Source organism: Pleurodeles waltl, chromosome 3_1 (genome assembly GCF_031143425.1).
Source record: "Pleurodeles waltl isolate 20211129_DDA chromosome 3_1, aPleWal1.hap1.20221129, whole genome shotgun sequence".
In the NCBI taxonomy this organism is placed as follows: Eukaryota; Metazoa; Chordata; class Amphibia; order Caudata; family Salamandridae; genus Pleurodeles; species Pleurodeles waltl.
Window position 1 is genome coordinate 653363321 of NC_090440.1, and position 144179 is coordinate 653507499.

The 144179-nt window shown below is 45.2% G+C and overlaps 1 protein-coding gene across 1 annotated transcript; it reads right to left on the reverse strand.

Annotated features, from left to right (window-relative positions):
* Window positions 1–10582: 10582 nt before the first annotated feature.
* On the reverse strand, window positions 10583–108628 carry LOC138284418 (cytosolic 5'-nucleotidase 1A-like). The gene is made up of 7 exons (XM_069223161.1): window positions 108494–108628; window positions 82851–82918; window positions 69183–69350; window positions 49819–49948; window positions 47828–47950; window positions 28468–28646; window positions 10583–13127 (listed from the first exon to the last, which is right to left on the reverse strand). Exons 2-7 carry the CDS (start codon window positions 82896–82898, stop codon window positions 12786–12788), a joined length of 990 nt encoding a protein of 329 aa, XP_069079262.1. The 5' UTR covers window positions 82899–82918; window positions 108494–108628; the 3' UTR covers window positions 10583–12785.
* Between the last annotated feature and the right edge of the window lie 35551 nt (window positions 108629–144179).

Below are 144179 nucleotides of genomic sequence, written 5' to 3' on the forward strand. Positions count from 1 at the left end.
AATTCCATGATCCTAGACATGTTACATGGCCACGTCCGGAGTTACCATGGTGACGCTACATATAGGTATTGACCTGTATGTAGTGCACGCGTGTAATGGTGTCCCCGCACCCACAAAGTCTGGGGAATTTGCCCTGAACGATGTGGGGGCACCTTGGCTAGTGCCAGGGTGCCCTCACACTTAGTAACTTTGCACCTAACCTTCACCAGGTGAGGGTTGGACATATAGGTGACTTATAAGTTACTTAAGTGCAATGAAAAATGGCTGTGAAATAACGTGGATGTTATTTCACGCAGGCTGCAGTGGCAGGCCTGTGTAAGAATTGTCTGAGCTCCCTATGGGTGGCAAAAGAAATGCTGCAGCCCATAAGGATCTCCTGGAACCCCAATACCCTGGGTACCTAGGTACCATATACTAGGGAAGTATAAGGGTGTTCCAGTGTGCCAATGAGAATTGGTAAAATTAGTCACTAGCCTGCAGTGACAATTTTAAAAGCAGAGAGAGCATAAACACTGAGGTTCTGGTTAGCAGAGCCTCAGTGATACAGTTAGGCACCACACAGGGAACACATAAAGGCCACAAACATATGAGCACTGGGGTCCTGGCTTGCAGGATCCACATACTGACAGCATAGGGTTTTCACTATGAGCACTGGGCCCTGGCTAGCAGGATCCCAGTGAGACAGTAAAAACACCCTGAAATATACTCACAAACAGGCCAAAAGTGGGGGTAACAAGGCTACCTTCCTACAATTAGTAGATGAGGCAGAGCAGATCATGTATTGCTAGGTTGTAGGGTATGACTTTCAAAGAGGACAGAGTGTGACCTTTGAGATGAGGTGTGGGCAATTAGCTAAAATACAATAATAAAGAATAATACAGGCAGGCACATGAAATAGCAAAGGCATGCATAGGATGGAAAGCAGAGAGTCATTAATAAAAACTGAGGCAACAATCATAAGTTTTAAGTCAAAGTCAATATTTTCCTGCAGGTTTTTATGAACACAGAGTAGACTTTTGAGGTAGCATGCACCCTGAGTATGCAAAATTGTGGAAACATAATCATTTGCGTGCAGGATAGTGCTATAGTAGGGATTTTTTTAATATGCCCTAGTAGCAGGTAAACTGTCCTCTGCCAGCCTTCAGCTAGACCACCACTTCATAAGCACAGCTGATCAATTTAGGGATTGGAAGCGTAAAGAAATGGCAGGAGCACATACAGAGGGAAATATCAAGAACATTAGGCTGTGCTTGAACAAAGCAACAATAAAAACAACATGAGGGAATATAAAGGCCAAGTAATGCAAATACTGAAAAGGTGATTCTGAGAATGATGGAGAGGATGCCTTCTGGTGTTTATCCTTGAAAGTTGCTTCACAGTATTAATTACCAAAGCAACGCGGGGTCAATTTTGATGCCTTTGGTTTAGCATGGCACAGGATGGGGGTGAGATAGCTTTCCAGATAGTGTAAGTGGATTGCCTGACGTTCTATAGGTAGAAAGCTGAAAACCATACACATTGAAGTGAGAAGGGAGAGACCAGACTACATTTAGCATTCCAAGAGGCCTTTAGTCTGAGAACTTTGGTACTTTGCATGGTTCCACAGATCCCAGGTCTCATGAAATGCCGCAACTGCGGGCTGTGAGTTTCAATCACCAGGGGCTGCCTTCCCTCATACTCCTGGGCTCCAAGTTGCTGTTCCTTGCTTCTCCAGCTACAAAATGGTAATCACCTGCCTAAGGGTTTGCAGCTGCCTTTTAAAGCTGCTCCACGGCTGGTCCGGTTCAAGTTTACATGGTGGTTTCTTCCTTGATTCCCCAATCCTTTGTGCTTCATGTCATGTGATGTTCTATGTCATGTCCTTCTCATATTCTTTTACTGTACAAAGGTGTCAATCTGGTTAAAAGTTATGTCACACAAAGCTGTGTTCCTTAACTTGTTTCCTCGCTTCCCCCAGTTGCTGATCCTGACTCCTAACTCCTGAAGAATTCTACTATAGGATTCTGGACTTCTAGTTTTCTTCAACCCTCTGAAGTCTTTGTCTAACAAGGAGGTTTTTTTATGCCTTTTGCCTTTTCCTCCTGAGAAGGTGGAAACTTCTCAGAGGCACTCGTCTTCCACATATTCTAGTGTGTGGTGACATTGTTGCTTCTAGAAACAGCCACCCATACAGTGAAATACCTGGACTGGATTACGGGTAGGAATCCAGGCCTGAATATTAACAAGGAGATGCAGACTAGTCTTACTGAGCACTAGTGTTTGGTGGATGGCAGGAGTGAGGGTGGGACTGAAATTTCTGTTTTCTAGGAGATAAAGGGGCACATTCACCATCCTTCCCGGCAGTGGAGCGCAGCAGCAAAGAATCCGGGATATGTTGCATGAAAAGGAAGGAGAAGGAGAGCATTATATATCTGCAGAGATATAGCTTCTCCTCCCCTTTTGCTAGCGTTGGTGCTAATTGCAGCTGCTGTGCATCACGCACACACCTTTGCCTCAGGAGTGTGTGCAAGGGTGTAGCATAGGTTTTGTACTGGAAGGCTACCCTTACAGTACAAAATACTAGGCCTAGACAACTGCCAAACCTTTTCCTATTTTGTATGTGTGCTGCACAGTGCAGCACGCATGCAAAGTAGGAAAAGTAAGGAGAAATGACAACATTTCTATTTTTAACACCTGGTTTTAAAAGGTGTTAATTTTTTACCCAAAACCCTGTCTCACATTTTTGGTTAATAGGGGTTTGAGACAATAAGGGTGAGTGGTTGCATGGGAACACCTATGTAATGCCCCGTTGATGCAAAGTAATGCAAAGCAGCGCCTCGTGCTACTTTGCGTTACTGTTCGTCCTTTTCCAGCGCAAAACAAGTTTTGTGCATTAAACTAAATAATAGAAAAAAACATTTTGTACTGGCTTGCATCACTTTCATGACACAAACCCAGTGCAAAATATTGGTAGATCTGCCCCTAAATTTATAGGAGAGGCCTGTCCTTTGTCTATCCCTTATTGCTGCTTCAAGTAGATCTCACAGTTCATTGTGCCCATGTTGCGAGTGCTCCAGCTTGGAGTCAGCCCAAGTACATTCTCCTGTGACAAACATCACTTTACACAAACGGGGCTTCTCCACGGCAGTGTGTGCAAGATACTTGAAAGAGAACCACAATGCTTCAATGTGCATGTTACAAAATAAAAAAGATGAATAGAAATTAAATGAAAAAAGTGAAAAGAATACGTTTTATTTTGGTTTCACTCTACACGTTCTGCCTATCATTGAGTAATGTCATTATATAACCAACAAAACCACTCAAGGCAGTCCAGGGCAGAGACAGAAAAAACAAAGTCACTGAAAGCTTTACAAAACAGATGGAAGTGTTGGAGGCAGCTAACTTATACAAAGTGGCTGCTTACTGTGCAGCTAATAAACTTCCACAAAAGTTGAAATTGTATGGTGAAGAAACCAGGCAGAACAAGTCAGTAAAGCAGTGCTGTGTAGTGTCACAGAGAGCATGTAGGCCCAGATTTAAGAGTGCCTAGCGCCATTCAGCCACTTAGCGTAATTTTTTTTCCACGCTAATGTGGCTTTGGAAGGCCAAAAACACCACGCCATATTAACAAAGTGGCACAGTGCTTGCATTGCACCACTTTGTAAACCCTTGCGCCACATTATGCCTGTGCCAGGCATAATGTATTCAAGGGGGGTTCTGGCGCTGGGGGTGAGGGGGTGGAAAAATGGAGCAAAGAAATCTAAGGCATTTCTTTGCATCATTTTTGTCTGCATTTTTAATGCCTGCTAAGAGCAGGCGTGAAAGGGAGGCTCCCATTGTTTTTATGCTAATCCTGCAAAGTGCTGGACTAGTGTAGAAAATGTTGACTCTAGTACCTCTGACTACCACCATGGCGCGCCATATTTTTAAGACGGCGCACACGTGGTGGCATTAGGGGGCGCTAAGAACGCATGAAAAGGTGCAGTACCACTTTTCATAAATTTGCCCCTCAGTTGCTAAAATTTAATATTGTGACAACCCTACCTAGCCATTTCAGGGGGTCCACTCACTCTGTGGGTCTCTGTCTCCTCCACCTAAGACTCCTCTGACCCGTCTCCTCTGTTGACCTCATCTTTGCGACTCACACTTGCTGTACTTTCTCCCTTGCGTGCTTCTGCATGAGTACCAATTTAAAGCCTGATCTTCCAGTACTTATTCTTTCTAATAAAGAATGAACTGGCTCGTGGTGGTTCTAAAAAAGAAGTTAAGGATTTGCCTCAACAGAAGATTATGGGTGTGACCGTGGCCGACTAATCGTAAGTCACTCATTGAAAATCTTAACCTACCTCTCCTTGCAGTATATTTTATTTATCCATATTGCTATAATGCAACACATTTTAACTGATCTACAATGCAACAATGAGGATCAAATGCAAAACTCCAATAGTTAGATGTATGGTCCAGTCCTGGGCATAAGATATATTAGAACACTGAAATGTTGGGAGCTCCATTGGAGACGATGGAGTGCTCTGGGCTTTTACTAAAAGTCTGAGCGTCAACATTCTGTTCACAGCAAGAGCTGTGAACAAAGGCCTCACGGAGTCCGAGGGGATTTTGGCTATGTGAGAACCTTGTTTTATTAGACCATTCTGCCCTCTAGTGGCAGAATGTTCTAATAGCCTTATAGCCCTTTGTAGCTAGGTTATAACGGCAATTAAAGTTACACTCCCTTGTTAAAGGCCCTCACCTTCATCTCAGGCCTTTAATGGCCGGTATAGCCCGCTACGGAGGGCTCTAAGGATATAGTAAAACAAGTCCATTTTATTGCCATCTTTTTTACAGGTTTAAACATTTTTCTGTTTCCACAGTTATTTTACTAAGAACATGATTGGTTGATTGTTTTCATATCTCACATTCTGTTTCTCTCATACATTTTAAAATCAGCTCCTTCAACACGATTCTAAAGAATTTCATAAAACAAGATCTTAGATTATGGCAAGTTCCACATATGGCCTTAAGAGGTCTATGCGCTCTTCCAGAGCTGGATCATAAAACATTTTTCACTGGAGCTATTTTACATTCTTGGTAAGGTTTGCTTGCTACAAACTACTTTTACCACCGTATTATGAAAACAGGATTCTGGGGTGGTAATGTATGGCAAGAAGGTTTGTACATATTTTATGTGAGCTATTTTGTTGTGCTGGTGATGTGTGCTATTGTTTTGTTATGCTGCTGTGTTTTTATGGTCCATCATTGCAATGTGATTGCGATGCTTTGCACTGCAGCAATTCTTTTGTTTGACTTTAGATGATTTTCTAAAACAATATACTATGTTGTCTTATTCTTTTCACAAACCTCAGGAAAGCCAATAAGGTGTAGATTATTTCTTGTGAAGTAGCCATCCTACTCATACAAATACTAAAATACAAAGTGACCTTAGGGTGTTTGTTAGATAAGCCTATTTTGTGTTGGGCAATTTGAAAACCTTGTTTTCCCTCTTCACCGGAAATGCTTTTTGAGGTCAGACACCATCCTGTGCTCCCTTCACAGGTTGAACTTATGGACGAGTGGTATGATTCTCGAGCAAGCCGAAGAAGGTATATTACCCTTGCTTCTAAAAATACTTTCAGAATACATAATTATCTAGGGGCAAGGTGTACAAATATACAAAGCTTATTAGCGGTTGAAAAGGTATGAAATCGCAGAATCAGGCTCTTTGGGACCACTAAAAATCATTTTGGATGTACAAAAGCCCTGTTTGTGATTCGATAACCTATTACCGAGTCACAAATAGGGTTTGGAATTCGGTATTAAGAAGGGGTATGTTTAGGGCATCCCTTCTTACTACCGAATCGCACTGGTATAGGTGAATGTTCTGCGACTGAAATGTGATAGCAAAACATTCACATTTTACTGTCTACTTCAAGTAGGGGGTAACCCATTTGCAAATTAGAAGGGGCCCCAAGCGACCCCTTCAAGAATGAATGTAAAAACCACTGCCTACGCTTAAAAAATGACATTTTTCTTTTTGAAACACACAGGGCTGCATTATATTGAAGAGCAATCACAGACATGGTGGTCTGCTGACCCCAGCAGGCCACCATCCCTGTGATTTTTGCCATTCCCACTGGGTTGTAAACCAAGACCTCCCTCCTTTGACAGCTGGTTTTAGGTTCAGTGTCGAAAAATATTTGAGGACGGCAATGTTTAAAGCACGATGTAAGTCTAAGGTCTTTGCATGAACGCTATGCTCTCCTTATGTATTTTACTTATAGCGTCTTATCTATTCTTAGGGGTGCAAATAGGAGTAGGGAGGGTTATCCGAATATTCGTAGGGGGAAATAGTAGCATGTGTTAGTTTTATTTGCTTTCAGGTGTTTCTTGATTTTAAACACTGATGCCTAGAAATGTTCATTGCTTAACTTCTCTCACACCTGGAATCTACTATTATTTTTGTTTAACTCAAGTGGAATTGTGTCCGTCGAGCTGCATGATCTTCCTTATATTCTATTGCAGTTAATACAATATGTAAAACATAGAAAGGTATAATGTGTGAAAAGGGTTTGATCCCGAAAAAATAAAATCTTACCTCGAGGTCTGGGTATCTGATCTGAATCCTTCTGTCGGCCAAACCATGAGAGTTCCTGCATAAGGTTCCAGTTTCAAGATTCACTTGTTGTGACAACTTATGCAGCTGTTCAGATAAACCAATCTTTTCTCTCCTTTTGCGTTCTCCTGTTACACCCCTTACTCTAAGCCCCATATATATCAATCACATATTCGTTCACAACCAAAATATATCTCTTACTTATTCAATAGCAAAGCCATTGTTGCTGGGCTTTGCAAGCAGGCACAATGAAAACGTTCTTTTTAATTGCAAGTATATACCGCAAAAAGAAAAAATGTCGGCTTCTAAATGCAACAGCTATGTGCTTGCAATAAAAATGTTAGATTTTAAAATAATCATAGAAAACACTGCATATAATACACCAGTCCCGGTGCTTCGTAACACTAAGGTGTACTTAGAACAGGCATGGAACCCATTTAGTTTTTAACGCACATTTCCAGAAAATATTGCCCTTATTTGTCCAAAATAAAGGTAATAATGACTTTGAATTATGGTAAACTTAAGACATCATAAAATCCATAGTATGACATAAAAGTATAAAGAATGGAAATAAAAAAGTAAGGGAACAGTAAAGTATTGGCCCACAAGCCCTGGCACTGAAATGAACTTCTATTTAGGCAGATGTGTACAAGTGATCGGGAAGAAAATGTCACTCACAGAGCAAAAGAGCAAATTGCTGAAGTGGGCTTACCCATTGGCCCAGGGTGTATGCTGTTATGGATAGAAGCCAGCTGAACATACTACCAAGTGAATATGCCTGACTCAAAACTCCTCTTTATATGTATTCTTTCTATTTATGATATGTAGGTGGCAATACAGCTAATTCTTCTTCTAAGCCAGACCTAAAAATGCAAGGCAAGTCCATGCTATAAAGGAAGATTCTTTTGTTAGTTCTAAAAAATGTTGTATGCTATTTAATACATGTGCCTCTTTTGATGCACAGAGCTCTGACCTGTGGAAATCCAAACTTTGTTCACTTTTACACAGCATGATAAAGGAATTGATCACGTTTCTAAACACACTCGCACTGACAGGAAAGAGCCATGAAACGCAGGTTATTTGAAAATCTGGAGTCACACATTTTGGACACATAGTGAAGGTAGGATTAGAACTCAAAGGTCCAGGTTCTGCAGTCAACTGTCAATCACTAGACCACTTTATTTGCCATAAAACTCTTGCTCCCCATCTTGATGGGCATGCATCTTTCTCAATTAGGACATTAATGCCCACAGTTAGGCTCATATTTATTTATATTTTGCGCCACATTTATGTTATATTTTGTAAATTTGTGCCGCTTTTGTGTAACAAAAATGAGGCAAATGTGGCGCAAAAAAAGTATAAATGTGGGCCTTAGTCTTTGGGTCCCTCTGGTGTGCAACTGACCCTCTACAACTCTCTTCATCCTTTCCACCTGCATTGCATGTTTGATGGGAGAGAATATTGCAGCACAGACTGTAACAACATTAAGGCCATAAGTCATGACTGAGCGAAAAATCGTGAGAACTCTGATATACGATGTGAAGGAACATATGCTCCCCCATTGTCTGTGTGGCACGCAGAAAAGGTGGGCCTTCAGAAGGGTCCCAAGCTACCACAGCCTGTTTGTGTGCCACCTCCCACTGCATTTTCAATAAAAAAATGCAAACGTTTTAGCGCCAAATCCCTTTCTTCACTGGTGTTCAAGTTTTGAAGAATAGGTGTTTCCCTCTCTGGTTACAGTAGAAGCTGACTAACGAAGTATAAAGTCCCTTTGAACAAAGCGGCCTCTATTTGTTGTGGATGAAGCTTAAGCAGATGCCACTCAAAACAAATCAGGGCCTCTCACAAATACAAACTTGTTAGTTAACGCGTTATGACGAATCTACTGGCTTCTCAGTCAGTTATGTAACTGTTCCTACTTTTTGCAGCAATATATATTTATATATATATATATGCTGTATTTATTTATATATAATGTTACAGTCATAGTTAGCTATCTCAAGTAACTATAACTCGTGTCCTAAGATTGCGTCCCCACCATGCACAGTCTTCTCATCATTAATTTTACAGCAAATGTTGCACTGATGTTAATAATAATGTCATAGACGATGTCTTGACTGATGTAATATGTGGGATACTTAGCAGAGCATGGCGAGGGCGCAAATTATAGTTACCGTAGGAACATGCTGTAAAATTATTGATAAGAAAACTGTGTGTGTCAGCAGCATCCTCTTGGTGTTTAAATAGGAAGCCTTATGCTTGTTGTTTCCACAAATCATTGCTGTTTCCACGTATCAGGGAAGAGCTGAGATGTCGATCAAACATCCAACTGGTGATCTGTAGCCCTCTCCTATCCCTCTTCTTACCGAGTTGGAAAGAGGTATGCAAAGGTGCCTGCAGCTCTGGTTCACTAGGCAACGATGGGTAAGAAGGCATGAAACTCAACTGGGAACTCACATTCCAAAAGTACTCTGGGCTTTGTATCAGCACTAAACATGTGGAACTAGTGGTAGGTGAAACTCCAGAATATGAAAGGGAGATGAGGAACAGATGAATAAGAGCTTTCAGGACCAAGCCCTTCGTCACTGAACTCCATAAGGCTAGGCCCCAGCCTGAAGAACCATCTGCTGTCTGCCACAGGGAGAGCAGGAAATGGGCTGCTGTGCCTGGAGCTGTACCTGACCTGAGGAAACAGCAGTCAGGAAGCACCGGCTTGAAGAGTCAGCCCAGAGTCAGCCCAGACACCTGGTGCTCTACCTACCGCCTGACAAATCATGCCTAGCAGAAAAAGAACCCAGTGCCAGATTTTTCTTGGTGAATGACTTTACCAAATCTCACTGGTGAGTGAACTGTTCTTGATTCCTGACATACTTGCATCCAGTGGGTCTTGACTCATGATAAATACAAGCCATCCCACTTTCCCAGAAGACCCCGGGTGTAAAAATTAGTGTATCATCCTGGCCGAGTTGTCTGTACCCTTTACTCTACGGCTAATCATTAGTGGTTACATTGTGTCATTGTTACTTAAAACTATGGTCCCCTCAGTTACAGGGGGTACACATGGGGTCACCAACACAAAGAAACACATGTTGTGCCCGGTGCAAACCAGGTTACCAGCTCTTGAAGTTAAACAATACCCTGAGTTCCAACTGAAAGGTGTGAACCAATTTTGAAGAACTCCTTTGCATTCTGAACTAGGGCCTAGACTGCGAGTAACAGTACTGGTTGCCTTGAACACTTAGGTGGTTTTCTTCAACTGGCACCGAGAATCATGACTACACAGTGCACTGGCTTCAACAGCAATCATTTTGCCTACCAGAAGAACCCTAGTTTGTTTTTTCTATTGGTTTGGGAGGGTGAACTGAGCTGTTTTGACAAGACCCATTGATCCATTATGCCGATAGGCTAGAGCTGTGGTAGGGCATAGAGGAAAATTCAGACAGGCCTGAATGCATTTGTTGAATTTTTCTGGTTCCATTTCAATGGCAAACACCGAGTGTAGCTTGAGTCCAGGTGCGCAAGAGGCTCACCAATGGTTAATCACTGCCAAAAAGGCAACTGCAGCCTCCCGTACCTCCCACTTAACTGGTTCTAGGTTTACATCCCCTGCCACACACACACAAAGTTTCTCCTTAAGGTAATAAAGCTAACTAGTATATCAGTTTATTCTTGCATATATGTTTTCCAAGGTGTGGGTGCCTTCCTTTCAATTGTAAACATTTCCACCCAATTGTAAACAGCTCCTGAGTGTCTCCTTGTAAACACTTTTTTAAATTAGTTTAGTGAGCTTACTGTGTACATTTTTTGTGAGGCGTTAGTGTTGACTTTCTTACTGGGGCATTGAGGAATGGTTTGATGTTCAAATTTTCAGTGGATCTGCAAAAATGATAATGATCAATGAGATTGGAGAGAAGACAAGCTACCTAAATACCCGACTGAAAAGCACGCCTTTAACCAAGTTTCTTCTTTACAGGCAAATGGTAATACAAACGAATGTGCGGAAAACAGGATCATGTTTATTTTATTGCAAAACCGTGCCAAAGCCCTTTTTCTCCTAAAATAACCCGTAAAAACATAGTAACGTACTAAAACAAGTGAAGTGACCACAAAAAAGGTTTAACATAAAGAAGACCAATATACCAGTAAAAAGTGAAAATTCTACAAATATGAAAAAAAGGAAAAAAAAGGAAAATACAAAAAATGGAATATGTTTCTAGAAAGGATGACATCAGGTGGAGAGTAAGAAATGCCGTCTCACTCTTACACAAGCAATGTGGGCTGTGGTTGGTGTTGTGCTTCTTAGAAAGTGTGAGTTTCGGAGTGGTTCATCTGCAGTGCTTACCAGGAGCAGTTTGACGGTGGGACGGAATCCTTCTATCTGCAGAAGCCATGAGTTAAATGAGTGTGTGTGTAAACTAGGAGGCATTCATACACTGGATGCCACTGGAAAGGCTGCATAATCTAAGATTACAATGTTTATGGACAACACATCATGGCATAGCATGCATTAAGGAGAGAAGTTCTTAAGCAGGACACATTGACGAGGTAAGTGCTTTTATAAAAACATTGAGAAGTGAGGTTTTCACCAAGAATTGCACTGCTTAAAGGGAATGCAATGAGGAAGGAGGTCCCAAATGAGGATGCAACCGTGTTAAATCCTCACAAGCAAGTAACAATGTGAAGTTGGATGCATTGAGGATAACGTTTTTGTGTGCATCAAATAAAATCCTTATGGATAATCCATCAAGGAAATTACTTCTTAAGTGGAATGGATAGAGGAAAAAGATCATTTAGTAGACTGCATTAAGTGCTCAAGTGCATATGGGCAGGAAATTAGTAACTAGACAGGATCCCTCTGGTAATTGGAAGTTATGACTCAATGGCAATATTTGGGCAATGAGACCTCTTTCTAACCTTCTGAGCCCTTAATATGCATAATGGCCTTTTTAAGAAATCAAGGGAAAATTTGTGACTGTGATGTACTTGGTTTTAGATCTAGTTCTTCGCTTCGTTGAAGTATGTTTAATGGAGGATAACACCAAGTTCATTGGTGCGCATGAATTTCTCTTCATATCAAATGGTGTAACATCGAACATCTGTTCTTTAAGTGTGACCTTGCCAAGAGTTAACAGACATGAAACAGGTGATTCTTTTGACACCATAAACACTATTGGCTAAAGATAGTCATGATTAGCATAATGGACAAATTGGACAAACCAGGGACCAGCTAATTCCATAAGGAACAGACATGGATTGGGACTGCTTGTGTTCTCAGGAATACAGTTCTCTAAATCTACTTTACAGCAGAACTCTACAGCAGCACACTCAACCCTAGATGAGTAAAGTGTCTTCATGACTGGTTTATGATGCTAGAGGAGCTTGGCTAAATGATCGATGGCGGTTATCTTCCTAGCCTCTAACTATACCTTGGGCAAGGACTGACAGCTATTCGCTGGACAAGGCATGGATGTGGCCAAAATTCGGTAGAAAGAAAACTGGTATAAAATCCATGTCTAATCACCAGACAATGGAACTGGCAAAGGTCCTAGAGACCGTAAGGAAACAGTGATCCAGCAGTGATGATGTCTGTTTGCCAGCCACCTGTCAAACGTCTCCCAGCGGGTCTGTTGTCTTCCTGTTATGTCATGGTAGTTTCAATAAAACCTGTTAACTCTATAAGAACAGAAAGGGAAGGCAAAGTGGGGAATGAATGATTATTTGTACTGGGTTGACATTGAATCCCTATACAGTCTGATATGACCAGCAGGGTACACTTTTAGCAATAATGCAACAGGTCTTTAACCATGCATGTAGACATGAGGTATGTGTGCAAAAATGAAATAAATATGGGATAGAATAGTAAGCCGGTGTGAAATGTCCCTGAGGAATTTGTAGTTGCTGTTCGCCAATCAATAACTACCTGGCTGTAAATGCAGTTCCAGAAAGAAACATTGAGGATGCAGGCAACCAGTTCAACCATGATGTGCCATGTCACCTTCAGAGACTCTGCTAGATTTATGTAAGAAGATGCCAGATGATTACAGGTGAAATCACTGACCACAGCGCTAGTACCACAACAGATTGGAATTGCAGCAGTCTACTCGATTTGCCCCTGCCTTGTGGAACATAAACGCACTCTTTTGATTTAGGACTTGAGTGGTACACAATCTGCCATTTGCTGTTGCAAGCATGCTGTCTTCTACTCCTGGCCCATCACCTTCAGCTTCCCATCTGCTGAAGCGCACTCCAAGGGAACCCACGCTGAAGGGATACCCACATCCAGGGCCCCTTCAATGTTATGCTCGCCATCATCAAAGAAGATGTGAGGTCGGATCTGGGTGAGGATGGGACCCTTGGGAGCCCCCACCATAAAGAATGCCTCATCAATGGCCAATCCCCATTGACGAAGGGTGCGGATGGTGCGGATACCCATGTCTCTGCCACTGCGAGCTGTCACAAGATAGGTGCGCAGGGGGCCTTCTTCCCGGCCAAAGTTCTGCCTTATCTTTCCCAGCAGCATCGCAAACTCCAGTAGGGGACCCTAGAAAATGTAGAGAATAGACACTGATGAAGAGACATTATAAATGCAGCTAAAAAAATACAGTTACAAGTTGGTCACAGTGGTATCCTCAGAGTGGGGGACCACTTCTTCAGCCCTGTTTTCTTCCATCAGGGACTACTGGGTGTGGAAACACGAGGCCCAGTTTTACGTGTGCCCATCCACCAACAAGCCTTTGAGGCTAGAATGAAGCAAAGCTTAAGGTCGATCCCCACCTCAACCTCACACTGAGCAGAGGTGCAAGTTTCCAATGCTTCCTTCAACAGTCCCTAAGCCTACCTTCCCCTTCCCATGGTTCTTATACAGGATCTCAGTGGGTCTCCCTCCTCCCATTTACCACCTGCTTGAAGCGGTAGTAAATATAAGGATTAAACTCCCCAGAATAGGCAAAACCTGTTCAAAAGACCTTGTAACTCTAGGTCTGGCAGGTTATTACCCACTCAATGAGGATTTACTTGTGATCCCCATCACCCAGTGCTTCATTTGTAAATAAAAACGTGCTGGTGCCCAAAGCTCTCCTCTAAAACACATGACTGCTACAATTAAATGTGTGAGCACAGAATACTGAGGCAGCGTAATCCTGATGCCATCTTGGGCCTCTTTAATCCATTTATAGCAATTCCCTGCTCCTTCAAATTCCTCTTGCAGCTTTCTGCTTTCTCTCTTTTTGATGCTTTTTCATTTTTCTCTTCCTCCTTCTTTTCCATATGCATCTTTTGCTCACAGTAAATTCCTGATGCAGAAAAATAAGTGTCGGTGTCCAACACCGGCTAAAATTAAGTACTGCCATTACCTCATGTAGAGAAACCAGCTAGAATTAATTCCAGTCTTGTATCTCCCCATAGAGTTAATGATGTGCCCGTAACAGGGCCAAAGAGAGCAGGGCAAGAAGAACCACCTTGTACAATGTGCAGGGTAAAGTCAACTCGGGATACTCATGAAGAAAATAGTGAATAAAACGCAACAAAACAATAGCTAGAGTACGACAGGTGGAGATCAACCATACAGAGAAGACAGTAACTGGTGGCTCAGATGAGCCTCAGCAGTGGATTGTATCTAGTTGTGCCAGTGCTTTAAATGGGCTGGTACTGCCAGATACCAGGAGCCTACCCTAATTTAATTTGAACTGGAAAGAAACTGCACTTCTCAGCACTGCTGCAATATATTTCATGGGAAAATACCAGCACTTTTCAGGAGCAAACAGGTACGCTGGATAGCAAGCACCTCCACTTAAATATTCCCTGCCTGTGCCTAAACGTATAACTACGAGAAATACAATTAGATGTAGTACCACCCAAGCCAGATCATTTTAACATGTTTAGAAAACATTTTTTATTGTAAAGTCATGCTCGTAAAAGAGGCTAGTTTTCGACTATCTCCTTCAAGGTCATTTCACAGATAACAGTGTTTTGTTTCAAGCAGAAGCATGTTATTGCATTTTTAAAATGGCAACAGTACTTACCTGCACTGTTTAAATATATCTAGACATATTTAAACATTGCCATCTTTATAAAATATTTGTGAAACATTCTGAAGGGGGGCCCAGTGATTTTTATTTTTCAACTGGGTGGCGCAGCATTAAAAGGTTTGGAGACCTCTGTGCTAAAGGAAGAAATGCAAAGAACAGCTAAGAAACAGAGAAAAACTATGAGGCCATATAAAGATTATATCAGCTGGGATAAAGCCAGCGGCAGCTCCTCGGCTATGTCGGAGGAGAATGCCCCCCATCCCCACTGCCAGCAGCAGCAGCTGCAAACCTTTTACAGTAAAACAATAATAAACTAAGTTATTATCGTTTTATCGCAAAAGGGAAGGGGCCAAGGGGCGTGACCGGGACAGAGAGGGACTGCACAGCACTAACCCTCAGAGCCCATGTGTGTTTGGCCGGCCGTCTCGGGCCGTCCAAACACACAACGGCCATCCATACACATATGCACACTGGGCCTTCTCCAACCCAGCACTATGTTGCCAGGTTGGAGACAGCAGGCAGAGGCTCCCAATCTGCCTCAGAGCGCCCAGAGCGCTCCGTCCAATCCTAACGCTGCTTTCATGCTGCCAGGCAGCATGAAAGCAGCGTTAGGATTGGCCACAGGACAGGCTGCGAGCCTGTGCCTGCAGTGAGGACCATGGAGCGAAGTAACACAGAGGCGGCAAGGAAGGTACTTTTTTTTATTGTTATTTTTTTGTTTGTCGTTTCCCCCCTTCCTCCTGCCACGCACCGCCCCCCCACGAGCCGCGATTGGCTAAAGCTCACACAATGAAACAGAGTAAGAGATACTGTCTAAGTGTAGCTAGGGAGAGTCACAGAGAACAGTTAGTTAAAAACTCAGTTAGAAAGCAGCTAAAGGGAAAAAAGAGGCGCAGCAGCATCAGCAGAGGAATACTAGTAACAGAAGATAGAGGGACAAAATAGCTTAAGTTAAGATATGCACAAGCAGTCAAAGAGGAAAATGGAGAGCTGCTACGGGGCCCAAAAAGACTGCACGTAGGGTTAAACACAGAGAGGGGCCAACTATGTTGAGGTAGAGCCTCACAACTATTAAAGGAGATGCATCTAAGAAATAATAATTCCAGTGGCTAAGGGAGGATTCTCTGAGAAGAAGCTAGAATAAAACACATGAGAAAACACCCACAGTTGGTGCACAGCAAGATGTTTAGCCCTCCTGCTGCCCCCGGAACATCAGCAGCTCTTTTGGCAGTAAGAGAGCCTGAAGAGAGTAACAAGCATGTGGCGGTGCCCCAGGAACAGCGGAGGAGGGGTAATGTTAACCTTTCTTCCCTTTATTTTTTTTAAATACCTTCTCATAACACCACTCCTCACACAGGGTCGCCACAGCTGCCATTTTGAGCTCTTTTACTTCATCGCTCCTCATAACGGAGCTCTTATGCAGGCTCCCAACTCTCTATAAATAGAAACATTTTGTGGCTCAGATCTCTCTAGGACCACTGAGGATATTACCAATAAACTGAAAAAACTGTAAACTGTAACTGTAAACTGCAATAGCTTCTATTGGGGAAAACCGCTAATTTCTTTTTTCCTTCTTCCTCTCATCAAATAAGTGCTGTTTCCTCAATCCCATATAGGACTAAACACTGCCATATTAATTTAAATAATTGAAAGTTGTTGTGCAGCACACAGTTGGGTGTATTATTGACTTTATTCAAATTTCCTACGCACCAGTATCACAACTAACTGCTTCTATTTTCTTTGCAACTGCTAACACTGTTTGCCCGTACTACACATTATGGATAATTTGCTACAGTCCACATTGAAACCCCTCGCTTCTTCCAGTCCCTCAGAGTCATCCCTAAACGAACAAACTGTGAAGTTAATAAGAAGGCTATACAGGATCCAGTGTCTCCATCTACGTCTCAATTGCCTCTGACTCGGCCCGATCCCATTGATGAAATCAAAAATATCAACCCTATTGGTAAAAAGTCACACTTCAGAGAACTGAGGAGAAATTATTTAATTTAGATTCAAGAATATAAGATTTTGAACAACATATTAGCTACGCTCAGGATGTAGTGGGTTAAGTTGATTCAATGTCAAAGTAAATCCGTCAACTCAAAAAGTGCACAGAGGATCTAGTGAACAGCAATAGGTGCAATAATCTCAGAATCTTTGGCCTTTTGGAAAGTTTGGAGGGCTCTGGCATGATTTCCCTCCTACAGCTTACCATTCCTAAAACTGTTGCGCTCAAAGACTGCACCATTCTTAATATTCAGAGAGCACATTGTGTGGGAACACTACCTCAGTCCAACTCCAATTCGATTTGCCCACAAAGTCTTATCACTTGCTTCCTACAATATTTGGAGCTTTTGACAGTGCTCTCTGCTTCTAAACAACAAAAGCAAATGCTTTGGCCTGGCAAGAAGATCTTCTTTGCTTAAGATGTTGCGCCCTCCACAGATCTTTGACGGAAGTAGTTTTTTGATCTATGCACTACACTTCAAACCATGAATGCTGATTTTGTTTCATTCACCCTTGCCTTTTTAAATTTATGTACAAAGACAGATCCTTCACATATCATGACCCAGTAGACCTGACAAAGTTCATCCAAACCTATAAATGAGAAGCAATGAAAATTGGAAAGACAGATTCTTCTGCCATCATGTTCTCATGATTCATTATCTGTTTGTTTGCAGTTGATGTTTTGTTTCACAAGATGTGGAATGACTTGCTATATTTTTCCTTTGCAGGCCGCTTGTCTGTCACTGACATTGGTCAGTGCCTTGTCTGTCACTGACAGGGGCTGGCAGTCCCTTGTCTGTCACTGACATTGGTATGCCGTGTCCTGTGGTCCTATACGTTATTGTCTCCCTACTCCTGCACCTATCACTGTTTGTATCGTCAAGTCTTATTTTGGTAAGTGTGCCTGGTCTCTGTATTTTTGTTTCTTTCTTAGCTTTTCTTACCAGAACAATGTCTATTATTTACTCCAAAAGTTGGTCTTCTCTACATTGTTTTATTTAATTGTTGTTTCTCTTCTTCTGTGGGGAGGTGGGTTATTAGATGGCCTTTGTCTGTGTGCTCTAACACTCTCTCAGTTAACTGTTGTCGTTCTCATTTTTACCTGCTTACTTATGACTAAAGTCCTCTGACTTTTGGCCATCTTTTATATATTTATCAATGGGAGCTTTTTGTTCTCCCTTTCATCCCTCTCTTTTTACTCCTCCCTCTCTCATTTTCACCCCTTTCTGTACCTTCTTTTTCTTGTATCCTGTCTATCTCTGTCCTTTCTAACTTAGCCTACACCTTTGGATTTCATCTTCCTTTCATATAATTGTCTTCAGGATGGTTTATCAAATTTTATGAATATTTTACATACTGTTCTGCACTATCTTTTTCCTGACTGTACACCATGAGTAACCTATGCATTGTTTCATGGAATATTAAGGGTCTCTGTAACCCCATACAACAGCAAAGAGTTTGGTCACGTTTATCTAGACTTAAAATTATATGAATTCTTTGAAGAAGCACTGGGTGGGTCATATTTTTTGTTTTCCTGCAGCTAATCACAAAAATTGTGTTATTTTTTTACTAAGAAGTTAAAGACAGTGAAGGTAGATGGCTTATTTGTCCCTGAAAATTAAGGATGTACCAATATCTATATGCAATATCTATGGTCCCACTGGACTAGGTTTTCAATTCTGGTACAAATTCTCTACTGTATTAAATTCATGTTCTCAAGATAATCTTATTGTGGGTGGGGACAGTAATCAACTTATGAATTCTCTTACAGATAGATGCTCTCAGTACAAATATATTCCAAACAAAATGCAAACATTATTTAAAAAGACTATTATATCTCAAGGTTTAATTGTTGTCTATCTTTCCATCCTGATAGTATGGACTTCACCTTTTGCTCACCTGTACAACATTCGGACTCCAGGAGTGACTACATCTTTGTTACCCACAATGTCTTATAATCCTCGAAACAGGCTCAAATTGGTTCTATTCTAATTTACAACCACGCCTCGGTCATAGTAGACATAAATTTACTGCCACAAGTCACATGTACTAATTGGTGGAGATTCAATAACTCCTTATGAAAAGATACCACATTTATAGAAACATTTCAACAATTCTCTGTTGAATTCTTCGCTATCAATATAACTTCCAACACTAAAATGAATTATATATGGGATGCTTGTAAGGCAGGATTTATTATAGACTATGTCACCTCTAAGAAAAACTGACTCTCAAGGAATCCGCTATGTTGCTCAAATTATTATTAATATTAAACACCTGGAACATGAATACTTCACTTCAAAGCATAAAAATGCACTGGCCCATCTTACAACTGCAAAACTACAATTTAACAAACAATCTTGTGAAAGCGCATATTGTACTCTTTTAAAAATGAACCCATAGTATTATGGGGTTGTAATAAAGCAGGCAAATTACTAGCAAATTATTTAAAAGTTAATAAACAAAAAGTCTAAAATCAACATCACTAAAGGTACCCCTGAAAATAACCACAATAATTATTCAACATTTTATAGTGTTTCCTTGATTTCTATACTAACGTATACAGTTCGGAGTTTTCAAATTCAGAGGCGATATTAGATGCTTTTCTCACCTCTATACCACAACACAAAGATAGGTTCGTAGAACTTTCTTCACTGGGTGAGGACATCTCAGTTTATGGATGCTCTAACACGACCTAAAGTCAAGGCTCCTGGACTAGATGTGTTTTTTCTCCAACATTTATTTCTACTACAGTAGATTATTCCTAACCCTCTCTTCTCTACACAGGTTTCAATAGTGACAGATAGTAACTACTGGTCTTGTGCAGAAGATCACAGTGATATCTTTCATATGTGTTTTACACATGCCATCTATATTGTGCAGATTGATACACACATATATGTACAGAAATTGAAGTAATTATCAATACTTATTGATCATTTGGGGAAACACCACCACTTGCCCTTCCGTACCCAGCTCCGCCTTTCCCCCTTCCCTCTGGTTATTTACTATCTGTTGAAACAATTTTCCTGATAAGTTACTTTATGCCATTTCACATTGAACGGCATAGTTAGTTACAATGGACTACTAAGCAACGTGGTTGACTCTTAGGTCATATTTATGGCATCAGCGACATAAACCACTTTTCCACGCCCATTAAGACCTTTGACTACTGTATTACCCTCATTTATTTTTCACGTGCCACACTGCATATTTTTTAGGCTACACCACTTTCAATGGGTTGTATGTGCATGTCATAGATGACCGGCAACCCTTCCGTTGACATCACTATTCAGATACCTATGGAATTTTGAAACTCTTTGAAGCTCTTTCTTAATATACACACATCATGTATGTGGGGCACTATTTTAATATGGCCGCTCTGTCTTAATAGACTATTGTGCACATGTCCATTTCCTATTCTTAGGCTTTTTGGGTTGACACATTAATGACGCTTACTCTGTGATGGATCCAACACATACGCCATGTAGTTTTTAGTTTTGGGACACACACAAAATGGCTGGTTTAATCATTATTGACCATTCAGGTCTTTCTTTTGTTTACTGTTGTTCATATGTGTTTTTCAATGCGCTCCGGTCAGCCGATTCTGATCACAAGTTTGGGTTAAACTAATGGACTTTTGTTCGACTACGTTACCATTTGAATAGCTTCACATCTTCCTTGGTGGATCCTCTCCAATGTGGGAAAACAGCATTACGGTGGGAAAGTTTGTGAACTTAGCTATTGCAACTGAATTACAGATTGTCAAGTCTAGGATGCTAGGGAAGTTACCTTTCTTAGATGTGGAATATGCTTTGTCATCATCATAGGTTGGGTAGTACTAATATTAAGTTCTACAAAACAACTAATCAAATGTGATATGTTATTGTTGCACTTTTCGTCCTTTTCTATCTAGATCACAGAATAATATCCCTAATGTGCATTTGACGTTTGATTCTCCACGACTCCCTTTGACTCCGTCTCTCCACATCATAATAAAAGTAACTGTAAAGTTTTTATCTTCTTCCCCTTTAGAATAGTTTACCATTTCTTTTCTTTTTCTTCACTTCCCTCTCTCTTTGTTCCAAAACAAAAATATAAAATGCTATGTTATCTCAACTTGTTGTTCACTATAGAGCTACTTTTCGTAACATCTATAAATTATTCTTATCTTATTACAATACTCATACAGATTATTTTGTAAGTGTATTGTTCATTTTGTGAAACATTAATAAAGCATTTTCAAACCATAAAAAAACAGTAAAACACACAGCGAGACAGGCTAGTGGAGACACACCTTGAGTGGATAAGGATAGCATACAGGTAAATAGCAACAGTAAAACATGCAGAGAGATTAGCTAGGGAACACATACAAAGAGAGTGCCTAGGAAGGACACACAGGACAGCAGCACCATTAAGAAACTAAAGTACACTTTAGGGCTTTCAAGAAAATAGATGCAAGCTACCATATAGCTTTACACTACCTCTCATGTTGAGCACAAGATAACCAAACCACATTCAAATTCCATGGGATAAAGCAGATACCAAGTGATCCTAGGAATGGTAACAGGAAGTTCAAGTTACGTCAACCTTTGAATCATGAAGCTTAAGGCTGTGTTACTAGGTCTTAACAATGACGGTGAACTACAATACTTTTGTGGTGAATAATTTTTGTTGATTACCATCAGAAACTTTGTATAATTCATGCATGACCCCACCTGATCTGAATAACATATTTTTAAAGTCCAATTTATCATGACTATATAAACCTCTAGGCATGAGTTTTTTGAGAAGTGGTATTGAAATGGGTATGGATCCAAGCACAAATGTAGTCTGTCAATGTTAGTTTTGCAATGACATGTCTTTATATTAAAATACACTCTTCATCATTTATTCTTACTGGTTTTGTCCTGGAAGCACTCCAGCGACTTAGTGCTAGTAATCGCGTGTATGAGGCATGCTGTTCACACAGAAGTTACCATGTACCACACTGTAATGTATGTGGGTTTTTAAATATTATTGAATACACATGCCATTTATATTGTGCAGATTGATACACACATATATGTACAGAAATTGAAGTAATTGTCAATACTTATTGATCATTTGGGGAAACACCACCACTTGCCCTTCCGTACCCAGCTCCGCCTTTCCCCCTTCCCTCTGGTTATTTACTATCTGTTGAAACAATTTTCCTGATAAGTTACTTTATGCCATTTCACATTGAACGGCATAGTTAGTTACAATGGGCTACTAAGCAACGTGGTTGACTCTTAGGTCATATTTATGGTATCAGCGACATAAACCACTTTTTCCACGCCCATTAAGATCTTTGACTACTGTATTACCCTCATTTACTTTTCACGTGCCACACTGCATATTTTTTAGGCTACTCCACTTTCAATGGGTTGTATGTGCATATCATAGATGACCGGCAACCCTTCCGTTGACATCACTATTCGGATACCTATTGAATTTTGAAACTCTTTGAAGCTCTTTCTTAATATACACACATCATGCATGTGGGGCACTACTTTAATATGGCCGCTCTGTCTTACTAGACTATTGTGCACATGTCCATTTCCTATTTTTAGGCTTTTTGGGTTGACACATTAATGACGCTTACTCTGTACTCACTGCCACAACCACACATGGAGGCATTCTTTATTACAAAGGAGAACACTCCAATTATGAGTAAGACTACTGTGATGGATCTAACACATATGCCATGTAGTTTTTAGTTTTGGGGCACACAAAATGGCTGGTTTAATCATTATTGACCATTCAGGTCTTTCTTTTGTTTACTGTTGTGCAAACATGCACATATAGATTGTTTTATTATGATGACTCAGAATCAAGGTGAGTCTCTAAATTTGTGAGCAAAACACACTTTGTCCCTACTGTGTTGAGTGGTTGCTTGCTTGGTGGACAGTATATATGAGGTCCACCTCCTGAACTTTCCAATATGGCAATGCATGCAAGTAATGCAAGACGGCACTGGCAGCCCGAGGATGAAATGTTTCTCTCAACCCTGTTAGTCTGTTTTACACTATTGCCATGCACGGACGTAACATGTGGGCAGTGAGGACGGTTATAACCACGAGAGCATCATTGACAAAGTGGTTTCGGGCACACAGGGTCCGCCGGATATGACTACTTGAATCTCTTTACACTATGTTTGCATAAACAATTTGGCAATTTCCCTTGCCTGACACTGTTTGTAATTTGCTTGTGGGATTATATTATTCTCTCTTTTCCTTCATGAATGAATCATGTGTGTCACACTAGGGCATTTGTCCTCTAATCTATGTCCACCCTACATAGTGTTTATTTCATTCTTTTACTATCGGGGCACAGATACCACCCTTCTTTTGACTAACTCATTTTCTAATGTAGTTGGGATGCTGTGATTATTTCTAGCATGTATTGCTTTTTAATTTTACTACAAATGCATAGGCCAACTGACTTTTGTTTTGGAGGACTGCTCATCTACTTAAATATGGGTGAGAAACTGACACTACTTGCTCTGCGCTTCACACCCTTATATATAGCTTACCTTACATTTTTGTGGTGATATTTCTCTGAATGGAACTACACTTTGTAGCTTTTAGAACACAGGTGCATATGCTTAGCTTTTTCTGTGACCTTCCTTGCATTTTCCTTTATTCTGTTACCTGTTTATGTTTTTCACAGTTGTTTCACCAGGCTATGCACACTTTCCTATTACTGAATTCTAGTGCTCTCTTCTCAACTATTTGAGTTATCAAATGTGTCATCAAATGATTCTCTCTGAATATATTTTGCTCCGGAAGGTGCATATTTCATGAATTACTGCATGCTTCTCGTTAGATTAATCATAGTATATGTTTATTCTTTCTAGCTCTGATGAAGTCATTTGTTATATCCATGTGAAAAAACACATGTTGGCTAGACACTAATCGAAAATTAAGAAATATGTATCAATAAAGAAGATACCATTTTGTCAAACACTTGAGACATTTGCATTATTAACATTATACAAAATGTTCTTTTACTCTTGTTTTTATATGTGTACATGTATTTTATGTTGTTGCCTTTGAAACAAATACATTACAACATTTTAAAATGCTTTTTTGTTGTTTATGCTAACAAGGCCTAAGTTAGGCCTTGACGCCATCTTGTTCAAAATTTTATTTGTGCAGCACACAGTCAAGCTAAGTTATGTTTTTTATTTCCATTGACGTTGTTCTTGTTGTCATCAAAGAAAACTTTCCATCAGGGGCTCAGTATTGTAGCGGCCATTCAAGGTATCTTTCACGAGCTACTGTGTTCATTCACAATAGTTCACTGTTGTTTTGTAACTAGTTTGTCCTGCCACCTCTGGATAACATCAGCATAGAAGGGTTAAATCAATATTCATCTAGTTGGATAGTGCTTAATTGGTAAGTCAATATGACGTTTAAAACCATGCTCAGGTTTGAAATTATACGCCTTGCTCACCCTTTGATGAATATGCAGCTTTAGTTATGTACTATTAGACAATTTTCTATATAAACCCTCGATTTTGGCGGTGAGCCAGAACTTTCTTGTTGACTTTCTGATGATACTAGGGATGCTATCTGATTTCTTATTATTTCTGCTGGTCATTTGGGTCTCAGAATCTTCCTGATTTTGCTATTTTGTATTTCGCTATTACTGTAAGCCTTCATGGCAATTACTTATGCACCTCCTCTTCAATTTCTGTACTGTACTTTTTTGAATTTTGTAATCAATCTTTTCACATTTTCTAATTTTGCAATAGAACTCATTTATTGAGTCTTTCCTTACTTGACTGTATTTTTTATATGCTGTGCGTTGTCTTGTCTCTGGACACATTATCTCATGAAACTGAGGTTTAACAACGTCCCTGATCCATTTGTTTGTGGGTGTAATAGTGAGGTGTCTTTTGGAGTGTAAGAATTTAGGGCACCCCTAAGCCCACACCTGCAACTCAAATTATACGTTCTGAGATTTCTGTTACGATTTGGGGAGTATTTGAATGGCTGCTCCGCCTCATTTGCTGTACATCAGTCTATGGACACTCCTTCTTTGGTGGCACCTATTACCAACTGCGAAGGGAGTGTGCTAGGAGAACTCTGGACACCAAATCCTTTGCCTCTGATTTTGATATTGCTAGTACGAGGGGACAGAACAAAATGTCTGGTAATCATGTACAGTTTACACAAAATTGTCTGGTAATCAAATTACTAGATGACTTCCACTTTGCACCATTTCCAACCTTCACTTTCATTGAGGAGTTATAACGATGATACAGATTAAACAGTACTGCAGTTCACTTCCTAACAATTATTGTATGGGAGGGGTATCCAGAGCATTCTGCTGCTAGAAAAGACATATGCTATTCTGTGAATTACTGGTATGACTCAATAGTATGACAAAAATAGCTGTCGGTAATGCTGCTACCAACCACAGCATTTTCACAGCATTAAACCCCAAGGTGATAGAGGTCTAACAGCAATATGTGCTGCAATGTGAGGGCAGCCTGGTGGATCGTTTCTAGAGACTCTTTGTTTTTATTAATCTTAGTAAATAAGAAATATTTTAGAGTGGCCTAGGACCTATGCCTTCAACTCACTGTCAAACTGGACTTTATTTCCACTTCATGTTCACTTTAGTTTCCTCCAACTTTTTGTATATTCTATGTAATATGATAAATGCTTTATTGCACAGAGGAGCAACTACAAATGTCGTAGCTCAGAGTGCAAAGCTAGAAGACAAATATTTTTCTTGAGACATGATAGCCCAAACTGAGTAATCATTTATTACAGTGTTCAGCATGGTATAACCGTGATACAGTATGCCAATAGCTGTAAAAATAAAAGTGAAACAAGGAAAAAATACATATCCTTGTTAACTACACAATTCATAATAAAGCAATCAGAATAACATCAATAAACTACAGGTAAGTACATAAAGGATCATGGGCCAGATGTAGCAAAACGCCAATTTGCGAGGTGCAAAGTGCGAGTCCATGCGACTCGCAATTTGCACCTCGCAAATTGGTATGCAGTACGGTGTCTCAGACACCGACTGCAACTCGCTATGGGGTCGCAATGACTTACCTCATGAATATTCATGAGGTGGGTCGCAAATTGCTGCCCCATAGCGAGTATAGGCACTCGCAAACATGGAGGCCTGCTGTCGTCAGCAGACCTCCATGTTCGTGACTGCTTTTAAATAAAGCAGTTTTTTTTTTTCTCTTTGCAGCCCGTTTTCCTTAAAGGAAAACGAGCTGCAAATAGAAAAAAATACAGAAACCTTTTGTTTCGGTTTTTTTCAGAGTAGGCAGTGGTCCATAGGACCACTGCCTGCTCTGAAAAAATAATTTTGTGAGCATTCACAAAGGGGAAGGGGTCCCGTGGGGACCCCTTCCCCTTTGCGAATGAGTTACCATCCACTTCAAGTGGATGGTAACTGCGAGTTGATTTGCGACCGCTTTCGCGGTCACAAATCAACTTAAATCGCGGTGCGAGTCGCAAATAGGAAGGGAACACCCCTTCCTATTTGCGAGTCGGAAACACATTTTGCGAGTCGGCTCCGACTTGCAAAATGTGTTTCTGCATCGCTTGAGGGCTTTTGCACCTCGCAAACGGCGTTTTTCGCCGTTTGCGAGGTGCAAAAGCCTACCTACATCTGGCCCTATGTTAGGTACTTTGTAAGCATCTGTTCATCGCATGTAGAACTGTGAATATACATGCTCTGCATACTACTGCCATCTAGTGCTGGGTTCAGACTGTTGCAACTTGTTTTTTTCAAAGCAGTTTTTTGAATCACAAGGTCTCAGTGGCTCTTCCTCAGGCAGAAAATGCACATGGGCACTGACTCTACCTTTAGATTGTTTTCTGCACATCGGGGAAGAGTAGATATGGAATAGTGAGTAGGATAGGATAGTGGCTATAAGTGTAGTGTAAATAATTATATATGTTGACAATATCTGTAGCAAACACTGGCTCCCAGGGAGGTGGGAGAGGGCATGTGAAACTACATGCGACTAACAAATACTTACAGCGTAAGCAACTTTGGGGGTCATTCCAACCCTGACGGTCATCGACCGCCAGGGTGGAGGACCACGGAAGCACCGCCAACAGGCTGGCGGTGCTTCCCAGCCCATTCTGACCGCGGCGGTAAAGCCGCGGTCAGAAAAGGGGATCCGGCGGTTTCCCGACGGATTTCCCCTGTCTGGGCTGAATCTCCATGGCGGCGCTGCAAGCAGCGCCGCCATGGAGATTCCGACCCCCTTCCCTCCACCCTGTTTCTGGCGGTTTTTACCGCCAGGAACAGGATGGCGGGAACGGGTGTCATGGGGCCCCTGGGGGCCCCTGCACTGCCCATGCCACTAGCATGGGCAGTGGCGGGGCCCCCTAACAGGGCCCCAGCATGATTTTCACTGTCTGCTTAGCAGACAGTGAAAATCGCGACGGGTGCAACTGCACCCGTCGCACCCCTGCAACACCGCCGGCTCCATTCGGAGCCGACTTCTGTGTTGCAGGGCCTTTCCCGCTGGGCCGGCGGGCGCTCCTTTGGCAGGCACCGCCGGCCCAGCGGGAAAGCCAGAATGGCCTCCGCGGTCTTTTGACCGCGGAGCGGCCAAATGGCGGTGACCGCATGGCGGGCGGCTACCGCCGCCTGCCGCGGTCAGAATGACCGCCTTAGTCTGCTCATAGCATGTGTGGCTGTGGATACACATGCTCTATATCGACTGTAAAGCTGTACTCCCCTAAGCAGTGGGTAGGCATTGGATGGTGCAGAGGTCTGAAACAGAGTCCTTAAGACCTACTCTAGCTAGTTGCTTTGCCAAAATGTCCACACAGTAATGCTTTGTGAAGGTGTGTGGAGTGGCCCACATAACTGCTATGAAGTGGTCAGCTATGGATATGTTGCAAAGAAAAGCCATAGTGGTGCAATGGCCTGGGGAGGGTCTGTAGGGTTCCTCTGGCTTTAAGGTAACAGGTCTGGATACATTTACCAATCCATCTGGCTATACTTGCCTTAGACATGGGATGATCCTTATGAGGTTGTGTAAAGGCAACTAAAAGTTGTTATGTTTTACAGCAGGACTTATGTATGTAATACACAAGAGTGCACTTGACGTCAAGTGTGTGAAGTGCTACCAAGTCAGGCTGGAGGAAGAAGTTCAGGAGTTCAATTGTCTAGTTAAGGTTGGAACCCTTCCATGTCGAAAGGCTTAGCAGCACCTCAAAGAGCCCATGCTGCGCCCGTCTATTCCTGGGCATGTCTCCTCTAACGTTGGCGCGGACCGCGCACCATGGGCCTGACTGCTGAAGGACCAGAAGCCAGGCACAGTTATTGACACTTTTAGCCTTTGAGCTAGCGTTGCCCAGTTCAAATACACATACAGTGGACTTTGGCGCCACCCAGTGGAGTATTTTCCCCTCTACCCTTATGCTATTGGCTGTTTGTCTCCGCCTCCTATGATTCCTTTCTGACTTGCACCGTTTACACAAAACAGCCATTTGTTTTTATTTTTTTTTAATGTAGAGGCTTTTTGACATACATCAGGACTCAAAATGTTAGCCAGATCTATACGCTTTGCCAATATTTGTTGCAAGAGCTTTCTAAAAAGAAGGCATGTTCTAAATTTTGATTGACAGGGCAAGTTTATCAAAGCCAGGGTCCTAGCTGGAGAGTTCAGATCCGAATTATAGATTGAAAACAAGGTTATTTTCGTGTGAGCAGCATGCATCAGCGGTGGAGAGTGCAGATGGTAAAAGTGAGTGTCAGCATGTTAAGCTATGTTTTGAGATCCAATGTTGTATTTGCACTGCCCTACTTCAATAGTGTACCCACCTTGCCCATTGGCACGGCTTCCATGGACTTTTCGTACTTTACAGCTTCGTCTAGGCCTTTCTCCCGGAATACTCGGTCGGTCTCGTCCGAGAAGAGCACGGAGTCGCCGTCGAATGCCACCCGGAGCTGGTTGGTAGGGGGATGCAGTTCCTGCTGGAAGAGCATGGCAGCTGACACGCCTGTAGTTAGATGCAAGAGAAAAGAGATTACCATGATGAAGCCACAGCCCGAAAGGTGCAGGGACCGCAGGGGGCAATTTTTCGGCAGAGGGGAGAAGTAGAGACACTTAATAGGTGCAGAGGTTGACAGGGGCCAATTAAGGTGAAGAGGTGGCAGAAGTCAGAAATCAATGGCTGAGGAATGATCTAAAAACACCAAGTGGGAACACTTTTTAGCAACAGGGAGAAGCAAATTTCGATTGGCCTTCCTGCCAACAGGGATGAACGATCATAAAAGTAAGGAATGGTTGTTTTGTTGGGCAGATAAAGTTGGGTTTTGTGGCCAACGCAGCCCTGTCTCAGCTGGTGCATTTGAGATGAACAGAGAGGTCAGGCAGTTTTAAGAGAAGAGGCTGGAGGGAAGAGGGACTCACACATGCATATTCCTCATCCACCTCGTCCTGAGCAACCTTGCTGATTTACTTTGAATTTTTCATCTGTTACCAATTGACCCCCAACCTATTATGGTGGCACTTGACAATGCATTATATATATTATTATTTTTTACTAAGGACTGCATATTGATAATGGCCCAATATTACTTAAAATGCATCACACAGTACAAGTGCACGCCACAGATAGTACCAGAACAGTTGGTAGAGTTGCTGTTTTTACATGTGTGCCACTTTTCTTTTAGGAGCCTGGGCCAGTTCTTTTCATGGATACCTTGAACTGCAGATTATTCAGCTTTACAATATCCCCAGGTGCCAGACTGGATCCAGAATATTTAAACAGCTTTGCTCCCGTGAGCCAGTAGCAGGCACTGTGCGGCTTCGCGTTGACTTAATTCCGCCCCGGAAGAGATGATAAAGCTGAATATAAGAGCCATCTTCGTGGGTCAACGCTATTTCCTTCCTTTCCACACCCTTGTACCTGGATCTGGAGCTCCCTGCCAACTTTTTCTCCATCATTTGATGGGCTTTTTTCTTAAAATTCTTCTTTTTTCCTTGGCGCAAGGGAACTATGTCCTCTCCTTAAAGTAAAGGGTTTAAGTCATGTAGGGACTGTCACAAACAAATGTCTGTGACAGATCTCCACGAGGTGTGTCTTTAGCGTTTGAGTTCGGGTCAAGAATCAAGTCCTGTGCAGATTGTGCCCTTGTGAATCCAAAGGCGGTACTGGAATGCAAAGTTATACACCACTGATCTTAGAAAGAAGTCTCAGAAATCTTGCTCCCACATGAAGTTAAAGGCCTAGTACTGCAAAAGGCCCTCATGTTGAGCAAAAGCACAAGCCATCCAAGTGCAATTCATCCCAGTACCTCTATTTTCAGTCCGAGAAGTCGCATGGACGTCAGGGTGCCCCTTGGACTCGCTACTGGCCCCTCACCAAAGAGCTAATTCCGCAGCTGATCCCAATGCACCCTACATTTCCAATGGGAAATTGATAACATCACAACAGATAAAGGCCTTTGGAGAGCACATGTTGCGAATCTTTGGCACTCCTTCCACTCCCTTGGTCCCAAGGGATCCATGGAGGCCTCCAGTTGAATTACTATCGGCAGGTCAGCCCTTGGTGCCATCTGTGCCTCCTGAATCCCTCTCAGGATCAGCTCTAATGTTGGAGCCAACTAACCAATCCGGCAAGAAAATCCACAACGGTCCTTTTGACATCAACACCTGACCCAATGCTGGTAGTACGGGATGAAGACCCTGTCCCTATAGTCTTATAGGAATCTAAGCCAGATTTATCTCAGCCTCAACCAAAGTTGCGTCCCAAAGCCGTACTGATGGACCTGGCACCAGTTCAATCTGACTCAGAAAGAACCATGACTTTGCCTCAGAACCCAACCCCAGTGAACTCCAATTCATTCCCTATGACTCCCCTAGATAGGGATTCAAAACTAATCAAAGCAAGCCAATTCCTCCAATCGGTCAATGTCAGACATGATTAGTGAGATCCTGCTGGTAGTCTCTAAAGAATTTTGTACCAACCTGGCTCAAGCTATCTAGGATGGTCAGGATACGGCCAAACATCTCATCTGCTCTGGACTGGACATTACTAACTGAAGAGGCAGTGTGTTTCGGTGTCACACTTAGTTGAGATCCACAGGCATCTCTGGTGACGTGCCGGACTCTTTGATGTATATGCCATTTGAGAGTGCTCACCTTTTGGCGAGAAGGCAAATTCAGCATTGGAGCACTTCAAAGAAAGTCACGTTGGCGAGCTCCTTAGCCTTTCAACTCCAGCACAACAGCACCCTAAGCAATTTTGCCCCTTTAAGGCTTCTCCAGAGGTTTGGTGCACTGGTAATGCGAAGGCCCATTACCTCTGCAACTGGCACCCCAGCTGTTTCAGGGCAGAGATCAAGCAGACAATGTCCAGACCACCAAGTGTAGCAAACTTTCCAGTCCCCGTCCTTGCAGCATCAGGCTCCAAGCAGCACAAAACCACCTTGTGGGAGTCAGAAATAGGCATTTACTCGAAGGGCAGCAAAATATAACACCTGACAGGTGTGTCTTTCAGATAGCTCAACAAGGCTATGATCTGCTATTTCCTTTTGACCACAGCATCTCTCACCACATTAGTACTTCTTTCAGAGGAGCACCAATCCATCTTGCTCCAAGAAGTGCACGTTCTTTTGACTAAAAGAGCCATAGAAAGGGTTGGGTCAGGAAATAGGGAATGGCTATTACTCCCACTATTTATTCATACCGAAGAAGGACGGAGGCCTTCATCCTCTTTTAGATTTCCACCCGATGGACGTCTTCATGCAGAAGGACAAATTCAAGATGCTCATGTTGGCAGAGGTTCTGTCTGCAATGGATCCAGGCAATTAGATAGGGGCTTTGGCCGCAAGACACCTACTTCCATACCTCCATTCACAGTCTTACAGATATTTCTTGCAATTCAAGGTGGGTCAGGAGCATATTCATTTGCCATGTTCCTCTTCAGCCTCAACAGTGACCATTAGGAGTTTATGAAAGGGATGGCAGTAGTCACAGCCTACCATCGGAGGTTGGGGATTCCACTGTTTTCTTATCTTGCTGACTAGCTTTTGAAGGCAGACTCATCGCAGTCTGTTACAGATCACCACCAAACAACAGCAAACCTCCTGACATTGTTGGGGTTCACTATACGCATGCTAAAGTCACATCTGAAGGACTGGCTTTCCTCTGTGGTGCTAGAAGGGTGGAATATGCACACAGCAGTTATGGCCCGGTTGCTGCATTTCAGGGACAGGAACAGCATCCTGCAGGTGGCAAGGGAACACGGCCACAGCCACTAGAGGGAGGGAGTAGGAATGTATATCCCGATTGCCCCACAGCAGTGCAGGAACAACGAGAATTCTACTTAAGGGTCAAAAAGCACCTCCACCATGAGAGCATTCAATATGCAATATTCTTTCTGGCAAAATTTAGGATTATCGACTGGGGAACCTCCCACTTCTTCACAAGAGGGGCAGATGCTTGGGCCTCGCTGGAGGCTAGTGGGTACCCAGTACCTGACAGGGGTGAGGTGACCTGGGAAGGGGGCTGGCGTGAGCCTCACTAGTGCAGAAGGGCGCACAGATGGCTCTCATTGGGTCCCACAAATGACCAGGCAGAAACCGGAAGGGCATGAGTGGTGGTGTTGTAGGGCTATTTTAGTGCTTTGCATGGGCACCTTTATTTTAGCTTTGCTCCGGAGGTCTGTTCCCTTTCACTCAATCGCATTTCATTTTATTCCTTTTATTATTTTAGAAAAGCATTTAAGCTGTTCTGTTTTATTATTTTTATCTGTTGCCCTTCCAGTCAGAATTTATTAGTTCTTTTGCACAACATTTCATCTTGTGTTCAGCCCAAGACTGAATGAAGCTGTACATGATCATTTACAGAGTGTTGCCAGTCCAAAAAGTACAATCTCTACCCTACACAGAAAATATGTTTTATTATGTCAGGGCAGTTCTCAGAACAACAAAATGTTTTATTATAAAACAACAGACTGCCAATAATCAAGTTAGAGGGGAACATTACAGCCAGCCTGGGAGGACTGCCAGCAGACCAACAGGCAACACTCTCTGCTCATTATCCAGGTATGGGTGTGGGTCTTCCTTGCAGAGACCGAGTAGGGGCAGGTTAGGGCTAACACTGCTATTTGCTCTCATGTAGATTTTTAGTAGTGCAGGTAGGGATCTTAGATTCACTAGTGTGACAGAATGTTGGGACTTCTTTTATCTGTTTCTCATTTTTCATCACAATGATAATAGTGTTGTTTTACTGTCCTAATAACTGCAATTCATCACTCATTGCATAGAATGCAGTTGTGTCAATAAAATATATTGAACCAAATACTGCTTCTGTTTGTCTTATGTATGTACAAGACTTATCTAACTGAGAGAAAAGGGGAAGTTCTGTTCCACCACGACTTCCTGAGAAGTTATAGAGTGTCATGCATCAGGATGCCACAAATCACCTTTACTCTGGGGTTCTGTGAGGTGCTGCTAACTAGCCAAAGGGGTTAGGCCGACAGCTGCTAGATGGTGTGGGATAAGACTCAGTCCTCCACACACCGTGGTGCTGCCACCCGAATCCAGCAGTCTTGTCCCAATGACAAGAGTCCTACAGCAGTGGCTATCATACAACGGAGTCAAACCTTAGAGGTGACCAACTGGTGGGAGTCCTTGGCAGGGTAGTCAGAGGATTCAGAGAATGAAACGCCATCCGGTAGCAGCTCAGATGATCTGCTGCCGCACTCCAGTGTTACGCCAATGACAGCAGATGAGATACTTTGATGAATGCCCTGGGGCACAAACTGATAGGGGGACAGTGAGTGGTTGTGCGGAGGGGTGTTGTGAGACTGTGGTGGAGCAGGCTCCTTTACCATTCCGCAGGTCAACCCAAGTTGAGACATGCCTCTGTAGTTTAAGATACTTGTGTTAACATGGTTGGGACGACAGACACCTCAGCAGTTGGGGAAGCAGGTCATTTTAAGCCTGCAGTATGAGAGTGTAGGTAGGAGGGAGTTTAAATGAGAGTTTGTAAGGAGAAGGAAACAGCACATCTTCCACAGGGAGGTCGACCACCTATAAGGAATTAATAGAGGGGCAATTCCAGAAGACTCGAAATGGTTGATCCCAGGACACAGCAAACTGGCGAGGAGTTTCCCCTAAAAGTTCTGTAGTGGAATGTTAATTGAATCGGAGCAAATTGAAACAGGGTTAGTAACCAAATACCTGGCCATACATAATTTGGACGTGATTTTGTTGCAAGTGACACACTTGGTGGGAAATAACTGCGGATTCCTTGGCCAGGGTCGCTATAGACTCCTGGACCATGTAGGCTTTGCCAGGAGATCAACGGATGTAGGTGTATTATAGCTTGGCAATCGTTGCCCCTGCAGTTTATTAAAACATGGATAGACCCCCAGGCTTACTATGTGGCAGTGACAGGCTTCTGAAACGGGATGGGAATGGTGGTCGCATCCTCGTACCTACCATTGGGAATGCAAGGGGAAGGGTAGGCAAAGCTCAGAGAATGGATAACAAATGCCCTTTTTGCCCTGCTACTGGGGGGAGAGACCTTAATGTGACTCATTAGTGAGACATGGACTGACTGACTAGTTGTGGGATCCTCCAAAAGGAAGATACCCATATGGGAGATTTTTTGGATGTGAACAGAATGGCCAACTTACGGAGGGCCCATAATCGCCAAAGACGACAGTACTTCTATGCCTCCAACTCCATTGTGTCAATGTCCAAGTTGGACTATCTGTTGGTGCCACACCATCTAGTGTGAGTCTTTGGGAACAAAGAATACCTGCCCACAGGGATTTCAGACCACACCCCAGTTGTGACAACACTCTGGACAAGATTACCCAGACCTGAGAGGGTGTGGAGATTAGACCCATAGGAGCTCACAGATAAGAACACGTGTGGCATGATAAGGCAATCCAATAAGCATTGTTTTAAGGACAGTGTAGACTCAGTGGGCTCCAGAATGACCATTTGGGAGGCATATAAAGCAGTATTGAAGGGGGGCTGAAGAGCCCATGCTATGAGGAAAAAGGGAGAAATTATGCAGGAAACTGGAAGATGAGTTGGTATGAAGGGAGGTGGAATATGTGCCCTACCCTACGAGAGAAAGGGTGTTCAGTCTTGAGACTTTGAGGAAAGAGTACCAGAGTCTGGCTCACCAGGAGGCGAGGCAGCGCTTTAGGAAAAAACAGGAGAGACTATATAAAATTGGCAATAAATCTGTGAAGCTGCTGGCTTGATTGTATAAAAACGAGGCAGGCCAAAGCTGGATACACACAGTGTTCACTCCAAGGGGGTGCCCTAGTGGAGACCCCAAATGAAGTAGCGCAGGCCTTCGCGGACCACCTGAGGAAACGGTACTGCTCAACACTGGAGGGAGCTATGCCTGACATGGTGAAGGTTGTTAGGGACTTCCAGTTCCCTTCCTTAGGGAGAAGGTGAGCAAGGCCCTCGAGATGGAAATGACAAAGGGAGAAATCTCCAAACTGATATCCCAACTTAGAAGCCGAAGGGCCCTCGGCTCGAACGGGTGCCTGCCGGAGATCTTCAAGGGTGTGAAATCCCATATAGTGGTTCCCATGAAAGTAATGCTTGTAAAAGCACTGCGAGGAAGAATCCTACCCAAGGATTTGAAGCAGGCCAACATAGTCCTTTATCCACGAGGAAGGAAGACAGAGCCTCCTATAGGCCAATTTCCCTACTGAACATAGAAACAAAACTTCTGCCCAAGGTGCTTGCGCCTAGGCTCATGAACATAGGTTAATAGCCCCTGATCAGGTTTCACTTAGTTCGGCTGTCTGGCCAGGAGAAACCGGATTGATGAACCAGTGTTGCTGCTATCACTGGACGCCGAAAAAACTTTTGATTCAGTGGAATGGCTATACTTGATGGCAGTTCTGTGGAAAATGGGCTTTGGGCCAATGTTTTTAAAATGGGTAGTGCTGGTCTATCGCGAACCACTAGCATGGGTCTGCATAAACGGGACAGGGTTGAGGAAATTTAGACATAGCAAGGGCACCAGACAGGGATGCCCCCTATCCCCACTCTTGTTGGCTCTGGCGATCGAGCCTCCAATGACTAGGATCCAGGGTAACACACTGCTCAGGGGCTTGAAATTGGATTCAGACTGGGAAGATGTGGTATCGCTTCACACAGATGATATCCTACTACATGTGGCCAACCTGGAATGCTCTATCCCCTATTCATATTGCCTGGAGTAAATCTACTGCTTTCCCCTTGACAGACTAGACCCCACCTTGAGAGGGAAGTTATCCCTTGAGATGGGGACATACGGGATTTAGGTACCTGGGCATTTATGTCACCACTTGGCTAGACACCTTCTTTCGGTAAACTTCGGAGTGCATTAATATAGAGGGATGGTGGTCAACTGGAGGAAACTTTTGAATTCAGAATTATGCCATGCAGCACTCTACAAAATGATATTTCTCCCTAAGTTTCTATATATATTGTAGAATATATCAGTTAGGTTCCCAGACAAACTCTTTAAAGACATTGAGGAGGCAACCAACAGTTGATTTGGGATGGAGGCCAGCAGAGGATTGCTCTATCTGTACAGACAGGGAAACCAGAGGACAGAGGGATGGCCCTCCTGTACATGAAGTTGTACTGCTGGGCAGCACAACTGCAGGCAATAAATGATGGGGCTCTCATGGTGCAGTAAGAACCCTCAATTTACACAGCCAGGAGGGCAATATATCCTGGGGGTTGCCTTAAATGGCTATATGGAGCTGGCAGGTGTAACTCACTGCCACGCTCCACTGCCCAGGCGGTTAGGATAAGGCAGGAAGCAATGAAAGCACTAGGCTAGAAGGGTTGAGTGATGCTGGAGACCCCGCTTCGGGACTAGGCTCTGCTGGTGCATCTAAAAAGTGTGGAGAAGCATAGGAAGTAAGATATTCTGGGAATATCAAAAGTGGGAGATATCTGGAAGGAAGGGGAGATGCTTACATTCCCTGAACTTCAGGCCCAATTCAAACTGACGGGGGGACAACATCTTTGATAACAACAAGTGAAACATATCCTACCGGGCTATGGGAACCTCCTCTGGCATACCGAGGAGAAAATACCTCTTTTATGGAAGGTACTGGGCCCCCCCTACATAAGCATATGGTGACACAGATATATGCCTCCCTCCTGAGGCATAGCCTGCCTCCTTCTTGAGGCCCTATGTAGTGAGTCGGAAACTGATTTGGAGAGGTTGGAGGATGGCAGTTGGAGGAAAGCCTACACATATCTCCAAGAGGTAGCTATCAGTATGGGCTTTAGGCTAGAGTAGTTGAAACTACTCCATAGGGCTTTTTACACAAGAACCCATCTCTACCAGATGGGACAGGTGGATAACAACCGCTGTTAAAGGAGATCTGGACAGAAGGGGACTTTAATCCACACCCTGTGGGAATACGGGGTTACTGGGAGAAGGTGAGAGACATGATCTCTTTTTGTGGACTGCCCAATCACTCTCACTCCACAACTGGTGACGCTGGGTATCTGGAAGGAGCAGACAAACAGGTACCAGCTCTTGTTCTGTAATGTGGTGTTAATGATGGGCAGGAGGGATATAGACAGGTACTGGGGAGGAGCAAAAGTCCCCACAGTGACAGAATGGTCATCGAATATGGATTAGTGCTGGAGGGCGAGGAGCTGGTGTACCCCACCAGGGGTTGCCCACATAAGTTTGAAAAGATATGGTCCCTGTGGAAAGGGCCTGATGTAGTCTCAGACAAAGAGGAAGCTAAAAAGGGGGTACAAGAGGGAGGGCACAGTGGACACTACGATAAAGGCAGAGCCTTGAACAAATGATGGTGTTATGCGATTCGGAACTGAAGCAGATCTTCGCAATATGAAGGGAGGTGACAGAGGGGGATGTGAATATGTGCTGTTTTGTCATTGCTGTCTCGTGTTACATTGTTATGAAAACCACTGAAAAGTTTTTGAAAAAAAAAAAGAAAGTCACACCAAACTTCCCAGAGGCTCACTTTCATTGGAGCCATCCTGGATACAGGTCTTCCCTCCATCGCAAGTACAGGACATTCTGGATAAGATTCCAATGTCTCAGCCTCAGCCGGACTTTTAATAACATTGGTTCGGAGGCATCTGAGCCTCTTGGTCTCCTGCATCCTGCTTGTAGACTATGGCAGATGGCATAAGTGAGGGTTTTACAGTGGAACCTGAAGTCTCAATGGGCCCAGCATTAACCTGTTGGATTCTATCCAGGTTTCAGAAGAAAGTGCACACGACCTGCAGTGGTAGTTGCTCAGCCGCAACCAGACAGGCAGCAGACCCCTCTCCATGCCTCACCAGAGCTGACAGTGGTGATGGGATGAGGAGTACATCAGGGAAAAGTGAGGAACCAAGGCCTCTGGTCTCTGGCAGATACCTTTCTCCACATCAGTCTGCTGGAATTGCGGGCAATGTGCTTGGTGTTGAAAGTCTTTCTACCATCCATCAAAAGCAGGCTGGTTCAGGTTCTGATGGACAATGGAAATGCTATGTGGTACTGCAACAAGCATAGCAGGTGAGGTCATGACTCTTGTGCCAAGAGGCACTTAGTCTCTGGGAGCTAGCATGAGTGGCATTTACATACTGAGGTGGCACAAGGCATCTTCCAGCAATGGGAAGAACCATGGCTCGATGGTTTTGACACCACAGATAACATGCAGTCCTAAGAAGGCTTTCTTTTCGGGAGGCGTTCCAGATAAAATGGAGCACAGGACATCTGTATGCCTTTTCTGCCCCGAGTTCTGAAGAGGATCAGGAACAACCAGGCCTAAGTCATCAAGGTGGCTCTGGCTTTGTCAAGAAGTGTGTGGTACCCAGCACGTCTGCAGATGAGCATCTGTCCTCCGAGCAGGATACTGCTTCGGCAGGATCTCTTGTTGAAGCAGCAGAGTCCTGCACCCACACCTGCACAATATGAACCTCCATGTATGGAGACTGAGCTGTGACAATTGACAGCATTCGATCATGCTCATGAAGTTGCGGATGTCAACCTTGCTGCCGGGTGTCTTTGTGGACTAGTGTGGCACCCACAATATGTATCCGTTACAGGCCAAGGTGTCAGATGTTTTGTTGTTTGTTTTTATCTCTGGCCCAGGAAGGACTTTCAATGGGCACCATAAAAAGTTGTCAGTCCTTTCAGTCATTTTATATTGGCTGGACCAGCTGTTCTTGTTCAAAACACCTGCTGACTCATTTGTTTCTTTTCTCACAAATCCTTTGTGATACCACAGTTCGTCCGTCATTTTCCTCATGTGCATTTCCTTGAAACAGATGCACAGCTGTCCATTACGTCTCCTGACTTTAAATACTGTTGCAGTAACTTTGGATCATTGAATGCGTGAATTCCAAGCTGTCTCTGTGCAGCCTTCTTACACCACCTTTTTCCTGGAAAGAGTGAAGTTGAGGACCAGGGCCTTTTACCAAAGATGGTGACTGTGTTCCACGTTATGCAATCCATTACTCTTCTAAAGTTCTTTACTCTGCTTCGACCCTTGAAAGAGGATGGGTTCCATTGGCTGGACCCTAAAAAAGCTTTAAGCTTTTACACTTACAGCACCCAAACCGTCGGGAATACTATCAGCTCTTTGTGGGGTTCTCTGGACAAAGTAACGTGAAGGCAGTGCAGGAAAGAACTCTGTCGGGGTAGATAGTCCTCTGCATTAAGATCTACTATGCAGTTGCCTAGAAGCAGTCTCCATAAGGACTCTGGGGCCATTGTACCAGGGACAAGGTTGCACCTGGCATGCAAAGTGCCTGTCCATGATAACTGTCAGGCTGCGACGGCTTCAGTACACAGGTTCACCAAGCACTACTGCATAAACAGCCAGGTCCGTCGGGAATGGCAATTGGTTCATTCAGTCCTGCAGGACTTTTTGATCTGAGTCTATCCACAGACCCACCAACTGGGGAGGTTCTGCTTTGGTTTCTTTTCTCAAGGTGAGGAACCTGTGGTTAGAAGTATCCATCAGAAAAACAAATTCCTTGTCTTTGACAACCCTATTTCTGTTGATTACTCTGAAGTATTAACCGAAGATTTCTCCCAGTTCTGTGACATTGTCTCTTTTTCCATCTAAAAATGTCCCAACTAGAAATCTGCACACTAGTACTTATGTTTATTGTTAGACTTTGTGTTCGAGGGTGCAGGCAGAGTCACAAATGAAACTGACACAGACATGCAATGATGGCACTTAGGTGTGACCCCATCCTCAATACAGGGTGGGAAGAAGTAAACCCTGGAGCCACTTACTCGCCCGAGGAAGCAATGCTGTTTACATCTTACAGATCCAGCCTGGTGCCTGGGGATACTCTGAAGGTGAGTAATCTGCAGTTACATCAAGTACCTACCAGAAAGAGTGTTACCGAAGGTAAGTAACTTATTTTCAGGTTTACCCTGACAACTCATGTAGTCTATACCATGATGGACATTAAGTAAGAAATGGTGCAGACAGTGGAATTCCCCTAACACCCATCTAGGCATTAGGTCTACAGTGGAAAGAACAGTGTCAATGCTACTTGGCAAGCACTGGCACAGGGCATCTAGCACCATGTTGAAGGATGGGTACAGTCAGGCACAAGTGAAGGCTGGGTGCAACTGGATGAAAGGGGGTGGGGAGGAATCAAGAGCGAGGGAATGGTGGCTAATCTTTTACCACAGGGTGTGCTGTCAGCTTGTCTTATCAGCACACCTGTCTGTTTGTGTGTAACCACACGATATTGCATATGCTTCCCTTACTCCCCCACCACTCCACTGCATTCACTTTAGTTTTTAACTTAGTGCTCAGAATTTCTGCAGAGGAAACAACTGCTGAATTGAGCACTCCTAAAAAGCCAGTAAGTCTCTCAAATGGTGTGAAGAAATATTTTTTTGTGCGCTTGGACACTAGTTGAAAAATACTACAGGAAACAAAGGCATCATGCTTTCATGTTCAAAAAGTCATTATTTTCGCTATGATAATAATACATATTTCTATATAGTACTCTTCTCCGAAACACTTTACAAATAGAGCTTTTATATGCAATTATTATTATTCAATTTAAGTTGGTAGTACTTTTATTGATCTTGAAAGCGTGATAACCTGAGGTTACCAGGTCGAGATTTGAACCTGCACCCTTAATGTCACACATAAATGTCAACACAGAGGGGGTCATTATGACCCCGGTGGTAGGCGGTATGTTGGAGGTACATACCTGCCACATGTTGACATTGGCGGCTTGGCTGCAGCCAACCCACCAATTTACCATTCATACCGCCATGGCTGTAGCACCCGCCAGGCTGGAAATAACATTCTCCAGCCTGGCGGCTGCTATGATGCCACAGGCGGCATTTTGAGCCAGCCTGCCGCGGTAGGCCCTACCAGTGACAGGGAATTCCCTGCTCACCCACCACCCCAAAGACTCCCCAGATGCCCCCCACACCCCTCCATCCACTCTACCCCCTTCCCAACCCCCACCTCCCCATACATGCACACACTCGCAGACATGCAAGCATACACCCACTCACACTGGCATACATGCATTTATTCATGCATGTATCCATTCATGCTCGCACACATCCATTCACACTGCATTGCAGAGACGCATTCACATTTCCATTCTTACACGCATTCACACACATGCATACACCCACGCAAACAACACTACACACACACAGACGTGTTCACGCACACACTCACACATTCATGCACATAACCCCACACACACACAACAGCCCCCACCCTCCTCCCCTGTCGGAAGCCCAACTTACCTGCATCCAGGTAGTCTTCCGTCAGGGAATGGGACGGGCCACTGCTACCGCCAGCAGCACCCGCCAGCAGAACACCACCAGGCTGTTTCATATGTCATGATACGGTTGGTGGCGATCTACTGGCGTGGCAGTGCTGTTGGTAGCGGCGCCACTTTACTACCATCTGCCAGTATGGCCATGGCCATGGCCAGATTTCCTCCCTTTTTGTGGCGAAAGTCCGGCTGTGGTCATAATCTGGTGAACGTATGGTAGCCACGGTGATGGTCTTTTGGTTGCCGTCACCACAGCGGTAGGCAGTTTATAGCGCCAAAGTCATTATGTGGGCCAGAGTGTCTAGCTCACTCAGCTTTGTAAAAACAAGTATGCTGAGTTTAATGCTAAGATATAATAATACTTGGGAGATAAAACAAAACAAGTATTGGCTAAGCAGGTGAGATAGTTACATTAAGAAATATGTATATCAAGCATATGCCACAGAAATATAAAGAAGAATGAATAAAAAAGCGCTGCCACCTAAACTTGGCAGCCATATACTTGCAATAAAATTTGAAAAGTAAAAAACAGCCATCACATATCATTTTAAAATAACAGCGTGCGTGCTTACTAGCTGGCAGGTGCACATAAAAGATGATTTATTTTAATTTTAAAGCACATCAAAGAAAAGTAGGATTCTTATTGCTGCAGAGAAAAAGAATACCAGACTTTGAATTACAGTAACCTGAAGACATAGGGCCTGGTTTAGATAGTGACGGAGGGGTTACTCCGAACTAGGGTGAAGGATATCCTGCCCGCTGAAATCTAAATTTCATTTTATCCAATGAGATTTAGATTTAGGCAGACAGGGTATCGCCATCATTGTGACAGAATACCCCTCCACCAATATCTAAATGCAGGGGCATAGTTTAAGCACATGTGGATAACTAACAAAATAAAAGAGGATAAAGATTGGAAATAAAAAAGTATTAACAGAGTAAACTTTGACGAGCCTTGGCACTACAGTGTACACTTTTTATGCACCTGTTAACATGCAATCAAGCAAATGCCTTCACTCAATGCAAGAACCTGAATGGCTAAAGTAGGGTGTCCCATGCTGTATGCTGTGGTCAAGAAAAACAAAATGTTAATGACAGATGAACAGAGCAAGAGAACTGACCCAAAGCTTCTCTTTGTATGTATAGAAGTATCTATTTTTATTTAGGAATATTTTTTGATTATACAAGGCTGTAAAAGTGGCCTAATCTCGCTCTTGGTAAGACTTAAAAAATAGCGTAGCTGAACATATTTCAGCATAGATGACTAGACAGAAATCATACTCGGTGAGTGTAAACTAGACTGGCATAGACCGAGAATATGCCTTTTCTCTTTAAGAGTATGGTGTATGATAGAGTCACAAACACTGCCACTTCCCACGTTGTCACTGCACATTACTTTTAGTAAGTGCGCTCTGGAGCTGGTGCTGGCACAGAGAGATGAGAGTGTGCACTCCTAGCACTAGGGGGCTGACATATCTTGGTGGTATACTCCATCGTAATGGCGACTGAGTATCAATGCCGCTAAAATAATGGTCTGTCTGCCCAACTTACATGCGGGCGGACCATAGGTTTAATCACAGCAGGGACTAGTCCATCTCCGCCCTGATTAAACCCCTCCAATAGCCATGAAGAGTAAGAGCCACCAGAGGCAAACCTGTAATTCTGCCCACCTGATTTGGATGGGAGGAATTAAAGGTCAGTTTTCAATGCACGTCACCGTCAGGAAAACCCTGGTGGTAAGGGGCAGTGGAAACAGCAAATTGCTCCCCTCACCGTGGGACAGGATTCCCATGGCAAGGAGAGTACGATCTTCTTTATTTTCAAAAAGAAAATCCAGTTTCGGGATTTTCTTTTTGATAATAAAAAAGCAAACCTTTTGGTGCAGGACTCAGTCAAGTTGATGGAGCCTTGCACCAAACAGCAAAATGCACTGACAGGAACTGGCTTGACTGAGGTTTTCTGGCAGTGCTTTAAGAATGAATGAAAATTGTTAAGTAGCAGATCTATTCTAGTAAAAAAAAGGGTAACTGACAGGTGGAGTGGCGTTACACTAAATAGGAAATTAATGCGAAGAGAGATCATCATTTTGATGGCTTCGATACGCCCCAGGTGATAAATCTGGTTGACCAGTTATCTACTATCTACCTAATTTTGGCTAGAGTTGTTTTTTCATAATGGTCAAAGGATTCTCCAAGGTTTTGGTTGATCTGTATTTTACATTTGAGGCTATGACCCCCAATGACTGAGCTACTGCTGGGGACATTCAAGGCAAGGACCTCCGTTTTGTCCTTGTTAAGAGTGTAACCTGAGACTTGGGAATCTTCTTTAACGGCTGACATGATGCTGGTTATAGCCGAGTCTGCTTATGTTGTGAAAAGAAGGATGTCTTATGTAAATGCTGCCACTTTTTGTAGATCTGCAGCAAATGGGATACTACGCACAGAGGGGTTCTCTCTAATTTTTTTAAGGAGTGGTTCCATTGTGAGTAGAAAAAGTACAGGGGAAACCGAGCACTCCTTCCTAGTTCCTTTTTGTAGTTTGAAACTGTTTGATAGGGTTCCATTAACATTCAATTCTGGCCTTAGGTTCCATATATAGTTTGAGAATCATTCTAGATAGATTTGGGCTGAGATTAAACACAGTGACGGCTGCATGTAGAAAAGACCACAAGACCTTGCCGAAGGCCTTTTTGGCTTCTAATGCAATCGCGCAGGCTGGTTGGTTGCAATATCTGCTTTCTCGATAACATGACTAACTAGTTTGATATTGTCTGCGCTGAACCCACCTTTACTAAAGCCAGATTGTGACAAGTGTATTATCGTTTGGAGGATGGGTTCCAGTCTGAAGGCGAGGATTTTCGCATAGATTTTACATCAGTGTTTATTAGGGATATTGGGCAGTAGTACTTGGGGCCAGAGGGCTCTATACCTTTCTTAGGGATGACTATAATAGTGGCTTCTGAAGCGGTACCAGTGATCGTTTCTGTAGCGGAGAAGTGAGATAAGAGGACTTTAAGGGGTGTGATAAATGAGGCACAAGGAAGTGGCGAAGCAATCAGGCACTGGTGCCTTTCCAGCTTTAAATAATTCAATTGCGTTTATAATTTCACTTTGGGCTATGGGTTCTAGTGTGATTTTTGCTTTATTGTCTATTTTTGTAATAAGAATTGTGTTGAGGTATTGTAGGGTGTGCAATTGCTTTTATAGTAAACGCTTCAGTAAAAATATTAAAAAGAGTAGAGGATATCCTCCTCCTTTTGGAGGGTGAGCCGTGTTCATTAGTATTAGAGATTATCCTGTGGTGACGGGAGAAAGAAAGAAAAAATTAAACAATTGCCAAAACTTGACTCATATATCTCTAAACACTTACCACCATAGTTGGCCACCCAACCACTCACCATTTCCCCACAATCGCCCTGCCCCACTCCCCTCTTTTCCTCTTGCCCCACTCCTTTTTCCCATCCACCACTCCTCCTCTATCCCACCCCGTCCAGAATTCCTATCTGCTTTTCTCTTTATCTGTCCTCTCATTTCTCTTTTTCCTGTCCTTTTCCATGCCCTGGTATAAGTCTGGGGTAATCCATTGCATAGTGCGCTGCCTTTATACTCATAGGGTCACACTCATCTCTTGCCTCTCCATAACGGTTACAATACTATGAATTTACAGCAAAACAGTGTTGTATCCCTCCCAGTTATCATACCCCAATCTGCGGTCAATCCAAATCTTTCTGTGCTTCTTCTGTATGGTTTTGTTAAACCTCAATAAAAATGGCTTCAAATTAAAAAAGAATCAACGCCAGCTTGGAGGTCATTTATAAATCTGGTGGGTGATCTTTCCATCAGGGTGATGGAGTAATTTACTTCATCGCCCTGGAGGAAGAATTGGCCGTCCACCAGGAATTGAATCAATCCCCAAGTTGAGGTATTTGAGAAGGACTAGCTCAATGTGTTAAATCCCACCGACACTGTTCTGGGCATGGATTAAATACTGGAACAGGAAGGGGTTGAAACTTATAAAACTTTCCTGGGCACTGGAAAGTCACTTGGGCAGACGGAAGAGTGCCACCTGACAAAGGTTTGTCAGGAAACTGTGGGATATCCTAAATTATTGTATAACATTTATTAAGTATGAACATGTGCTATTATGGTAGACTACTAGAGAGGCAATGCTATTAAAGCAGCAGCAGAAGCTAAGAGTCAGGAAACACGACTGGAAGAGTTGGGAGAAAACAGTGCAGCTTCATGACAGAGGAGATTACTGGCAGAACAGTTCCTCCTGCACTCCACTCAGACAAAGGCATTACAGGTCCTGTAGACATTTCTGCAGATAAAAGGTCCACACAGCAACACCACTTTTCAGCATCCACACTGGTAAACCCATTGGAATCGAGTCATTCCCTCACAGATTCGCCCAGCTTGAGCACTACACCCATACACCACAATGAAAAGCACATATGCCCAAGCAGCATCTTTTTTAAGCACTCATCATGAAACCCAATGAAGGGGCCGTGTCCAGAACACCTACACCCCAAGACTCAATGGAAAGAGGATGCCCCCACAGTCCCTACCTTTTCTCATAGCTAATACAAATAAATACAATAGACAGCATATTCCCATCTTCAAACCTACTGGGGGTGGTCCCACAAGGGTTCACCTCTCCTGAACACCTAGAAAAAAACTCACTGGGGAGGCTACGCCTCAACATATGGTTCTGAGAGAGCGTAGTTTAAATATTACATATTATAAGACGTGAAATGCTTATGTCTAACAATGCTATTTTAATAAAATATTCATTGAAGCGTATTCATAAACGTGGAGAATTGTTCATATGTATAAACTAATGTCGACTGTAAGAAATAATCGTTTATAGTTTGTCTAACTGAGCACATTAACACGTATAAAACTGCATTCATTGGAACCATATATCCTAAGTTAGCGTGAGTCGAGAACTAGCTGTGTAACTCTCATATTAAAGCATATTTTTCTGTTTCTCCAGTGTGCTGACTTGCAAAAGACCATGACCCAGCGATTGTTCTTTTCTCTTACTAGTTTGCAACAACACCCAACTCTCCCATCCGCATGCTAGTAGCTTTCATATAAAAGATATGTACTTCGAAACAATAATAGACACTTCCAAGGACGGTGAAGCGAGAAGAAGAGAACTTTTGACCTGATATGTACAAAGACGATGAAGTAACCCCGGATGTGCCACCTACGAAAAACGTCAATTATGAAGACCAATTAGGAATTAGGGAATTATCATGAAATGACAAATGCATTACTTAATGTATAATTTAATAGGCTACCGATAGTGGGGTGTAGTGACTGACCAATAGAATTTTGGGGGAATGTATTACGAAAAAGGTTTGAAAAACCCATGACACAAGAGACAAAGAGCATTAGGGTAGGGAATGATATCGATTGCATCCAGAAACTCTGTCACTTTATTTGGTGATTTGAGACTTAGACAAAACCATCCTCGCCCATAGACTGCCCCATTACACTTTCCTCCTTATGAGGAGAGTGTCCCTTGCCTCTAACTTAGATAGACTGACGGTGAACTCAACTGATATCCTGAAGACGAAGACTGATTCTGTACGCTGTCCTATTCTGAGGAGGGTAAATATAATCATTGATAATGGAAATGCATTCATTTGCCTTTTCTTTCTAGGTACCAACTGCTGTATGTTTTTGATTAGAGACCTTAGTTAGATGTTTTCCAAATTGGTGTTCAAAATTGTTTTGCATGAAGCCCAACATGCCAATGCTAATTAGAGGTTAGACGAGACATTCGTCCCGACTGACAACCTGACGTGACTGACATAGTGCTATGCTGAACTAATATCTCTAGAAGGTTTTATGTACTACGATCTGCTTATAGTCATTTGATTGTCTATGCTTCTGATCCTTGCATTATTGAAAGCGTATTATGATTGTCATCTTGTGATTATGTTTATTTGCTTCTTGGTTTTGAGATTGATGCATTTGCTATTAGATTGTAATCAATAGGGAATAAAATTCATAAAAATCCATTAAGGTGTGGTTATTCGTGACTGAAAGGTCATGATTGCGCCGAAGGTTTATTAATGACTAAAGTAAGATATATTTTGGTGTTAACTATTGACAATGTTATTGACATATTGATTGATATATTGATCAGTTATCTCGTCCTACGGTGTCTCACCACTGAGCCCAAAGATTCATCGGCCTAAAACGAGTCCTGATGTGTATAAATTAACATAGACGGACGCGTTAACAGTTCCATAACTGTATATTTCTGGAGCGCCCAAAGCCCTGATTTCACTGGAGAGGCCACATCCCCACAAAGTAATCTCCCTAAAGAATCCATACCATTATACTCACTGGCGAGGACATGAACACCACTCACTGACCTCTTTTGAGTGCATTGCACACATCCAGTCGGTCCAGTGAAAGGAACAGCTTGACACTGTTGGACTTCAGGTAGATTGTGGAGTCCTCCTCGCCAACAAAGCAGAACTTAGATATTTCCAAACCTTGATTGGACAGAGGAAACAGCAAAACAAGAAGACATTTTAGGCATTAGATTAGAGCAATGGGGAGTCAAGAACCGTTATATAATAAAGTATGTTCAGATTCCACTCAAGTACATTGGCTCATGTGCACAACCCTACACTGGGGCAAGAACAGCTTAAGAGTCACAAATGGAAACTCGTTTTTTACTCACTACTGATGACACCTGCTTGAGTGAGATGAAAGCTATGTCTGAGCATGATAGTGCTGGGTCTCTCCACTGGCCTTAAAAACTGGCCGTTACACCTTGCTCACTTTTCTAGCAGGCATTATGGGCTTGGCATCTGCAAGCAGCTGTCAGCTCAGTCACCATCATCTTTCACTAAACACATTTGGCCTCTGGTTTAGATCTGTCAGCCCTAGGTTAAGTTTCAAAAACTAAAGAACTGTTGACAATCTGCTGTGAGAGTGCAACTGACTGAAACTATCCCATCAGTGGATATCGACCAGGGAATGACAGGCAACCACGCTAGACTAAACCACAACAAAACAGGGTGATTGTATTCATCTGCAGGTTTCACATCTGACTACTGGGTTAGAATTCATCGGATGCAATAAATACCATCAAATTATGAGTTTGTTTCTGATAATGCAGATTTTAGTACTTGCGGCACCACAGTGTGTGTAATTACTGGCCATTTTTCCCTCTGCCAAATGCCATCAGGTTGATTTGCTAAAATTTATCAGGAGAAAACTGCAGCTGCCAACATCATAATTTCAGTATGTGGGGTTACTTTATTTACCACACATACCGGAATTATCAGGTCTGCCCATAATGCAGGCCATAGACCACTTCTGTCACATCTCCTCTATTTTGACATGTTCGAACCCAGATTGGGCTATTCCTGTCTACTAAGGCACCTCGAAGTGCACACAGGCATACCTCATGAAAATTCAATCAGGTTTCCTTCTCTTCAGCTCCCCTCATCTTGCCTTCCAGTGCATCCTCTCCGTTGCACATAGGGTAAAACTTAAGTTCTTTGTCCATCTAAAACGTAGGCTTTCATTTAATACTCAAAAGCTAAAGAAACGTATTCCTAGCTGCATTTTGTTTCCATTTGAGCTCTTGGTGCTTTTACTGCCTAGAATAAGAAACATGCGCACAGGTGAGCAATCTCTGTGTTGTTGGATTGGTCACTTGTTGAACTTCCTGCCTTTAACTGTTGGCAGCATGGCTACACAGCACCACAAAGTGTTTATAGACACATCCAGTGTTAGAGTTAGTATGGTGATCTCAATTCTATTTTGTTGATTTATTCTACTGGGTTCTCACCCAGTGCAAGTTGGCAGGACGGGGCAGTCAGTACACAGTCACTATTTCAAAAGCGGTAGCACCTGGCTGCCAGCTGAGGAATTACACAAAGAACACTACCAAGGACCCAGCAAGTGCACTATGCTACTGCTGAGCTACCAATCGAACATCCAAGAGCACCATCAAAGACCCGCAAGTCAACAGCACTACAATAGCCCTATTTTAGTGCTGATGACTACCACTCAAACAGCACACCACTGAGCTACAGCACAGGATAGTACTATCACCAAGGGACTGGCCCATCAACACTAAACACCGCATTGCCATGGCAAGCACTGAGTTTCAGTGACAAGAGTCAATTCATTTTACTGAGCGTAACAAAAAAATAGTGCTATTGGTTTATTAACGCACTTCCAGAATGTTATATAAATTAGAAAATGGAGAAAAGGGAAGCAGTTAAAAAGCAATGCCTGCTCTCTTTCCGAAATTACATTTGGCACATAGATAATTGTGAATGTTACCTACAGGGCTTCGGACCATTTGTGAAAAAGAAGGTGATCATGGACTTGAACAACTAACCATAGTGTTTCACACTGTTGACAACACGTACACCACTCTCCGGGGTAAGGTTGGACAAAATGATGACATCGAACAGCGTTTTCTCCTCAGGGTCTTTCTCCAACAGCTTGTCATTGACATTCTGGACTGCCTGAAAGAGGGAGATGGGATGAAAACGATGCAAAACAAACCGAGACAGGATTGGTGTTTGGAAAGTCCATTCCCCAAATTACATACATCTACATCACCAGAAACACTAGACAAAAACCCGATGGAAAATAAGTCTCAGCCTATCACTGGTAATGTGTGAGATGGTGGTGTCCCATCTCCATCCCCCACCTCTGATTCTCTAACCGTTCATCCAACCCCATACGGTCCAAATCACTCCCTAATATTCACTGAGAGCCTAACTGTCAGCGTGACATACTATAAAGAATCTGAAACTGACTTGAGACAAAATACTGCCACATTTTCAAACTTGCTAACGCAGAAAGATGCTCTCGTACATGCATTGCTCATCTCCCCAGAGGTCTACTACTTTCTTGCCTGTTAATTACCAGGGGTGAAACATGTGTCACTGTGGTCACTGCACTGCGGAGGGATCCAAGTAGTCCTGCAGACCTGCCCCTGCAGTCTACTGACAGGGTTTCAAATACTGACATCAGACCAGAACTCCTCTGTAAAGACAATACTGGGTCCCTGAAATGGCCAAAGATTTGGGATCAAGCCTGCCCTTAAAACTAGGGGACTCAATCGTAGACAGAGGCCCAGGCATCCAACTATGCCACTAAATCGAATGGCCAATACAATGGCAGCGTAACAGGTCCAAATGCCAGTAAAAATGAGTGCCAGAGAATGGGCCAGAACCCCAACCTACTTCTATGAAAGCCATTTACAATGGGGCAATGCTTTTACTTGGCAATATCAAAGGGGCATCATCTTTTTGTGTTACACCACTGCCCAGAGAAAGACTAGTTTGTTGTTTTAGAGCGTGCTAATAAGGGGGTGAATCTCTTGAAATGAAATCAAGGAGGTGCATTTCTGTAAGGGCCTCTCCTTTCACTGTATCTTAGTAAATTTTAATGGGCGGTTTTGTCTGACTGCCTTTTTCCTTGAAAACTGCTAATGGATGTGGGAACTATGGGTCACTGTGAAAGTGACAGAAATTCTTGTATCAGTTAGCGCTAAGAGATTAGTAACTTCTCAATGTGAAAAAAACACATGCAAGTGTAATGCACAATGAAATGAGAATTACCACTATGAAATCCAAAATGTTTGAGACGAGGGGACATAAAGTTATTTAGTTATTTTTGCAGGTTTCCATAATTTGATCCAATGGGAAAGGTTGAAACAGAGCTAGTCAGCCAGGTCTCCCAAGTGACAATCACAATGTATGAGTAATGCACACCTACTCTTCAACACTCAATGTGGTAATTGTAAAACGTTAGGACATCTGCAAAATGGTACATACATAGGGTTAGTCTGCTACTCTCTAATTTGTATCACTGTTATTATTCAAGTCCAGTAAAATTTCAAGTAGTTCCGAAATGAGCAAGTTTCAATACTTCTTCTTCTGCTGGTAATGTTCATCTAACATAAGTCCTTTCTGTGGTTTAACTGATTAATGCATGTGTCAACATTAAGAGAAAATACAATAAGAACTCAACACAGGGAAGGGAAATGTTTAGAGTAATGCAGCTGTTTGTGTTTACCACTATTTACTTTACTTGTTATTAATTAATCAATGTTTTGATGCATAGTACATTCATTATTTTATATATATTTTTAAATTACCCTTCTTTCTATATTTAAATTTATTATTTGAAAAGTTTAGGAGTGGGAACAGTAAATCTGACCCCTCCAAAATCCAAACGTTTCCCTACTTTTGCTTACATTGGAGCATTACGAGTAACCCTGACCCCTGCAAAATCCAACCCTTACTCTCGTTTCGATCAGATTGGAGTAGGAATGGTAATTCTGGCCTCTTCAAAGTCCGAAACTCTTCCTAATGCTGCTCATATTGGAGTGTGAATAGTAAATGTGACCCCTCCAAAGTCCACACATTCCATATTGTTGCTAAAATGGGAGTAAGAATAGTAGATCAAACTCCTCTCAAGTCCAACACTTTGCTTTACCTAGCTTATTTTGGACTGGGAAACGTAAACCTGACCTTCCAAAGTTCAACACTTTTCCAAGTTTTGCTTTTGACAGAGCAGGAATTGAAAATCTGACACTCAAAAGACCAGCATTTCCTCTATTTTAGGAACATAGCCATGCAAGATGGCCATCAGGACGCGTCTCCAAGGGGCTCCTGACCGGCCCCATTAATCCTGTGGAATCCTGCCACATACCGGGGTACTGTGCCCCACATTTTACTGGAGTGCTATCCTGGTAGGCCCCTGAACCGTGTAAATTTGCGTGGGGAACTGCTGCGACCCTTTGTGCGGTGTTGCTCTGGGTCCTGCGTGCTGGCTCAGAGGCCTTCGTCAGCTGGGGGAGAGGACGGGTGTGGCAGTGCGGCAACCAGTGCGGGCCCCTCTGAAGTGAGGGGGGTATGCTGAAAGGTTGGACTACCTGCCCGAAGATGGGTGGGGACGTCAATGAGAACCCGTCGGGGTTCGTGAAGCTATGAAGACTGCCAGAGCCTGGAGTTCCTGGGTGTCCTCCTCCCCCATTGGATGGGCCTGTTGTGTGCGCATGGCAGAGCCTCAGTGCTGTGTGAGACTCCCGATCCTGGAGACCTCCTGATCTTGATGCCTTGTGCTGCGGTATTGGTTGCGATGTCCCCCTTTCCTGACTACATCAGGGAGCACTGTCGGACACCGGAGGCCGGATGTGGCGCTGCTGCAGCTGGGCCTGGAGAAATCTTCTGCAGCGTGCGGCTGGCAGAGCGCCACATAGCACTGCTGGGGCAACGCCATCAGGACGGCCCTCTAACATTATCCTTACAACATCAGAAGTGTGGCCTATGGAGGACCGACTGGGCTGTACAGTAGGTGCCTGGGGCAGCTTTGAATCCTCTGTGTTGTGCCTTCCATTGGAGTGGGGTACGTGATACCTGAACAGTGTGCAACTCCGGGGACTTGTTTGCCTGCCTGCCTGCTGTGTGTGTTTGTGTGCTTGGCCATTCAGGGACTGAGGGGTGCACCAGACTGCTGTTGGCCGCATTACCTTGCCCCAATGAAGCACGGGGAGGTGCCCGAGTCTCCTGCGTGGGGGCCTTGGGGTGCAGGTGCGCCTTGAGATTCTTGCTTCTCTGCACACAGGAGGAGGAATAAGCAGGCAGGGCAGCTCGGGGGAATACAATGGAACACTATACAACTCTGGACCCCGCTTTGCAGAGCACTATGTGGCATGCCTCTGGCTGGGGTGACCAGGAGCCTGAGCGTCTGTGGGGGAGCCCTTGAGAGCCGAGCTGTTGGAGGTCATTCAGAACTCTAGAGTGGCCCTAGAGAATAAGATAGAGACAGTGGCCATTGAAGTAAATCTCCTATGCACTGACCTTCACAAAGGTCTCTGAGACGGTCCACCTGACTCAGGGTTCTATTGAAAAACCTCAGACAGAGGTGAGGAAGCACGTGCCTGTGATCATGTCTCAGTCTGGGGCACTTGAGGTTAGGGTTGAGGATGCAGAGGGATGGTCCTGCCACTGTGCACTTGCTGGTGTTCCTGGAGTGGGCAGAGGGGGCTAACACTGAGCAGTTTATAGAGATTTGGATACGTGGCTCCCTGAAGTCCAGTGGACTGTCCCCCATGTTCATTATTGAGAAGGGACACAGCGCAATAGTAGCTCTGTTGTGACGTGGGGCTCCCCCGCGGTCCATCATAACCAGTATCTTAAATTATAATCATCAACTGTACCCTCAGGGCGACCAGGGACACTGATACTGCCAAATTAGAGACCAGAGGATCGCCATTTATCCAGATTACACCAACAAGGTACAGGGCACCTGGAAAACATTCCTGGAGGTTACAGCCAAGCTTTGCGCAATGGGCCTCCACTATATGTTGTTGTATCGATCAAGGTTGAGAGTGACTTTTGGGGTTTTGGGTGGGAGTCAAATCGAATTTCTGTGATCATCCTGATGATGTGTTCCACTGGCTGGAAGTTTGGGATAGGGTGACCAAGGAACGCACCGTCTCCTGGAAAACTGAAACCCGGAAGTCAGCAGATGTGGAGGGTTTCGCCAGGAGGCAGGGGGGAGTCTGTTTTGAGCACCACTGGCCCCCTGGAAAGAACAATCCTGCCAGGGTGGAGATACAGGAGGATGGGACCATGGCTTTGGCCCAGCCGGCCCGGCAGCCAGAGTAGTGGAAGACCTCCCCATTGCTGGAGTGGGATTCTACACCAACCATGTCTGTGGGTGGACATGGCGCCTAATGTGGTCTTAGTTTTTGCGATGCTACCTAATGCAGAGTCTTGAGGGTTTGAGTTTACAAGCAGGGACTTTTGGATTATTTGAAAATTGTTCTTGGTACACGCTATGCTTAGATTCTTCTGATGGCATGATATTCTTTGTGGGGCCTGTGTCTTATTGGGCAAGATTTCCATGCACGTGGCAGGCCATGGTGGGGGGGGGGGGGGTTGTGGTAGGCTGTGGATCCTAACAGCAAGAGTTCAGTTGGATTTGCAGTATGAAAGTTTGTTGCTATGCTGCATTCCGGGGGAAGTTTGTTCTTTTTTTTCAGATCCTGCTGTTTGGGGTTGTTTGTTATCTTAACAGTTTAGGTATTTCGTTGGTGCAGGCATTTTCTTGTGTGGCGATTGCTGCGCTGGATATTCTGGGTGGCGGGGGGAGGGAATCTCTCGCATGAGAATCTGCTATACCTATGGATGATCAGTTAAACATGGTCACATGGAATGTCCCTGGGCTACGAGGGTACACCAAGTGACATAGGGTCCACTCATTTTTTAGCTGTTATAAGATACAAATCGTCTGTCTCCAGAAAACATATCTCATTAGGGAGGAGACACAGAAGTTGCAAAAAAAAAAAATGCCGGGTTCAACTGTTCTCTGCCTCTTATCCTTTCCTATGCTAGGGTGGTGGCCATCTGGGAGGCTCCTGGGATCCCCTTTAGGCACACGTCTAGTGAGGCGGATGTGGTGGGGCTGTATGTCCTGGTACAGGGTACGCTGGATGGCAGGGAAATTACGCAACTCAACTCGTACACCCCTCAACGCTGATGATAAGCATTACTTTGAAGGGCTGCAGGACATGTTGGTAGGCAGTGTAGACGCATCCATAATCTTGCCGGGTGATTTTGTATGCTGTGCAGGGCAGGAGATCGCTTTCAGCCAAAAGAGGGTACCGAACCACTGTGCTTGTTGAGGAGAGTGATGCATAATTTGGGTCTATTGGACGGGTGGCGGGGCGGTTACTACACCCGAGTGGTCGTGAACACACCTGTCATTCCCAGGCCCATAATACTTACAGTCGGTTCCACCGGTTATTGGTGGGAGATTTGGCTCATGCACGGATAGGCGCGGTGTCACACATGGTAAGGTTCCTGTCTGATCATGCCCAAACATTGCTGACACTGGCCTGGGGCGAGCTGCCGAGGGGGGTCTGAACATGACGTATACCCTCTGATCTACTCACAGACATGATCTGTAGGGCGGACTTATAGGCCGTTTTGGAGAATTACCTTAATGGGAACTGGTGGACCATGGACAACAGAGCGATCGAGTGGGAGGCATTAAAGGCTGTGGTTCAGGGAGAGGGATGCACAGAACTGTCTCCGGAGTGGTTTTGCTAGCTGAACTACAGAAACAAGAGGTACACTTAGCCGATGTATGCACCACTACTTTAGCAGTTTACCAGGAGCTACACTCCCCCTGGGATACGCTGGACAAAACCGCACTGAAATTCTATTGTCAGCTGCTACACCGGGAGGGAGACAAATCTCGTAAGCTCCTGGCGTGTGTCATCAGGCGAGAAATGGTGATACCCCTTATTCTGTCTATACGGAATGCATGAGGTCAGTTGCAAACTCGGCGACGTGAAATTCTGCCAGCCCTGCTGGACCACTTCAAGCTGGTGTATAGAGCTGGCCCACCTGACACTGTGGTAGGGATGGATTGGTTTTGGCCAGAGTGGGGCTGCCTCAGTTACAGAGGGAGGTTATGTAGGAATTGGAGGAAGACCTCATATTGGAAGAAGTGGGTGCAGTCATCAAGGTGCTTAACAGATCCAAGACTCCGGGCAGAGATGGGTTCCCATCGGAGTTCTATCACGCCTTCTCTTCTGCTCCCAAACAAAAACTGCCAGAGATATACATAAGGCGAAGGAGAAGCATCTTCTCCCTCCTACAATGCAAAAGGGGATAGTGAGTCTGATGCTGAAACCTGGACCCTTCTGCTTACAGACCCCTCAATATGCTCAACACAGATCTTAACGTTCTGTGTAAAATATTGACAACCAGTCTTCAGGGGGTGGTTCGGGATTTGATAATGATGATCAATGCGGCTTCATGCCGGCGCATAGCACCACTCATAATCTCCGTAGGTTGGCCCATGTACTACATGATGTCTTGGATGGAGAAAGGGAGATGGTTTGATCTTGAAAAGGTGTTTGATATGGTAGAATGGGCCTATTTATTGACAGTCTTGGGGGCAAGAGGTTTGACCCCAACTTCTGCGCCTAGGTTGAACTTCTGTATACTGACCCTTCTATACGTGTCAGGGTGGCTGGTGAGCTTTCTGAAGCCTGTCCAGTAGAGAGGGGACATTACCCACATCATTTCCTTATAAGTGGATGATGCGCTGGTGTATGTGCAAGTGCCTGGGGAGTCAGTTCCTACCATTGTGGACTTACTGGGGTCCTTTGGCAAGGTCTCAGGTCTTAGGATCAATGTCCGCAAGTCACTCTTGTTCCCCTTAGGTGGCCTAATTGGGAGACAGTTGGATCAATTGCTGGATGTGGGTCTCCGATAAGAGTTGGAGGTTTTTCAGTACCTGGGGATCTGGGTTACGCACACTGAGGCCCAGCATCAATGCCAAAACATGATAGGGTGTTGATGGGGTTATAGAACTCCATTAAATTTTGGAATACACTTTCACTCACAGTGATGGGATGGGCAGCTATGGCTAAAATGGTTTTCCTCCTGTGCTGCCTGTACCTCGATCAGAATTCTCTGTTTCCACTGCAGGAGGTTTATTTCCCAACTGGTTAGCTTATTGGTAAATCTCCTGTGGGTGGGTAAGCGCAGCAGGGTAGCGCTGGCAACGCTTAAGAAGGACTTAGAGGATGGGGAATAGGGGCCCTGGATATACAGCTCTACTGTTATATTACACACTTGCAGCATGCTGCTAGATGACTCACAGAATCTGAGAATTGGGAGAAACGGCTTCTGGGGAACAAAGTCAGTAGTGACATTTTACCTCAGCTTTTGATGCAAGGGGTGTGGGGGGGCAGGTTAGGCCACCTGGTTCCTTATTAAATTTGAAACACGACGGACCTCTGGGAGAAAGTTGTTCACAAGGTTCTTCGTCAGACCATCTTTAGCAGGGAACTACAATTGTGGGATCTGACTCCCTTTCAGAATATAATTGTAGACATGTCTATGGAACAATGGAGGGAGAGGGGTGTCTGGTAGCTGGTGATATATGTCCCAGAGATACCTTCATTACATTTCCAGATGCTCAGGACTCCCTTGGGGTTGGACCGGGTCACTTCTTACATTATGCTAAATTGGAGAGTGTTGCGGAGGAGCTCAGGGCGGACTTCCCAGAAGCTCCTCCTCCCTCGGGGGTGCTTGATGGTCTTATTGGGGGATGGGGGTCACCTAATTACCCTCTTTTACAAAGCCCTTGAAGGTGACATGCAACCCCGACAATTCCCAGTGCATGTTCCAGTGCAGTGCAGTGCAGTCCCTGACTTGTAACTGTCCATTTCTGATTCGGATTGGTTGAGTGTGGTAGGCCTTGTGCATACTGTGTTTTGCAACAACAGATTTAAGCTGCTGGACATCCATTTTCTACACCATACCTATATCATTCCCTAGAGTCTGAATAAGATAGAACCTATGGAGAGAGCCAAGTGTGGGTGCTGAGGTGCGATTTGAGCTACTTTCCTTCATCTGTGATAGGAATTAGAAAAAGTAATGGATTATTGGGGAGAAGCAGTGCCATGCATAGAGACTGCCACTGGTATTGAAATACCATTGACGCTGCTAGCCTGCTTAGTGGGAGTGGTGGTGCGCCCCAGAGGACGTAAAATCCCCAACAGACTCGCCCAGTTGGCCCTATTATTAACGAAGAGACGGGTGGCCATTGGGTGGCTGGGCACAAGGGATCATTGGTTGAAAGATCTCCTTGAATGGGGAGTGGCAGAAGAACACCACATGAGAGTATCTCATACCGATGAAGGGGCAGCAGATGCCATAATGTTGTGGGCCCAATTGTTAGGCATGTATCAGGGTGACAATGATTTGAGCTCCGAGAGTGGATCTGAGCTGGTGGGCTGACTGTGTGCAGGGCTCACACTCATGTTCATTATTTGATAACCAAGTGAGTAGCAGTGATTTCTTGTGTGATAGCTGCTTTGTAGTCTTGGGTGTATACACAAAATGCTCTGATTTTGGCTGGGTTAGTAGATGTACTCGCCTGGGAAAACTGTATAATGCTTGACTATTGCTGCCTCTGCTCTGTAGTTGCTGTAGGAATGTGTATAACGCTCTCAAATCACACTGTATATTTTTTCATGCTTTGCACTTTGCATAAAATCAATAAAATATAGTTAAAAAAAATTCTCTACTTTTGCCCATGTCTGAAGTGTGAATAGTAAATCTAATCCCTGTGGTAATATTTGTAATTGTTTTATCTTGTGTTTTAAATATTTTGTAATTATTTATAAAAATAAATAAACACAGATTATTCTATTTCTTTTTGAAAAATACTTTCTAATTTTATTTATATAATTTGCTTTATGTTTTTGTTATATGCGTTTATTATGTTTTCTTATTACTTAACAAATAATGTCATTTATTTTCATTAATTGCTTAAATAAAGTTTTAATTTTTAAAAGTATATATATATTTTTTATTGAATTGTATATTAATGTGGTAATATATCTGTTTAATTATATTATTCAAAACTTTAACTTTTATGTTTAAGTAAATTAATTTAATTAAATTAACCTTTATGTTTAATGAAATTAAATATAATATAATTTAATTAAATATAATGGTATACAGAGCAAAATGAATATTTTACCTGTTTTTTTTCTGGTCCACAATATTTTGGTCTAAATGTTTTCGTAGTTTACAGAGAAAGTATGTAAACACAATATTTTGGTTCTAGAGATATTTGTGTGATATTTAGGTATTGCAATGCTTCCAATATTATTGCATAAAACCAAGGTTGGAATTCGAGGTTCATATCACTGTGTCAAGTTTGTTGTGTTGTATTTGGGAAATAGAAATTCTGTCTTGGTTAGGTTAAACTGCAGGTAGGCGCTGGACATCCAGGTCCAGACAATGTGTAAGCATTGTTTAAGATGTTGGATGTCAGAAGCAAAAGAAACTTTCAAGTAGAAAGTGTATCAACGGCCTATTAGTGAATCTTGATGCTTCTTATTTGTGAGGAGAGCACCAAGTGTCTACATCTAGAGTTTGTAGATGACAGGAGACTGTGGAACCCTGGGGGACACCGGAGGTGACAGGGACCTGGAGGTGCTCATGTGAAAAAACTGGTGTGAGTTGGAAAGGTAGAAGGAGAACTAGTAAACTAATTATGTTATGTTTATATTATGTTATGGTTATGGTATGGTTATGTCATGGTATTTTATTGTTATGGTTATGTGTATGTTATGTTACGTTATTGTTATCTTTTGATTATGTTATGGTTATCATATGTTATGAGATTTTAGAGTGCTCTAATATCTGTACAGGTGTCCTAGTGGTGAAGGTATAATAGACCTAGATTTAAAAAAGAAAACACAATGAACTAGAAACTACTGCAAATAAAGCCAGGTTTTAGTGCCTTACGAAAGCATAAAAGATCCAGGGTTTTACACAAAGTGACTGGAAGTGAATTCCGCAGCTAGGCAGCTTTGACAGAAAAAAAGCAACCTCCAAAGCATTGCCACTCAAACCTAGGAACCACCAGTACCAACGCTTCAGAGGATCTCAAATTTCAACTTCGGAGTAATGGATACATTTCTTCTTGTGATACCTTGTCCCCATATCATGGAAAGCTTTGTGTACAGAGCACAAAGATTTAAAACTAATACTTTTAACAAACTGCAAGGTGTGTAAAGAATCCAGTACGAATGATGCAGAGGCATAGTGCGCCAAGTCCAGAGCCAGCTTGGCTGCCACATTTTGAATGAGCTTGTAGAGTCAAGAAAAAGAGCACTGCAATAGTTCAGTTGACTCAAAATAGCTGCCTGGACCACCACCGAGTACACCAAGAACAGGGGAATCACCAGAATTTTCTGCAGCACCCAGAGCAGAAAAAGACATTCAAATCCATTTTGAAACGTTAGGAAAGGTATGAGGGTGGGCTGGTCGACTGTATCAAAGACAACTGAGAGGTCCAGCAATATCATGAGGCAATGGTCATCTTCATCTGTGGTCAAGAGGGCATCATCTACGAAGTGTAGGGTAGTGGTAGTGGTGTCTGTGCTGCAGTATGATCTGAAGCCAGACTGGAAGTCATGAATGAGATGGATTGATGTGGCGTTCAACAGATCATGGGGCCATTTGTATGAAGCTTTTTGCATTTGCAAACTGTCCGATTCACAGAACCAGGATGTTTGCAGATGCAAAAAGATATTTTCATATGTACCAATCCCAAATTGTGATTCGGCAACCTGTTCCCAAATTGCAATATAGGATTGCGAACCAGTATTTAGAAGGGACATGTTTAGGGCATCTCTTCCAAATACCGATTTGCATTGGTATTGCATTTTGCCACCAACCTGAAGTTGGTGGTGACCCATTCGCACATAGGAAGCCATCTGAGCATGGTTTCAAAATATTTTTTTAAGAGAAGACACTGCTTACATGGTCTACTGACTGCTCTTAAAAAAGAAAAGAAAACTTATTTTTTTCCCAAATACATCCCTTTTTCCTTTAAGGAAAATTGACTGCATTTAAAAAAACTAAAAAAAAACGATTGCTTTATGTAAAAGATTAGACATGGGAGTCTGCTGACCCCAGCAGACCACCATCCCTGTAATGTTTGCAATTCACAAAAGGGTCGCAAACTGTGACCTTCCTCATTAATAGTCATGAGGTAGGTCTATTTGGGACTCACTAGGAATCGCAAAAAGTGTAAAACACACTTCAGTACGTTAGTGTTTGCAATTACTAAATAGCAAATCACAAAATTATGCTATTTGGTAATCGCAAACACTAATGTTAATACATCCAGCCCTACGTTTTTTCAATTATCTTGCTGATGAATGGTAGGTGAGTAATGGACCTGTAGTTGACAAAATCATCAGCGTGTAGTGTAGGTATTGCAAGCTTCTAGGAAAATGTGCCAAATGAGGGAGGCATTAGCAATAATAACTGAGAAAGCGTCCACAAAAATAGCCCTAATGAAGGAAGAGGGTAAGACATCAACTTCATAAGTGGCTTTTAAGGAGTTGAGTATGTTGGTGCAAGAGATAGGACTTAAAGGGCTGACCATTGTGGGACTCTTTGGAAAGATGTGGGCATAAGAAATTAAGGAGGCTTGGTGTTGGTGATGTGCTGTCTGATAGTCTTTTTTCACTGAATAAGAGGTTGATGTCACTGCACTTTTAATTAATACCGTGAATGATTCACTTGAAAGGTGTTCTGCTTCAGCTGGTGACTTCATTGCTGGTGTTGGTATAGTACTTTGCTTCAATTAATGTGGTGAACTGTCTGAGTGCTGCACAAATGGACTTCAGCATCATGAGGTCATTGAGAGTTCAGTTTTTCTTCCATTTTCTTTCCTAGCTGTGGATGGGTTGTTTTTGGTCAGCAAGTTCTTTAAAGTACCAGGGTCCTGAAGACTTTGACATGTACCTGCATGTTTTAATTAGGGTGTAGATGTTCACACAGTTTTAAAAAAAAGAGTTTAAGATACTTTGATGGGTGTTGGTATCAAACATGGAGCTGATAGGGTGAGAGATGTTTTCACTCCTTAATGTGTCTGTGGAAAAGTATTTGAAGGTTTGGTCTTCCCCTATGTGCGTACCTTGGTTTGTTGGTAAGACGCTAAGTATGGAGATAGTGATGGCAAATTGATAAGTCCAGCCCAGTTGTATGGATAGTGTTCATTTAATTGTTGGTAATGTTGTGAAAAAAGGTCGAAGATGTGGCCTTTGGGGTGTCTTGGTTGTGTGGTAGGCTGTACCACATTGAGTGTTTCAATGAGGTTGAAACGGGTGTCTTTTGTTTTGTTTGAGCTCTGCCACGCATGTAGACCACTCCCATCAGCTGTTGCTAAGGGTGTATGCCAAAAGCATTCACTATGCACGGCTCGATCCCAGGTCACCCCTGCACAGGTCCGAGCTCTCAAACGGCCATCACTCTTGGGCATCACCAGCTTCACTGTGTCTTGTCACTATCAGGACTGTGGCAATCATCAAGTGAGGCGGGCACTTTAAAGCAATAGCTGCAGCAGCCACTGACAATCAGGTGGGTCTCAGCTGAGTCTCCATCACTCTCATCACCTTTGAGTCTCTCCACCTAGCACAGTCTCGTAAAATAGCAACTAGCTCATCCAGTCGAGTCATCCCTCACTTTCCCTACTCCACTGGTAGTGTCGCGGCTGAAATCAAAGTTCAAAACTTGTTTTTTATCATCTGCCAGTTCCGCGTTAAAATCCTGTAAGGCTCATGAACCACTTGTGTGGAGACACTGTCACCCCAGCCCTCGTTCTTTTACAGCCGGGCCAGTACGACACAGATGTGGACAAACAAAGTGATATCACTCTTGGACTTTGCCACTAACTATTGGACTACTATCCCACATTACTAAAAGATTGATAACTGGAATCAGTTGTAGGCACATTGCCGTTTGCGGTAGGCCCTCTGAGCTGTTGTTTTTACTTGTTGACACCCTTCCGTGATTTGACCTTGCATGATTCAGCAACCTCCGTCACCCACAAGTAGACAGATAAGACTATGGCACTCGCAGGAGTTTCCCAGAAGTTATACTCTTCCTTGGACAAGTTTCCATTACCATACCCACCATGGCTCCACCCAGTAACATCATATTCCTCACCCTGAACATCCGTGGTATGCACACAGCGAGGAAATGCTACTCTGTATACTCCTATATAAAGCGACAACATGCACATATAATATTCCACCAAGAAACACACACCACAGCTGGGGAGCTGCAATGCTTACAAAAACGATGGAGGGGTTTGGTGTGTGCCAGAACCTATTCGGCATACGCGCGGGGACAATGATCTGGATCCGGCCTGGGGTTCCTTTCCAGGTGCTTTACACAATAATAGCCAGGGAGGGGCGATACATGCTGATTGAGGACAGGCTTGATGGATTTTGTGCATTTTTACAGGGAGTACTATGCCCGAAACGCCAACCAGGAAGCCTTCTGGACCACGCTCACAGGAGTGCTGGCCTACCAGATTCAAATACCGTGGGTGCTGGGCAAAGACTATAATTGTGTACTTGACCTTTACCTAGATTGCTCCAACCCACCACTTCGGGGATTGTCCCCAACACACAATCAGATCGTTTCATGAGATGGGTTTGTCAATAGGCACGCGCGGATAAATGGAGGGCCGTGCACCCGACATCCCAAATCTCCTTCTTTTACTCTGCACCTCATAACCTGTACGTAGGCTTGGATTGCATACCATGCTCTCTTACCCTACTAGACTCAGTATTTAATGCTGACTACCTTGGTCACATCATTTAAGACCATTACGCACTTATAGTGGCCTTACACTAGAACAGCCCACATCCCTTGACGCATAAATGTCAACACTCCAGGACTGCCTGGAAGATCCAGGCTTCTGTGAAACACAGGAGTCCCACATGTGGCAATACTTCATTGAAAACCATAACTCAGCCTCTACCAGGAAAATCGAGTGGGACGCCTTCAAAGTGATCACGAGGAGGATATGCCTACAACAGATAGTGTGGGTAGGTAGGGGACTAGATAGAGAGAAAGAGGAGATGGAACAACTCCTGCCACAGCTAGAGAGAGCCACTGAAAGTGACACTGCTAAAAGCTCTGAGCTAGCTGAGGCCAAAACACGCCACATGGCCCTCCTGGAGCACCTGCGGTGCTTCAATCTTGGTGCCCATGTGGCCAAAAGACAGACAGAATGTGATAATTCCAGCCGCCACCTTGCTTGGTTGATCCATGAGGAAATCCGTGTGAGTCCCATTCTGGAAATCACCTCATACTCCGGTGCCACACTCTATGCGCAACTATTTTGTGAACCTCTTCAAAGTTTATGGGGCTTTTTTCCATGACCTGGGCATACTATTAGAGACCTCATCTGGGGAAACAAGCACCACCGAATAGCCCTGAAACACCTGCAGTTGCCACCCAGCAGAGGAGGTCTAGGAACCCCGTCTTTCCTGGTGGGGCAGTTGTAATGGGTGGCACGCTGGCTGGCGGGGCAGCTGCAATGGGTGGCACGCTAGTTAGTGGGGCCTGACCTGGGGGTACCATGCCATGGACCAGATCCTTTAACACCAACCACGATGAGAGGTTTTCTGCTTCCCAAAATCATGCCCCCATCCCCTTGATCCTTGTGGGTGCTAGTAGCTTGCAGATGTATTGCCCAAGTACACCTCCTCACCCCCCCCCCCCACCCCCATAAGCCCCAGTGTTTCCATTGCTGGGCCTCCCAAGCTTCCCCAGAGCTTACTCTGCCCCAAAATTGCAGAGTTGGCCGGAACCATCACTGACCATGATTGGTGACATCTTTTCTATCAGACACCTCCTCACCTTTGACCACCTTCTATGTGACTACGACATTGCTCCGCGACAATTTGCAATAGATGTCCAGTCCTCTGGTCCACTTAAGACTTAGAATCCAAAACCCATCCTGTCATACAAACTCTGCTTAACATGGGGGAGGGCCTTCACTTGATCACATGGATTTATAAGGCTATACAGGAACTCACCAGCGCTCCCATGCCAACCATGAGGGGCAAATGGGAAGACGCATCAACAGGTACATGAGTAGGAGATACATTCCCAAGTACTTCAACAATACTTTTGTCGCAAAATGGGCATAACAGCCCTGATAGTCAGTGCTTCTGGAAATATCTGCCCACCCAAATGAGAAACTGTCCATCAGAGGAGATCTTCTTACTCAGCATCAGGGGCTACTGAGGCACCCAAATCTCAAGGAAATGAAAATAGTAATTTTGTACTGGAGGTTCGTTCTAGAGTTTAGGTATCTCAAACTTCCAGAGGAGCAGAGGAATGAATGGTAATCCTACAGGAGGCATACAACCCTGCCAGGCAAGTTTGTCATGCAGCAAAGTCTAACCGCTTTGTTCATTACTGCACAAGCAAACTAACAGAGCCTATAAGAGCATTGGCGCAAGGCGTTTTGTTATTTGCTGCACATTCAGAAGGCAGGGTTTGGCTTACACCTTTATTAGACTACATTTTAGCAGCAATAGTGGCTTACATGAAAAACAGACATCTTTATTCAAAACTTCTGTCATCAAAGCGTTCATTGAGGGCTTTAAAGCAGTCACTTCTTCAAGAACATCATCAGATCCTACATTGGAGCTCTATGATGTACTCTATAGAATTACAAGCCCTCCTTTTGAGCCACTGGAATCTTCTAAAATGCAATATATCTATTGTAAGGTAGCATTCTTAGTAGCAATCAATTCCCTGCAAAGGGTTAACAAGCTGCAGGCCTTAACAGTATAAGAGCCTTTCATCCAGGTTCTCAAAGATGCGTTGTCCCCAGGACAAATCCTTGCTTACTGCCAAAAGTGGTCCCTCCATTCCATGTTAATCAGACCATTGAACTACCCATTTTCTTTCCATACCTTGAGCCAGTGGCTAAAAGGGCATGACACATTAGACATAAAGAGAGTTCTGATGTACTACATGAATCGTATTAAGTCCATTCATAAAACAAATCACAATTTCTTGCATTTGCACAACCACACTTGGGAAACCAATTCCAAAGTAGGGTCTCGCTAAATGGACAGTCAAATGCATTCAGGTCTGTTATGCCAAAGCAAAATGAACTCTACATCTTGTGCCCAGATCACAAGACAAAAGGGAGCTACAATGGCTTTCTTAGGCAATATACCATGAGCAGACATAAGTAAAGATGCTATGTGGTCAATACCACCCACTATTACTAATAATCTGAAATAGAGTCTTTGTTATGGTGCATTATGGGCTCCTGTGAGGAGCAACAATTTTTCCCGGAGAATAAAACATTTTGCCAAAGAAACATAACTAGCAACATCTATGCCTAGCACTAGATGGCAGGAGTGCCCCTAACATGTGAATCTACACTACGAGCTATGAGGTTATTTCACTATCCCACTACCCACTACCCCCACCACTTGATTATAATAGTCCTGAGTAGTTCTTCTGGACTCTGCTTCACCCTGGTACCTTTGGGCCATGATTACCATACAGCCGTGCAAGATGTGTGCATGGTCAAAGGCATCCATATCAAAAGTTTGAATTCCTATGAAGCAATTAATGTTATTTTTTATCTTATGCCAGCAGGTGCTTTAATAGCACCATGGAGAACTAGGATAAAAATGACTACTGTGATAGATGTTTGAGTTGGGTAAGTGATGTGCCTTGGTGTATAAATATTTTGTATGCATTTATATTATTATTTGTGTAACCAACTACATGCGACTGCTGACTCCAGAGTGCATGTGGTTGTGTATCTGGATAACAGTGTGACCATGTGTTTGGTGGTAGGTACATGCACAAAGAAGTAACTGGGTTAACAGATAGGCAACGGCAGGCATAGAATTTAGATGAATAAAGAAAGCATCAGTGAACGAAAAGCATATCTTGGTGTGAGCTTTTTGTAATTAAAGACACAGTAAAATCCTCGGTTTAAGAGTAAGTGGTTAACCCAACAAGGAGGAAGGCAGCAGTGGGCCAGGCACTCAAACAAGTTCCCGCCAAGCTACCACCACTATTAGTTTTGAAACAGTTACCTGGAGGCCCTACAGATCAGTACCAAGATGCTAAGACTAAAATATCCACTTGGGTTTTGTTCTGACACTGTCTACCCCTAGTCCACATATATCAGGGAAGTATACGTAATGTCTTCATTGACAAGTTTTAAAAATGAATTAAAAAGTCACTTATTTAATATCGACAATCCTTCTCACACCAGCTAAATACCCATACCCTCCTCTTCTATTTTAGCTATGTCCTTTTACCATTTTCAATGTTATTTTACACTGCGTGTTATTCTTCCCAGATGCCTCTTTTTGCAGAGTTATGTTTTATATAGCACAAACTCAGCCCAAGGGCATTGGAGTACTTTACACGAGCATCAGGTTACATTACAAAAGGTCACATTCATTTTTTGATATGCACAAGAAGATTAAGGATCTGATTTAGATCTTGGTGGTAGCGGTCCCGCCACCGGCTTTTCGAGTGGAAGCCCATCTGCCACTGTAACAGTCCACCTGCTGGATTTAGATGTTCGCGGTTCCATAGACAAAAGTCCGCATTCGGACTGCCGCCTCTGCCAAGAAATACCTCCCGGGTCGATGGAGAGAGAGGGAAAAGGGGATGCTTGAGGGAACTCAGACACCCTTTCCGCTGTGCAGGTTTGGATGTGCCGTACTGCCAAGAAAACAGTGGCAGTCCGACCTTGTTTCTGAGGCAGCAGAATGGGGCGAAAAGAGGTGAAAACTCAACTTTCTTCCCCATTCCACCCCCCATCACTGACTGGACAACATCTGCCATCACTGCTTCCACTGACCCATGGAGAAAACAAGAGCCCCCCCCCCCCCATCCCCATCCCCCTTGTCACCAGACTCGAAGGCAGGGAACCCGCATTGCCTGGGTATGTTGTGTGGGCACTGAACGGGAGACCAGACCACAGCAGACATATACAGGTTACAGTAATTTTTTTAAATCACTGTGACATGCATATGTCGGGGACACAAGTGGGTCAGACAGGGACGGGGACACATTGGTACACAAAGGATTTCGCACATATACAAAAGGGTCATTATGATGGCAGTATTCATTGGCAAATGAATGCTGGCACCACAATGACAGTACATTCACACCTGTAAAGTATGCCCATGTGTGCACATTGCCAGGGAACCTGTACCTGTCATGTTGTGTTGCAAGTTGTGTGTGAGTCAGTACATGTATGTGTATATGCGATTCGTTTGGCTGAGTGAGGGGCAGGGAGTTGGAGAAGGTGATGTGGCTGTGTATGCATGTCACTTGCATGTGAGACTTATGTTGTGTATGTTATGTGACACATTTAGGTGAGTGTGATTGTTGCGTGGCGGACATTGTTGTGATATGTGTAGTTGCACATGTTTGTGTATTTGTATAGCTGAGTGTGTAGTTATGTTGGTTGTTATGGTTGTGTCATGTGGGGGTGCAGTCTCAATGGTGTGTGTATGTTGCGTCATGGATGTATGTCAATGTGTGTTTTCGGCATGTGCAGGTTGTGTTGTGTTGGAATGGCAATGGGTTATTGAGCGAATGTGATGTGTTGTGTACTGTGAAGTGCTGGGGTACACCTATGACTACGAGGCAGTGTGTGTATGTAACTCACCTCTCTTTCATAGCCCCTGCCATTGAAGGAAGCCCTTTGGGTCCCTCCGCCGTCTCCCTCAGTCAGCAATCCGTCACCAGTCAATCCGCTTTCAGAGCTGTAACCTCTAAATACAGTAGGTGGAAGACCATCGACTTGACAGTCTTCTCAGGTCCGTGCCCCACACTGCTTGCCGGTGCAACCACCAAGATCTACATCAGGCCTGAAGTGATTTGCCCAGAATCACAGGATGTTGACCTGCAGCTGGGGCTCAAAACTGGTTCCCCAGTTCCAAAGTAGACCCTTCTGGCTGTTAGGCCACATTTTGTATTGCTGTATTCAGTGTTGATGTTCTGGATGATTGTGGGTATTGTGCTGTACACTCCTGCCCCTCTGGATGTCAGGGATACTCTTAATCAAATTGTGAAAATAAAATTCCCTCCCTGCGCACTTCCTTTCAGGCATTAGTTTTGCATGACTGTTTTCCTAATTTTCTTGTTTTTGCCCATCTCACCTATTAGCCAATCCTGATTGTTTGTATTCAAAAGCAGGATCGAGATTATTTTGGAATAAATTCTGATGCTATATTTTGGAGTGAAGTGATGAGACTTGGTGCGCTAGCGTTGAACACATCCCTGGAGACTCTTCCCATTACCCTCCCTTTAGAAAGGCTCCACACCACACCTTGATGAACTCAAAAGCCGTGCCTGGCTGCAGGGGCTCGTCCTTCTTGGCTTTTTGTTGTCGAAGGTATTCCTCTTTCCCCTTGGTCAGAAAAATCTGGTGCTCCTTCTCCAGGTCAAAGACAGAACGGGTTGTCACAGCGATCACCAATGCATACTCTGGGTCTTTCTGGGCAGAGAGAAAGAGTGGGAAAGAAGTCATGACCATGCAGAGTATAACAATGGCAGAACAGCAGACTAGTCAATATTAAACAGTTGGGAATTGTCCTGTGCAACTGCTTCACCCCGACATGCTGTAAAAAGTACACACAATATGTTCTTTCTACATTTATTAAATCTTGTAATTCTGAAAATGTAAGTTTGATTTTTAGGTCATGATGTAGAAACAGGCCCAGGGTTTTGCTGCTCCCTGAAGAATCTGCATCAGATCCGCAGACCTGCAGACAACAAACACAGACGCTTGCTCCTTCTAGAAATCAGTGGGTGTACAAGTCAGAAAATGTACTTACCTGCGGTAACGATCTTTCTGGTGGATACTCCATCTACCTGCAGATTCCTCATCTGTAGAACAATCTCAGGCATCAGACTGGATCTGTAAAACTTCAAAGCTCTCAAACTGCTGGTAGAGGATGCTGCAGTCAGTCGATGGTGGAAGTGACGGCAGACGTCTCACAAGCCGATAAATCTCCCACCCCGGCGCAGCAAGGTCAGTTTCAGCCCATTTTTTCCCAGCCTTCAAGGTGAGAGGGTAGATTGACATTGATGTTGGTTTGCCGTACCAAAAAACGTAATTTGGAATCCTATTAGCTTTCCCTATAGCTCATCCATCAAATGCAGACATAGGCGGATCAGTGAGGAATCTGCATGAAGAATTATCCTTAAGAAAGATAGTTACTGCAGGTATGTAATTTCTTCTTCTGATGGATTCTTCTAACTTCAGATTCCTTCCTATAAAACAGATTTTACAGCAATTCCAGGAGGAGGGTTGGTGGATGGTTGTTGCAAGAGGAAATCCTGCAGAACGTTCATGGCAGATTGTCCGTCCTTGCGTGCCTTCAAATCCAAGCAGTAGTGTTTTACAAAAATGTGCACAGAAGCCGATAGTGCAGCCTTCCAAATTCTGCAGTCTAGACTCCTCTGGCAAATGCAGAAATGGTTGACTTAACCTTTGTTAAATGTGTTCTGACTACTTCATGAGGATCTTTCTTGGCTAAGGCATAATTGATCTTCATGCAGAGGATGATCCAACATATTGGAGTCCTCTTTTGCACAAGCCTGCCTTTTTTGGCACCACAGTGCCCAAAAAAAGAGTTGGTCATCCAAATGGGATTCCTTGGTGCGGTCCAGAGAATAATTAACCACTTGCCTAGGTTTCAACATATGCAACCATTCCTCCTCTTTCAAAAGGAAGGGGTCGGGGGGAATTAGAAGGTTGGGAGGGTGATGAATTGACCAAAATGCAAAGGAGTCACCACCTTGGGAAGGAAGCAGCCCTGTGTTGCAACACCATCTTATCCAAATAAGTGAATGGTGGATGACAGCTAAGGACTTGCAGCTCACTAACCCTGATACCAACCAAAAACACAGTTTTGAGAGTTAACATTCATATGGTACAATTGTGAAGGGGCTCAAACAAAGTCTCCATCAAAAAGGTGAGAACTAAGTTCAAATTCCACTTGGGAACCACAAAGAGAGTGGGAGGAAACATATACGTCAGACCCTTGAGAAATCTCATAACAATAGAGGACTTAAAAAGGATGGCTGCTCTGGTAGACAGAGATATGCAAACAAAGCAGACAAACACCTCTCAACAGTGTCAGAAGCGCAACCCCTCTGAGCAAGGGAAAGAGTACATTTCAAATTCAGCAACAAGGTGGCCGTAAAAGGTATACACAATTGTCTGCGTACCACACACCAAAGCTGCTCGATCTTCCACAGTAAGTAGACCTAGTGGATGGGCGACTTGCCTGACTACATTAACTACCTCATAGCAGCTGAAAGGAGCTCAGTTGTCCCCGCTCAATCTCTAAGCATGTACGTGGAGGTCTCGGAGATTGGGGTGAACCAGTCCCTTCTACTGGGAGAGAAGGTCCTGTCTGAGCAGGAGGCAAAGCGGGGACATGTGGAGAAGTGCATAAGAGCCGCATACCACACTCTTCTCAGCCAGTCCAGGACAACGAGAAAGGCTTGGACCAGGTTGGGGCAAATTTTCCTGAAAACTCGAGGAATCAAGGGTATGGGGGAAAAACATGTAATGCAGCTGAAGGTTCCACCTCGACTGAAATGCATCCCCAAGGCTCCCCTCAATATATACTGGAGCACGCAGAACTCCTGGCCCTTAGCATTTTTCAAGAAGGTAAAAAATTCCACCTGATGAGTGCACCACTCAGCAAAGATGTTCTGGACTACTCCTGGCAGAAGACTCCACTTGTGATCGGCAAGGTGACACCAACTCAGGCTGTAAGCTCTGACATTCAGAAACCCCGCTAGGTGATTGGCGGTGATCCAGATCCCATGGCAGTGCGCCCAAGACCACAGTCTCAACACTTCCAGACAAAGGAGATGAGACATTACTCTACATTTCTTGTTCATGTATCACATCACAGTTGTATTGTCCGTCAAGATCTGGACAGACCGACTGACAATGGAGGGAAGGAAGGCCTTTTGCCTGCAGTTCCAGCAGGTTCCTGTGAAGAACCCATTTCTCTGGAGACCAGAAGCCCCTGATCTCCAGGTCCCCCACATGAACCCCCACAAACAGAAGGCGGAGGCATCAGACACTACAGTAGTCACTGTTGGAGGGGATTGAATGTGATCCTAAAAGTCAGGTACACCTTGTTCCCCCACCAAACCACTTCCACTGCAGCGCTGGGGGAGATTATGATGGAGCTTGATAGCTTACCTGCAATAAAGCCACTGCCTCTGAAGGCATCACTGCAGGGCCCCCATGTGCCAACATGTGTGCATGACTAGGAGAATGCAGAAGCCAGCGGACCTAGGAATTGTAGGACTCACAGGACTGGAACTCTTGCAGCTTGCTTAAAAGATAAATCACTTTCTAGATGTCTGATTCTTTGCAACGGAGGAAAATCATTGACAAGGGTTGTGTCCAGCACGGACCCTATGAACTGAGTCAGTGTGAGGGCCACAGGTGACACTTGGGCTTGTTGATAGAAAAGCTCAGGTTGAACAGCAGGGATGTTGTCGACAGTAGATGGTGTAACGCCACCTCAGGCGAGCTAGCTTTCATAAGCCAATTATCCTGGTACAAAGAAATGGGAATGCTTGACAATCTGAGATGGGCCGCAAATACTGCCATGTCCTTTGTGAAGATTTGAGGTGCCAATGTTAAACCACAGGGCAGTACTGCAAACTGATAGCGTGTAGAACCCACCACAAATCGCAAGTGCATCCTGTGCGATCACAGGACAGGGATGTGGAGGTACGCATCCTGCAGGTCGAATGAACCCATCAAACCTCCAAGCTCCAACTGCAGTATAATTTGAGCTAGAGTCAACATCTTGAACATCTCCTTTCTGAGGAAGGAGTTTCGGCCCCTGGGGTCTAGGATCGGATGTAGACTATCGTCCTTCTTAGGCACTAGCAAGTAACTCATGTAACATCCCTGGACCCTTTCCTGTTCTGGCACTACCTCCACCGCTCCACTGAGGAGTGCTGCCACCTTCTGCTGAAGAATGACTAAATTATCTGAAGGTGGAGAGGAGAGCGGAGGGTGGAGATGAAAAGGGAGCAGAGCCTGAAGGAAGGAATGGGTGCAGCCCATTTATATGATCTGAAGAACCCACTGGTCCAAGCAGGAAGAAAATGAGACACTCATCCTCCCACAGGCTCCAAGTGGGGTTGTGGAAGCAACTAGACCTGCTTTCCTGTGGGTGTGGCGGAGGAGAAGGAGGAAGAGGAGGAGGGTTGCACAGTGTATCCGCTGCCTTTTCCTCTGCTCGGTTTTTTCGTGTTGCCTGAAGAGAGGATTAGGCTGTTGCTGAAGTGCAGGTTGGTATTATTGCGAACGAAAGAAAGATCCTCTTCCAAAGCCATGAAATGGCCAGTGGTCCCTGGTCAGAGGCAGCAGCTGCAGTCCTAGTGATTGCGCGGTGGCCTTGCATGTCCTAAATCGCTCCAGGGCTCAGTCAGCTTTGCCGCTGTAAAGACACACCCCATCAAATGGCAGGTCCATTAGATTGGCTTGGACATCAGAAAAGGAATTTGAGGTATGAAGTCAAGCATGTCTCCAGATAGTAATGTAAGTGCCCATGCCTTGTGCTAAGGCCTGATTTTATGCTATGACAGGAGGCATTTTCATATCCACTGGCATATGTGGGAGAATAATTTGGGGTCAGAGAAAAAGGGGTATGTAGTTCCTAAATATTATAGAGATAAGTACATATTAAGTTATCCCTTAAGAAAGGACAGTTCGAAAAGAGATTTGAAAATCAGGAGCGAGAGCCCTCACCCACCCAACTGGATAACATGCTTCATCATTGGGCATCTTCTCATTAGACCACCGCTGCAATGCCTAACAGGCACCCACGATGGGCCATAAAGGGACTTAGAGCCACACAGCCCGCAGAAAAACTCTTCGTACCCCAAGCCTTGAGGAACTTGGATTCCCTGTCAGATGGGGTTGTCGGAAGGGTGACCTCCAGATTACGCTCAAGAGCAAGAGGCCTGGATAATGAGACTACAGCAATGGATGGGCTGAGCAGAATGCTGATCACCAGGGGTTGGTCGGTAATGCGACCTACGAGGCAGTTGACCACTGGGGTGAATAAAGCTGCCATAATAGGGTTCAATAGGGTCCAAGAGGGCATCATTAATTGGGATAAGCGGTTCTGAAGTTGTGGAGGACGGTAGGAGTACATCTGTTAGGATGTTGGTCTTAGCCTCTCTTGTGGGCGACTGGGGATCCAAGACTTCTGAAGCCTTTAATATCACTTTGTGAAGAGACACTCCCCCAGGCGTTGGTGGTCCAACAGGGAAGTCTATACCTAGCTCTGGAGAAGTATCTAAGCCATTAGCAGAAGCAGCTCTTGAAATTTCTCAAGATCTTGATTGGGGTCTCCATAACAAATAAGCTCAATTAGCTCAGAGTCTGTTCCAAAGATATCAGGGAGTCAAGCCATGTACGATTACTCTTCCAAAAGACACTGGGTCTTTCTGCCAGATCTTATCCAGCGGTTGGTGTCAGGCTGCGGCAGTGTTGGCACCATATCTGGAGCCAGCGACGGAGGTGGGGGCGTTGCCATCCGGGGCATTGGTTGAGTTGCCTGTATCTGCCATGTACTGCACCAGTCTTTACCTGTCTGACCAGAGTATTGATTATGGGCTCATAACAATGTGTTGAAGGTACTGGATCTGGTGTGGAATGGTGTTGAATAGAAAGGTAGAAACATGAGGATCCACTGGATCTGAAGTGGTGCCAAACGATGTTGAAGCCTTTGCAAAGATTGAATACATGGCGTTAAGGAACAGTGTCCTGTTTCGACCCTAGAGTTGGGAACTAGGGAAGGGTCGCCGATGACACTGGAGTGTTGTGCTGAGGGGGTGCCGGCACCGAGGAGCCCTGGTGAGGCAAAGGCTATCCAGAGCAGGGTCCAGCAGAGGATCAGAGCTGTGTGAAGCAGGATCCACATGTGTCAAGTCAACTAACTCTGGTTTCCTATGATGAAGGTCCTGTAAAATTCATAGATGAGGCAGAGGAAGGTGAGCCAGAGTGGTGCCTTGAACGTTTGTGGCATTGATATATCTCTCTGGCCTTGGCCATGAAGAGCTTGGCGTTCCCTTCTTTGATGGACTTTGGATGCACACTAAGGCAGGAAGAGCAGGCCCAAGAGTCATGATGTCACCCCGGGCACTGAAGGCAGACTAAATGAATGTCCATAAGGGACATCTCTCACCCACAATCACTACAAGGTTTGAACCCTGATTTCTTGAGAGGAGACATGGAACTGCTAGACATGGAACTGCTTGTAAAACAAATTCTATGAGGAAAAGCTCCTCAGCGAGAGTGAAGCTCCGCAGTGTGTTGAAGGTGCGGAAAAAAGGGAACTAATGTTGTTGCGCTAGGGATGATGCTTTAAAGCCTCTGTGACATCGCCTGACATCACTTTCGACATCAACCAAGTCCAGCATCCTCTGCTGGTGATTTGAGATCTTTGAAGTTTTCTGGATCCAGTCTGACATCTGGGATTGTTCTAAAGGTGAGGAATCAGCAGGTAGATGTATCCATCAGAGCACAGATTTATGACAACTTGTAATAATATACCTGGGACCATGCAGGTGTGCTTCAGTAAATGTTCTTAGGGCACATTTACTGAAGCACACCTCCTGCTACATCTGATCAAATTTGCCCCCATTCATTCTGAAGAAATAGGTTGGCATGGTCCAACTGGTCCACCCCAGATACTTTCAAGTGTAAACCCTAGAAATCTGCTGTTGCCGCTTTAAAACTGTAACACTTATTTCTCATAGCATTAGTCTTCTCAGCCAAGACTAAAATAAGAAGTATCGCTATATATAAATAAATATGTAATAATGTTTACGGGGAAGTTTGTGAAGCTGAAAGCGAAAGGGGAACCAGGAATGAGTAACACTTTTGGACAAAAGAAAACTGTATTAAATTGGTTTATGAGTTAAAAAGTAAATTACTTTATCACACGGCTTGTAAAGTCAACAATATGCACTTATTACATGTTTTACGTAACTATATTGCACAGAAAGCAGTATTTTCAAAAGCCATATTTCATGGGGATTTTTTTCCTGCCTGTAAATTGTTTTCTAGGCTCTTAGCTCCAGTAAAGTGTGGATTTATCCAAGGTCTAAGTTTATTTTGATTTGTTCCTCACGCGCTGATTATTCTCTCAGATAATGAAAACATTAAGACGCAGAGCTCATATTATATACTTGATGCTAATTAATACGCTCTACACCGATGTCTGGGCACATGCGTGCAGACATTTAACCTCTTAGCTGCTGGGCCCTTTCCCCCCCAGTGCTGAGCCCTTTTTTGGCTATTTGGGGTAGTTCGCGCTTAGGCCTTCATAACTTTTTGTCCACATAAGCTATCCACGCCAAATTTGCATCCTTTTTTCCAACATCCTAGGGATTCTAATGGTACCCAGAGTTTGTGGTTTCCCCTGGAGGAGACCAAGAAAATAGCCAAAATACAGTGAAAATTTAGTTTTTTCCAAAAAAATGGGGAAAAAGGGCTGCCGAAGAAGGCTTGTGGTTTTTTCCCTGAAAATGCCATCAACAAAGGGTTTCTGGTGCTGAAATCACTATCTTCCCACCTTTCAGGAACGGGCACACTTGAATCAGAAAACCACATTTTCCAACACAAATTTGGCATTTTACTGGGACATACCCCATTTTTACTATTTTTGGTGCTTTCAACCTCCTTCCAGTTAGTGACAGGAATGGGTGTGAAACCAATGCTGGATCCCAGAAAGCTAAACATTTCTGAAAACTAGACAAAATTCTGAATTCAGCAAGGGGTCATTTGTGTAGATCCTACAAGGTTTTCCTACAGAAAATAACAGCTGAAATAAAACAAAATTGAAATTGAGCTGAAAACAACAGCCATTTTTCTTTATGTTTTACTCTGTAACTTTTTCCTGCGATGTCAGATTTTTTAAAGCAATATACCATTTTGTCTGCTGGACTCTTCTGGTTGCGGGGATATAAAGGGCTTGTAGGTTCATCAAGAACCCTAGGTACCCAGAGCCAATAAATGAGCTGCACCCTGCAGTTGGTTTTCATTCTATACTGGGTATACAGCAATTCATTTGCTGAAATATGAAGAGCGAAAAAGAGGTATCAAGAAAACCTTTGCATTTCCAAAATGGGATCAAGATAAGGTTTTGAGGAGCAGTGGTTATTTGCACATCTCTGAATTCCGAGGTGCCCATACTAGCATGTGAATTGCAGAGCATTTCTCAAATAGACGTCTTTTTTACACACTCTCTTATATTTGGAAGGAACAAATGTAGAGAAAGATAAGGGGCAATAACACTTGTTTTGCTATTCTATGTTCCCCCAAGTCTCCCGATAAAAATGATACCTCACTTGTGTGGGTAGGCCTAGTGCCCGCGACAGGAAATGCCCCAAAACACAACATGGACACATCCCATTTTTTGATAGAAAACACAGCTGTTTTTTCCAAAGTGCCTACCTGTAGATTTTGGCCTCTAGCTCAGCCGGCACATAATGAAACTTACCAAACCTGTGCATTTTTGAAAACTAGAGACCCAGGGGAATCCAAGATGGGGTGACTTGTGGGGCTCTGACCAGGTTCTGTTACCCAGAATCCTTTGCAAACCTCAAAAAGTGGCTAAAAAAACAAGTTTTCCTCACATTTCGGTGACAGAAAGTTCTGGAATCTGAGAGGAGCCACAAATTTCCTTCCACGCAGCGTTCCCCCAAGTCTCCCGATAAAAATGATACCTCACTTGTGTGGGTAGGCCTAGCGCCCGCGACAGGAAATGCCCCAAAACACAACGTGGACACATCCCATTTTTTGACAAAATACAGAGCTGTTTTTTGCAAAGTGCCTACCTGTAGATTTTGGCCTCTAGCTCAGCCGGCACATAGGGAAACCTACCAAACCTGTACATTTTTGAAAACTAGAGACCCAGGGGAATCCAGGATGGGGTGACTTGTGGGGCTCTGACCAGGTTCTGTTACCCAGAATCCTTTGCAAACCACAAAAAGTGGCTAAAAAAACAAGTTTTCCTCACATTTCGGTGACAGAAAGTTCTGGAATCTGAGAGGAGCCACCAATTTCCTTCCACCCAGCGTTCCCCCAAGTCTCCCGATAAAAATGATACCTCACTTGTGTGGGTAGGCCTAGCGCCCGTGACAGGAAATGCCCCAAAACACAACGTGGACACATCCCATTTTTTGACAAAATACAGAGCTGTTTTTTGCAAAGTGCCTACCTGTAGATTTTGGCCTCTAGCTCAGCCAGCACATAGGGAAACCTACCAAACCTGTGCATTTTTGAAAACTAGAGACCCAGGGGAATCCAAGATGGGGTGACTTGTGGGGCTCTGACCAGGTTCTGTTACCCAGAATCCTTTGCAAACCTCAAAAAGTAGCTAAAAAAACAAGTTTTCCTCACATTTCGGTGACAGAAAGTTCTGGAATCTGAGAGGAGCCACAAATTTCCTTCCACGCAGCGTTCCCCCAAGTCTCCCGATAAAAATGATACCTCACTTGTGTGGGTAGGCCTAGCGCCCGCGACAGGAAATGCCCCAAAACACAACGTGGACACATCCCATTTTTTGACAAAATACAGAGCTGTTTTTTGCAAAGTGCCTACCTGTAGATTTTGGCCTCTAGCTCAGCCGGCACATAGGGAAACCTACCAAACCTGTACATTTTTGAAAACTAGAGACCCAGGGGAATCCAGGATGGGGTGACTTGTGGGGCTCTGACCAGGTTCTGTTACCCAGAATCCTTTGCAAACCACAAAAAGTGGCTAAAAAAACAAGTTTTCCTCACATTTCGGTGACAGAAAGTTCTGGAATCTGAGAGGAGCCACCAATTTCCTTCCACCCAGCGTTCCCCCAAGTCTCCCGATAAAAATGATACCTCACTTGTGTGGGTAGGCCTAGCGCCCGTGACAGGAAATGCCCCAAAACACAACGTGGACACATCCCATTTTTTGACAAAATACAGAGCTGTTTTTTGCAAAGTGCCTCCCTGTAGATTTTGGCCTCTAGCTCAGCCAGCACATAGGGAAACCTACCAAACCTGTGCATTTTTGAAAACTAGAGACCCAGGGGAATCCAAGATGGGGTGACTTGTGGGGCTCTGACCAGGTTCTGTTACCCAGAATCCTTTGCAAACCTCAAAAAGTAGCTAAAAAAACAAGTTTTCCTCACATTTCGGTGACAGAAAGTTCTGGAATCTGAGAGGAGCCACAAATTTCCTTCCACCCAGCGTTCCCCCAAGTCTCCCGATAACAATGATACCTCACTTGTGTGGGTAGGCCTAGCGCCCGCGACAGGAAATGCCCCAAAACACAACGTGGACACATCCCATTTTTTGACAAAATACAGAGCTGTTTTTTGCAAAGTGCCTACCTGTAGATTTTGGCCTCTAGCTCAGCTGGCACATAGGGAAACCTACCAAACCTGTGTGTTTTTGAAAACTAGAGACCCAGGGGAATCCAAGATGGGGTGACTTTTGGGGCTCTGACCAGGTTCTGTTACCCAGAATCCTTTGCAACCATCAAAAAGTGGCTAAAAAAAACAAGTTTTCCTCACATTTCGGTGACAGAAAGTTCTGGAGTCTGAGAGGATCCACATATTTCATTCCACCCAGTGTTCCCCAAGTCTCCCGATAAAAATGATACCTCACTTGTGTGGGTAGGCCTAGCGCCCGCGACAGGAAATGCCCCAAAACACAACGTGGACACATCACATTTTTTCATAGAAAACAGTGCCTACCTGTGGATTTTGGCCTCTAGCTCAGCCGGCACCTGGGGAAACCTACCAAACCAGCACATTGTTGAAAACTAGAAACCCAGGGGAATCCAAGATGAGGTGACTTGTGGGGATCTGACCAGGTTCTGTTACCCAGAATCCTTTGCAAACCTCAAAATGTGGCTAAAATAACACATTTTCCTCACATTTCGGTGATAGAAAGTTCTGGAATCTGAGAGGAGCCACAAATTTCCTTCCACCCAGCGTTCCCCCAAGTCTCCCGATAAATATGATACCTCACTTGTGTGGTTAGGCCTGGTGCCCGCGACAGGAATAGATCACACAACGGTCAATGTTGGTCCTTACGTGAGGCAGCTGTTGACCCTGGGGTGATCCATTCCTGACACAGGCACTAGGCGTAGGCACTCAAGTGGGGTAGTGTTTTTATCAGGACAGGTGAGGAGTCACTGGGTGGTAGGAATGTTGTGGATCCCAGCATATTCCTGTAGTTGGTGTGACAGAAATGCGAGAAAAATTGAGGTTTTTTTCAACATTTCAGCTTTGCAGGGTATTCTGGGTAAGAAAACTTTGGGGAATCCACACAAGTCACACCTCTGTGGACTCCCCTGAATGTCTAGTTTCCAGAAATGTTTGGGTTTAGTGTGTTTCTCTATATGGCCGCCGAATCCAGGACCAAAAACACAGGTGCCTGCCTTACAAAACCAGTTTGTTTTGCCATAGATAATTTTGATGTCTCCACAATATGATTTGGGTGGTGGAATTTGGGGCTGAACTAAATTGGGGAGCTCCCAAGAGAGCACTCTCTCTCTCTCTCTCTCTCTGCTTGCCGCCGCATTCACCTGCTCTCTGGGTTGGCCTAACCCACTATTACCCAGTTGCACGAACAGCTTGCGAAGGGACAGCAGGACTGTACTGATCACCTCCCTCATAATGTACTGGAAGAGGAGTTATCGAATGGGACTCCTCTGACTGAAAAATCACTCCCAGAGTCTGCGCCATTGTCCTATCCCTCAGATGCTGTCTCAGTATCTGATGTCTCAGTCTCTGATCCTATGTCAGAGCGGTCCTCTATAACCCGAGTGCAGGCAGCAGTCATCCATCAAGATGCCATCTCTGCTATTGGCTAAACTGTTGCTCTAAAACACTAGCCTACGTAGACAGTCACAAAATCGATGGTGTGTGTGAGATACGTGCAACAGTAGAGGCCACCTTACCTGCGCTTCTTCCCTCAATCAGCACGTACTTTCAAGACACTCAAAAAACACCTTGTCACATACCATTCGTCACAGTCTTTAGCACCTCCTACGCCCAGTCCAACAATCATTATTGGTGCTCCCACTCCCTCCTCCTCGGATTCCCTCATTACCACCCAGCAAAAGTGCCCTTCATCTCTCCATATCCGCCCTCCACCCCGCACATACATTTCATTGGTATTATAGCGCAGGTAATGGCTGACTTTACTAATGTACTCAGCTATTTACATAAAATACAGATTTGCTCTTTGCAGTAGGCATATAAACCTTCTGCGCTTCTTTATGGCACTAAAACTGCCACTAGACAAGTCGGACCCTTTTCCCCCAGGAAAACCACACACATATTGACAAAAGTGATATATATATGACAGCCAACCACCTGAAACTCAACTCAAGCAAAACCGAAATAATCGTCTTTGGCCCACACAAAAACACCTGGGACCCCTCATGGTGGCCCACTACGCTAGGCCCTGCACCCACCCCCGCCAACCACGCACGCAACCTCAGCATCATCCTAGACTCCTCCCTCTCGATGACCCAACAAATCAACGCTCTCACCTCCTCATGCTTCAACACACTCCGTATACTGAAAAACATTCAAATGGATCCCCACAGAGACCAGCAAAACTGTCACTCACGCACTCATCAGCAGCAGGCTTGATTACGGAAACGCCCTCTACGCCGGCACCACTCTAAAACTCAAGCGCAAACTACACGCATCCAGAACTCAGCAGCACGACTCATCCTCGACCTCCCCCGACACAAACACATCTCTCCACACCTCAAATCCCTCCACTGGCTCCCCATTGACAAAAGGATCACCTTCAAGATCCTCTTCCTCGCACACAAATCACTCCACAACACAGGCCCTGCCTACCTCAACGAGAGTCACCTTCCACACCCCCACAGGAAACGTCCGCTCAGCTGACCTCTCTCGCGCCTCTGTCCCCCGCATCAAACACACCACCACCGGGGGTAGATCCTTCTCCTACCTTGCACCCAAAACCTGGAACGCCCTCACAACCCACCTTCGCAAGACCCAAAACCTACTTCTTTTCAGGAAGGGCCTCAAAACCTGGCTTTTCGAACAATGAACCTCCCAGCCCCTTTCCCTCCCCCCATGCACCCCCCCCCCCCCCCAGCGCCTTGAGACCCTCACGGGTGAGTAGCGCGCTTTATAAATCTCTTTGATTGATATATATAGATCTACCTCTATATATATATATATATATATCTACATGGATATATCTATAGATATATCCATGTAGATAGACATATCTATAGATATATCCATGTACATAGATATATCCATGTACATAGATATATATATATAGATCTATATATAGACCTATTTTTTTTAGTTGTTGTATGGTTTCCCTGGGGGCCAAAATGGCCCCCAGGGAAACCCTACAACATCTAAAAAAAATATTGCCCCCACAGGGGGTCACCCTGCCCATGGGCGACCCCCTTTTTTTATTTTATTTTTTGGGGAAAAAAAAAAATTCCCCGGGGGGGGCGCAATCGCAGGGAGGTAGTGTGGGCGTCGGCCAGTGGCCGTCGCCCCCATTTAAGGGGTTAAGGAGACTCAAAACGAATGAAAAATCTCTTAACAAATAGGAACCACCGGTGATTATTATAGGGCCCATATCCATGCCGTCGTTTCTGTCAAGCGAATCCGGTATCCCTGCAAAGGTCGGTGTCGCTAAAACCACGGAGCTATCCAATTTAACAACTGGCATTACCTATCCAAGCAACACATTCTCACGAGACTTGCGCGAAAGAAGTGAATGTTGCTCTCTGCCGCCCTTTGAAGGTTAGGGGGTCAGAACCCATGCCCTAGAGGTGTAGTCGTCCGATGCTCCGTACGACCCTCAGAGCAGACAGTGCAATAAAGTAAAGCTACCAGAAGCTCTGACGCAGTCGTCAAACTGGCAGTGCACCTTTCCTTACCTGTCTCACCAGAGTGTTGATTACCAGCTGCTCATCCGCCTGAGGCATGTTCCACGCTCACTCAAGGCCTAACAGGGGAAAAAACAAGCATTGACAAAGTCAATAGAGCTGTCTTTTGTACAGTCAGGCACTCAATATACCCACATTTACTGTACACGTGCTTGCAGGGCAACACAGCGACTGACATGTAGGCATACCTGGACAAACATTTATACAGGCTCCAATGCACACAGGGGAACATGAGAAATGGGCACCCACAGACATAGGCAATATCATCATATCACATCAAACATGGGTGTTAAAACATATAATTGGGCCTCTATGGTGTTAATAATTTTACTTGACAATTCTTTCAAGTAAATTCATGTTTTTGTTAGTTTGCTACAGCTTGTTTTGATCCAGAGGTTATCAAGTATAGTTAAACTGCTAGCACTTACAAAAAATGTATATCTGAATAAATAGAAGCAGGTTTCTAATTTCAACATACGGTCCTGTAAAACAACAACGAAGCACACAATGTAAAATTAATGACTGCATTTTTTGTCGAGAAGCTCAGAGATGCCAAGCACCAGAGACAGGCATGGGAAGGATCGGACCAGTCTGGGAAGGGAGCGGCCAAATGTTAACTTCGCAGGATCAGCCACGACCGCGCCAAGGCCGGCCTAGAGTCATGTAGTGGCCTGCGTGGTTGGCGGGGGGCAGCCAGGACACGGTAAAAGGTCAGGGTGCGATTTCATCAGCACCTGGTTACTTGGCTGCCCCATGACGCCCCTGGTCCCGTAAAGGGATGTACCTGTTTTTGACCACCCACCGATCCCTCTGCCTGGGACTGGGGGATGGGAAGGAGTCGTATTTTGGCCACTTGGGACTAGGAGGATGGAGGTTCCTAGTCTCCAGCTCCCACTTGCCTTGGATGGACAAATCTAAGGCTCTTCCGGAACCGTCTTCTGCCTTGAGCTCCCCTGCGCCGCGTTCCTCCTCTGCGTCTGCTTTCATGCCCTCACACTCACTTCAATCCTGTGCTGTCTCTTGTGTGTGGCTTTTTGTGCCATTGTCTTGTGTGCCACCTCAGTTCTCCTGTTTTTTTCTGTCCTGGCTTTTGTGCCTGTTTGAGCCTGTGCTTTGGCTTTTGTACCGGTAGTCTTGTGTGCACGCTCTGTCTTTTGTATTTTTTGCTCGTTTTTATTTTGCTCAGCCGAGCCTGACTTTCTTGACTTTTGTACATGTCAATCAATCATAGAATTTGTAAAGGGCACTACTCAACCTTGAGGGTCTCAAGGCACTGAGGATGGGGGGGGGAGGGAGAGGGTGCTACACCTAGAACAGCCATGTCTTGAGAAGTCTCCTGAAGGTAAGTAGGTCCTTAGTCTGACGCGGGGGTGGGAAGAGTATTCTACCTCTTTGCAGCAAGGTAGGAGAACGATCTACCGCCAGAGGTGGTTCTGCGAATGCGTGGGACGGTGGCAAGGGCAAGTTCGGCAGAGCGAAGTTGTCGGGTCGGGGTGTAGAAGGAGAGCCGTCTGTTGAGGTATTCTGTTCTGGTGTTGTGCAGTGCTTTGTGAGCGTGGGTGAGGAGTTTGAACGTGATTCTCTTGTTGACGAAGAGCCAGTGTAGGTCTCTCAGGTGGGCTGTGATGTTGCAGGGGATGTCCAGGATGAGGCGTGCAGAGGCGTTCTGGATATGTTGCAGTCTTTTCTGGAGTTTGGCCGTGGCTCCTCCGTAGAGGGCACTGACGTAGTCCATTTTACTGCTTATGAGGGCTTGGGTGACTGTTCTTCTGGTTTCAGTGGGGATCTATTTGTAGATCTTCCGAAGCATGTGGAGGGTGTTGAAGCAGGAGGAGTAGATGGTGTTGACTTGCTGGGCCATAGATAGTGAAGAGTCCAGGATGAATCCCAGGTTGCGTGCATGGTCGGTGGGTGTCGGTGCGGTTTCCAGTGTGGCAGGCCACCAGGAGCCATCCCTTGCAGAGGGAGTGGAGCTGAAGATGAGGACCTGAGTCTTCTCGGAATTCAGTTTCAGGCAGCTGTTCTTCATCCATTCGACAATGGTCTTCATTCCTTTGTGGAGGTTGGTCTTGGTGGTGGCGGGGTCCTTGGTGACGGAGAGGATCAGCTGGGTGTCATTGGCGTATGAGATGATGTTGAGGTTGTGAGATTGGGCGATGTTAGGGAGGAGAGCCAGGTAGACGTTGAAGAGGGTCGAGCAGGGGGCCATACCCTGGGGTACGCCGCAGATGATTTTGGCGGCTTCAGAGCGAAATGGAGGGAGGTGGATTCTCTGAGTTCTGCTGGTGAGGAAGGTGGTGATCCAGTCCAGGCCTCTGTTGCGGATTCCTGCGTCGTTGAGATGGTGTTGAACACGACTGAGAGGTCCATGAGGATGAGGGCCATGGCTTCGCTGTTGTCCAGTATGGTCTTGATGTCGTCGGTGGTGGCGATGAGGGCGGTTTCGGTGCTGTGATTGCTGCGGAATCCAGATTGGGATGGGGTCTTTTGCCCACTCTTTTGTGCCCTCTTTTTGTGCTTTTAATTGTACTCCCTTGCTTCTCCCATCTCTTCTGGGTTGCCCCCTCCTCCTGCACTCTTCCCTCCTCCCTCCCCACTCTCCTTACCTGCTTCTCCCACATGCCTTCTCATGCTGGCTGCCCACCTCTCCCTAGCACCACCCTCCCATCCCTACTCTCCTCCGCTCCTGGGATCTTCTTAATGGCAGCTGCAGGGAGCGCCCATTAAGCACGTGCCTAGGCCCCAGCTCTCACTTACCTTGGACTGTTACTCCGACCAGTCTCAGGCCCTGTCGAACCTGGCTGTCTGCCTTGTGGCCCACCTCATTACTCCCCTCTGTCTGCTTTCACTCTCTCACACTCTGGGTTCAAGCCTGTGCTCTGCCTCTTGTGCATGGATTTTTGTGCCTGTCTGCACCTGTGCTTTAGCTTTTGTGCCCATTGTCTTGTCTCCCTGCTCTGTTCTTTTGTACTTTTTTCCCCATTCTTCTATCTTGACATTTGTGCCTATTTTCACATGTGCTATTGTGCCCATTGTCTTGAATGCCTGCTCTGTCTTTTGTACATTTGTGCCCACTGTTGCTTTGCTCTGCCCAGTCTTTCTGTTCTGACTTTTGTGCACATCTGTGTTTTGTGCCCGTTTGGTCTTTTGCCCAGTCTTTTGTGCCCACTTTTTTTGGTCTTTCTCCTCTTTTTTTGCTCATAACGCTGCTCCCTGCTTCTCCCCATGCTGCTAGGTCTCCCTCTTTATTCTCCAGTTCCCTCCCTTCCTACCTCCCTCCTCCCCCTCTCCTTAAAATGCTTCTCTTGCGTGTCTTTTCTAGGCTCTCCCTGGCCAGTCCGCCCACCCCTCCTACTTAATGGCAGCTATAAAGAGGGCACAGTGGGTGCTCACAGCAGGCACACTGTTAGCATGCTGAAGGTGCATTAAAGGTAAGCCCATCTGCGCCTGGACCTCGCCCAGCACCACAGATCCTGGTCTGTCTCCCACCACACTTCAACCAACCAGCTCCCGCTCCATACCACATCCCACAGTAGGACCCTGCTCATGCGCTCACTGCTGCTTCTCTTGCAGCATACCTCCTACTCCACTCAGCGCACACACTGCACCCCACATTGCCTGCATGCTCCTAAACAACAATTCTCTTTGCAAACACGCCACAGCGGTCTGGGACCTCATCAACACACATTCTCTGGGCACCTTCTTTCTCACCGAAACCTGGCTCAGCCCATCATTCACCCCTAACATCACAATGGCCATCCCCCTGGCTACAAGATCATCCACCACAACAGACTCCACAAACCTGGTGGAGGCCGCACAATCATACACAAAGATGCCATCACCTGCACTATCTCTACAGATGAACCAACCACGCTTATGGAACACTTGCACTTCCAACTGCATCTCAGTTATTCCACAACCATCTCAGGCACCATAGCCTACCACCTGCCTGGACCCTGCACCACCTTCAGCAACCTCCTCGCCGACTTCATCACTCCTATCGCCACCGGACCCAATGACTTCCTTCTACTCAGTGACCTCAACATTCATCTCAAAGACACTACGGACCGCATTGCTACTTACCTCCCAGAAAGCCTCAACAACTGACTCAACTGCGCATACAAGGCCCGATCCACTTTGCCAGACACACACTCGACTCTTCACAGGCAGCAACAAGATCACCTTCAGCCACCTCACCCCACTCACATGGACCGACCGTTCCATCGTATATTTCTACATCAACGCACCCCAACCCAGCAAACCAAAACTAACCACCTACCTTACCCGCCACTGGTACAGCATAACAGAAGCCATACCCACACTCTCATATCCAATAAACCTATCCTCACAGGTGACTTGAAGAACAACGCATTTGCCTTCAACAACTGGATCACTAACTGGGCCTCCCCTGAAGCAGAACAGACATACCAGAACTCATGCTCACGCCTGCTGGAACACAGAAGACCTAAGAGACTCCAAGTGCTATTACAAACAACTACAAAGAAGATGGAGAACCAGCTGTGAAAGCACCTCCAGAAACATCTACATACCTGCACTCCAAAGATATCATACTCTGCTCAAAAAAGCCAGAAAAGCGGCTCTCAGGCTCTAACTTGAATACTGCTCCTACTCTGACAAAGAACTCTTCAACATCATCAAAGAATTCACCAACCCAACAGCAGCTTCCAACACTATCATCCCCTCACAGTCCCTCTGCGATGACCTTTCTGACTTTTTCCACACCAAAATTCTCAAGATCTACACCAACTTTGCATCCCAATTCACAGTAGGGGACACCATCACAAAACTTCTCTCCAATCCCAGGAGCTCCCACCTCCTAACAAACTTGAACCTCCTCACTACACCGCCAGAACCAGACAACCATCCACTCAGGGTCCTCTACAGACCCCCGCCCACATTACATGTACAACCTGGGAAGCACAATGATCAGCACCAACCTCACCACCATTATCAACTCCTCCATCCTCAGTGGAAAATTCCCAGACAGCTAGAAACAGGCTGAGGACACTGCTCTCCTGAAGAAACCCTCTGCCAACTCTAATGACCTCAGCAACTTCAGGCCTGTCTCGCTACTGCCCTTACTGGCCAAAGTCCTGGAGAAAGAATTCAACAAGCAACTCTCCGGCCACCTTGAACAGCATCACCTCCTGGACTCCACCCAGTCAGGATTCTGCAGCAACAACAGTACATAAACCACCCTCCTGGCAACAATGCATGACATTCAATCCATCATGGACAGTGAACAAAGCGCCCCCCCTCAGCCTGCTGGACTATCCAGCGGCGTTCAACACCGTCTACCATGACTACAGGACTCTAGTTTCCAAGGACCTGCACTAGGCTGGATCGCCTCCTTCCTAACCAACAGGACACAACCAATCAGACTTTCCATCTTCACCTCCAAACACAAAAAGCTAGTCTGCGGGGCACCCCAGGGCTCCACCCCCCAGCCAAACTCTGTTCAACATACACACTGCACCCCTCACCCCACCATAAGAACCCATGGCATCATCACCTCCTACACCAATAACACTCAGTTCACCCTCACCAAAACAAACAACCCAAGCAGGACCAACCTCACCACCTGCATGTCCAACGTGGCCAACTGGATGCAAAAGCACTGCCTCAAACTTAACAGAGATCTGGATATTCAGAAATAACCCCCTCCTGGTGGCCACCACACCTGGTCCCACGCTCAGCCTCACAGGCAATGTCAGAAACCTTAGCATCATCATGGATGACAAATTCACGATGAACAAACAAGTCAAGGCTGTGACCGTGTCCTCCTGACACATCCTTCGAATGCTCCGTAATACATTCAAATGGCTACCCACGAACACAAAACACAGTCACCCAAGCCCTCATCCCCAGCAGATTGGACAATGGCAATGCACTCTACATCTGCATCTACAACCATCTCACGCAAGGGATCGAGACCATCCAAAAGACACTTCCTAGACATCTCTAGAAATGCCCTCATCACTCCCAATGCCACTGACCTCCATTGGCTACCCTTCCGAAAAGCTTCAAATTCAAGTTGGTCATTCATGCCTACAAGGCCCTCCACAGCAGAGCTTATGTTAGCTTACCTTAAAGACCGACTCCAACTCTATCATCCCACCAGACAACTCCACCTCTCTCTCCCTTGCATGAATCCCGCGCAGCTGCAGAAGCAAGAGATGGTGCACTTTCTCCTTCATCACCACCAAAAACTGGAACAAACTTCCTTTACACATCAGAACCGCTACTCTACTCCTCTGCTGAAGACCTGGTTGTTCAACTAGGAGTACCACCAGGACCACACTCCTGCTCCAGAACCTCGATACCCTCATGGGTAATGAGCTGTGCCATACAAATCCACTTTAAATAACATATAATTCAGGATGAATTTATTTCTTGAAGTTTCTGAGTCCAGGCCAAGAACACTTTGTAATCAAGTGAGAGGCTAGGGATGCCTCCTACAGCAAATGCCCATGGCCTTGTTTGGTACTTCCTTACATGGTCTCAAGGGCTGTGGGGGGGATGGTGGCCATCGCCTATTGGTTGCCAGTGGGAAATCCCAGTTTTGGGTATCTCCGGTACTGTAATTGGGGACCAGATCTCTTGCTCACTCTTTCTTGAGAGAGCAGCTGAGTTTGCCTTGTAAGCTGCAAGTTATTACATGGGTACCCAAGGACCACTAAGCCAGTAAACATGCCAAGAACAGGAGAGCTGGTCAACCAGGACTCCTTTGGAGATTTGATAGATTTTCATGCATTAGACACTTTCCAAATGAAAATAAATTTTCTGTGATTGTACATATTTCACTGCGCAATGACATATTGCTTCCTATTACTTGCTGTATTTATTGTGTCTTTAATAAATACATGTAGAGAATGGTTTCATTGTCGTAACGCACAAAGTGTCAATAAGTAAGTTCCTGAGTATGTGGAGGGGGGTGCGGGTGTAGCGGCGATGGGAGGGCTTTTGGGGTTTGGGAGGGCGCTTGGTAACCCCACGAGGTCTCCATCCTGTCCCTGTGCCTGTTCAGCAGTGACTGACTGGGACATGGTCATTGCAGGATAAATGCCTCCTTAACCTGCAGCACCACTGAAAACAACAGATGTCTTATCAGAATTGAGCAAGACGCGAGGGATGATTAATTTAATGTGATGTACATATGATTAGCTCTGTGTCACCCTAAAGGTCTTTCGATGGCCAAGCCGTCATGCAGCTCAATCTACTCTGCTGGTGGTCCTGTAGAAGAGAGTCTGGCATGTGCCGAAGTCTTCCAGCGGACCGCTTTATATGTTAAGGATGCATACTACGTCAACATCCATCCAGCTGACCACTGTCCCGATCCTACAATCCTTTGAAATGGTATTTTTTTTTTATCAACCTTCTAATTTTTCTATAGGGTGTGCAATCACTAAGGTTACAGCACGTGAATGATGTAAAACATTGCACCACGTATTTTACTCACAGTCCTCGTGTGTCGAGTACAAGCCATGAATGACGGGTTGGTGAAGCGCCCAGTGTGTACAGGGGAATTCCGGGTGCCTTATTCTCCAGTGCGCGGTCACACTCTTCGTGTGGCCTTGTCGCTCGGGCCTGCCGTACATCAACCGATCGTGCGTTGTGCCAGCCTGTCTCACTGGCGCTGGGAAGTGTCATAAACACTGTGACAAGTGCCAGGAACTGCATCTCCCGCCTGCCCCTGGGGCGCAGGATCAGGTATCCACTCCCAGGAGGAGAAGAGGAACGTAAACGATTATGTTTTGACAACGGGAGCTCGTGAACCATAATCATAGCTCAGCCTATCACTGAGAGCCCAAGAAACGTGTGGGCACTTTACCAATGCCTCCTCACAATTCTTGCCGCAAATTTAATCTCTGACCCAATCAAATTATTACACCAGAAAAAATTTCTGTCGGCAGGTACAGGGCATCTATTGGTAGGTAACCTTGAAGTCAATTCGCAGGTATGGCTGCTCAATCCGCAGGGCCAGTGGGGTAAGAGAACAGGCCTGGGGACTCCATTGACAGGTGGACTGGAAGGAGAGGGCCGTTATAGCGGTGACCAATAAATAATACGTCACCTTGGTAAAACAGAAGGTAAGAGGCATCCTTTCACAGATGACTAGAGCCGTGGGCGGGTTATGGAGGTTCCTTGACTAGGTAACTGGGGCTAGTACCAGGGATAGGCCCTCGGTTTATAGATGACCTGGTGTTACAGATCATGTAAGAAGCCTCCTATCGAAGGTGACCTAGATCCAATGCTATGTGTATCCTTTATTCGCAGGTGTACTGAGGTCAGTAAGAAGATATGTCTCCTCTGATTATGGATGACCTGGGGTAGGCAGTAGGTATGGGACCGCCATTATAAGTGACCTGGGGTTAGCAAACAGGCATGGGGCCTCATTCTCAAGTACTCTGGTTTCAGATAGGCTGCATAAGACCTCAATTCGCCAACAATCTGGGGATAAGTGAGCAAGTTTGGGACCCCTATTAATGGATACGTTGGGGTCAGAGGGTGTTATGGGGCCTCCATCCACAAGCGACTTAGACACGCTAAGAAGATATGGAGTCTTTATCCGCAGGGGATCCGGAGGTCAGTAAGCATGTGTTCTTTCGCGTGACCTGGGCTCAGAAAGAAGGCATAGGTCTCCATTATTCAGTGGTCCGAAACCAGAGGATAGGTATGGAATCTCAGTTCACAGGTATCCTGGAGTCATCAAGCAGGTGCAGAACATCTATTTACAAGTGACCACGGGCATTTAGAGGCATAGTAGCTCTACTATGCTAGAGTGATCTATGGGTGGTGAAACGATATGAAGTTTCCATTAATAGGTGACTAGTGTCAAAAGACATATATGGTGCTGGCTCAGCGAGCATGCCTAGGCTCTCCATACATAGGTGCTCTGTAGGAACATGCATGGAGTTTGAGGACCACACCAGGATACCCATTCACTGGTGGCCTCTAGGTCAGAGGGCATTGTAAAGGGGAAAGGGCTGCACACAGAGGCCAGCTGACAGACTTCACTGCAAAGGACAGGCTTCGGTGTGGTGCACAACAATATGTTAAATCTTATTCTGTTTTGGGGTCAGGATGAACATCTGCATCATACCACTTTGAAAAGCAACAGTGTGGTCATTCGTTCTTACAGCCTTTACATGAAGAGACTGAGGCCATCATTACGACCCTGGGGGACGGCGGTATTATGGAGAAAAGTACTGCCAACAGGCTGGGTGGTACTTTTCCCCATAATATGACATTGGCGGTTTGGCTCAAGCCAAACCACCAATGTACCACTCCGTCCGCAATGGCAGTAACAGCCGCCGGGCTGGAGGCTTCAGTCTCCAGCCAGGCGGCCGTCACTAGCCTGCCCACAGGATTATGACCCCGCCTACTGCCATGGTTTTCATGGCCTCCTTACCGCCACAAAAACCATGGCGGTAGGCACTATCAGTGACAGGGAACTCCTTCCCTGTCACTGATAGGGGTCTCCCAACCCCCTCCCCAGATTTCCCCCCCACCCCTCCTGGCCTCTCCAGACCCAACCCCCAACATACATGCACCTTCACGCACCATCACACACACACTCATACACACACATATCCACAGGCACCCACTCAAGCATACATCCATTCACACAAACATCCAAACACACTGACATACAAGCACACATGCATTCACACAACACACAATACACGCACTCACAGGTCCACACATGCATATGCATACCACATGCAACGCACACCCGCATTCACACACACACAAACATACACACACACACACAACGCCCCCCTCCCCTGTCGGAGCACCCAACTTACTTGATTTCAGGGGGACCTCAGGCAGGAGACGGGACGAGGCGCTGCTGCCAGCAGCAGCGTCCGCCAGCAGAACACAGCCAGGCCGTATCATGCGTCATGATACGGTCTGCGGCGGTCTATCCGCCTCCATGACTGCAGCCGGAATTCCGCCATCCTTCTGGTGGAATTCTGGCTACGGTCACAATATGGCGGACGGCTGGTAGCCGCGGCGACAGTCTTTTGGCGGCTGTCACCGCGGCGGTAGGCAGTTTTTACCATCACTGTTATAATGAGGGCCTGAATGTCTTTAATTTAACAGTTCGTACCGAATGTCAACCGGTTCCTAAGTTCTTCCCAATTTTTGCAGATGAAGAAACTGGGCCATAGGAAAATAAAATGATTTGCCCAGTCACAACAATGGATTAAGGAGGGTGGCCAGCATTAGAGTGGAAATCTCAGAAATCCCCAACTGTCAATACAGGTGTTAGACTAGAACCTTCGGATTGTGAAGCAATATGATCTAGTTGGGGTGTGTTAGCTACACCCCCCTAAACACTTTTTTGCCACCAAACAGAACCTCTGAGATAGGGTTTAGGGTGGTGGCTGAATGTGTAGTCGTTTCATCACTAAGAAATATATTTATATAACACCTACCATGGGAAATGTGAGTACTGTAACAAAGACAGGAAAAAGGCAAATCTATTCTAACACAGAATAACATTAACCAGTTTTTGTGGACTCTGGGGCCAGATGTACTAACATTTCATTATGAAAAAGTCACAAATTGCATCCCATCATTTTCAAATTAAAAGATACTTGGCTTAGTGACCTCTGTACTAACAGGTCAGATCACAAAATAAGGATTGGAGTGGGTTGCAGTTCGGATGACCTTTGTCATTTATATGCATAAATAAGGTCATAAATTGCAGCTCAAGTTGTTGGAGGCCATCGTAGTAATGTTGGACTGCTAGGATCAGCAGACCACCACGTCTATGATTGCCTTTCAATAAAGTACACTTTTTATTAAATGCAGCCTGTTTTCCCTAAAGGAAACGGGGCTACATTTAGCGAACGAGTTTACTTTCTTTTTTAGGCTTAAGAGTTGGCAGTGGTCTATGGACTTTTTCCAATCTTCACAAAGGAGAAGGAGCCATTCCTCTTTACATATGGGTTATCATATCCTTTTAGGAGTCAGTAACTTTTCAATGGTTTGCAAACTGAATTGCAGTTGTAAACCACAAATACATTGCATACCCAATCACAATTTGAAAGGGCCACCCTAAACTCATCCCCTCCGAACTGCAATTTGGTATCAATTTGCAGACCCGTTTTCTGATTCACCAAGCCTTTACCGAATCACAAAATAGGTTAGTACATATCAAAAAACATTTTGTGGCAAACCCTGTGATTTGGCGAATCATAAGGTTTGCAACATCAAAAAGGCTCTGTACATTTGCCTTCACATGTAATAACGGATGCAAAAACAACATTTGCAGTGGTTATGTGTGCGTTTTTGTAGTAATTATCTGTGCACAGAAATATGGAGAGTAAAATGCACAAAGGGTATATACGTCCCTTTTGCACACATTATTATCCCAGTGCATTAGTAACCAAGGGCAATTACCACCATGCGTGATTTATACTGAAAGTCCCAGCAAAGACTGGAGTGAGCCCGATCTGGGCTTAGCTCCTAGTATGTACTAGTGTTGAAAGAAGGGTGAACTGCGTTTGCACCAATTTTACTACTAACAGTTTGTTCTAAATAGCCTTGTAGGTCTCTGGAAAATTACTTGTATAAGCACGGTGTCAGTTTCACAATACTATGAGGGTCAAGAAAGGATCAGCTCAGGGCCATCCTCTGGAAGTAATGTGATGTTTTATAAGGTCAAAAGTAGCCCACAAGGAGGGGGTCGGCATACCGAGGGTTACCTCTGCTATCACCCACCTATAGGTGGAGTCCTATGATCGGCCTGCTCTGGGCTTGGGCCCTCATATCCGCCATGGTCAGTCTAAGACTGCAGTTTATTTCTCACAATATCCTTAATCTCTGTGTTTTCCTGCCTTGAAAGACAGCAGTCTACAAGATCTCCATTATCCCATTCCCATCTCTTGACATCTCATCTTCACTGACCACAGCCTTTCCTCCTAGTCCCCAAGAACCTAACCTCACCTCTGTGACAATATCCAGCAATCAGGTATCCAGACAGCATCCCCACCTCACTGTAGCCACATCCATCTATAACAAGACTATATTTGACAAAGGCCTCTCTGACCCCACCCAACACCCCACCATTTCACAGAAGCTTGGATAGATCTTTAAGATACCCGTACACCACATTTCTATACATTGTTTATTTATGCAACAGAATCTTCAAACAAGACAGATAGGGTCGTTCTCCTACTTAAGAAAGCATGTAATTCTCCTCACATAACTCCACCTAATCCTTCTCTGTCTCCTGGGGCTTCTATAATTCTCCATCATTCCCCAAGCAAAGTACTTAATTCTCTTCTCTTTTCTTTGCTCTGTCATATTATTTCATTTAGCTTCTCCTGCATGCTCACAGTACTTTTCTTTTTCACTTTACCATCCCCCCCCCACCTTCGTGCTAACACAGTTCTCCATTTGATGACTTTTCATTTACTAATGTTTAACACCTCCAAGACTGAGAGACTCTACATTCCTGCACCCACTGCCCCACGTACACACTCTGTCTGCAGTATTTACCATGACCCTCACAAGATCCCCTTCTGGTATCAATCTTAAACTTAATATCAATTTTGTCAGGCACCAAGAATGCTTCATCTCCACCACATCAGGATACCTTGGGCTGAATACAAGTAAGATTATCCCCACCCCTCAAACAATTTCCCTTCACATGGCCAAGGAGTTCATCAACTAGCTAGTAGCCAGCAAGCATGTAATCCTAAATGTTATCTGGGCTGCCTACCGCTTTATCTCAGTGGTACTGCCTTGTCATTACATAACCAAAACTTATCAAGGTAAACTGGGTAATCGGTTTGAAGTTATAGAAGGGGTACGTAAGGGTAACAAAAATGGATAGTTTTAGGGTTATAAGAGATGAAGTTAAGTGTAAAGTATATGATTGGGTAGTTAAGATCAGGGATACGTTTATGGTTAGTGTTAGGATAAGGGATAGATTTATAATTAGATTTCAGGGAGAGGATAGGTTTATGGCTAGTGTTAGAATATGGGGTAGGTTTAGAGTTAAGTTCATGGGAAGCCATAAATTGAAGGATAGCATAACAGTAAGGAATCAGTTTAGTGTTCGGGTAGGGTGAGGGTAAAGGAAAAGTTTAGACCTTGGGTAACAGTAAGGGACGTGGATTAGGGAAGCAAATGATGTAAAGATACAAATGAGGCAAGGTGATTTTGAAGTAGTTTGTGACCAGGTGGTCCACTCAGACACAGGGATTAAGAACTGATAAGTGGGCAACGAGGAAGGATGACTGTGTACAAAAACATGACAATATGCAAACTGCTGAACCTTACCATCACTGCAATCCAAGGAATTTCCCGTTCATACCTCATCAGCAAGCTCGTCTACTGCAAGCCCTGCAGACCTCTGTGATAGACTAACTGTAACCTAGTAAGCACTCACAACCACTCTATTCATATTCAGTCTCCTAAGACTTCTGCACTATAAAACACTCATCAATCCCCTAGGTAATTTAATTTTGTATACTTCAATTTCCCCCCCTTCCAAAACTCAAAGTCACTCCCATTAATACTTTTTCCAAATGGAGCACTGCAATCCTAGCGCATGGGCTTAGAACCCACGGGTGATGTGGGTGCATTTAACCCCCCCACCCACACTTTTTTGGCAAGGGTCGCTCCCATTGGGGGGCATTATTTTCCTTTTTTGCCCCCCCCCCCCGGGGGCAGAAAAACCACTAGACACCAGGGATGTTATTTTGTATATATTTTGGGAGCGACCCCTTGGGCAAGGGTCGCTCCCATTGGGGCTAATTTTTTAGCCCGGGGGCGAAAACCACTAGACATCAGGGAAATTATTTTCTTTGTTTTAGGGCAGCAACCCTTTAGGCAATAATTTTTTTAGATGTTTTGGCCCGCCCCTGGGGCTAGATAGACCATGTTTTTGGCCGATCTGTTCCCCGGGGTGGGGGGTCGAAACCCACTAGGCGCCAGGGATTGTGAGGTGTGTGTATGTTTTGTGTGGGGGGGGGCGGCGGCACCTTTGGCAAGTGTCGCCCTTCAAAGGGGGCACATTAGTGATGGCCATTTCGGCCCACCTTGGAGGCAGATCAGCCTATTTTTTTTTTTAGGCCCATCTGCCTCCTAGTGGGGCAGAAGCCACTTAGGCACCAGGGACAATTTCTAAGTTCTTGGTGGTGGGGTGTTTGTCAACTGGCGAAGTATTTGTATTTGTGATTATAACAGTTTATTTCTTCTTTTTGTTCTATTTCAAAGCTTTTGCTTCCTTTGCTGTGGATCCTTGCGGTTTTGGCAGTAGCTGTCCTGCAGTTTGCATAGTTGCATGTTTTAGGTAAGTGAAAGCAATTTACTCCAAATTGTCCTTAGATTTGAGCACACTGTTATTTGTGTTGTCATATGTCTAATTTTCTTTTTTCTTTTTAGTGGGATATCATTGGTGATTGCTGTGTCTGTGCAGAGTAGTTGCTGGTGAGAAGCTTTTTCAGGCAAGTGAGTGGTATAGTTTTTTAGTACATAACTCTTTGTGATAAAGCACACTTTGTTCATTACTTATTTTAGTGCTAGTTGTTGTTGGCAATCCATTTGTTGTTAGTGAGGATCATGGCTAGCCGCAGAGTGACCGCTCAGCAGGTTGTTGGCATGCTCTTTGAGTCGTCTTCAGACCATGATTACCAGACTGACTCTGCATCTGAGACAGGGGAGGAAGTGAGAGATTCTGGCAGTGAGTTTTGTGTCTGAGAGTATTCTTCTGATGAGGAAGCTACTCTCAGTGCAGATGAAGGGCCTGTTGTAGAGGAGGACATTGATGTGCCAAGAGTGCAGCAGCCTGGGGCTGAAGGGTTTCCCATTAGAAGACCTGACACCTGGATATGGAGCAGCCACAGTTACCTGCATTTACTGGTCTCCCAGGGAGTAGAGTCAATACGGAAAACATTTTGCCTGTCCATTTCTTTCACTTGTTTATGGATGATGTATTTTTGGAAGAGACTGTGGAGCAGACTAATTTGTATGCAGAGCAATATTTGCGGGACAACGCTGCCAGACTTAAGCCTTAGTCTAGAGCTAATCAGTGGGTTCCCACATATCTGGAAGAGATGAAAAAGTTGTTATGTTTTTTTTTTTTTTTGATAGGGTTGATCAGGAAGCCGTCACTGGCTTCTTATTGGTCTACTAGTCCCTTGATGGCAACGGCTATATTTCCTGCAACTATTACACGTAATCTCTATTTGCTTATTCTTCGTATGCTGCATTTTGTACACAATGCTTTAGCCTTGCCACAAGTCCACCCTGATTGTGACTGTCTTTTTAAGATTAGGCCTGTCCTTGATCATTTTGTAGATCGGTTTTCAGAGGTCTATGTTCCAGGCAAAGTTCTTTTTCAAGGGGTGTTTAGTTTTTAAGCAGTACATTCCTAGTAAGAGGGCACGGTATGGGATTAAATTGTATATGCTGTCAGAAAGCAGTACAGGATATGTGTATAATTTCCGGGTCTACACTGGTAGGGATTTCAGTATTGACCCTCCTGGTTGTCTGGCCGCTTTTGGAGTTAGCGAAAAAATTGTGTGGGAACTTGGTAGACGAATGTTTAACAAAGGTCACCATTTGTACGTAGATAATTTCTGCACTGGAGTGCAGTTGTTCAATGAGTTGTTTAGAGTGGACACTGTTGCTTGTGGTACAATCCGTTCTAACCGGAAAGGCTATCCAAGGGAGCTTGTCTGTTAAAAACTTGAGAGGGGACAGTGCAGTGCCTTGCGGAATAATGAGCTGCTAGCTCTGAAATTTTCAGACAGAAGGGATGTGTACATGCTATCTACCATCCATGATGAGAGTACTTACCCTGTGACTGTTTGGGGTCAGGTTGGGGAAATGCGCAAACCTGCGTGCATTTTGGACTACAATAGGCACATGGGTGGTGTTGATAGAGTAGATCAGAGGTTGGAACCTTACACTGCTCTTCGTAAGTCTTACGTGTGGTATAAAAAGTTGGCCCTACATTTATTTCATTTGGCAACTTTTAATGCTTTTATTGTGTTCAAGGATTGTTCACCTGAGTCAAGGATGACATTTGTTAAATTTCAGGAGTCAGTGATAGAGAGCCTTATTTTGGTGAAACGGGCAACAGTTCCTAGAGTAGAAGTGGTGGTGGATGTGGCTAGATTGAAAGAACGCCACTTTCCAGATCACATTCCTCCCACTCCCAAAAAAGACTTGCCCACAAAGAAATGTAGAGTATGTATCCGGAGATCAATCCGGAGGGAGAGCCGGATGTACTGCCCCGAATGCCCTTCAAAGCCTGGGCTGTGTGTGCCCAGCTGTTTTAGAAGATACCACACAAGGAAAAACTTTTGGGAAATACCGTGAACGTAAACTGCCTATTTTATATTTTCATATGTTCGGTTTCACATGTTTGTAGTTTTGTACTTATTTTATAATTAGTTAGTGGTTTCTTTGTTGTTTATAAACAAAAAAAAGTGATGGCGGCGTGCGTAGGGTGGCGCTTGGCTGGCGGTATGGGTGGGGTGGCGCTTGGCTGGCGGTGTGCTTGGGGTGGCTCTTGGCTGGCGGTATGGGTGGGGTGGCGCTTGGCTGGCGGTATGGGTGGGGTGGCGCTTGGCTGGCGGTGTGCTTGGGGTGGCTCTTGGCTGGCGGTATGGGTGGGGTGGAGCTTGGCTGGCGGTATGAGTGGGGTGGAGCTTGGCTGGCGGTATGAGTGGGGTGGAGCTTGGCTGGCGGTATGAATGGGGTGGAGCTTGGCTGGCGGTGTGCTTGGGGTGCCGCTTGGCTGGTGGTATGGGTAGGGTGGCGCTTGGCTGGTGGTATTGGTGGGGTGGCGCTTAGCTGGCGGTGTGCTTGGGGTGGCGCTTGGCTGGCGGTATGGGTGGGGTGGCGCTTGGCTAGCGGTGCCAGGCTAGCCAGTCCACACACTCATCAGCTGGTTTGATTGCTGTATCAGTCATATGGGCGAATGAACGTGATGGGCCCTTGACTGGCACTGTCTGTCGATGCAAGTGTTGTAATGTGCTGGGCCCGTGGCTGGCGGCGTGAATGGTCTTGTGCAGGTCATGTATGAAAGGTGTGTGAATGGACTGTAAAGCGGTTGGTGCCTTGCCGTGGCTTTACAGCTCACGAGCTGTGAGTCATTGGTTCAGTTTTTTGGCCTTTCAGTTATTATCACTTTTGTGAAATCTCTTGTTAATAAAATTTGATCTACTGAACCATCACTCACCCTTGTGCCAAATCCAACCAGTATGTGTGGTACTGGGTAACCTGCCCCGCTGTAATCAGGCGTCACAGCACACTTGAGACACGCTAGGTGTCTCAGGTGGGACCCCGATGATGAAGCATGCCACCAACTTGGTTGGTGGGTGAGGGGTCTTTTTCACATAAGCTAAGTGCGTTTCTTTTCACAATTTTAGTGTTTGGCACATCACAGACGTATGTGGACACATCAAAATGATATATTACAAAACTACCTGCGTTTGGGGGGGAGGAGGCACCTATGTTTTTGGTCCTGGGTGCAGCCTTCATCTAGGGAAACCTACCAAACCCAGGCATGTTTTAAAACTAGACACCCCAAGGAGTCCAGGGAGGTGTGACTTGCGTGGATCCCCCAACATTTTCTTACCCAGACTCCTCTGCAAACCTCAAAATTTGCTTAAAAAAGCATATTTTCCTGACTTTCGTTTGTACGATCACCGCTCCAGCACAAAATTCCTACTCCCCAGCGATCCCCTCAGTCTCCCAAGTAAAATGACACCTCACTTGTGTGGGTCCCCAAAGCAGAGTCAACCTAAAGATGTATAAAAGAAGAATATGTCCTTATCAACTCGCTGTGCTATCCCCTCTATCGCTACAAGTTTTTGGCCTTATTCTGTAGCAAGCACCTGGCCCACCCACACAAGTGAGGTATCATTTTTATCGGGAGACTTGGGGGAATGCTTGGTGGAAGTAAATTTGTAGCTCCTCTCAGATTCCAGAACTTTCTGTCACCGAAATATGAGGAAAATGTGTTTTTTTAGCCAAATGTTGAGGTGTGCAAAGGATTCTGGGTAACAGAACCTGGTCAGAGCCCCACAAGTCACTCCATCTTGGATTCCCCTAGGTCTCTAGTTTTAAAAAATGCACAGGTTTGGTAGGTTTCCCTAGGTGCCGGGTGAGCTAGAGGCCAAAATCTACAGGTAGGCACTTTGCTAAAAAATACCTCTGTTTTCTGTCAAAAAATGGGATGTGTCCATGTTGTGTTTTGGGGCATTTCCTGTCACGGGCGCTAGGCCTACCCACACAAGTGAGGTATAATTTTTATTGGGAGACTTGGGGGAACATAGAATAGCAAAACAAGTGTTATTGCCCTTTGTCTTTCTCTACATTTTTTTCTTCCAAATATAAGAGAGTGTGTAAAAAAAATTGTCTATTTGAGAAATGCCCTGTAATTCACATGCTAGTATGGGCACCACGGAATTCGGAGATGTGCAAATAACCACTGCTTCTCAACACCTTATCTTGTGCCCATTTTGGAAATACAAAGGTTTTCTTGATAGCTATTTTTCATTCTTTATATTTCAGCAAATGAATTGCTGTATACCCGGTAAAGAATGAAAACCCACTGCAGGGTGCAGCTCATTTATTGGCTCTGGGTACCTAGGGTTCATGATGAACTTACAAGCCATTGCAGGAAAAAGTTACAGAGTAAAACATAGAGAACAATTGCTGTTTTTTTCACCTCAATTTCAATAAAAAAAATTCAGTTGTTATTTTCTGTAGGAAACCCTTGTAGGATCTACACAAATTACCCCTTGCTGAATTCAGAATGTTGTCTACTTTTCAGAAATGTTTAGGTTTCTGGGATCCAGCATTGGTTTCACGCCCATTTCTGTCACTGACTAGAAGGAGGCTGAAAGCACAAAAAAATCGTAAAAATGGGGTATGTCCCAGTAAAATGCCAAAATTGTGTTGCAAAATGGGGTTTTCTGATTCAAGTTTGTCTTGGGTAGCTAATGTGGACAAAAAGTTATGAGAGCCTAAGCGCAAACTGCCCCAAATAGCCCAAAAAAAGGCCTGGCACAGGAGGGGGAAAAGGCCTGGCAGCGAAGGGGTTAAACAGTGGCATGCAAAACATGTCTCTGAAGACATGATGCAACTTGCTGCAACCTGGGGAGCAAACTCTGTGAGTGCTCCTTGACCTCTTTGTTTTACTAATGTTTTCACTGTAGCTGCAGAGGTGTTGAACCTCTGCCAAAATTGTTCTGTTTGTCAAACCAGGCTAGCCAGCAGACTAGGGGTAGGCAGGGGATGCTTTTTGTGTTAATGTTACTACTGTCTCTGCTAACTTGAAAAAATACCAATTTTGGAAGATGCTCAACACCTCTATTGCCACAATTAAATAATTGGAAAAAACAAAAAGGTCTCAGAATCACCACAGAGATTGCTCCTTAGGTTGCAGCTTTTCAAGGAGACACTTGTAGAGTCCATCATGATTTCAGACAGGCGTGTTCTGACACTAGGTTTGATTTTCAGTGTCTGCAGAAACATTTCCAATAGAAAAGTGAATCTTTAATTCTTATGACTACACATGTGTATATATGCATAGTGTCAATTTGATTAAAGGATTAATAAGTGTATTTATCAACTTTATATCCTAACAATAATTGAACAACTGAACACAAAGCACCAGCCTTTGGTGTTAAAGAGAAAACAAAATGATGTACCCTGTAGGCTTTGAACTGCACCATGTGCAATCCTGGACTCAAAACCCGGCTCCTCAACTTGACCAAATTTTGCTCTACTGCCTTTTGCTTTAGTTTACAATGTATCATTTCCTTAGCACACTGAAATAATTCAGTACATGATCTGTGCTCTGCTAGCTTGGAAGTGCGGATTGTGCCTGCCTGTATCCAAGGAGATTCTTAAAGAGGAGCACCTCTCTCCTCCCTTCCACTGGAGTCTGGGCTTGGTGCTTGGTTCTCTAACTCACAGGCAACCTGAGCCCTCCTCTCCCACCTACACTGGGCCTTTAAGTTTGTTGAGAGAACCCCAAGACAGTCACCTCCATTTTGTGAGCCCAGCTTCTCTGCACACTAACTCAGCCCAGTCAGCAAGAGTCCTAGAGGGCTGGTAAGACCAAAGACTTTCTGTGTATTCTTGTTATTTGTAAAAAGAGTTTTTCCCTACCCATGCCAGTTTACATTCGGCTCCCTGTTTTTCTGCAAACTTGGTGCCTTTAAACTGCTGTATTTAACCCATGACTGTTTGAATTTTCCTTCCTAGTTTCCTAGAGTCATCACTCTCTGACTCATCCCAAACCCATTCTTCTACTAGGATGTCCAAAACAACCCTTCCCAGACTCTTCCCTCCTCTACCCCTCCTGGTTCACCCCCAATTCTCATTTGTTTACCTCTCCTTTGATTCATCCCAAACCCCATCGCACTACTATGATCTCCCTAATACCTTTCTACAGACTCCTGCATCCTACACCTCTCCTTGACTTAGCCCAAACCTCATCTCACTACTATGATCTCCCAATTAACACTTATGGATTCTTCCCTCCATTATTCTATTCAAAATCAGCTAACAGACTCACACGTCCTCTCCTCAAATTAACTCATACCTCCCTATACTAATACTAATACTTTGCTCATATTTCCCTATACTAACCCACCACTATTCCTTTTGGGTTCCGGAGTAGCATGCTACTCGCCAAAAAGCGCTTTGACACCTGGTCAGGGGTAGGAAGCATTATATAAATACATTTAATATACTGTATATATATATACACATATATACACACACACACATATATATATATATATATATATATATATATATATATAGTTAATATAAAATAATGTTGCTTCACATTTAATAAAAGCATAGTCTTCATAAATAGAGAAAACGAGAAACCAATGCATTTTAGTAACTTGGTAACCTTGTAACGGCTCGGGGTATTCCTGAATGTTTCAAGTTTTAAAAAATGACTTTCAGTAATTGTCACTCCATTCACTGTTATTATGTGGATGTACTTAACTGAAGTTCCAAGAAATGTTGAAAAATATTTTGTTTTTCATTTTTAGGTCTTTCTCATCATTTCTCGAGCTTTGGCTCTCAGAGACAAGTCAGACCCCTGGCTCAGCTCTCCCCAGGGCTATCAGTGTCCCACCAAAAAATGTAGTGTCTCCCATGCCCCTGTCTTGATCTTTGTAATTAGTCTATATGCCATTAAGTGCCATTTGTCATACTCTCAATCACACACTAGGGATGGGTAAAAGTTTAAACGTAACCCTTCATGGGGGGTGGGATATTTCTACTTTGTCACAGATGGAATTTACTCTTTTCTATCCTGTCACCATGTTCATTTGGTATTCAGGTTTAGCCACATACTGTACAACTGCCTGCGGCTGAATGTTCAGCGAATCGTGGGACCTACAGGAGTAGTGAATCATTAAGTGCAAAGCTAATGCCATGCACCAAAATTATGGCTGTTAAGAAGCTGCAGTTTGTCAGCTATCCCACAGAGTTGCCATTAGCCTAAGATGCAGCGGGTAAATAGCCATTGCTTGTCACTTGGATATTTCAACTTCTGTTCATACAGACTTCAAGTAGAAGTCGCTATGGGTCGCGGCTGCGAGCTCTGGGTTTCAGCTTGCAACCCCTGCGCTGTTGCTTGCACCCTTGGCCAACATAACACGCTTATCTAGTTATATTTTAAAAGCTCTGCAGCAAGACTCGAGCTGCTCAAGAAATAATAGCTGAATGGACCCCTTTCTCTGCTACCACAGCTGGTCAGAGGGAGGGCAAGTAAGACGGGGGTAGCAGACAGCTCTTTGAGGTAGAGCCCCATAACCTGTCTACGGAGATAGTGTGTTGTGCACCACCAATTTAGCTTCATTTTTGCAGCAGTTTTACATTGGCACATGCACGGCCTCTAACCTGAGCATTGGTTAGAGAAGGAGAATCAAAGTCTGACATGAGGGGTTTGGAGGTTGGGGACTCCTGGGAGTGATGTACGTGTGTGTCTATGTGTGCAGGTGTTTGTGTGTGTTTGAAAGACCCATGTCCTGTGTGGGATGTCTTTGAGGCCTCTGTCTGGGATGTTTTCACAAGTTCATACAAATCCTGCAAAACATAAGTATACTTTACCTTTCTTTTAAATATTCTGGGGGTCGAAAGGCACAGTACTAGAGATGTGGTGCTGGTTTGTAATAATATGTGAATTGCTGCTCAATGTTTAATTAAATGCATATATATTTATAATACTTAAAGCACTTATCTTAAATACTCCCCCATTAATTGGGGTTGAGTCCAACCTGGTAGAACCATCTCACCAATGATGAAGCATGCCACATTATGTGGGAGAGACCACCTCATCCAAAATCTTTTTTCGCCCCAAAAGAGGTCCAATAACCTTAGTACAAGGAGCTAAGAATAGGAATTACCGCAGCGTTTGTTGTGATTTACGGTTTGTCTCAGGAGGAAGTGTGTTGTCCAAATCCTCTCTTGCTCTCCATGTGACATGATGATTTTCATGGAACAAAACCGAAACATTCTAATTCTAATAAGTGCCCGATAGTTTTAGTAAAATCACCTATTTCAAGCTAAGTACAACAAATTAAAATTGCAACTTACCATTCCTTGTCATCTCAGCAGCAGGCAGGCACAGGCTTCCAGCCTGCCCTGCGGCCAGTCCTGACGCTGCCCAAAGTAGCGTTAGGATTGTCTGGGAGCGACCAGCCTGGGGCTCCCAGGCAGACTGGGAGTCTGTGCCTGCTTTCATCAGCCCACAACACAGTGCCGGGCTGGAAACAGCACAGTGTGCATGTGTGTTTGGTAAAACATAAATGCCCACTGAGGGGAGGCCACATTGCATTCCCCTCAGTGCTCGTAATCCACAATGCCCCGACTCTTTAACAATGAAAAGATAATAAACATAGTGCATTGGTTGCTGCTTGCAGGGGAGCGACACTCCTCTGCCATTGCGGAGGAGCCGCCACTGTACAGTACCCTTGTAATATTTTTGTGAATTAATTTGCCAGTAAGACTGTGATATAAAAAAAACTCAGTGGAAAGTCAGTCCCCCACAATAACCTTGGAATTTGAAAAGCCTGCTTCTGTGAGAATGTTTTTACTTACTGCAAGAACAGCGCATCCTCAAGTCTGTTACTGTTAGAACACTACCTGCATTACAGACATTCTGGTATTCTTCTCAATTTAAAAGAAGCATTGTCAAAGCCAATAGGCCTCACATCATTACGCTACTCATTCAGCTTTGCAATGGTTGTTTTGTCATGGTTTTTGTAAAACTTTATTGTTGGGTTAGGGAGCTGATGGGCCGTCTCCAATAAAAAATGACTAAAAGCAAAACTATGCTTTTAGCCTGAAAAAACACGTCATAGTAGTCCTGGCACTGAAGGAAACAACTTTGTGTGAGGATGTGCTCCTTGTGAAAGAGAAGGCTGTCATTCACAAAGACGTTAGCCAATGGCTGAGGTGGGGGTAACCCACTGTCGCATGCTGTGCGCTGCAGTGGGAGGAAGAACTATGTCAATGACAAATCAATAGATCAATGGATGAAGAGGGCTGACTGAAAGTCCTATAAGTATCTTATACATATAATTTTAGTAAAATCAAAAGGCATAGGAGAACGCCACATCTAAAAAACACTTGTGGAGAGATTTGTAAAGCATTACTCACAGTGTTGGGATGAAGTCGCAGAAGTTGCATTTCCTGATGTGGAAATGTATTAATTTGGCCTTTTTCCTGTGAAAAGATACGGAGCCAAGGTCGAGGAAGTGGAACAGGCTGGAAAACCCCAAAGTAGAGGTGGGCGAGCCAACAAATTAACAGGGAGAGCTGAGCCACAGCCAAGCAAAGGGTCAGCTCTGGCTCTAAGAGCTTGATCACCTGTAGAGCCTTGAAAATATTTGGCATGTAATTCATACAGCAAACATCATGTTACAATATGATAAGGTGTCTTCAAAAATCAAAAAGGGTATGTCTTTAACAGGCCGAAACATTTCAGCTTAGTACATCAGATTAAATAACTGCATTGATGGTATGTGTTAAAGTGAGAGTTTTTAACGTTTACTTCGAAACATTCTTGCCCCGCCTTGATGCCAGTACTATTAACGAACTAAGGGCAAATTAGCTGTCATATGTACCATATATGCAGCCTAATTTAAATGATTATAGATGGAGCAACTTATATGCTGTCAAATCAAACAGGAGAGATTTTATACATATTTTCCAATTTCATGCTTTGTTCCGAATTCTTTGACTATAAGATTAGAGCATGTGTGATCGACAGAATCCACATTTTATTTTTGGCAGTTTTACATAGTGCAAATCTTACCTAAGGACATAAATGCACTTCATAACAAACACAGATTCACGGTTTTTGTTTTTACAGCAGTCAGATTTGCAGGATTCTGAACCAACACAGGATTCAATCGGGTGCCCCATTTTACATGGTCAGCAGCTGTAGTCATAACCGACCATCGCCTGAAAGTGTTGCTCGTTTTGGGGTCGAGATTCCAAGAGGACATCAAACTGAGCCAGACACTGTCATCTGGCTCAAGGTCCGTAGCCAACCCACCTCTACCCGAAGGGGATGGCGTGACGACCTCTGGGCATGACCCCCACTCCACATGGCGCAACAAATAGTGGATTTAAACAAAAAGCACTCTGGATTCCATCATTTCAGGAACTGCAGCTTGATCATTCCCAGTTGTTTCCGAATGTACCTGAAAGAGTCTGTTTCACCGGAAGTGATTCGTGGTTTATGCTTATAAAGGTGTGAAAAACCCTGATCCCTCCCTACAGTGCCTAGTCCAAGCCTCCGGCATATTAGTTATATGGTTCGCTATGTCCAACTGCAGAAATAACTTCTTTTTTTATCGAGCATGCTACAAAGTACAACATCTGTGAAACTTCTGCTCGCAAACGGCGATCTTCGCTATATCAACCTTACAAAACAGAAAGCACTAAAGCCTGTGCCATGCATGTTGCACAACCATCTCTGCTGTGGGTGGATGTACCCAAATGAACAAGGTTTCCGCGAGCTTCACATTTGTCCTTCAGGTCTAAACTTGTATGCGCATTAACCCAGTTGGATATCATGGGAGAACTTGGACCTGCGGCCTTCATGTTGCATTACAAATGATCAGGTGTTGTGGCATTTTAACTTGCGACCTGCAAGTTTCGCTCACATATCTGCCTCAGTGCTTAATTTGTAAATAAAAAGGTGCAAGTGCCCAAAGCTCCCTTCTCTTAAACACGCGGCCGCTGCAATTAAATGTGTGAACAGCTGAGGCAGCTTAATCCTGAAGCCATCTCGGGCCTCTTCAATCCATATAAAGCCACTCCCTGCCTCTTCATCTCACTCTTGCAGCTTTCTGCTTTCTCCATTTGTGACGCTTTTTCATTTTTCCCCTTCATCCGTTTTTCCCCATATGTGTCTTTTGCTGGCAGCAAAGGCTTGAGGCAGAAGAATAAGCCCCGGCCCTCAAAAATAAGTGCCGGTGCTCAGCACCGGAAACAACAAGCACAAATTAAGCACTGATCTGCCTATTTCACCGGGATGCGAAACAGTATTTCTTAGGCACTATTCAAACAGATTTCAGCCACCACTATCTTACCGGTGTATAGGGATGCTCTGCGGCACAGAGATCAATCAGTTGGCGTTGGTGGAAGTTTGTTGTACTGCGCTTTCGACTCTGCTGCACCTTCCTTGTCAGCCAGCCCAGACTTTACCAGGAAGAGATGTAGTTCAGTGAATACACGCCTGTCCCGCGTGGCACGCTGGGAATTGTGGTCCAGCCTCCCAGGAGGGCGTATATGTTCTGGAGGCTGGCGCTCCCTGTTCTGGCTGGCAGGGTGGAGCGGAGTCAAGCCTGAGAAGCCGCGCACACCTCTTCACCCGCAGCAGGGGTGTACCTGCGAAAGAACAGCCTCTGAAAGGGCGCGAACTAGACTAGAGCAGAGTCTGTCAGTCTGCCGGTCGCTGCATGTCAGAGCAGTTAGTCATAGAGTTCGGTACTGTGGGGCCGTGTTTGGAGTCAGTAACATGCAGAAGTGTCTCTGAAATGCAGGAAGGGCTGGGTTAAGACAGTCTGGATGCACTTTGGATGGTTGGGGCTCCCCTGACGGGTTGGACCCCCCCCCCCCTGCACCGCAGGGACTACGCCCTGGTCTGGAAAAACTGCTGTGGTATACCTCCCAGCCATCCTGCACAGAGGCAGCTAATGACAGGGAAGACACTGGCTAAACTTAGCCTGGAAATGGAAGGGTAGCTGACCACTGCCTCTCCTGCACATTTAGCCGTGTGCACCAGTCTGCAGATTGCCTATGTCACACAACATGGCACAGAGATTGCTACCGTCATCACCCTGTGGCCCAGCAGCGCCAATAGTGTCACCACGAAAAACAAGCATTGGCAAAGAAAATAGGTCTGAAATTGACTGCCAGCCGTTTGGATTTGAAAATGCCTTTTTGTTCTGTTGTGGGTTTTGCAAAACGTTATTGTCAGGGAAGCAGCTGCATTTGTCAAACTAAAAACAAAAACAGTGGCTAAAAATTGGTAATATTTTTGTCTCGAAGGAGCATAACCTAGCTGCGCTATTATGCTTCATTGGAGAGGAGGGAATGACACCATGACACCATTGCTGTGTGAAAAAGGCTGCTTTTATTAGAACAGGTGCACTTACAATCGTGTAAACCTTGGCCTCTGCCTTAAAAAACTAAAACCTCACTAGACATCGAAACACCTATCCAAGTTACCCTGCCCCCACCCCTACCCTGTCCTTCCACCTCCCTATAACCTTATCCTGCCTTCCCTTTCTCCACTCATGTCTACCTATTTCCCCGTCATACCTGCTTCTTCTACTCCTGAATGCTAATGTCAAGCTCCCTGCCTGTCCGTCGCGACCTACTGCAGCTTCCTCCCCTTTAATACCTAAATTGTCCTGCCAGCTTCACCATCTGCACGTGTTTCGTTACCTGTAAGAAAGCTCTCTCCACTTCTGCCAGCACCTGTTCCAAGCGAAAACAACACATGTACCCTATAGGAGGCTGGACTGGCTTGTAGTGGGTACCAAGGGGTACTTACACTTTGCACCAGGTCCAGGTATCCCTTATTAGTGTAGAGGGGTGCCTAGCATCTTAGGCTGATAGAAAAGGTAGCTTAGCAGAGCAGCTTAGGCTGAACTAGGAGACGAGTGAAGCTCCTACAGTACCACTAGTGTCATATGCACAATATCATAAGAAAACACAATACACAGATATACCAAAAATAAAGGTACTTTATTTTTATGACAATATGCCAAAGTATCTCAGTGAGTACCCTCAGTATGAGGATAGCAAATATGCACAATACCAAAATATGCAGTAATAGCAATAGAAAACAGTGCAAACAATGTATAGTCACAATAGAATGCAATGGGGGCACATAGGGATAGGGGCAACACAAACCATATACTCTAGAAGTGGAATGCGAACCACGAATGGACCCCAAACCTATGTGACCTTGTAGAGGGTCGCTGGGACTGTAAGAAAACAGTGAGGGTTAGAAAAATAGCCCACCCCAAGACCCTGAAAAGTGGGTGCAAAGTGCACCTAAGTTCCCCAAAGAGCACAGAAGTCGTGATAGGGGAATTCTGCAAGGAAGACCAACACCAGCAATGCAACAACGATGGATTTCCAGATGAGAGTACCTGTGGACAAGGGGACCAAGTCCAAGAGTCACGATCAAGTCGGGAGTGGGCAGATGCCCAGGAAATGCCAGCTGTGGGTGCAAAGAAGCTGCCACCGGATGGTAGAAGCTGTGGATTCTGCAAGAACGACAAGGGCTAGAAAATTCCCCTTTGGAGGATGGATGTCCCACGTCGTGAAGAGTCGTGCAGAGGTGTTTCCGTGCAGAAAGACCGCAAACAAGCCTTGCTAGCTGCAAGGGTCGCGGTTAGGGTTTTTGGATGCTGCTGTGGCCCGGGAGGGACCAGGATGTCGCCAATTGTGTGAGGAGACAGAGGGGGCGTCCAGCAAGACAAAGAGCCCACTCAGAAGCAAGCAGCATTTGCAGAAGTGCCGGAACAGGCACTACGAAGTGGAGTGAACCGGAGCTCACCTGAACTCACAAAGGAGGGTCCCACGACGCCGGAGGACAACTCAAGAGGTCGTGCACTGCAGGTTAGAGTGCCGGGGACCCAGGCTTGGCTGTGCACAAAGGAAATCCTGGAAGAGTGCACAGGAGCCGGAGCAGCTGCAAAACACGTGGTTCCCAGCAATGCAGTCTAGCGTGGGGAGGCAAGGACTTACCTCCACCAAACTTGGACTGAAGAGTCACTGGACTGTGGGAGTCACTTGGACAGAGTTGCTAAGTTCAAGGGACCTCGCTCGTCGTGCTGAGAGGAGACCCAGAGGACCGGTGATGCAGTTCTTTGGTGCCTGCGGTTGCAGGGGGAAGATTCCGTCGACCCACGGGAGATTTCTTCGGAGCTTCTAGTGCAAAGAGGAGGCAGGCTACCCCCACAGCATGCACCACCAGGAAAACAGTTGAGAAGGCGGCAGGATCAGCGTTACAAGGTCGCAGTAGTCGTCTTTGCTACTTTGTTGCAGTTTTGCAGGCTTCCAGCACGGTCAGCAGTTGATTCCTTGGCAGAAGGTGAAGAGAGAGATGCAGAGGAACTCTGATGAGCTCTTGCATTCGTTATCTAAGGAATTCCCCAAAGCAGAGACCCTAAATAGCCAGAAAAGGAGGCTTGGCTACTTAGGAGAGAGGATAGGCTAGCAACACCTGGAGGAGCCTATCAGAAGGAGTCTCTGACGTCATCTGCTGGCACTGGCCACTCAGAGCAGTCCAGTGGGCCAGCAGCACCTCTGTTTCCAAGATGGCAGAGGTCTGGAGCACACTGGAGGAGCTCTGGGCACCTCCCAGGGGAGGTGCAGGTCAAGGGAGTGGTCACTCCCCTTTCCTTTGTCCAGTTTCGCGCCAGAGCAGGGCTGGGGGATCCCTGAACCGGTGTAGACTGGCTTATGCAGAGATGGGCACCATCTGTGCCCATCAAAGCATTTCCAGAGGCTGGGGGAGGCTACTCCTCCCCAGCCCTGACACCTTTTTCCAAAGGGAGAGGGTGTAACACCCTCTCTCTGAGGAAGTCCTTTGTTCTGCCTTCCTGGGCCAAGCCTGGCTGGACCCCAGGAGGGCAGAAACCTGTCTGAGAGGTTGGCAGCAGCAGCAGCTGCAGTGAAACCCTGGGAAAGGTAGTTTGGCAGTACCCGGGTCTGAGCTAGAGACTCGGGGGATCATGGAATTGTCTCCCCAATGCCAGAATGGCATTGGGGTGACAATTCCATGATCTTAGACATGTTACATGGCCATGTTCAGAGTTACCATTGTGACGCTATACATATGTCGTGACTGTAGGAAAGTACCATCTTGCCTGGCATGTTACCCCCATTTTTCACTGTATATATGTTGTTTTAGTTGTATGTGTCACTGGGACCCTGGTAACCCAGGGCCCCAGTGCTCATAAGTGTGCCTGAATGTGTTACCTGTGTAGTGACTAACTGTCTCACTGAGGCTCTGCTAATCAGAATCTCAGTGGTTATGCTCTCTCATTTCTTTCCAAATTGTCACTGACAGGCTAGTGACTATTTTTACCAATTTACATTGGCTTACTGGAACACCCTTATAATTCCCTAGTATATGGTACTGAGGTACCCAGGGTATTGGGGTTCCAGGAGATCCCTATGGGCTGCAGCATTTCTTTTGCCACCCATAGGGAGCTCTGACAATTCTTACACAGGCCTGCCACTGCCGCCTGAGTGAAATAACGTCCACGTTATTTCACAGCCATTTTACACTGCACTTAAGTAACTTATAAGTCACCTATATGTCTAACCTTTACCTGGTAAAGGTTAGGTGCAAAGTTACTTAGTGTGAGGGCACCCTGGCACTAGCCAAGGTGCCCCCACATTGTTCAGAGCCAATTCCCTGAACTTTGTGAGTGCGGGGACACCATTACACGCGTGCACTACATATAGGTCACTACCTATATGTAGCTTCACAATGGTAACTCCGAATATGGCCATGTAACATGTCTAAGATCATGGAATTGCCCCCTCTATGCCATCCTGGCATTGTTGGCACAATTCCATGATCCCAGTGGTCTGTAGCACAGACCCTGGTACTGCCAAACTGCCCTTCCTGGGGTTTCACTGCAGCTGCTGCTGCTGCCAACCCCTCAGACAGGCATCTGCCCTCCTGGGGTCCAGCCAGGCCTGGCCCAGGATGGCAGAACAAAGAACTTCCTCTGAGAGAGGGTGTGACACCCTCTCCCTTTGGAAAATGGTGTGAAGGCAGGGGAGGAGTAGCCTCCCCCAGCCTCTGGAAATGCTTTGTTGGGCACAGATGTGCCCAATTCTGCATAAGCCAGTCTACACCGGTTCAGGGGACCCCTTAGCCCTGCTCTGGCGCAAAACTGGACAAAGGAAAGGGGAGTGAACACTCCCCTGACCTGCACCTCCCCTGGGAGGTGTCCAGAGCTCCTCCAGTGTGCTCCAGACCTCTGCCATCTTGGAAACAAAGGTGCTGCTGGCACACTGGACTGCTCTGAGTGGCCAGTGCCACCAGGTGACGTCAGAGACTCCTCCTGATAGGCTCCTTCAGGTGTTAGTAGCCTATCCTCTCTCCTAGGTAGCCAAACCCTATTTTCTGGCTATTTAGGGTCTCTGTCTCTGGGGAAACTTTAGATAACGAATGCAAGAGCTCATCCGAGTTCCTCTGCATCTCTCTCTTCACCTTCTGCCAAGGAATCGACTGCTGACCGCGCTGGAAGCCTGCAAACCTGCAACATAGTAGCAAAGACGACTACTGCAACTCTGTAACGCTGATCCTTCCGCCTTCTCGACTGTTTTCCTGCTTGTGCATGCTGTGGGGGTAGTCTGCCTCCTCTCTGCACCAGAAGCTCCGAAGAAATCTCCCGTGGGTCGACGGAATCTTCCCCCTGCAACCGCAGGCACCAAAAAGCTGCATTACCGGTCCCTTGGGTCTCCTCTCAGCACGACGAGCGAGGTCCCTCGAATCCAGCGACTCTGTCCAAGTGACCCCCACAGTCCAGTGACTCTTCAGTCCAAGTTTGGTGGAGGTAAATCCTTGCCTCACCTCGCTGGGCTGCATTGCTGGGAACCGCGACTTTTGCAGCTACTCCGGCCCCTGTGCACTTCCGGCAGAAATCCTTTGTGCACAGCCAAGCCTGGGTCCACGGCACTCTAACCTGCATTGCACGACTTTCTAAGTTGGTCTCCGGCGACGTGGGACTCCTTTGTGTAACTTCGGGTGAGCACCGTTTCACGCATCCTCGTAGTGCCTGTTTCTGGCACTTCTCTGGGTGCTACCTGCTGCTGAGAGGGCTCCTTGTCTTGCTCGACGTCCCCTCTCTCTCCTGGTCCAATTTGCGACTTCCTGGTCCCTCCAGGGCCACAGCAGCGTCCAAAAACGCTAACCGCACGATTTGCAGCTAGCAAGGCTTGTTGGCGTTCTTTCGGCGGGAAAACACTTCTGCACGACTCTCCACGGCGAGAGGGATACGTCCACCAAAGGGGAAGTCTCTAGCCCTTTTCGTTCCTGCAGAAACCTCAGCTTCTTCTGTCCAGTAGAAGCTTCTTTGCACCCGCAGCTGGCATTTCCTGGGCATTTGCCCATCTCCGACTTGCTTGTGACTTTTGGACTTGGTCCCCTTGTTCCACAGGTACCCTAGATTGGAAATCCACAGTTGTTGCATTGTTGGTTTGTGTCTTTCCTGCATTATTCCTCTAACACGACTTCTTTGTCCTTAGGGGAACTTTAGTGCACTTTGCACTCACTTTTCAGGGTCTTGGGGAGGGTTATTTTTCTAACTCTCACTATTTTCTAATAGTCCCAGCGACCCTCTACAAGGTCACATAGGTTTGGGGTCCATTTGTGGTTCGCATTCCACTTTTGGAGTATATGGTTTGTGTTGCCCCTATCCCTATGTTTCCCCATTGCATCCTATTGTAACTATACATTGTTTGCACTGTTTTCTAAAACTATACTGCATATTTTTGCTATTGTGTATATATATCTTGTGTATATTTCCTATCCTCTCACTGAGGGTACACTCTAAGATACTTTGGCATATTGTCATAAAAATAAAGTACCTTTATTTTTAGTATAACTGTGTATTGTGTTTTCTTATGATATTGTGCATATGACACTAGGTGGTACTGTAGTAGCTTCACACGTCTCCTAGTTCAGCCTAAGCTGCTCTGCTAAGCTACCATTATCTATCAGCCTAAGCTGCTAGACACCCTATACACTAATAAGGGATAACTGGGCCTGGTGCAAGGTGCAAGTACCCCTTGGTACTCACTACAAGCCAGTCCAGCCTCCTACATTGGTTGTGCAGCGGTGGGATAAGTGCTTTGAGACTACTTACCACTCTTGTCATTGTACTTTTCATAAGAGAAAAATATACAAAACAAGGTCAGTGTATATACACATAGCCAAAAAGTTTTGCATTTCCTCTTTTCACTCTTTTCTAAGTGCTGAAAAGTACTTCTAACTTTCTAAAAAGTTCTAAAAAGTTTTTTTTCTCTGTCTTTCTAAAAGCTCTGATAAACTTTTTATCTTTTACTATCACTTTAACTCTCTCTAAAAATGTCTGGCACAGGCCAAAATGTTGATCTGTCCAAACTTGCATATGACCACCTTAGCTGGAAAGGAGCAAGGAGTCTCTGTGTAGAGAGAGGTTTGAGTGTAGGGAAGAATCCTTCCTTGGAACTGTTACTTAACATGCTTAGAGAACAGGATAAGGCTAGAAGTGCCCCATCTGTTGAAAAAGTAGCTAATGGTTCTCAATCTGATCCAGGGACTCCCCCAGGAAAAGATTCAGGAAAGAAACTTCCTAGCCTGCCCATTACTAGACAGTCTAGCATAGTTGGTAATGATGATGAGCCACACCATACAAATAGTGTTGTCTCACATCATAGCAAAAGCATTTATTCTCACCATACTGGTAATGATGTTTCTGTTAGCCAAGCTGTTAGGGTGGCTTCTGTAAGGGACAGGTCTCCTTCTGTCCATTCTCACCATACTTCTGTTTCAAGGCATGTCCCTCCCACCCACCCTGATGACAGATTGTTAGAAAGGGAGCTCAATAGATTGAGAGTGGAACAAACCAGACTGAAGCTCAAGAAGCAACAGCTGGATTTGGATAGACAGACTTTAGAAGTAGAGAAGGAGAGACAGAAACTGGGTTTAGAAACCCATGGTGGCAGCAGCAGTATTCCCCATAGTCATCCTGCAAAAGAGCATGATTCCAGGAATCTGCACAAGATAGTTCCCCCTTATAAGGAGGGGGATGACATTAACAAGTGGTTTGCTGCACTTGAGAGGGCCTGTGTTGTACAGGATGTCCCTCAAAGGCAGTGGGCTGCTATCCTATGGCTATCATTTAGTGGAAAAGGTAGGGATAGGCTCCTTACTGTGAAAGAAAATGATGCTAATAATTTCCAAGTTCTTAAGAATGCACTCCTGGATGGTTATGGCTTAACCACTGAACAATACAGGATAAAGTTCAGAGAGACCAAAAAGGAGTCTTCACAAGACTGGGTTGATTTCATTGACCATTCAGTGAAGGCCTTGGAGGGGTGGTTACATGGCAGTAAAGTGACTGATTATGACAGCCTGTATAACTTGATCCTGAGAGAGCATATTCTTAATAATTGTGTGTCTGATTTGTTGCACCAGTACTTGGTGGACTCTGATCTGACCTCTCTCCAAGAATTGGGAAAGAAGGCAGACAAATGGGTCAGAACAAGGGTGAACAGAAAAGTTCATACAGGGGGTGACAAAGATGGCAACAAGAAGAAGGATGGTAAGTCTTCTGACAAGGGTGGGGACAAATCTAAAAATGAGTCTTCATCAGGCCCACAAAAACACTCTGGTGGGGGTGGTGGGCCCAAATCCTCTTCTAATCAAAACAAGGAAAAGAAACCATGGTGCTATTTATGTAAAATAAAAGGCCATTAAACAACAGATCCCAGTTGTCCAAAGAAAGGCACCAAGCCTCCTACCACTACAACCCCTACTGCTACACCTAGTGTCCCTACTAATAGCAGTGGTGGTGGGAGCAAACCTACTAATAGCCAATCCAAGGGAGTAGCTGGGCTCACTATTGGTAACTTAGTTGGGGTTGGCCTTGTTAGGGAGGCCACAGAGGCTGTGTTAGCCTCTGAGGGGGCCATTGATTTAGCCACCTTAGTTGCTTGTCCCCTTAATATGGATAAGTACAAGCAGCTACCCCTAATAAATGGTGTTGAGGTTCAGGCCTACAGGGACACTGGAGCCAGTGTGACTATGGTCATAGAGAAACTGGTCCACCCTGAACAACACCTACTTGGTCACCAGTACCAAGTAACCGATGCTCACAACTACACACTTAGCCACCCCATGGCTGTTGTAAATCTCAACTGGGGGGGGGGTTACTGGTCCAAAGAAAGTTGTGGTAGCTTCAGATTTACCTGTAGACTGTCTATTAGAGAATGATTTGGAGACATCAGCTTGGTCAGATGTGGAGTTGGAGGCCCATGCAGCAATGCTGGGCATCCCAGGGCATATTTTTGCTTTGACAAGGGCTCAGGCCAAAAAGCAAAAAGGACAGGGAAGCTTGGATCCTGGAACAATGGACCAAGTGCTCCCTAAAGCTAGGGCTAGTAGAAGCAAACCACTTCCTACTATCCCTCCCTCTACAGTGGATTCAACTTCTGAGGAAGAAGAATTCCCTCCCTGTGCAGAACCTACACCAGAGGAGCTGGAAGCAGACACTGCTGAGCTTTTGGGTGAAGGGGGGCCTGCCAGAGAGGAGCTGAGTGTGGCACAGCAAACCTGTCCCACATTAGAGGGTCTCAGACAGCAAGCTGTCAAACAGGCTAATGGGGATGTCAGTGACTCTCACAGAGTTTACTGGGAGGACAACCTCTTGTACACTGAGCATAGGGATCCTAAACCTGGAGCTTCCAGGAGATTAGTGATTCCTCAGGAGTACAGAAAGTTCCTCCTAACCCTGGCACATGACATTCCCCTAGCTGGGCATCTAGGACAAATTAAAACTTGGGACAGACTTGTTCCACTGTTTCATTGGCCTAGAATGTCTGAGGACACAAAGGAATTTTGTAAGTCCTGTGAAACCTGTCAAGCCAGTGGCAAAACAGGTGGCACACCAAAGGCACCCCTTATTCCACTGCCTGTGGTTGGGGTTCCCTTTGAAAGGGTAGGGATTGACATAGTTGGCCCCCTGGACCCTCCTACTGCTTCAGGCAATAGGTTTATCTTGGTGGTAGTGGACCATGCCACAAGATATCCTGAAGCTATTCCTTTAAGGACCACTACAGCACCTGCAGTGGCAAAGGCCCTCCTGGGAATACTTTCCAGGGTGGGCTTCCCAAAGGAAGTAGTATCAGACAGGGGAAGCAATTTCATGTCTGCATACTTAAAGGCCATGTGAAAGGAGTGTGGTGTAACGTACAAGTTCACAACACCCTATCATCCACAAACAAATGGACTGGTGGAGAGATTTAATAAAACTCTCAAAGGCATGATTATGGGTCTCCCTGAAAAACTCCGCAGGAGATGGGATATCCTTCTACCATGCCTCCTTTTTGCCTACAGGGAAGTACCCCAGAAAGGAGTGGGCTTCAGCCCCTTTGAACTTCTTTTTGGACACTCTGTTAGGGGTCCACTCACACTTGTAAAGGAGGGTTGGGAACAACCTTTAAAAGCTCCTAAGGAGGATATTGTGGATTATGTACTTGGCCTCAGATCAAGGATGGCTGAGTACATGAAAAAGGCCAGTAAAAACCTTCAGGCCAGCCAAGAGCTCCAGAAGCAATGGCATGATCAGAAGGCTGTTTTGGTTCAGTACCAACCAGGGCAGAAAGTGTGGGTCTTGGAGCCTGTGGCCCCAAGAGCACTCCAAGATAAATGGAGTGGACCCCACACAATTGTTGAAAAGAAGGGAGAAGTCACCTATTTAGTTGACTTAGGCACTGCCAGGAGTCCCCTTAGGGTGCTCCATGTCAACCGCCTGAAACCCTACTATGACAGGGCTGATCTCACCCTGCTCATGGCAACAGATGAGGGACAGGAAGAAGACAGTGATCCTCTACCTGATCTCTTCTCTTCCACAGAACAAGATGCTCTGGTGGAAGGTGTAGTTTTGGCTGATTGTCTTACTGCTGAGCAGAAAGACAATTGCATAAATCTCCTAGATCAATTCTCTGAACTCTTCTCTACTGTGCCAGGTACCACTTCTTGGTGTGAGCACACTATAGATACTGGAGACAGCTTGCCTGTCAAAAGTAAGATCTATAGGCAGCCTGACCATGTCAGGGACTGCATAAAGCAAGAGGTCCAGAAAATGTTAGAACTAGGAGTGGTTGAGCACTCTGACAGTCCATGGGCTTCTCCTGTGGTACTGGTACCAAAACCCCATTCCAAAGATGGAAAGAAGGAAATGCGGTTTTGTGTAGACTATAGAGGTCTCAACTTGATAACCAAAACTGATGCTCACCCTATACCCAGGGCAGATGAGCTCATAGATACACTGGCATCTGCCAAGTATCTAAGCACTTTTGATTTGACTGCAGGGTATTGGCATATCAAATTGTCAGAAGATGCTAAACCTAAGACTGCATTTTCAACCATTGGAGGACATTACCAGTTTACTGTAATGCCTTTTGGTTTGAAAAATGCACCTGCCACTTTTCAGAGGCTGGTGAACACAGTCCTGCAAGGGCTGGAAGCTTTCAGTGCAGCATATTTGGACGATATAGCTGTCTTTAGCTCCAGCTGGGATGATCACCTGGTCCACCTATGGAAAGTTTTAGAGGCCCTGCAAAAGGCAGGCCTCACTATCAAGGCTTCAAAGTGCCAGATAGGGCAGGGTAAGGTGGTTTATCTGGGACACCTTGTTGATGGGGAACAGATTGCACCACTTCAGGGGAAAATCCAAACAATTATTGATTGGGTTCCCCCTACCACTCAGACTCAGGTGAGAGCCTTCCTAGGCCTCACTGGGTATTACAGGAGGTTCATTAAGAACTATGGCTCCATTGCAGCCCCTCTTAATGACCTCACATCCAAGAAAATGCCTAAAAAGGTATTATGGACAGCAAACTGTCAGAAAGCTTTTGAGGAGCTGAAGCAGGCCATGTGCTCTGCACCTGTCCTGAAAAGCCCTTGTTACTCTAAAAAATTCTATGTCCAAACTGATGCATCTGAATTAGGAGTAGGGCCAGTCCTATCACAACTTAATTCTGAGGGCCAGGATCAACCTGTTGCTTTTATTAGTAGGAGGTTGACCCCTAGAGAAAAGCGTTGGTCTGCCATTGAGAGGGAGGCCTTTGCTGTGGTCTGGGTTCTGAAGAAGTTGAGGCCATACCTGTTTGGCACTCACTTCATTGTTCAGACAGACCACAAACCTCTACTTTGGCTAAAACAAATGAAAGGTGAAAATCCTAAATTGTTGAGGTGGTCCATCTCCCTACAGGGAATGGACTATACAGTGGAACATAGACCTGGGAGTAGCCACTCCAATGCAGATGGACTCTCCAGATATTTCCACTTAGACAATGAAGACTCATCAGGTCATGGCTAGTCTTATTGTCCTTCGTTTGGGGGGGGGGGTTGTGTAGGAAAGTACCATCTTGCCTGGCATGTTACCCCCATTTTTCACTGTATATTTGTTGTTTTAGTTGTATGTGTCACTGGGACCCTGGTAACCCAGGGCCCCAGTGCTCATAAGTGTGCCTGAATGTGTTACCTGTGTAGTGACTAACTGTCTCACTGAGGCTCTGCTAATCAGAACCTCAGTGGTTATGCTCTCTCATTTCTTTCCAAATTGTCACTGACAGGCTAGTGACTATTTTTACCAATTTACATTGGCTTACTGGAACACCCTTATAATTCCCTAGTATATGGTACTGAGGTACCCAGGGTATTGGGGTTCCAGGAGATCCCTATGGGCTGCAGCATTTATTTTGCCACCCATAGGGAGCTCTGACAATTCTTACACAGGCCTGCCACTGCCGCCTGAGTGAAATAACGTCCACGTTATTTCACAGCCATTTTACACTGCACTTAAGTAACTTATAAGTCACCTATATGTCTAACCTTTACCTGGTAAAGGTTAGGTGCAAAGTTACTTAGTGTGAGGGCACCCTGGCACTAGCCAAGGTGCCCCCACATTGTTCAGAGCCAATTCCCTGAACTTTGTGAGTGCGGGGACACCATTACACACGTGCACTACATATAGGTCACTACCTATATGTAGCTTCACAATGGTAACTCCGAATATGGCCATGTAACATGTCTAAGATCATGGAATTGCCCCCTCTATGCCATCCTGGCATTGTTGGCACAATTCCATGATCCCAGTGGTCTGTAGCACAGACCCTGGTACTGCCAAACTGCCCTTCCTGGGGTTTCACTGCAGCTGCTGCTGCTGCCAACCCCTCAGACAGGCATCTGCCCTCCTGGGGTTCAGCCAGGCCTGGCCCAGGATGGCAGAACAAAGAACTTCCTCTGAGAGAGGGTGTGACACCCTCTCCCTTTGGAAAATGGTGTGAAGGCAGGGGAGGAGTAGCCTCCCCCAGCCTCTGGAAATGCTTTGTTGGGCACAGATGTGCCCAATTCTGCATAAGCCAGTCTACACCGGTTCAGGGGACCCCTTAGCCCTGCTCTGGCGCGAAACTGGACAAAGGAAAGGGGAGTGACCACTCCCCTGACCTGCACCTCCCCTGGGAGGTGTCCAGAGCTCCTCCAGTGTGCTCCAGACCTCTGCCATCTTGGAAACAGAGGTGCTGCTGGCACACTGGACTGCTCTGAGTGGCCAGTGCCACCAGGTGACGTCAGAGACTCCTCCTGATAGGCTCCTTCAGGTGTTAGTAGCCTATCCTCTCTCCTAGGTAGCCAAACCCTCTTCTCTGGCTATTTAGGGTCTCTGTCTCTGGGGAAACTTTAGATAACGAATGCAAGAGCTCATCCGAGTTCCTCTGCATCTCTCTCTTCACCTTCTGCCAAGGAATCGACTGCTGACCGCGCTGGAAGCCTGCAAACCTGCAACATAGTAGCAAAGACGACTACTGCAACTCTGTAACGCTGATCCTGCCGCCTTCTCGACTGTTTTCCTGCTTGTGCATGCTGTGGGGGTAGTCTGCCTCCTCTCTGCACCAGAAGCTCCGAAGAAATCTCCCGTGGGTCGACGGAATCTTCCCCCTGTAACCGCAGGCACCAAAAAGCTGCATTACCGGTCCCTTGGGTCTCCTCTCAGCACGACGAGCGAGGTCCCTCGAATCCAGCGACTCTGTCCAAGTGACCCCCACAGTCCAGTGACTCTTCAGTCCAAGTTTGGTGGAGGTAAGTCCTTGCCTCACCTCGCTGGGCTGCATTGCTGGGAACCGCGACTTTTGCAGCTACTCCGGCCCCTGTGCACTTCCGGCGGAAATCCTTTGTGCACAGCCAAGCCTGGGTCCACGGCACTCTAACCTGCAATGCACGACTTTCTAAGTTGGTCTCCGGCGACGTGGGACTCCTTTGTGTAACTTCGGGTGAGCACCGTTTTACGCATCCTCGTAGTGCCTGTTTCCTGTTTACCTGCTGCTGAGAGGGCTCCTTGTCTTGCTCGACGTCCCCTCTCTCTCCTGGTCCAATTTGCGACCTCCTGGTCCCTCCAGGGCCACAGCAGCGTCCAAAAACGCTAACCGCACGATTTGCAGCTAGCAAGGCTTGTTGGCGTTCTTTCAGCGGGAAAACACTTCTGCACGACTCTCCACGGCGAGAGGGATCCGTCCACCAAAGGGGAAGTCTCTAGCCCTTTTCGTTCCTGCAGAAACCTCAGCTTCTTCTGTCCATTAGAAGCTTCTTTGCACCCGCAGCTGGCATTTCCTGGGCATTTGCCCATCTCCGACTTGCTTGTGACTTTTGGACTTGGTCCCCTTGTTCCACAGGTACCCTAGATTGGAAATCCACAGTTGTTGCATTGTAGGTTTGTGTCTTTCCTGCATTATTCCTCTAACACGACTTCTTTGTCCTTAGGGGAACTTTAGTGCACTTTGCACTCACTTTTCAGGGTCTTGGGGAGGGTTATTTTTCTAACTCTCACTATTTTCTAATAGTCCCAGCGACCCTCTACAAGGTCACATAGGTTTGGGGTCCATTCGTGGTTCGCATTCCACTTTTGGAGTATATGGTTTGTGTTGCCCCTATCCCTATGTTTCCCCATTGCATCCTATTGTAACTATACATTGTTTGCACTGTTTTCTAAGACTATACTGCATATTTTTGCTATTGTGTATATATATCTTGTGTATATTTCCTATCCTCTCACTGAGGGTACACTCTAAGATACTTTGGCATATTGTCATAAAAATAAAGTACCTTTATTTTTAGTATAACTGTGTATTGTGTTTTCTTATGATATTGTGCAAGTGACACTAGGTGGTACTGTAGTAGCTTCACACGTCTCCTAGTTCAGCCTGAGCTGCTCTGCTAAGCTACCATTATCTATCAGCCTAAGCTGCTAGACACCCTATACACTAATAAGGGATAACTGGGCCTGGTGCAAGGTGCAAGTACCCCTTGGTACTCACTACAAGCCAGTCCAGCCTCCTACAGTGACATATGTATAGTGCACGCGTGTAATGGTGTCCCCGCACTCACAAAGTCCGCGGAATTTGCCCTGAACAATGTGGGAGCACCTTGGCTAGTGCCAGGGTGCCCACACACTAAGTAACTTAGCACCCAACCTTTACCAGGTAAAGGTTAGACATATAGGTGACTTATAAGTTACTTAAGTGCAGTGGTAAATGGCTGTGAAATAATGTGAACGTTATTTCACTCAGGCTGCAAGGGCAGGCCTGTGTAAGAATTGTCAGAGCTCCCTATGGGTGGCAAAATAAATGCTGCAGCCCATAGGGATCTCCTGGAACCCCAATACCTCAGTACCATATACTAGGGAATTATAAGGGTGTTCCAGTATGCCAATGTAAATTGGTGAAATTGGTCACTAGCCTGTTAGTGACAATTTGGAAAGAAATGAGAGAGCATAACCACTGAGGTTCTGGATAGCAGATCCTCAGTGAGACAGTCAGTCATAACACAGGTAACACATACAGGGCACACTTATGAGCACTGGGGCCCTGGCTGGCAGGGTCCCAGTGACACATACAACTAAAACAACATATATACAGTGAAATATGGGGGTAACATGCCAGGCAAGATGGTACTTTCCTACACAAACCCCCCCCCCCCAAACGAAGGACAATAAGACTAGCCATGACCTGATGAGTCTTCATTGTCTAAGTGGAAATATCTGGAGAGTCCATCTGCATTGGAGTGGGTACTCCCAGGTCTATGTTCCACTGTATAGTCCATTCCCTGTAGGGATATGGACCACCTCAACAATTTCGGATTTTCACCTTTCATTTGTTTTAGCCAAAGTAGAGGTTTGTGGTCTGTCTGAACAATGAAGTGAGAGCCAAACAGGTATGGCCTCAACTTCTTCAGTGCCCAGACCACAGCAAAGGCCTCCCTCTCTATGGCAGACCAACGCTTTTCTCTAGGGGTCAACCTCCTGCTGATAAAAGCAACAGGTTGATCCTGGCCCTCAGAATTAAGTTGTGATAAGACTGCCCCTACTCCTAATTCAGATGCATCAGTTTGGACAATGAATTTTTTGGAGTAACAGGGGCTTTTCAGGACAGGTGCAGAGCACATGGCCTGCTTCAGCTCCTCAAAAGCCTTCTGACAGTTTGCTGTCCATAATACCTTTTTAGGCATTTGCTTAGATGTGAGGTCATTAAGAGGGGCTGCAATGGAGCCATAGTTCTCTATGAACCTCCTGTAGTACCCAGTGAGGCCTAAAAAGGCTCTCACCTGAGTCTGAGTTGTAGGGGGAAACCAATCTATAATAGTTTGGATTTTCCCCTGAAGTGGTTCAATCTGTTCTCCACCTACCAGGTGTCCCAGATAAACCACTTTCCCCTGCCCTATCTGGCACTTTGAAGCCTTGATAGTGAGGCCTGCTTTTTGCAGGGCCTCCAAAACTTTCCATAGGTGGACCAGGTGATCATCCCTGCTGGAGCTAAAGACAGCTATATCATCTAGATATGCTGCACTAAAAGCTTCCAGCCCTTGCAGGACTGTGTTCACCAACCTTTGAAAAGTGGCAGGTGCATTTTTCAATCCAAAAGGCATTACTGTGAATTGATAGTGTCCTCCAATGGTTGAAAATGCAGTTTTTGCTTTAGCATCCTCTGATAACTTGATCTGCCCATACCCTGCAGTCAAATCAAAGGTGCTTAGATACTTGGCAGATGCCAGTGTATCTATTAGCTCATCTGCCCTGGGTATAGGGTGAGCATCAGTTTTAGTTACCTGGTTGAGACCTCTGTAATCTACACAAAACCTCATTTCCTTTCTTTCCATCTTTGGAATGAGGTTTTGGTACAAGTACCACAGGAAAGGCCCATGGACTTTCAGAGTGCTCAACCACTCCCAGTTCAAGCATTTTCTGCACCTCTTGTTTTATGCAGTCTCTGACATGGTCAGGCTGCCTATAGATCTTACTTTTGACAGGCAAGCTGTCTCCAGTATCTATAGTGTGCTCAGACCAAGAAGTGGTGCCTTGCACAGTAGAAAAGAGTTCAGAAAACTGACCCAGGAGATTTATGCAGTGGTCTTTCTGCTCAGCAGTAAGACAATCTGTCAGTACTACACCTTCCACTAGAGCATCCTGTTCTGTGGAAGAGAAGAGATCAGGGAGAGGGTCACTCTCTTCTTCCTGTCCTTCATCTGTTGCCATGAGCAGGGTGAGATCAGCCCTGTCATAGTAGGGTTTCAGGTGATTGACATGGATCACCCTAAGGGGACTCCTGGCAGTGCCTAAGTCAACCAAGTAGGTGACTTCTCCCTTCTTTTCAACAATTATGTGGGGTGCACTCCATTTGTCTTGGAGTGCTCTTGGGGCCACAGGCTCCAAGACCCACACTTTCTGCCCTGGTTGGTACTGAATCAGAACAGCCTTCTGGTCATGCCATTGCTTTTGGAGCTCTTGGCTGGCCTGAAGGTTTTTACTGGCCTTTTTCATGTATTCAGCCATCCTAGATCTTAGGCCAAGTACATAGTCCACTATGTCTTGCTTTGGAGCTTTTAAAGGTTGTTCCCAACCCTCCTTCACAAGTGTTGGAGGACCTCTCACAGGGTGTCCAAATAGGAGTTCAAAGGGGCTGAAGCCCACTCCTTTCTGGGGTACCTCCCTGTAAGCAAAAAGGAGGCAAGGTAACAGGACATCCCATCTCCTGCGGAGTTTTTCAGCGAGTCCCATTATCATTCGTTTGAGAGTTTTATTAAACCTCTCAACCAGTCCATTTGTTTGTGGATGATAGTGTGTGGTGAACTTGTATGTAACACCACATTCCTTCCACATGGCCTTTAAGTAAGCAGACATGAAATTGCTTCCCCTGTCTGATACCACCTCTTTTGGGAAGCCCACCCTGGAAAAGATTCCCAGGAGGGCCTTTGCCACTGCAGGAGCTGTAGTGGTCCTTAGAGGAATTGCTTCAGGATATCTGGTGGCATGGTCCACTACCACCAAGATAAACCAATTGCCTGAAGCAGTAGGAGGGTCAAGGGGGCCAACTATGTCAATCCCTACCCTTTCAAAGGGAACCCCAACCACAGGCAGTGGAATAAGGGGTGCCTTTGGAGTGCCACCTGTCTTGCCACTGGCTTGACAGGTTTCACAGGACTTACAAAATTCCTTTGTGTCCTCTGACATTCTAGGCCAATGAAACAAGGGAACAAGCCTGTCCCAAGTTTTCATTTGTCCTAAATGTCCAGCTAAGGGAATGTCATGGGCTAGAGTTAGGAGGAACTCTCTGTATTGCTGAGGAATCACCAATCTCCTGGCAGCTCCAGGTCTTGGATCCCTTGCTTCAGTATACAAGAGGTTGTCCTCCCAGTAAACTCTGTGAGAGTCACTGACATCCCCATTTGCTTGTTTGACAGCTTGCTGTCTTAGACCCTCTAGTGTGGGACAGGTCTGCTGTGCCACACTCAGCTCCTCCCTGGCAGGCCCCCCTCCACCCAAAAGCTCAGCAGTGTCTGCTTCCAGCTCCTCTGGTGTAGGTTCTGCACAGGGTGGAAATTCTTCTTTCTCAGAAGTTGAATCCACTGTAGAGGGAGGGATAGTAGGTAGTGTTTTACCTTTACTAACCCTAGCTTTAGGGAGCACTTGGTCCATTCTTCCAGGATCCAAGTCACCCTGTCCTTTTTGCTTTTTGGCCTGAGCCCTTGTCAAAGCAAAAATATGCCCTGGAATGCCCAGCATTGCTGCATGAGCCTCCAACTCCACTTCTGCCCAAGCTGATGTCTCTAAATCGTTCCCTAGTAGACAGTCTACAGGTAAATCTGAGGCAACCACAACTTTCTTTGGACCAGTAAACCCCCCCCCAGTTGAGATTCACAACAGCCATGGGGTGGCTAAGAGTGTTGTTATGAGCATCAGTCACTTGGTACTGGTGACCAAGTAGGTGTTGTTCAGGGTGGACCAGTTTCTCTATTACCATGGTAACACTGGCACCTGTGTCCCTGTAGGCCTGAACCTCAACACCATTTATTAGGGGAAGTTGCTTGTACTTATCCATATTAAGGGGACAAGCAACCGAGGTGGCCAAATCAATAGCCCGTCAGAGACTAACACAGTCTCTGTGGTCTCCCTAATAAGACCAGCTCAAACTAAATTACCAAAAGTGAGCCCAGCTACTCCCTTGGATTGGCTATTAGTAGGCTTGCTCCAACCACCCCTGCTATTACTAGGGGCACTAGGTGTAGCAGCAGGGGTTGTAGTGGTAGGAGGTTTGGTGCTTTTCTTTGGGCAACTGGGATCAGTTGTCCAATGGCCTTTTATTTTACAAAAATAGCACCATGGTTTATTTTCTTTGTTTTGATTTGAGGAGGATTTGGGCCCACCACCCCCACCAGAGTGTTTTTGTGGGCCTGATGAAGACTCATTTTTAGATTTGTCCCCACCCTTGTCAGAATACTTACCATCCTTCTTCTTGCCATCCTTGTCACCCCCTGTATGAACTTTTCTGTTCACCCTTGTTCTGACCCATTTGTCTGCCTTCTTTCCCAACTCTTGGGGAGAGGTCAGATCAGAGTCTACCAGGTACTGGTGTAACAAATCAGACACACAATTATTAAGAATATGCTCTCTCAGGATTAAGTTATACAGGCTTTCATAGTCAGAAACTTTACTGCCATGTAACCACCCCTCCAAGGCCTTCACTGAATGGTCAACAAAGTCTACCCAGGCTTGTGAAGACTCCTTTTTGGTTTCTCTGAACTTGATCCTGTACTGTTCAGTGGTTAAACCATAACCATCAAGGAGTGCATTCTTAAGAACTGTAAAATTATTGGCATCACTTTCTTTAACAGTAAGGAGCCTATCCCTACCCTTTCCACTGAAAGATAGCCATAGGATAGCAGCCCACTGCCTTTGAGGGACCTCTTGTACAACACAGGCCCTCTCAAGTGCAGCAAACCACTTGTTAATGTCATCCCCCTCCTTGTAAGGGGGAACTATCTTGTGCAGATTCCTAGAATCATGCTCTTTTACATGATGACTATTTGGAATACTGCTGCTGCCACCATGGGGTCCAAACCCCAACCTCTGTCTTTCTTTTTCTAAGTCAAATGCTTTCCTGTCTAGATTCAGCTGTTGCTTTTTAAGCTTCAGCCTGGACTCTTCCACTCTCAATCTATTGAGTTCCCTTTCTAACATTCTGTCTTCAGGGAGAGTGGGTTGGGCATGCCTTGACACAGAAGAATGGTGTGAATGAACAGAGGGAGACCTGTCCCTAACAGATGGCACTCTGACATTCTGGCCTACAGAAGTAACACTCCTACTGTGATGGGAACTCACATTAGTACCAGCCATGCTAGGTGGCTTGCTAGGGGGCAGGCTGGGAAGGTCCCCTTTTAACCCTTTCCCTGGGTGTGCCCCAGAATCAGAGTGGGAACCATTAGCTAATCTCTCACCAGAAGTGCCAACTAAGGTCTTATCTTGTTCAACGAGCATGTTAACTAATAGTTCTCTAGAGGGATTCTTCCCTACCCCTAAACCTCTTTAAACGCAGAGACTCCTTGCTGCTTTCCAGCTAAGGTGATCATAAGCAGTCTTGGGCAGATCCAGAGTTTGACCTGTACCAGACATATTAGAAAAGGTTTAAGGGACAGAAAAAGAAAGAAAACGTTTTTCAGAACTTTTGACAGGACAGAAAAAAACTTTTTAAACTTTTAAAGAACTTTTTGAAAGCTTTAGAGGTACTTTTCAGCACTTAGCAAAAGAGTAAGAGAAGAAAAGCAAAACTTTTTGGTTAGGTGTACATACACTAAACTTGTTTTGTATATTTTTCTCTTATGAAAAGTACAAAATGACAAAGTGGTAAGTAGTTGCAAGTACTTATCCCACCACTGCATAACCAATGTAGGAGGCTGGACTGGCTTGTAGTGGGTACCAAGGGGTACTTACACTTTGCACCAGGCCCAGGTATCCCTTATTAGTGTAGAGGGGTGTCTAGCAGCTTAGGCTGATAGAAAAGGTAGCTTAGCAGAGCAGCTTAGGCTGAACTAGGAGACGAGTGAAGCTCCTACAGTACCACTAGTGTCATATGCACAATATCATAAGAAAACACAATACACAGATATACTAAAATTAAAGGTACTTTATTTTTATGACAATATGCCAAAGTATCTCAGTGAGTACCCTCAGTATGAGGATAGCAAATATACACAAGATATATGTACACAATACCAAAATATGCAGTAATAGCAATAGAAAACAGTGCAAACAATGTATAGTCACAATAGAATGCAATGGGGGCACATAGGGATAGGGGCAACACAAACCATATACTCTAGAAGTGGAATGCGAACCACGAATGGACCCCAAACCTATGTGACCTTGTAGAGGGTCGCTGGGACTGTAAGAAAACAGTAAGGGTTAGAAAAATAGCCCACCCCAAGACCCTGAAAAGTGGGTGCAACGTGCACCTAAGTTGCCCAAAGAGCACAGAAGTCGTGATAGGGGAATTCTGCAAGGAAGACCAACACCAGCAATGCAACAATGATGGATTTCCTGACGAGAGTACCTGTGGAACAAGGGGACCAAGTCCAAGAGTCACGATCAAGTCGGGAGTGGGCAGATGCCCAGGAAATGCCAGCTGTGGGTGCAAAGAAGATGCCACCGGATGGTAGAAGCTGTGGATTCTGCAAGAACGAAGAGGACTAGGAACTTCCCCTTTGGAGGATGGATGTCCCAGGTCGTGAAGAAGCTTGCAGAGGTGTTTCCACGCAGAAAGACCGCAAACAAGCCTTGCTAGCTGCAAGGGTCGAGGTTAGGGTTTTTGGATGCTGCTGTGGCCCAGGAGGGACCAGGATGTCGCCAATTGCGTGAGGAGACAGAGGGGGCATCCAGCAAGACAAAGAGCCCACTCAGAAGCAAGCAGCACCCGCAGAAGTGCCGGGACAGGCACTACGAAGTGGAGTGAACCGGATCTCACCCGAACTCACAAAGGAGGGTCCCACGACGCCAGAGGACAACTCAGGAGGTCGTGCACTGCAGGTTAGAGTGCCGGGGACGCAGGCTTGGCTGTGCACAAAGGAAATCCTGGAAGAGTGCACAGGAGCCGGAGCAGCTGCAAAACACGCAGCAATGCAGTCTAGCGTGGGGAGGCAAGGACTTACCTCTACCAAACTTGGACTGAAGAGTCACTGGACTGTGGGAGTCACTTGGACAGAGTTGCTGAGTTCAAGGGACCTTGCTCGTCGTGCTGAGAGGAGACCCAGATGACCTATGATGCAGTTCTTTGGTGCCTGCGGTTGCAGGGGGAAGATTCCATCGACCCACGGGAGATTTCTTCGGAGCTTCTAGTGCAGAGAGGAGGGAGGCTACCCCCACAGCATGCACCACCAGGAAAACAGTCGAGAAGGTGGCAGGATCAGCGTTACAAGGTCGCAGTAGTCGTCTTTGCTACTTTGTTGCAGTTTTGCAGGCTTCCAGCGCGGTCAGCAGTCGATTCCTTGGCAGAAGGTGAAGAGAGAGATGCAGAGGAACTCTGATGAGCTCTTGCATTCGTTATCTAAGGAATTCTCCAAAGCAGAGACCCTAAATAGCCAGAAAAGGAGGTTTGGCTACTTAGGAGAGAGGATAGGCTAGCAACACCTGGAGGAGCCTATCAGAAGGAGTCTCTGACGTCACCTGCTGGCACTGGCCACTCAGAGCAGTCCAGTGTGCCAGCAGCACCTCTGTTTCCAAGATGGCAGAGGTCTGGAGCACACTGGAGGAGCTCTGGGCACCTCCCAGGTGAGGTGCAGGTCAGGGGAGTGGTCACTCCCCTTTCCTTTGTCCAGTTTCGCGCCAGAGCAGGGCTGGGGGATCCCTGAACCGGTGTAGACTGGCTTATGCAGATATGGGCACCATCTGTGCCCATCAAAGCATTTCCAGAGGCTGGGGGAGGCTACTCCTCCCCAGCCCTGACACCTTTTTCCAAAGGGAGAGGGTGTAACACCCTCTCTCTGAGGAAGTCCTTTGTTCTGCCTTCCTGGGCCAAGCCTGGCTGAACCCCAGGAGGGCAGAAACCTGTCTGAGGGGTTGGCAGCAGCAGCAGCTGCAGTGAAACCCTGGGAAAGGTAGTTTGGCAGTACCCGGGTCTGAGCTAGAGACTCGGGGGATCATGGAATTGTCTCCCCAATGCCAGAATGGCATTGCGGTGACAATTCCATGATCTTAGACATGTTACATGGCCATGTTCGGAGTTACCATTGTGACGCTATACATATGTCGTGACATATGTATAGTGCACGCGTGTAATGATGTCCCCGCACTCACAAAGTCCGGGTAATTTGCCCTGAACAAGGTGGGAGCACCTTGGCTAGTGCCAGGGTGCCAACACACTAAGTAACTTAGCACCCAACCTTTACCAGGTAAAGGTTAGACATATAGGTGACTTATAAGTTACTTAAGTGCAGTGGTAAATGGCTGTGAAATAACGTGGACGTTATTTCACTCAGGCTGCAAGGGCAGGCCTGTGTAAGAATTGTCAGAGCTCCCTATGGGTGGCAAAAGAAATGCTGCAGCCCATAGGGATCTCCTGGAACCCCAATACCCTGGGTACCTCAGTACCATATACTAGGGAACTATAAGGGTGTTCCAGTATGCCAATGTAAATTGGTGAAATTGGTCACTAGCCTGTTAGTGACAATTTGGAAAGAAATGAGAGAGCATAACCACTGAGGTTCTGGATAGCAGAGCCTCAGTGAGACAGTTAGTCATAACACAGGTAACACATACAGGGCACACTTATGAGCACTGGGGCCCTGGCTGGCAACATATATACAGTGAAATATGGGGGTAACATGCCAGGCAAGATGGTACTTTCCTACATACCCAAGACCTACCGTGCACCTGTTCCAAACAAAAGCCCCGGCCCGCATATCGCAATACAACACAACCCCCTGACAAATAGCTTTAGGGAGGGAGGGAAGGAGGGGGTTCTGAAAAAGCCCCAAGAAGAAAGGACCAGCCACTGTGTCACCTGTTGACAAAATGGTGGCCGGCATATAAAATGTCCGGTTATATACTCCCCCACCCGGCGCCCAACTAAAACAGCCCAAAAGTCGCCCAACTACTTTGTGGGCCAAACCACCCTCCCCAAAGATCCCGGGGTGGAGAACTCATCCTTCGGCTAATCCCCCCCAGGGCCCCATAAAGCTTGAAGAAGAAGGGATGGTTATTTTCTTTATGTAACGTGTAAAACGGATTGTTAAAGGTGATGCACTGAACTATTAATAAAAGTGCACAATGAAGGTTAGTGTTTGTGCAAGCCACATTAATACTCAGAAACAGTTAGGAGCGCACCTGCCTGACATCCCAGCAATTAATCTGCCCCATTGCATCATGGTAGATGTAGTATCTTCAAAAAACGAACTCCATTAATTTTTAAATATTTCACCTTTAAGTAGGTACAGCCTTTACTGTGCATCTCTGGACACATGTGTTTCTGGGTTAGTCCCTTCTTCAGCAGAGAACATATTTGTGGGGTGCTGGGAATGCTGCCATAAATCACCCGGTTTCAGTACCTCTTTCCTGGCATGCTGGTGCCTGCTCCAGAGCTCGTCAGCCCAGTAGCTCAAGGGAGCCTTTAAAGTCACAAACAGTTAGGAGCGCACCTGCCTGACATCCCAGCAATTAATCTGCCCCATTGCATCATGGTAGATGTAGTATCTTCAAAAAACGAACTCCATTAATTTTTAAATATTTCACCTTTAAGTAGGTACAGCCTTTACTGTGCATCTCTGGACACATGTGTTTCTGGGTTAGTCCCTTCTTCAGCAGAGAACATATTTGTGGGGTGCTGGGAATGCTGCCATAAATCACCCGGTTTCAGTACCTCTTTCCTGGCATGCTGGTGCCTGCTCCAGAGCTCGTCAGCCCAGTAGCTCAAGGGAGCCTTTAAAGTCACAAACAGTTAGGAGCGCACCTGCCTGACATCCCAGCATTTAATCTGCCCCATTGCATCATGGTAGATGTAGTATCTTCAAAAAACAAACTCCATTAATTTTTAAATATTTCACCTTTAAGTAGGTACAGCCTTTACTGTGCATCTCTGGACACATGTGTTTCTGGGTTAGTCCCTTCTTCAGCAGAGAACATATTTGTGGGGTGCTGGGAATGCTGCCATAAATCACCCGGTTTCAGTACCTCTTTCCTGGCATGCTGGTGCCTGCTCCAGAGCTCGTCAGCCCAGTAGCTCAAGGGAGCCTTTAAAGTCACAAACAGTTAGGAGCGCACCTGCCTGACATCCCAGCAATTAATCTGCCCCATTGCATCATGGTAGATGTAGTATCTTCAAAAAACGAACTCCATTAATTTTTAAATATTTCACCTTTAAGTAGGTACAGCCTTTACTGTGCATCTCTGGACACATGTGTTTCTGGGTTAGTCCCTTCTTCAGCAGAGAACATATTTGTGGGGTGCTGGGAATGCTGCCATAAATCACCCGGTTTCAGTACCTCTTTCCTGGCATGCTGGTGCCTGCTCCAGAGCTCGTCAGCCCAGTAGCTCAAGGGAGCCTTTAAAGTCACAAACAGTTAGGAGCGCACCTGCCTGACATCCCAGCAATTAATCTGCCCCATTGCATCATGGTAGATGTAGTATCTTCAAAAAACGAACTCCATTAATTTTTAAATATTTCACCTTTAAGTAGGTACAGCCTTTACTGTGCATCTCTGGACACATGTGTTTCTGGGTTAGTCCCTTCTTCAGCAGAGAACATATTTGTGGGGTGCTGGGATTAATTGCTGGGATGTCAGGCAGGTGCGCTCCTAACTGTTTGTGACTTTAAAGGCTCCCTTGAGCTATTGGGCTGACGAGCTCTGGAGCAGGCACCAGCAGGCCAGGGAAGAGGTACTGAAACCGGGTGATTTATGGCAGCATTCCCAGCACCCCGCAAATATGTTCTCTGCTGAAGAAGGGACTAACCCAGAAACACATGTGTCCAGAGATGCACAGTAAAGGCTGTACCTACTTAAAGGTGAAATATTTAAAAATTAATGGAGTTCGTTTTTTGAAGATACTACATCTACCATGATGCAATGGGGCAGATTAATTGCTGGGATGTCAGGCAGGTGCGCTCCTAACTGTTTGTGACTTTAAAGGCTCCCTTGAGCTATTGGGCTGACGAGCTCTGGAGCAGGCACCAGCAGGCCAGGGAAGAGGTACTGAAACCGGGTGATTTATGGCAGCATTCCCAGCACCCCGCAAATATGTTCTCTGCTGAAGAAGGGACTAACCCAGAAACACATGTGTCCAGAGATGCACAGTAAAGGCTGTACCTACTTAAAGGTGAAATATTTAAAAATTAATGGAGTTCGTTTTTTGAAGATACTACATCTACCATGATGCAATGGGGCAGATTAATTGCTGGGATGTCAGGCAGGTGCGCTCCTAACTGTTTGTGACTTTAAAGGCTCCCTTGAGCTATTGGGCTGACGAGCTCTGGAGCAGGCACCAGCAGGCCAGGGAAGAGGTACTGAAACCGGGTGATTTATGGCAGCATTCCCAGCACCCCGCAAATATGTTCTCTGCTGAAGAAGGGACTAACCCAGAAACACATGTGTCCAGAGATGCACAGTAAAGGCTGTACCTACTTAAAGGTGAAATATTTAAAAATTAATGGAGTTCGTTTTTTGAAGATACTACATCTACCATGATGCAATGGGGCAGATTAATTGCTGGGATGTCAGGCAGGTGCGCTCCTAACTGTTTGTGACTTTAAAGGCTCCCTTGAGCTATTGGGCTGACGAGCTCTGGAGCAGGCACCAGCAGGCCAGGGAAGAGGTACTGAAACCGGGTGATTTATGGCAGCATTCCCAGCACCCCGCAAATATGTTCTCTGCTGAAGAAGGGACTAACCCAGAAACACATGTGTCCAGAGATGCACAGTAAAGGCTGTACCTACTTAAAGGTGAAATATTTAAAAATTAATGGAGTTCGTTTTTTGAAGATACTACATCTACCATGATGCAATGGGGCAGATTAATTGCTGGGATGTCAGGCAGGTGCGCTCCTAACTGTTTGTGACTTTAAAGGCTCCCTTGAGCTATTGGGCTGACGAGCTCTGGAGCAGGCACCAGCAGGCCAGGGAAGAGGTACTGAAACCGGGTGATTTATGGCAGCATTCCCAGCACCCCGCAAATATGTTCTCTGCTGAAGAAGGGACTAACCCAGAAACACATGTGTCCAGAGATGCACAGTAAAGGCTGTACCTACTTAAAGGTGAAATATTTAAAAATTAATGGAGTTCGTTTTTTGAAGATACTACATCTACCATGATGCAATGGGGCAGATTAATTGCTGGGATGTCAGGCAGGTGCGCTCCTAACTGTTTGTGACTTTAAAGGCTCCCTTGAGCTATTGGGCTGACGAGCTCTGGAGCAGGCACCAGCAGGCCAGGGAAGAGGTACTGAAACCGGGTGATTTATGGCAGCATTCCCAGCACCCCGCAAATATGTTCTCTGCTGAAGAAGGGACTAACCCAGAAACACATGTGTCCAGAGATGCACAGTAAAGGCTGTACCTACTTAAAGGTGAAATATTTAAAAATTAATGGAGTTCGTTTTTTGAAGATACTACATCTACCATGATGCAATGGGGCAGATTAATTGCTGGGATGTCAGGCAGGTGCGCTCCTAACTGTTTGTGACTTTAAAGGCTCCCTTGAGCTATTGGGCTGACGAGCTCTGGAGCAGGCACCAGCAGGCCAGGGAAGAGGTACTGAAACCGGGTGATTTATGGCAGCATTCCCAGCACCCCGCAAATATGTTCTCTGCTGAAGAAGGGACTAACCCAGAAACACATGTGTCCAGAGATGCACAGTAAAGGCTGTACCTACTTAAAGGTGAAATATTTAAAAATTAATGGAGTTCGTTTTTTGAAGATACTACATCTACCATGATGCAATGGGGCAGATTAATTGCTGGGATGTCAGGCAGGTGCGCTCCTAACTGTTTGTGACTTTAAAGGCTCCCTTGAGCTATTGGGCTGACGAGCTCTGGAGCAGGCACCAGCAGGCCAGGGAAGAGGTACTGAAACCGGGTGATTTATGGCAGCATTCCCAGCACCCCGCAAATATGTTCTCTGCTGAAGAAGGGACTAACCCAGAAACACATGTGTCCAGAGATGCACAGTAAAGGCTGTACCTACTTAAAGATGAAATATTTAAAAATTAATGGAGTTCGTTTTTTGAAGATACTACATCTACCATGATGCAATGGGGCAGATTAATTGCTGGGATGTCAGGCAGGTGCGCTCCTAACTGTTTGTGACTTTAAAGGCTCCCTTGAGCTATTGGGCTGACGAGCTCTGGAGCAGGCACCAGCAGGCCAGGGAAGAGGTACTGAAACCGGGTGATTTATGGCAGCATTCCCAGCACCCCGCAAATATGTTCTCTGCTGAAGAAGGGACTAACCCAGAAACACATGTGTCCAGAGATGCACAGTAAAGGCTGTACCTACTTAAAGGTGAAATATTTTAAAATTAATGGAGTTCGTTTTTTGAAGATACTACATCTACCATGATGCAATGGGGCAGATTAATTGCTGGGATGTCAGGCAGGTGCGCTCCTAACTGTTTGTGACTTTAAAGGCTCCCTTGAGCTATTGGGCTGACGAGCTCTGGAGCAGGCACCAGCAGGCCAGGGAAGAGGTACTGAAACCGGGTGATTTATGGCAGCATTCCCAGCACCCCGCAAATATGTTCTCTGCTGAAGAAGGGACTAACCCAGAAACACATGTGTCCAGAGATGCACAGTAAAGGCTGTACCTACTTAAAGGTGAAATATTTAAAAATTAATGGAGTTCGTTTTTTGAAGATACTACATCTACCATGATGCAATGGGGCAGATTAATTGCTGGGATGTCAGGCAGGTGCGCTCCTAACTGTTTGTGACTTTAAAGGCTCCCTTGAGCTATTGGGCTGACGAGCTCTGGAGCAGGCACCAGCAGGCCAGGGAAGAGGTACTGAAACCGGGTGATTTATGGCAGCATTCCCAGCACCCCGCAAATATGTTCTCTGCTGAAGAAGGGACTAACCCAGAAACACATGTGTCCAGAGATGCACAGTAAAGGCTGTACCTACTTAAAGGTGAAATATTTAAAAATTAATGGAGTTCGTTTTTTGAAGATACTACATCTACCATGATGCAATGGGGCTGATTAATTGCTGGGATGTCAGGCAGGTGCGCTCCTAACTGTTTGTGACTTTAAAGGCTCCCTTGAGCTATTGGGCTGACGAGCTCTGGAGCAGGCACCAGCAGGCCAGGGAAGAGGTACTGAAACCGGGTGATTTATGGCAGCATTCCCAGCACCCCGCAAATATGTTCTCTGCTGAAGAAGGGACTAACCCAGAAACACATGTGTCCAGAGATGCACAGTAAAGGCTGTACCTACTTAAAGGTGAAATATTTAAAAATTAATGGAGTTCGTTTTTTGAAGATACTACATCTACCATGATGCAATGGGGCAGATTAATTGCTGGGATGTCAGGCAGGTGCGCTCCTAACTGTTTGTGACTTTAAAGGCTCCCTTGAGCTATTGGGCTGACGAGCTCTGGAGCAGGCACCAGCAGGCCAGGGAAGAGGTACTGAAACCGGGTGATTTATGGCAGCATTCCCAGCACCCCGCAAATATGTTCTCTGCTGAAGAAGGGACTAACCCAGAAACACATGTGTCCAGAGATGCACAGTAAAGGCTGTACCTACTTAAAGGTGAAATATTTAAAAATTAATGGAGTTCGTTTTTTGAAGATACTACATCTACCATGATGCAATGGGGCAGATTAATTGCTGGGATGTCAGGCAGGTGCGCTCCTAACTGTTTGTGACTTTAAAGGCTCCCTTGAGCTATTGGGCTGACGAGCTCTGGAGCAGGCACCAGCAGGCCAGGGAAGAGGTACTGAAACCGGGTGATTTATGGCAGCATTCCCAGCACCCCGCAAATATGTTCTCTGCTGAAGAAGGGACTAACCCAGAAACACATGTGTCCAGAGATGCACAGTAAAGGCTGTACCTACTTAAAGGTGAAATATTTAAAAATTAATGGAGTTCGTTTTTTGAAGATACTACATCTACCATGATGCAATGGGGCAGATTAATTGCTGGGATGTCAGGCAGGTGCGCTCCTAACTGTTTGTGACTTTAAAGGCTCCCTTGAGCTATTGGGCTGACGAGCTCTGGAGCAGGCACCAGCAGGCCAGGGAAGAGGTACTGAAACCGGGTGATTTATGGCAGCATTCCCAGCACCCCGCAAATATGTTCTCTGCTGAAGAAGGGACTAACCCAGAAACACATGTGTCCAGAGATGCACAGTAAAGGCTGTACCTACTTAAAGGTGAAATATTTAAAAATTAATGGAGTTCGTTTTTTGAAGATACTACATCTACCATGATGCAATGGGGCAGATTAATTGCTGGGATGTCAGGCAGGTGCGCTCCTAACTGTTTGTGACTTTAAAGGCTCCCTTGAGCTATTGGGCTGACGAGCTCTGGAGCAGGCACCAGCAGGCCAGGGAAGAGGTACTGAAACCGGGTGATTTATGGCAGCATTCCCAGCACCCCGCAAATATGTTCTCTGCTGAAGAAGGGACTAACCCAGAAACACATGTGTCCAGAGATGCACAGTAAAGGCTGTACCTACTTAAAGGTGAAATATTTAAAAATTAATGGAGTTCGTTTTTTGAAGATACTACATCTACCATGATGCAATGGGGCAGATTAATTGCTGGGATGTCAGGCAGGTGCGCTCCTAACTGTTTGTGACTTTAAAGGCTCCCTTGAGCTATTGGGCTGACGAGCTCTGGAGCAGGCACCAGCAGGCCAGGGAAGAGGTACTGAAACCGGGTGATTTATGGCAGCATTCCCAGCACCCCGCAAATATGTTCTCTGCTGAAGAAGGGACTAACCCAGAAACACATGTGTCCAGAGATGCACAGTAAAGGCTGTACCTACTTAAAGGTGAAATATTTAAAAATTAATGGAGTTCGTTTTTTGAAGATACTACATCTACCATGATGCAATGGGGCAGATTAATTGCTGGGATGTCAGGCAGGTGCGCTCCTAACTGTTTGTGACTTTAAAGGCTCCCTTGAGCTATTGGGCTGACGAGCTCTGGAGCAGGCACCAGCAGGCCAGGGAAGAGGTACTGAAACCGGGTGATTTATGGCAGCATTCCCAGCACCCCGCAAATATGTTCTCTGCTGAAGAAGGGACTAACCCAGAAACACATGTGTCCAGAGATGCACAGTAAAGGCTGTACCTACTTAAAGGTGAAATATTTAAAAATTAATGGAGTTCGTTTTTTGAAGATACTACATCTACCATGATGCAATGGGGCAGATTAATTGCTGGGATGTCAGGCAGGTGCGCTCCTAACTGTTTGTGACTTTAAAGGCTCCCTTGAGCTATTGGGCTGACGAGCTCTGGAGCAGGCACCAGCAGGCCAGGGAAGAGGTACTGAAACCGGGTGATTTATGGCAGCATTCCCAGCACCCCGCAAATATGTTCTCTGCTGAAGAAGGGACTAACCCAGAAACACATGTGTCCAGAGATGCACAGTAAAGGCTGTACCTACTTAAAGGTGAAATATTTAAAAATTAATGGAGTTCGTTTTTTGAAGATACTACATCTACCATGATGCAATGGGGCAGATTAATTGCTGGGATGTCAGGCAGGTGCGCTCCTAACTGTTTGTGACTTTAAAGGCTCCCTTGAGCTATTGGGCTGACGAGCTCTGGAGCAGGCACCAGCAGGCCAGGGAAGAGGTACTGAAACCGGGTGATTTATGGCAGCATTCCCAGCACCCCGCAAATATGTTCTCTGCTGAAGAAGGGACTAACCCAGAAACACATGTGTCCAGAGATGCACAGTAAAGGCTGTACCTACTTAAAGGTGAAATATTTAAAAATTAATGGAGTTCGTTTTTTGAAGATACTACATCTACCATGATGCAATGGGGCAGATTAATTGCTGGGATGTCAGGCAGGTGCGCTCCTAACTGTTTGTGACTTTAAAGGCTCCCTTGAGCTATTGGGCTGACGAGCTCTGGAGCAGGCACCAGCAGGCCAGGGAAGAGGTACTGAAACCGGGTGATTTATGGCAGCATTCCCAGCACCCCGCAAATATGTTCTCTGCTGAAGAAGGGACTAACCCAGAAACACATGTGTCCAGAGATGCACAGTAAAGGCTGTACCTACTTAAAGGTGAAATATTTAAAAATTAATGGAGTTCGTTTTTTGAAGATACTACATCTACCATGATGCAATGGGGCAGATTAATTGCTGGGATGTCAGGCAGGTGCGCTCCTAACTGTTTGTGACTTTAAAGGCTCCCTTGAGCTATTGGGCTGACGAGCTCTGGAGCAGGCACCAGCAGGCCAGGGAAGAGGTACTGAAACCGGGTGATTTATGGCAGCATTCCCAGCACCCCGCAAATATGTTCTCTGCTGAAGAAGGGACTAACCCAGAAACACATGTGTCCAGAGATGCACAGTAAAGGCTGTACCTACTTAAAGGTGAAATATTTAAAAATTAATGGAGTTCGTTTTTTGAAGATACTACATCTACCATGATGCAATGGGGCAGATTAATTGCTGGGATGTCAGGCAGGTGCGCTCCTAACTGTTTGTGACTTTAAAGGCTCCCTTGAGCTATTGGGCTGACGAGCTCTGGAGCAGGCACCAGCAGGCCAGGGAAGAGGTACTGAAACCGGGTGATTTATGGCAGCATTCCCAGCACCCCGCAAATATGTTCTCTGCTGAAGAAGGGACTAACCCAGAAACACATGTGTCCAGAGATGCACAGTAAAGGCTGTACCTACTTAAAGGTGAAATATTTAAAAATTAATGGAGTTCGTTTTTTGAAGATACTACATCTACCATGATGCAATGGGGCAGATTAATTGCTGGGATGTCAGGCAGGTGCGCTCCTAACTGTTTGTCACATTAATACTCACTTGCAAGAATATCAATGTTGTAGTATTTTAGAAATGTTATTTTTTATAATCATTTTATATTCAACAAGTTAGACATTTAAACATACTTGAACTAAAAGTATACTCTTATTTCATTTTAGTTGGTCAGAGTGAAGTCAGCATTCTTTTTGTATGTTCTAATCTTTAAGGTGAAGCTTGTTTTTCTAAAGCTGCAGGTGCTGAAGTTAACAAGGTGCTTGTGCGCGAGAGATAAGAGGGTCTGAGCAAGCGCTACCAGAAAAAAGGAGTATCCTGCTACTGGCAGCTATAGCTTTTGAGATTCCTGAATGTGAGGGTGTACCAAGGATGGAGACAAAGGCTTCGAAAGGCTGAATTGTTATTTATAACTGCCTTACAGTTTTGTTTTTCAAATGAGAGTTTTTGTCATGATGACACCTGGAAAACCCAGGATTTAAGAGTAGTTTAACTGGTGAGGGATTGAGACTCTCTCTGCCCCATACTCAGAGCAGACCGGACTTCATACTTTCTGTGTGGCTTTATGCCACCTCACCTATCTGAGATAGAATTTTCTACTAAAGTTCTCTTTGCTAACCTTTCTCAGATATTCATTTAATATTAGAAACATTTAGGAGCGAGATTCATTGGTTAGTCAAGAGAACTTCATTTTAGAATCCAGACATCAAGTACTTTTCCTGATTTTTTGCATTGTTGCTATTTAAGTTTTGGTCCTTATGATGGTATTTCGGTTTAATGCTATGCATCACCTTAACTCTCTATTCGTGATTTTGTATATCTGTACTGTGGTTTTGAGACTCACCTATGTAGCTTTGGCTTTGAGTCTGTAATAAAGCCCTTTGAAACTTTAATTTGGACTCTGAGGTTTAATGTGTGACTATTGAGTTACTCTCTAATCAAGTTGAATGATTTGATAAATTATCTTTTCAACCCTCGGAACAGAGAAGAAAAGATTCATCGGACCCCAGATGAAGAGATAGGGCGCCAGGCTGTATCAGTCTCAAAAAGCGCCCATTGTTAAAGTTGTCCCTGGCACCGAATGGAACTACTTTGTGCGCGGATGTGCTCCATGTGAAATGGAAGAATGCCATTACTCACGGTGAAACTAGCCAGTGGCTAAAGTGGATTGAATAATTTCCCCATGAATGTTGTAGTGGAAGTAAGTGGAATGTGAATGACACAATAACAGAGCAATGGCTGAAAAGGACTGGCAGCAAGCCCATCTAAGTAAGTGTAATATGCATATCATTTTAATAAAATAAAAAGATCTTGGCTAACGCTAGACCTAATAATAATTCAGTCAAAGTGAGAAAAATAGATTGGAAAAATATAGAATAAAAGAGTAAGGAAGTGGAAGTAAACCGTCATGAGACGGATTGATCGGGAGGAATGCCAGAACAAGCATTTCCTGCTAGCCTTGGATGGTTTTGGAACAACTTTATTGTTCGGAAGGCTGCTTCGTCAATTAAAAAAACAATAGAGGCTAGTAGCAAAATATTTTGTTTATCTCAAAAGCAAACATTACCAATAAAAACTCAACACTGAAGGGCATTACTACATTTCTGGATGTGCTCCTTGTGAAAATTACAGAATGCTGCCAAGCATGGTGAAGTTAGTCAGTAGCTGCAGTGAGCCGACCTTCTGCTCCATCTCCTTCATGCTGTATGTTGCATTGGGTGGAAGAAACACGTCAATGACACAATAATAGATCAATGGTTGAAGAAGGCTGGCTGAAAACCACAATGAGAAAGTATACTATACACATAAGTTTAGTAAAGTCAAAAGGTCTTAGCTAAAGCCAGACCTAAAAAGGCATGTCATCCAACATGTGAGATAGAGATGGAGATAAAAGAAAGGGGAATAACAAATTAGTACATTTGTTGAGTGAAAGATGAAAACAAAATTACAGTAAATGGTGAACTGAAAAACAAAGAGTTTACACTGAGATCCATGCACTCCACATGACCACAATTTAAGACTCCACAGGGAACTTTCACATTGCTCAATGCTATCCATAATCGAACGGATAAGGGTGACTCTTTAAGGCACACGAAGAAGAGGGCCAGAGAAGATTTAAAGACCAGCGGGTATCCACGCCCAACACATAAACCAAAAGACACAATAAAATACCTGGGTCTGGGAAAAGCCTAAAGTGTCTGTATGCATCCTGATGTTTATGGGAAATGTATCCTTTTTAGGACAAAAACCCTCACCACCCATTGGTAGCATGCTTTAGCATAGAGTTCCTCCTCACACCCAACGAGATATGGTATGGGCTACAACTCCAAATAAAATCAGGAGGAGATCTTAGGATATTCTGAATGCCTCTACACGAGTGAAGGAAGTAGGTGAATGATGCAGAGTGTGAAGAGAAAGAGGGGGAAAAAAGTGCAATTAAAACAGATGTTTGACTTTTTTCTAGTGCTTAACTTGCTGGTATGTACCTGATTGCTCTGACCTTATTATACCGTCTTTCAGATCCCGGAAATGTGGATTTCCTCATATCTTAGGTGACCACATTTTTTTCTAAAATATGATACATGGTTATTCATTGCACTGATGTAGCAGAAATGTTATTGCTAGTTTGACTTTACAGTAGTCATCTATCGGTGACAGTGTTTGCATTTTGTTATTTGAAGTCTTATCATATTAACTAAAAAGTGGTGCACTGAAAGCCTATATTAAA

Bases quoted from the DNA above. Each gene is read 5' to 3' on its own strand.
- LOC138284418 (XM_069223161.1), bottom strand. From the start codon at position 82,898: ATGCCTCAGGCGGATGAGCAGCTGGTAATCAACACTCTGGTGAGACAG. The intron at 47,951-49,818 runs GTTAGTTGTTCA...TGTCCAATCAAG, and splicing joins CAACAGTGTGAAACACTATG to GTTTGGAAATATCTAAGTTC. The intron at 28,647-47,827 runs GTCAGTGAGTGG...ATCTAACTACAG, and splicing joins GTGCAATGCACTCAAAAGAG to GCGTGTCAGCTGCCATGCTC.